Source organism: Anser cygnoides, chromosome 1, assembly GCF_040182565.1.
Source record: "Anser cygnoides isolate HZ-2024a breed goose chromosome 1, Taihu_goose_T2T_genome, whole genome shotgun sequence".
Lineage (NCBI taxonomy): Eukaryota > Metazoa > Chordata > Aves > Anseriformes > Anatidae > Anser > Anser cygnoides.
Genome location: NC_089873.1, coordinates 73,831,736 through 73,936,085, shown reverse-complemented (window position 1 = coordinate 73,936,085; position 104,350 = coordinate 73,831,736). Strand labels below are relative to the sequence as shown.

The 104,350-nt window shown below is 37.1% G+C and overlaps 3 protein-coding genes across 15 annotated transcripts; 2 read left to right on the top strand and 1 right to left on the bottom strand.

Moving 5' to 3' along the window:
• Positions 1 to 397: 397 nt before the first annotated feature.
• FAM118A (family with sequence similarity 118 member A) lies at positions 398 to 15,390 on the top strand. 2 transcript variants are annotated; one of them, XM_013184690.3, is made up of 8 exons: positions 405 to 1,165; positions 3,254 to 3,309; positions 4,652 to 4,904; positions 6,193 to 6,414; positions 6,961 to 7,089; positions 7,853 to 8,138; positions 9,972 to 10,004; positions 11,625 to 15,390. In XM_013184690.3, the coding sequence occupies exons 2-7, from the start codon at positions 3,263 to 3,265 to the stop codon at positions 9,980 to 9,982; spliced, it is 948 nt and encodes a 315-aa protein (XP_013040144.1). In that variant the 5' UTR covers positions 405 to 1,165; positions 3,254 to 3,262; the 3' UTR covers positions 9,983 to 10,004; positions 11,625 to 15,390. The 2 variants fall into 2 exon arrangements, with proteins under 2 accessions (XP_013040143.1, XP_013040144.1); XM_013184689.3 differs by lacking the exon at positions 9,972 to 10,004 and having other exon boundaries at positions 398 to 1,165.
• A 1,093-nt stretch (positions 15,391 to 16,483) lies between these two features.
• On the bottom strand, positions 16,484 to 54,040 carry SMC1B (structural maintenance of chromosomes 1B). 10 transcript variants are annotated; one of them, XM_066999992.1, is made up of 25 exons: positions 54,018 to 54,040; positions 51,982 to 52,170; positions 51,298 to 51,410; positions 49,967 to 50,170; positions 49,382 to 49,620; positions 48,739 to 48,997; positions 47,199 to 47,339; positions 45,690 to 45,772; positions 44,536 to 44,743; positions 41,338 to 41,523; positions 36,097 to 36,276; positions 34,928 to 35,074; positions 34,178 to 34,315; positions 33,564 to 33,680; positions 29,637 to 29,743; positions 27,858 to 27,999; positions 26,251 to 26,396; positions 25,247 to 25,400; positions 23,839 to 23,934; positions 22,796 to 22,952; positions 21,883 to 22,037; positions 20,405 to 20,556; positions 20,101 to 20,170; positions 16,950 to 17,060; positions 16,484 to 16,688 (listed from the first exon to the last, which is right to left on the bottom strand). In XM_066999992.1, exons 2-25 carry the CDS (start codon positions 52,154 to 52,156, stop codon positions 16,590 to 16,592), a joined length of 3,579 nt encoding a protein of 1,192 aa, XP_066856093.1. In that variant the 5' UTR covers positions 52,157 to 52,170; positions 54,018 to 54,040; the 3' UTR covers positions 16,484 to 16,589. The 10 variants fall into 10 exon arrangements, 9 of the variants coding, with proteins under 9 accessions (XP_066856093.1, XP_013040135.3, XP_013040136.3 ...); XM_013184681.3 differs by lacking the exon at positions 54,018 to 54,040 and adding an exon at positions 53,785 to 53,997; XM_013184682.3 differs by lacking the exon at positions 54,018 to 54,040 and adding an exon at positions 53,788 to 53,997.
• A 6-nt stretch (positions 54,041 to 54,046) lies between these two features.
• Positions 54,047 to 77,342, top strand: RIBC2 (RIB43A domain with coiled-coils 2). 3 transcript variants are annotated; one of them, XM_048046902.2, is made up of 8 exons: positions 54,047 to 54,278; positions 57,419 to 57,500; positions 58,185 to 58,529; positions 59,167 to 59,285; positions 65,254 to 65,481; positions 66,713 to 66,879; positions 67,821 to 67,935; positions 74,318 to 77,342. In XM_048046902.2, the coding sequence occupies exons 1-7, from the start codon at positions 54,150 to 54,152 to the stop codon at positions 67,900 to 67,902; spliced, it is 1,152 nt and encodes a 383-aa protein (XP_047902859.1). In that variant the 5' UTR covers positions 54,047 to 54,149; the 3' UTR covers positions 67,903 to 67,935; positions 74,318 to 77,342. The 3 variants fall into 3 exon arrangements, with proteins under 3 accessions (XP_047902859.1, XP_047902861.1, XP_047902858.1); XM_048046904.2 differs by lacking the exon at positions 74,318 to 77,342 and having other exon boundaries at positions 58,185 to 58,385; positions 67,821 to 70,039; XM_048046901.2 differs by lacking the exon at positions 74,318 to 77,342 and having other exon boundaries at positions 67,821 to 70,038.
• The last annotated feature ends 27,008 nt before the right edge of the window (positions 77,343 to 104,350 follow it).

Below are 104,350 nucleotides of genomic sequence, written 5' to 3'. Positions count from 1 at the left end.
CATAGTTGAGTCCTCTTGTGAGGCAGCCTAATTAAATCCACAGCAATGCAAATAAAGCTGGGCACTGCTGCTAGAAAATATGGTGGAACTGAGGTAAATATTGTTAATCAAATGCCATAATAAGTCATGGTGAAGGAACGTTGAGTTTTTAGGCTTCGAGAGATTAAATGAAAAAAAAAAAGTAGTTTGAAGAGGAGGAGAGCTTTAGCTATTGGCTTTCAAATGTGACTAGATAAGGCAAGCTAGCTGTGTTTGAATAACACCCTGTGTTGCTATCCCTGCAGATAACATACTCCACCTGCTGCCAGCACATCACAGAATCAAGCTTATCGCTGATTAGATCCGCTGAAGGTAATTCTAAAGTGTCTTTTTGCTGGCTTTTTTTTATTATTATTCTGTTTTGCTTTCTCATCACCCTAATACATTTCATTGTTAGTAGGGGTGTCCTCTATAAGTTTCTGTAGTTCTAACTCTGTTAATCTTCATGGTTACCCATTCCCTTTCTTCTGCAACCAACAATCAGTTCCCTTTCTTCTGTAAATGATCATTGATTCTTCTTTTTCATACCGACAGCTAACCCATACTTTTTTGCCTGTGAAGATTTGGAAGGATTTTTAGAGGCGTGTAAGCATTACCCAGCCCCACTTTATGAATGAGGAGAGGCGCGCGGCTGTGTGACACCTTGCCAGCATCCCCTGGCTGAAGGCGGGGATGCAGATCTGTCAGATCTGGATGCCTGATTTCATGGGAGCGCTGCTCCCTCAGGGCGGGAACCGCGCAGGGGCGGCCCCTCGCTGCCGCGGCGGCTGTTTCCCGACCGGCGGGGAAAGCTTCGGCAGAGCCCGGCCTTGAGGGCACGGCGCCGGGCGGGGCGGTGCCACGGCCATTATGGCGGCAGGGTGCCGGTAACGGCTCCTAACGGCCCTGCCCGGCCGTTAAAACCGTCGCTCCGCGCTCAGTTCCGCGTTTGGCTCCGTCTCTGGCCGTGGGGCTGGCTGAGGGGCGGTGGCGGCGGGAGCCGGCGGGAGCCGGCGGGAGGAGGAGCCGCGTCCCTTCAGCTGCGGTTGCTTACACGGCGCGGGGGGCTGTGGCCGGTAGCTTACGCCCGAGCTGCTTCAGGAAGCCTTAGGCGGGTAAAAGCAACTACTAAAGTCTAAAGCACCAGGTGGTGACATCGTTTTGTTCGTTTGGGCAAGTTAATTGTGTAGTTGTTAAAGTGTTTTTTTTTCCCTCACCCAAATGCTTCAATGAAACAGTTTCTTTTCTAAGCAAATGAGTCCCGTTTCCTTCATGAGGGTTTTTTGCGTTGAGAAGTCATAGTTTTTCTGTACAAAAAGGTATTTTGTTCTCCAGATTTTCGAGTGTTTTGCTCAAGATTGCTTATTCTACATATTAAGCATGCTAGTGTTCTTTAGCTGACAGTATAGTGCTTTTATAGGATGCTGTTTGCAAATGGAGTGTGGAGAAAATACTGCCCCAAGAAAAAATTTTTCTACTTGAAAAGAATCCTTGGGTGTTTTCCTCAGAAATGCTGATGACCGTGTGTCAGATGATCTCCAGGCTTAGGCCTCCTGCTTCCAAATTAGCTTTCATCAGGTGAGCTTTGGAGTTGGCAAGTAGCCTTAGGAAGCAGAGGGTCTGGCAGGATGCTTTTCTGAGGAATTAGGGTCTGCAGTCTCCACGGCCACAAGCTAAGATGGGTTTCAAAGCCAAACAAAAATATGTCCTTATAAAAACAAACCAATGAATTAATATAATAGAACTTGGTGATTTCTAAGTGTTGATACTGTAGCCAAAGTCTCTTGTCAACATTATTCTTATGCTTTAGATTTAAATTGGCTTGAGAAGATTGTTGGAGAGAGACAGACTAAAAGAAAGTTTTCTTTACTTAGAGATTGTTATAGAAAGATGACATCTTGGACCTTACCCCGATGAATGAGCTTCTTGCGAGGAGGAGTTTTATAGCAGCTCACTAATCGTGTGTTGGAAACAACAGAGACAAATAAGGATCTGTCCAATATGAATATCAGGATGGGGAGAGATGCAGGGTTATCTGCCTAAATGCTATTAACTTGTGAAATGAATAAGATCAGATTCCTGATTATTTAGGTACTGTTTTTCTTTTCTTTTTTTTTTTTCCTCTCTATTTGATGTATCATGTTTATAACGTGAAGCCCTGAGCAAATGTTTCGTGGTTTTATGGACTTTAGAGTATGAGACACAATTGCAATGTTGATGATAACAGTAAAAGCCTAGAATAACTCCAGAGTGTCTTAATTCTAGATTTACAGTTGGTAGCAGAGTTTCTCTTCATTTTAACCATGCATTTTGAATGAAGAGCTCAAACTGGTTCCGCCTTTGAAGCGTATCATAGAGCTTCAATGAACTAGAAGGTAGAATTAGGGATTTAGTAGTAGTCTGCTTTTTGGTATAAGATTTGTGTCAGTGATTTTGAAAGTATAATCCTCTTTACATTTTGTTCTTTCTTTGGCTTATATTGTCTAAAAAGTGCAGTTTTCTGCTCTGCATTCCATAATCTGTTGAAACTGTAAGAAAGGTGAATGAATTCCTGTTGTTTGTTTTGATTTTTGGAAACTTAAAGGGTTGTTTGTAAACAGAAATGATGCCTAAGTTTCATAGAAGTTAGGCTAAAAAAAAAAAATTTGGAACAATTATCTGACAATTCTGGGACAAGGATCTTGACTGGATGCCAGTTCAAGTGATGATATAGAAGATACAGAAAGAAGTTTCTATTTAAAATCCTTCTGAGGGGGGGAAAAAATCTTCTTTATAATATGGTGTGGTAGGGTAATTAATAATAACTTAATTTCAAATTAAGTCTTGATTATTCAATCATTGCTTTTTTTTTTTTAGCAGGTAAGTCTTCTATGGTCAAGAATCCGTGTGTGCGTTTCTTTATTTTTAAGAAAAGCTTTCATTTACTTGAAATGAATTAACATTTTTGTAGTTATGATAAACTTTAACTGAAATACACCTGTGTCTAAATTCACGATGTGTGAATAGCCCCACCTCCATTAGCTTCAAAATACTGACTGGCTGAGCTAACATGGAACTGTGGCAGTTCACGCTCGTACTTTGTCAGCTTTCTTTCTATCAGTGTCTTGTTTAACTGGGACGTGATATAGAGTTTTTTTTTTAATTTTAAAAACTTGATAAAAATAAACAGAAATGCTGACTACTGTTTTTCTAAGGTAGATGCATTAAGAATTATTTTACTTTTTCTTTTACTTAGGGCCCAGAGATGGATTCGTTGGAAAGGTCAACAATTAGAAGTGAGCAAAAATCCAGGTAACTAGTGTTGCAGAGGCTATTCTGCAAAAACTGTTAATGAAAATCTGAAAACATAATGGAAATACATTATTGAAAGTCAGATATGAGAACAACATCATACTTGACAACTTGAAGTGATCTTCAAAAACTAGTTTTTCCTCTAACCATGTGCTTCATATTTGCTTAATTTGTTCTTAGGGCATGAATAACATGCTTGCTGAGTAGAAGTAATTTGTGTTGAATGTAGCAGGAAGACAAGGGGATTATCAACAACACTTTCTTTGTAGGCTTTAGCTACAAGCATTACCATTATCAACAGGTTTATTAATTTCTTTGCCTGAGGCCATTTCAAGTTAAATGTTTCAGTTTTAGCTAGATAGTTTCAGGTGAATGTGAAATAAGAGGTATTGAAGAACTGTGATGCTGGATTAACAGTAATTAACTGTAAAGGTAGGTTTGAAAGTCAAGGGAATGTTGAGGTTTTTTATTACTGAAATCCTTGTGTATCTACAGTGACTTCTCTGTGTGATTTAAATGTCTTTACGCATCTTTGTAATGTAATGGTGTAAAGAATAATTGGTGAGGAAACATCAGTTCTTTTACACTGGCTTGGTGCCAAAATACATATTTGGAATAAGGGCTTAAATGTAATTATTTTGTATAAGCATCAGGATTATTACTGAAACACAGCCAGACTCTCATGGTAGTTTCTTGTGCTGTCTTGTTCAATGAATATGGGATACTCTCAAAAGTGCATTTGGCTGTAACCTGTGGATAGTAGCATCAGAACAGGGGGCTAGATAAACCCTTGGTCTGTACAAGCATGACTGTTCTTATGTTTGTGTGTCCTAAAGTGAGAATAAGTGGGAATAAATACACTGCTTTTTTTTTCCAGATAAAACCAAGTTTTGTTTGAAATAGTAGAACCTTCCCATTTGTAATAGTTCTAATTACTTTCTGTCTCGTGCATTAAATAAATGATCGGGCAGTCCTTTGACTGCTTTTTCAAAATTTCATTTGAAATAGTGTTTGGCTAGCCCAGTGAACTGAAAATTGGTAGTCAACCACTTTGGATCTCAAAAGTGTTAGTGATTTAAAGTTGCTGTCATCTTATGGCTCTTATTATGCATGTTAACATGGGGGGAAAAGTCCATTTTAGCTTTGGGGAGGATTGTTAACTGCTGCCATCCTTCTGCACAGAGAAGGAGGACTCATTTCCTTCTGGGTGTTTAGTATTTTGCACAAGTGTTAATATCTCATACAGACTTCTTGAGTGACAGAAAATCTTCAGACAAGTTAGAAGTAGAAAATGTACTAAACTGCAGAAAATGATCTGTGTTCTTTGTTTTCTTCTTTTGAGAAAATTCTTAAAAAGCCTGATAAGAAAGCAGCCTCGGGACCTTCTTCTTGTAATTGGAACTGGAGTAAGTGCTGCTGTCGCACCAGGAATCCCAGCGCTGTGCTCCTGGAGAAGCTGCATTGAGGCTGTAATTGAAGCAGCTGAACAGTTGGAGGTGCTGCATCCAGGAGATGTTGCTGAATTTCGTAAAAAAGTGATCAAAGATAGAGACCTGCTTGTGGTTGCACATGATCTCATCAGGAAAATGTCACCAGTGAGTGTGTTTATAACACATGCTGACTTCTGGAATTATTATACATTTTTACTTTGTTACCAACTAAAATTTTTGCCTCTTTGCCAAAACTCAAATTTTACTGTTTAAAATTGAAATTTTGCTCATACTCATAAAGTACACTGAACATGTGGAGAGGCTTAAAAAAAAACACACAAAAAAACTATTTTAGTGCAAGTAAGCTTTCATCATAATTAATGCAAGCAAGAGTCTTGACTATTAAATATTCTACATAATGTTGCCTGCCACTGAAAGAGGAACTTAGAGCTCTGCTTGCTAAAGGTAGTGAGACTGTGAAAATACAGGTAGACTTTGACCCCACTGATAGCTTTAGATCACACAAACTGAACTGCTGTAGCTCACGCTTCACTGAAGTCAGTCCATACATGCCCGGTTTCTCAGCCTTTGATTCTAGGCCCCAGAGATTTTCAAATTGTGCATTAATAGGTTTGCCAAGTCTTCGCCAATTAGTGACATACACATACAATCAGAGTGATGTAAATACTGCTAAGTTGTAGGATGTGCTCAATGTTCTGTAGCAGGTGGTGAGGGTTACAAGCTTCTCTACAGGTGAAGTATAATAGTAACCTCTCCCTTTTGGGAGGAGCCTGTTAGGCTTTGCAGCAGATTTAATGATTAAGAAATTCTTTTACAATTAGGAAGCAAAAATATAAACAAAACCACAAAACAATCCACACCCTCTAGTAGTATATCACAAACTTCTAATCTAGGGAATAATAATTTTAGTACACTAACTGATCTTCAAAGCAGTAAAAGTATGTTGAGAAAGGTGAGGTTTCCATGTAGGTAGGGCAGTAACTGCTTGAGGCTTAGACATTTGTTCTGTGCTTATTGAATAAGAAGTCTGTATATTTTATAGAATTGATATGTGGTCGTGTCTGTCCCAGCAGGTACTCTGGGCAAATGTCACCTGTGCTTTTAGGACAGCAGACCTTCATGTTTTTTTTTTTTTTTACAGTGAGGATTTAACTGTAACAAAACAATTTGGTTTTACTGTACCTACCTCACAAGCTTCCTTGAGCAAACTACAGTATTACTTTAAGTGGTATAAAGTGGAGATTATTTCTGATTTTTTTTTGTTCATTCAGACATTTATGCTTTATATACTGTGTGAGTTCCTAGGTTATTACACCTATTTCTCTTTTAAAGAAATGCTTTGGCATTAAGTAAATATGGGTTTTCTGTTAGAGGTATTTATAATGTCACATGTCATACTTATGAAGTGTTCATATTTTTTTTCTTTCTTCAGCGTACTGGGGATACAAAGCCCAACTTCTTCCAGGATTGCTTAATGGAGGTGTTTGATAACTTAGAACAACACATTCAGAACCCTGTTGTTCTGCAATCAATCCTGAGACTAATGGAGAGAGGCACAATGGTTCTGACTACAAATTATGACAATTTACTTGAAATATTTGGTCATCAACAGGGAAAACCTATGGAGTCTTTGGACTTGAAAGATAAGGATAAGGTATGACTTAAAAGAGAAGGCAGCTCTTAGTCTTCATCGACAGATTGTTTTACTGTGTAAAGTCTGTTAAGGCTAAAACTTCTTAATTGTTAAAGTATACTTATAAGTTAACAGCTGATGCACTGACATTTATTTTCAGTGTGTTTATTCTGAATAATCTGATAACAGTTCACCAAATGACATTTCAGCGGCACATTTATTAACCACTCCCTATATTCCCTGGAAAATTAAAAACTGGTAAAACTTTCATGAAATAATTGTAACAATCACAAGATTTCACCTAGCTGGTAATTTGCTTTTCATGTATTTTCTGTCAGCATTGCTGGAATTTGCTTGTTGGTTGAATGCTTGTTTGGACTGAAAAGCTGCAATCATCTTCAGTATCAGCAATCACCTCCTTGTAATTTAAAACAAGCTTAGTAATTAAACTCTTGCTGCAGAAAAATGCAGAAATTACTTCTGCTTTAAGTGGTTTTATATGTTAGGACAGCTGTATATTTCTTGCAGTATTTCACTATAGTAGATGCAATGTTTAATTTTCTTTAGGTTCTTCAGTGGGCAAGAGGTCATATAAAATATGGAGTTCTTCATATTCATGGCTTGTATACGGATCCTTGTGGAATGGTGCTAGATCCTTCAGGATATAAAGATGTTACTCAAGATCCTGAAGTCATGGTTTGTGTGATCTTTTAAAATTCTTACTGTGTGTTTCCAAACTATTTTGTTTTTGTCCCTTCATACACATTACCTTAGCCTATATGTTCCAACAAAACCCTAGCTTAAATAATTGGGACACAGAAAAATGACATTATTCAGAAAGCCAGTTATGTTCCTAGGGCAATGTATGCCCCTGTATACTGCTTCTTTGCAAGTCACAATTAAAAACCCCAGTTGTATGTCATAGTTCTAAAGCTCTTTGAATTTATCTTAAGGAAGAACACCAGACCTAGAATGTTAGACACCATTGCAAATGTTAAACACCATTGCAATGATTCTTTACTATCTGATTGCTTGGGTTCATTTTTTAGGGGCATAAGCTATAACTAGCTCCAGATCTTGGATCCTTAATGTTGTGTTACATGTTTGGAGAAATCAAACATTTGGTAAAGAATATTAATTTTCCTTACTTAGTGATTGACCTATCAGGAGTCTAATATTCTATAATCATTATTCTTTCTGTTTAAAATGTCCTTACTGGAAATATTTACATGTACTTAATTTTCTATGGTAACTTTTAATTTTGAAGATATATTTTTTTGTAGAAACAGTGCTTATGAAATGTCAGTTTGCCGCAATCCTAAAATATATGCTTAATTCAGTTCAGTAGTGATGGATGCTCTGCTTCTCCTTTTATGCCTGATGCATTTTAAAAGCTCTTACTTTGATCTTTTGACTGTCAAAGTAAATGTAGCTCTTCTGTTTTTATATTTCTGAACAGGAAGTTCTTCAAAATTTGTATCAAACAAAGTCTTTTTTGTTTCTGGGCTGTGGAGAGACTCTACGTGATCAGATATTCCAAGCTCTCTTTCTTTATACTTTAAAGAATAAGGTGGATTTAGAACATTATATGCTGGTGCTTAAAGAAAATGAAGACCACTTTTTTAAGCTCCAGGCAGATATGCTTCTGCATGGGATAAAAGTAGTATCTTATGGGGACTGCTTTAAACAATTCCCAGAGTATGTACAAGATCTGACTGCTCAAATCTGCAAGCACAGAAGTCCAGGTAATGTATTCTCTTAATTCAGAAAATTTAGAGTAGGTACATAGCAGGATGCTGTATCTGAACAGTTAGGAGTTGGGCTGAAATGATGACTGTGGGTCGCTAGCACTAGGCCTGTGGAACATCTCCATTTATTATTGACTTGTAGAACTGAAACACATGCCAAAATTGTAACCACATTTATTTGTGTAAGTTCCTTGGATTCTTTAAAATTTAATTCTGAATTTGTCTTTTTGTAGTATTTGGTTAAGATACTCACTCTTATGTTTATTTATTTATTGGTCTGGACTATTCTGGTATATTGAGTATTATATAAAATGTGTCATGATAGTAAAAGAGAATTAAAAAAAATATATAATAATTGGTGGGATAAACTGAGCCAAAATTCATGATTAAGCTTAAAGTGGGAAACTAAATCAGAAAAGGATGTAAACAGTATACCCAGTAGCATTTAGCTTAACACAGTTAGGACTGTGTTAGAGTACCTGAGTGTAAGGATAGTCTTTTGTGAAAGAAAAGTAGGAGCTGTGGAATAAAACTCCACTTTTTGACAGTAAATGACGTTCTGTAGAGTGCATTTTATGCTAGCATGGGAAATAATTCAATACCTTGGCAGAAGGTAACAGTTGTGAATGGACAAGATAAGTTTTACCAAGTAGATCCTTTTACCCACTTTTTTTTCCCCCTTGCATCTGTGGTCTCTCAACTCTTAAAATCTCTTAGCCATAACAATAGAAAGCCTTTAGTATAAAGTAGTAGAAAAAGAACAGTTTGAAGGAAAGGAGAGAGATTTCTTTAACGTTTTCCAAACAAGGACAGTTCTACTATGGCTCATTCAGAGAGCTGGGGAAAATAACCTTGGGAAGATTCTCACTTCAAAAATCTTATCATGTCAGTGAAACTGCTTTGTCTACAGTTATTGCAAAGTGGTGCATAGCAGGTATCTTGCCCTTGTTCTCTACAAAAGAAGATCACAGGTAAATGCCAAAATTATGTAATTGTTTCTGTAAGTGGGTTAATAGTCCATTTAGACTGGCTTAGATTTTTCTGACCATGAAAGCTAGAAAATATAGCATCTAGATTTTGGAAGGTCTGTCTGCAGTGCAGACACTGGAAAATACATTGGGGTAGAATGTCAGACACTGAAATAGCCTCAGCCTACTAGTTTTTTTTGGTCTTTGCCATACTAATGTTGATTGTTACGAATATACTTTCATAGTCTGAGAAGCATCTAGAGCATGTTGAATCCAGACTATCCAATATATTGCACAGGGTGGGAAATATATTTAACTGAACTTTAAATATGAAATAAAAAGGGTGATTCTTGTTGGAAATGACTGCAAGATCAGACCATAATGCTGCCCTTTTCATTCAGTGGGATTACTGATTGGCATACTACTTCAAGAAGAGGGACCTCTGACTTCTAAATCTTGTTGTTCTTATTTACAAGTCAGGATCCCAAAGAAAACTGATTTCAGATGTGGGTAACTGCTCTCTGTGGTACCCAACTGCCAGGTTTTATTATTTTCACATTTGCTTTATAACAGACATTGACATTATATTATTTTGTTATTGTTTCTGGGCTTACCCTGCAGGGAACTCTTTTCTTACCCCTACTCATGAACTTTCAGTGATTTCTTACTGCCCATAAAAGTACTTCTTCCATTTTTTTGTTTTAAAACTGGTGCTCATATGCAAAATCTATTTTTAAAAATAGCACAAGAAGCCTGTCAGGCTATATGAAAGAAATATAACTTTGGTATTTTGGGGCCTTACCTTAAAGGTGCAATAACTGGATGCTAACTTGTGCTGTTGCTGTCTCTCACCCTTCTCTAGATGCTGACTGAGTGGACAGCACAACGCTGTTGGGTAAACAATGTTCTTATTTTCACAAAGTTTCATTATCTACCAGAGATACAAAAATAAGTCTGTAACTTACAAAGTAATCAAATGACAATTGTGCAATTCTCTGATTTAACTGTAAAAATCTACTTAACAGATTCTTTCTCTTCTTTCCATATAGTAGCATGTAACTGCTGGGTGTCATCAGTCAGTAAAATGACAAACTCCAGCAAACATATATCAAAAATATTAGCGCTGATTAAATTAAGACATTAACATCCATGACTTTTGGCTTAAATTTCCAAACATAGATTCTCTCTTTTTAAAGAAGACATTTATGTAAGGTATGTAATACTAAAGGTGAATTTTTGAAGTGTTGTACAATTATCTTTGTGATCCTTTGCGAAAATGGATCACAGGAAGTTCTGCACCAACATGCGAAAGAACTTCATGGTAAGGGTGATGGAGCACTGGAACAGGCTGCCCAGGGAGGTTGTGGAGTCTCCTTCTCTGGAGATACTCAAGGCCCATCTGGATGCCTACCTGGGCAGCCTGCTCTAGGGAACCTGCTTTGGCAGGGGGTAAGGACTTGATGATCTCTTGAGGTCCCTTCCAACCCCTACAATTCTGTGATTCTGTGATCCTTCTGAAGCAGAGCAATAATACACTTTTTTTGTATAAAATAGCAAGGTATCCCTTTGAAGCAACACTTCAACTTAAAAACATAGCACTTCTAAGATCTTTGTGCTGCTGCAGCAAATGTCAGGATTACAATGGATCAGAATTGTATAGAAGTATCACTTCTTTATTGTATGTTAAGGGTCTTCTGCATTGCAGGAGATTAAAAACCCCACTCTTCCACAATCAAAAAGTATGCAAGGTCCAAGATACTTATGGGCAGGTGTAATAACAGATTAATTTTGGAATTTGATTTTAAGCATATCTGTCTTTGAGATGAAATCATAAATCCCCCTTTTCAGGAAAGCACAACCAGGCACCAATGGAGAAGAAACCAGATCAACTTAATGCAGTTCAACTTAATAAGTTACTAAGGAGCTTTTAGTTACCACCTTCCTTACAAGTAAATTTAGCACCTGTTACACTTGCATTTTGGAATATATACCAAGTTAAAATTTCCTAATACAGCTCTGCAAAGTAAAAATTCAAAACTAGTTTTAGGTGATAGATGTCATAATTTTGAGGGCCTTTCCCTTCCATTCATTTTTACTGTTCACCTTTCCTGTTTCTGCTTCAGCAGTAGCTCATATCAAAGACTTTTTTTGAATAAGAGATCCAGACTTTTTACAGAAGCTTCTTGCCTGTGAACTCCATAGGCATTATCACACAAAACCAGAAAACTCATTTTCTTCAAAAGGCAGCTGTATAGTTAGCTAGTTACTGTTTTATATCTTAGTACCACAGCTCAGTGTTGGGAGAAGCCTCAGGGTCACTGAATTGCTGCAGATGTTTACTAGGTGTTAGAATCCAAATACAAGACCCTTAGTGGATCAGTATTGTGTTTTAATATTTAGTGCTTGTAAAAAAAAAAAAAAAACCACAACATATATATTTATGCACATATACAAAACATGTATGTAGCACGATTAAAATACTTTTTACTGTTTTTCTTTCCCTCTCTTTCCACAGGAACTTCATGTGTGGACAGTGCTAAAAGGAAATTAGGAGAAAATGGTACTGACTCTCCCAAGAGAATCAAGCAATCAGATAATGGTATACCCACTATTGAATGAGAAGGGAGAAAAACACAAAACCCAAAGGTTTTTAACAGCAGATGTCTTATTTCTGCATTGAAGGTTTTGAGCTAAGTATTTCCATGGTTTCAAGTGGAATAAAAATTGTGTATCTATCTTAACATTTTCTTTTCTAGGGATGTAAATGTGTGATGCGTATGAAATTTTGAGAGTAATATTAGTCGCTCTGCAGGCACTTCTGTACTGCTGAAACTGTATCTGTAAGGTCATTTAGAAGCATATAGATACAAGTTTTACCTGCCTGTTCTTGAAGTCAGATGGACCAAGTTCTTAACATTTTGGCCTGAGTATGGTGATCTGAACCACAATGGAGGTGCTGTTCATATTTGTTACTAACTGTTGGCATACCATGAAACTACCTGTTAGTTGCCTTTAAAATGAAGGATTTCTTAAAATTCTTTTTATCAGCTGATCTGCAATTAGGCTGCAGGAGGTTGATCTCTTCGGGGGGGTCTGTCAGTACAAGTTTGCAAGATTCAGACCTCTAAGCTGCTTTGAGCAGGAAATGTTTGCATTTATGGAACCTACATCACAGTAACTTCCCTATTTTACGCTTTTAGCACAAGCATTCCTTTTCATTTGTCAGTCTACTAAGGCATGAGTTTACAGGGAGGGAAATAAAGCAAGAAAAATACAGTGGCATGCGTGGGGGCTTACTGACCCTTTTGCAGTATATTTCCACGGAAATACTCTAGTGGTTGTTTAAACAGTAGAGTATGCTGCCAGTTATCTCAGCAGATAATGGACAGTCTTAATGCAGTGGAAATAAAACAGGGTAGTATCTAATTATGTATCTGACATTTTCTAGTGTGTAACTTTGTCAGTTAAACTACTCAAATGACTAAAGTTAGGCAGTACATTCATTTCTTTCCTGAGGTACTTCAAGGTCACTTCACCTTGCACTAAATTGTTCCAGCACTAGACTGACAGAATTACTGCTTCAGTTGTTAACACTGCTGATCTTCTGGAATTTTCTAGTCAGCTGCCTCTCACCTCAGTGTCTGCAGGAGAGCATATTCAGGGTCATTCTTGTGCTGATACGAGCCCACCTGTATCTGGGGGTCCTGGAGGTTGCTTCAAGCAGGTTTCTCTGAGGTTCCTTGTGGAGCTGATCTGTAATGCCTTGTGAGAGCACATAGCACAAATGAGGTTGTATGGGGAAGTGAAAGTGATAGGGCTGGGTCCACACCGTTTGTGGTAAATGGAGTTAAATCCAGCTGGAGGCCAGTCACCAGCAGTGTCCCCCAGCGCTCAGTAATGGGGTAAGTTCTCTTCAGTATCTTTATCAATGATCTGGACAAAGGGATTGAGTGCACTGTCAGTAAGCTTGCAGTGTTGATCTGCTCAAGGGTAGGAGGGCTTTGCAGAGAGATCTGGATAGGCTGGACCGATGGGCCGAAGCCAACTGCATGAGGTTCAACAAGGCTAAGTGCTGGGTCCTGCACCTGGGGCACAACCTCATGCAGTGCTACAGGCTGGGGGAAGAGTGGTTGGCTGGAAAGCTGCCTGGCAGAAAGGGACCTGGGGGTATTGGTCGATAGCTGGCTGAACATGAGCTAGCAGCATGCTCAGGTGGTCAAGGCCAACGGCATCCTGGCTTTTATCAGGAATAGTGTAGCCAGCAGGACCAGGGAGGTGATCATCCCCTTGTACTCTGAAGTACATGTACAATGTACTCATGAAGCTGCACCTCAAATACTGTGTTCCGTTTTGGGCCCCTCACTACAAGAAGGACATCAAGGTCCTGGAGCATGCCCAGAGAAGGGCTATGAAGCTGGTGCAGGGCTGGGAACACAGGTCCTGTGGGGAGCGGCTGAGGGAACTGGGGTGGTTTAGTCTGGAGACGAGAAGGCTCAAGGGGGACCTTATTGCTCTCTACTGCTACCTGAAAGGAGGCTGTAGTGAGATGGTGATTGGCCTCTTTGACTGAGAAGCGATAGGCCTCAAGTTGTGCCAGTGGAGGCCTAGGGTTGATATTAGGAAAAACTTCTTCACTGGAAGCATTGTGAAGCATTGGAAAAGGCTGCCCAAGGAAGTGGTTGAGTCACCATCACTGGAGGTATTTAAAAGAGGTAGATGTGGTGCTTAGGACTATGGGTTAGTGGTAGACTTGGCAGTGCTATGTTAACGGTTGGCCTTGATGATCTTAAAGGTCTTTTCCAACCTCAATGATTATATGGAAAACAACTTCTGCATGTTCTGTAATACGTTTACAAAATGAAAAGCTTGAAACTAAGACACATGCTTCTTTTTAGACTAATCACTGCTGAGATGGTTAGAGTTCTTTTGGTGGGGGATGTCCTTGTCCCTGTTCTGAAGTAGGCAAATGAAAGTTCTGAAGATACTTTGCATAGAAAAGCAATCTAAACAATACATGTGCATCCCTCCTCCTATCTCAGATGAAAATACTCTATATTTAGAAACCATACTTAAGAATTCTATCATACACTAAAACCCAAAGAACCCAACTACCAGTTCTCATGTTTTCAGATGTTTTTTTAAAGTTAAAGTAAAACCAGCCTAAAAGGTGGCCAAATGCATCTCTTCCCTTTGAGACATTGCATTTCTGCACACATCACTTCTGAAAATTGTCTTTTAGCATTGTGTACCATTACTGGTAAGACTAACCTATGGAACTTGCCTCTCCAATCAGCATGACTGGGTAGTTTCAATGGTTAGGCATGCTCTTTGGACTATGATGTATCAGATTAGAACACTTAAACTGATGAGTCAAACTGCAGCATAATTTACAGATAAATAGTCAGTCCTTAAGAGGTCAGTTTAAGCTGTACCCTAAAGTCATGTAGCACTTTATCCTGTGCCTCAAATTAGATCCACATTTAAAAAACCATATTCCCTCCCTCTTGTGAGGATCAACTTGCAACTAAACGTTGGTGATTCTTCGGTTTTGTAGACACTGGTAACTTGTACAACAGCCTTTCCTTACTCAAGTGCTTTGCGTTTGGATCTGGAAAAGCAGATAAGTAATTAATGGGTTATTTTGTGGGTTATACCCCTATCATGTAACTGTCATCCATTTACATTTTAGCCACTGTATGGACAGGGTTGTCTTAAAGCTACCTCAGGGTTTAAAACAGTCAAAAAGGACAGAACGTGCAGTCTGTTGCATTTGATTTGAGTTATGTGAAAGAGTAACTTTTTTAAAGCCTCATTGAAATTACTACCTGAGTACAGTGAAGAAATTAACCCTACAACGGGACATGTTAAATGTTTGCTGAGTCTACTCTAGATGGTTCTTTTTGTACTTTTTTTTTAAATGGGTCTAAGATCTTTACTGACTGAAACAGTCTTGTTGACCATTTATTATCCTGTTTTGTTTATGCTGTATAATAAAGTTGATAGGACATCTAATACATGCTCTAATATTTAAAATCAACCAGGCCAGTCTTGTATAGTAGCTAATCTATGTAGCTTTTACCTTTCTTTACATGTTGTTTAGTTCTTTACTGTATTTTTCCTATTTCAACCCCCTGTTCTGCATAAATGGTTAAAACCCCAAGCTTATGTATTTGCAATATACAGATGGATGTGGATCAAAAATCTCTGAAAAACACCAGCAGTTGCTCTTCTGTTCATCCTTCACACCAATAAAAGCACTGCCATGCTTGTTAATAGACGTTTAAATAAGGATTACAAACTTATGGATTATGGTCAGAGTAAATCATTTTATTTAACGGAGTGTAGCAGCAACATTAACTATTCGATAAACATTTCTCTACAGTTAAATGTGTCCACTTAAGTCACTGAAATGCTTTCCATAGGAACACGCTATCTAACGCTCACATAGGTCATTCCTTCCTTATGCAGAAACCTCAACTTTCCAGCGTTCAATTGTGTGCAACAAGCACTGTAGAAGCAAGACATTACAAGGTATAAGTGTGTAATAAGCATGGTGGACTACAGGAAGTTAGTATATGAACACAAGATATAATTAGGAGCAGCATAAGCCAAATAAAGGTCTTCAGTATGCACCAAGGTAAAACACAGGCCAGATTAATTGATTCTAGCTCTTAAATAATGTTCTGTAACCAACTTTATTATTGGTGTTTCTTAGATGAAGCACAGCCAGCAAGATTGATGGCAGTGGGACAGCTATATAACAGGTAGCTGTCAACTCAATTGCAAAATAATAGCAGATAATTTTTTCTAAGGCTGCTACCTCTATGGCCGCTGCCTCACACCTGTTTTATTCTTCCCTGTTGTGTACAGGGTACAATGCCTTGGAAGTTTTTTCCAGGTCACATTAAACCCCTAGAGATGTAAGGTAAGCTTTTGTAAAGCTCACTGTTTTCATAACGTATCAGTGGACAGCTGAAGTATCAACGGAATCACACAAGTCATGCAAGACAATGGCTATATTCCTGTTTTTTAAAATATCAAGATACTGGAAATAATCCTATCTCAAAGCACACAGATGCACCTGCAACACAAAGACCTGTAAAGGTCCTGACAAGACCAGTGTTAACATGCACTGGAAATAAATCAAAACACATTTCTTCTCATAAAAAAAAGTCTTATTCTCTGTAATGCAGTGTGCTTATGTGAACCCATAATCCTTCATCTTAAGACAGAAAAAACAAAAAATACCTTTAAGGAAAAGGCTTTGCTTACTGGAATAATACACACTTAATAAAAAAACCTGTCTCTCTCTTGTTAACAAACTGTATCAATGAGTAACTCCCTCAAAGTTTTAGAATACTTTTTTTTTAAATGTAAATGTTTATCTATTGACCTCTAATACCCACTTTCAGATTTTAAGAGTCAGCTGTAAACATGCTTCTCCTTGTCACCTGGCCCTGAAGTTATCCATGTTTTATTTTTATGAAGAACTTTGTACATATTTCTCCATTTCTTCTTGGTCATCTGGATACTCGGTAAGATCCAAAGTCAGTACCTGACTGAACATACCGTTATCATGCTGAAAAGAGGAAGGATCACAGAATGTAAAACATTTCTGTTACTTGAAGTAAACACTTCATAAATGACTGCGATACAATAATGAGCTTGAGTTACCAAAGTGATCTTTTCATCAAGTCAGTACATGCAGTTACTTCTGAAAACAAAATAGTTCAAACCCAACAACTTCATATATAATTCACTAGTAATTCTTCAGGTGTAAATCGGTACTTCAACAGAACCAGCTTGTGTTAGTTAACAAAACTTAAGTAATAATTTTTACCTCTGGACACACTCCAATCAATGCATCTGCTTTGGAATAAAACTCTTCCTTCAGAGAAATAACTATCATTTGAAACTGTTCACGTGCCTGCTCCCTAATGAAACTTGATACCTTTGGAAAGAAGCCAAATGATATAGTTAGTTCTCGCCAACTGAAACCACACTGTAATTACTATAATCAGGGAATGGTGAGGAAAGAACTGAACTACATTAGCAACAGAATTCAATGATTCAGTTGTGAAATAAGCAAGATAAAAAATAGAAAACTGTCTTAAGACATACACTGCATATTCTTAAGAACCTCCCTCTGATTTGCTGCTTTATGATAACAATCATTCACTCCAATGAATAAAGCTACAGAAGAACATCAGTGCCAATGAAAATTATTTTATGTATTAGAATTTAGAAGGGAGGTAGAAATTCCCAAATCTGAAAAAAAAAAAAAAAAAAGTGAAAAAGCTGTTACTGGTTGTTTACTAGTCTGCATTTAATGTTAGTCCACATTGTAGGTGACAATTTTTTTTTTCCGATGATCTGCAAAATGAAAGGTACAAATATTAAGCTATAAACTGGAGACTGAATAAGGCAGCGCCCCACAATATAAATTACATAGTAAAGGGAAACAAGTACTTTTTTAGTCAATCTGTACAGTTTTATCCATGTGTGGTGGAAGATACTATTTGAGGAACAGCCTGTAGTGAATTACATCATTAACATTCAATTTATGATATAATTACAAAAAGATTATTGAACATCTGCTTTAGCAAATCTTTAAACCAGAAAAACATAAAGAAAAAGATTTCTTCATTCAAAGCATAAAAACTAGATACCACAGAGTACCAGCAACATATAACATTTCCACGTATCATTTTTGCTCACTTGCTGTATTAAATGCCTGTGAAGATTTTAGTGCTTTTTAGTATCAGGCTGATAAAAACTGCATCTTACTGATAAGGAAAGAGATAAGGAAGACCCTAGGAGCAGGGAAGCATTTAAGTTATACGTTCAGATCACTGCCATTTTGATTTTGCTCATTCTGCAGTTTAAGACACTTCATACATTCTTAGAGCGTAGTCTTAACTCTCCCTACAGGCAGACCTAGATATATATTCAAGCTAATGAAACAATTATTTATTTAGGAAACCACTATTTTGTTACCCTTGTTCTGCATCACATGCGCAGCTACTCTGCAAGTAGCTATCGGTTACAGCCTCCATCACAGGCTGCCTGCTTTATGTTGCGTATGTGAAAAGAGCAGCCATTTTGGTAAACTCCCCCAGCCCCTTCCATGCTTCTAGTGGCAGGAGCAGCAGACAGGAACTGTTTGGTTAGCAACTGTTAACGTGACTCTTTTGGAAATACTTAGTGAGCTATGAATGTGTTTTTTAATCTAAAGAGAAGTAAATCAATCAGATCAGAAATATGTTTTAATTAAGAAACTAGGCTAGTCATTGCTTACAGCATTCTGAGAAGGAATATTGCTTAGCATATTCTAAGATACAAAGTGGACATTTCTTCTGTCAGAGGTATCAGAATAAGCCTACTTGGAGAGGCGAATTGCAGAAAACTCACTGCTGTGTCTATCATCAGTTGTGTTAAGGCACAATTTGTAGTCTCTATGCAAAGTCAGAACGTTACCAATGAAGCCACGAACTTCAATGAATGCATACATAATTGACGAGAAAGGTAAGACAGGAGAACTTGGAGGCACTCTGGTTAACTCTGTAGCAATCTTCATCAGCCAGGATACATCTGACTCCAGAATTAAGAATAACATCCAGAAAACACAATACTAGTATTTAACCAAAATAGATCATCTTCAACTGCTGTGATAAGCCATAGTGGTCCTGAGTGAAAGGCTAATAACTAGAAAAGTATCCTGTTAAAAAGCTTGGATTATGAAGGTGTTTTGTGATCACTTCATTTGTAATCTCATTAACAATCATGTAATTGACAGGCTAACTCTAATGCTTGCTTAGTTATTTTCATTACAGTTCTATTACATCTAATATAGTATTGCTGAAACATGGTAGACTGTGTTAAAACACATGCAGCGTACATCATCTCCTCAAAAGTAGTGGATGATGGGTACCCCTCATGGACTTGGATCCTGCGAAACGTTTAAGGAACTTAGGTTTTGGAAAAGGCATCTCCCAAAGCTTGAGGGGTGAGTAACCTCTGAGAAGGAATTCTTCTATCCAGCAGGCACAACTAATGGATCTTCCTAAGCTGTTTACTACAGAGGTACCCTCCAAGCAAACTCTGCAGTGTACTTGACACAACACAGTTAGATCCAGTAGGAAAACAAACCAAAACTGTTTGGTGTTCATAAAATTGCTCTCATTTATTAGGTTCTACCAAGACTGACATCACTGTTAATACTGGTAGAAATATCTCTCTTACTTTTAGTAGAAAGGAATATTTCCATAATTAAAAAAATCCATGTACATGTGGAGATCTTTTTGATTCCTCTCCTAAACAAGGTCTTCTTGTACCAAGTCTTGTCTTCCCAGAGACTGACATCTATAGTTGGCAATCTTTCTTTGTATTCTGTCATAATTTTCTTTCTAGTGACTAACTACTACCAAAAGGAAAAAAATGAAGCAAGACCAACTGGAAGCTTTTTTTCAATCAAGCAAGAATTCTAAAAAGACTGGAGTGATAGCTCTTAATTGGTGCTAATAAGGATGAAAATATTTAGTAAGCCAATCAAATTAAATATATAAAATTAATCTTCAGTAATAGAATGACTTGATTTTGAACACCCAGATAGACTCCTTTCTGCTTCTTAGTATTAAGGGAACACAAAGGGTTTAAAAATTCCAACTAAACAAACCCAGTCACAGATGACCTTTATGTTCGATTGTATCACACCCGTTCACGCTGCATACTTTCACAGTCCTGATCTATTTTTTCAAATTCAGTTTTGAGAATGATTAAGATACTGTTAGATTTATGAATTTAAACCTAGCCTTAGTCAAACACCTCATATACAACCATTATTTCTGTTCTAAACATAACATTTTGAAATGGGTTAACGCAGCATAATCAATCTCTTTATCCCTATAACCTCTAAAAATAAGTAGCCATCCTTCTGCAAGACATACCATTTTACTGCAAATAAAAGGATAAGGTAAAAGGGACCAACTTACTTTATCAATGTTTGTGTTATCCAGGGCAGCATCTATCTCATCTAAAATAAAAAAAGGTGCTGGCCGAAAACTGTAAAAGAAAATACACTATTTTGCATTTAGGTGCAAAAATATTAATAAACATTCCTATTACTTTGCAAGTCACTATCATAAAATTCTCATAAAAAGTAATGACAGGTAAAGGATTTTAGTATGTGACTGCATACTGCATTAGCAGGTTTGTACATAAGTATATAAGCATATAAGTATGCTTTCTTCTTGCCATTTAAGCAACAAATGCTTGGATAATACCAGAATTTTTTACCTGTGTATAGCAAATATAAGAGCCAGAGCCGCCACAGTTTTTTCTCCTCCTGACAAACTGTCCATTGGCATAAAGCGCTTTCCTGGAGCTACACAGTTAAAGCCAATGCCTTCCAGATAAGGCTCCTCGGGATTTTCAGGACTAAGGAATGCCTGGAAATGCATACATTTCAATATTAATGACATTTATAAAATTATTACAATGGGTATTTTTTAGATTAAATACTGAGTGAGCTAGGTTTGAAGCTGGTAAATCAGCTTCATTTATTGAAAACACTTGTTCATCTGAAGAGCAGCGCTATAAAACTTCCCAGTGAACATTCCTCTTAATTAAGAACAAGCAAGGAGGCTAATTAACAAAACTATTTTGAAAAGGCTCTGCATATTTGTTATTTACAAACTTTTAACTACTAAATAATTTTTTTTTTCCAACCTTTTATGTATTTTTTTTTTTCTAATGGAAACTAGACTATGAAAACAGTTTTCTTTATGGCTTGGAAGTAAAGATTGTTCAAAAACTACATTTTTTTTTTGTGAAACATTAGTTTATAAAATCTAGCTTTGAGTTGCTACTACAGTTCATACTACCTGAAGAAAGATTTTAATAAAGGTAGGCCTTCCCCTATACTTTGTATGTCAGTTCCCACATTTAAAAATTACAACTATTATTTTAAAGTAATGGCTATTTTACTAAAACATTAAAAAGTATGACAGATAAACTAAATGGTACACGGTTTATGACAAAGTCAAGATCTGCCTATTATTTAGTCTAGGGTAAAAGGTACGGGACCAGTAATCATAAAGAAAGAAATACTTGACTATACAGTCCAACCTAGAAGCAGAAAGGATATGTTTAAAGATATTTTAGTATTTACTGAATCTAAATTAAATAAATTTAAATATATAAAGCATTTACTGAGTATCTGACTCTGAAGGAAAACACAAAATCTGAAGTTTAAGATGACAAAACTTCAAGCCTGCACTCTAAACATTCAACCACCTACTGAATCTGATGTGACCGAAGTGTTTGGGTGTTTCCTCTTTACTTTCAGCATTAATACTGAAACTGGAGCAAAGATTAATTGTGACATAATCTTTCGACAGATCCCTTAAAAGTTACCAATATATTAAATCTATCGTTTTAAAAAGATACTTAAGAGGGGCATAAGAAGTTTCAGAACATCATACAAAAAAACAGCTAATTGATTATTTTTATAATTATCAATACTAATGATTAAGTATTTTGAATTATTTGTTACTGGTAACACTTCAAGCTCACATATCTGTCTGATGTCAAGCACGGTCTGGTGTATTATTTTCCTCCGATCTTAAAATTCTTAAGTCATTATTACTTGTGTAAGTTTCTCCTTCAGAACTGAAACTGTCTTAAGGATACTAAAAACATTAATAAGTTTTCTTATTCTGCATAACAAAGTTTTAAGTACCATTTTAAGCCAAGTACCAGAGAACATGACACACCTGAGCACTACTGTTTCTGCAAAGTTTTTTGTAGATCTGATCAATAGCTATGGAGGCATGCTCAAAGCACTGGCTAAAAAGCTCGTATCTCCTTTTTTTAACCTGTTCAAATTCTTGCTTGGATATTCTGGCCTCCTTTCTGCTGGTCTCAAAAGCTATGAAAAAAACACTAAAATTATTCCATAATAAGCCTCTAAGAAAATACACAGAACAAATATGTATTGTACCCCATAACAAGCATCAAAGAAAATACGTACTACAGAAAAAGGTTCCAATGCACATGCATGCAGCATATCAACACTATGAGTTTCCTTCCAGACTTCAACTGGTGGCCCCCAGAACTAAAAAGTTGGGATGTATTCAGTCTGCTCTATGCCACATTGCTCTGGACTAAGCAACAAAATTTTGCCTCCTAATTGTTTCTTTACGCTGGGTGGTCTAAGCAGCACCAGTGTTTACTGCTTCAGAACTCCTTGGTTTTGGTAGCATTTTAATGTCTGCAATGTTCTTTGAGGACACCAATAATTTTGTAGTGATGCTCATGTCTGTGATTCTGGGCAAACTTTTAATTATGAAAAAAATAACAATTTTACTGTTAAAGTCAGTCATTTTTAGAAAATAAGTAAAAATACTTTATAATGCCATTTGGCCAAGAAATCGCTTGTGATTGCTTGTGCAAAGTGATTCTTTGCTACCCATACAAACTGTATTTAAATAAAATACTGCAAAGTATATTTTAAACACTACTTACATATAAGTAGAAAGACAACTAAGGATAAACACTTAAGCACAAGAAATACCTCAATACCCGAAAGAAGCAAAACCAGCAAGATCGACCCCAGAAAAAAAGATAATTTTAATTAGGGCGAGAACTCTCACAGCCACTGAAGAGATGAATAAGACTCAGTGTTACCGTCCATTGATTCTTGGAACTTGTCCCGAGCTATCTGTAATTTCTCCAATGCTCTCAGGTTTGGAGCAGCTGTCTTCATTAAAGTACTCTCTTTAGATTTTATTTCCTGCTGCATCTGGTTCAGATGAGCCTCTATCTCTTCATCAGACTCCAGGTCCTAAAGAAATAACACCAACAAAAAAAACAGAGACATAAAATTTGCTTTTAGGCCAAGACATTTCAACATATACAACAAACAGTCATGGTTTCTGGAGAAGCACCCACTCATCTAATAGTTTTATCTGGAAACACAACTAAACAAAAAACTCAACCCAGGATCTTTGCTCTCCAAATCAATTTAGCAGGTCCTAAGTATTGTTCTACAAGACCTGTAAAAACAGACATTCCCTTCAGCATAGAAGTCCATGTTTAAATACAACACAGGAGGGACACTAGCAGAAATCATTACTTGATTTCTGAGAAAAGCTTTCAAGACACGTTCCTGAAGATTTTTTTTGAGGTAAGTTAAAATGACAGACTCCTCCTTGTTCTGCACCTAACCTCTGATATTTAATTATTTTCCTGATTAAAAAGAAATATATACACACACAAAATCCTGCTAAGAATATGTGACTGTTACAGAGGGAAATTCTAAGTCTCAGTTTCTGAAAATACTACAGAAAGATGGTGCAGCTCCCTCACATCACCTCTTGCAGCCAATCCCTAGTTTCTAGAGTTTTGTGTTTAATCTATTGTGGTGGAAATTAAAGGCAGAAGGTAAAGAGGAAGGAAAAAAAATCAGTTATATTTACTATTTCTCTATTCTATTCTTATGGTTTAAGTAAGCTTTAAACTAAATTTAGTAACATAGTTAACTGAGCTATCTAAAAATCCCACATATTGCTATGTACGATTGCAAAACCAAAACAAACACATACGCACACACTTTGGCTTACCAGTGTTTTAAAAAACTTTCAATTGAAGGCTAAGGTGAGGACTAAATAAATGTCAACAAAATATTTCAAATAAAAATAAAACTGTGGTTATTTTAAACAAGAGATTACCTTCAGGTCATTTGCTAGGCCACTGTAGTCTATCTTAATTGCCTCTTCCCTGTCATAGATAGTTGTAGTCTGAGTGCCTTCTGTTTCAGTTCCTAGCTATAAATACAGTGGACATTCCAGTTCAGAAATATGAAAACAGTGAAATTTTAAACTCTTTAAACAATACATTGAAAGGACAGGAAAAGACGAGACAGTTGTAACAGGGTATGAGCTAAACTTTTCACTGCTCCTCCCTCATCCAAAACTTAAGTAACTTAAGATCCTACAAATCTAAGGAAATAAATGCACCTTTTATATAAAGATGAAAATATCTGCCTATTTCAGTTTAAAGCTAAGATGAAAGCAGCAGTAATATATTTGAAATCTATTTAGAACAATTTGCACAATGAAAATCTACCACTCTCTCCTGATGGGAAATAATTTACTTTTCTGTAATAATTCATTCCCCTTTCAAGAAAAGGCTCTGCAGTGTGTAAGTCAAGGCATTTCTTCTATTCAGTTGGCCTCAGAAAAAAATCAATTCTGTTTAACACAGGCAGAGCATCTTCTGTACTCTATAAGTCTCAATTTCAAACAGCTACCTACCCTTGAATGAAACACGTATCATTATCAGTTCCTTTCCCAAGCTTCTTTCTCAGAACCAAATATAATAATAATGTCCTCTCAATGTTATTACCCAGGGATCAAATTTGCTACTCCTACTGCCTACCTCCTTATTTTCTGTCTTCCATATTCATGAACTGATAACTGAGCTACCTACATACTCTGATGATTATCAATTCATCTCTATCCCCTTCAGATGAGTGCCTATTTCACTGTCTTCATTTTTAGCTTCTGACCCACCCATTTATACCTATCCTCCAACAAAAGCACCTTTCTAAGGAATGAGCTCAACAAGATTCCTTCCAAATTTGCAGACACAACTCCCTCAAAAGCAATAGTGCCTTTTTTTTTTTTTTTCAATAGTGGAGAAAGTATAATTTCTCCTCACAAGGGATTGGCTAGAGAAAGAGAGAAGACTGAGAAAAATAGTAAGGTTCAATCCCCTGCTAGCAGAAATATTTCTATTTTAGCCTATCCCTGATTTCTGTAAGTATCTGTATCTACTGAAGACAAAAGGAAGATTTTAGACCATATTCATGTTATGAATACATGATTAACCAAGTATTATCTCGACCCATGTACGTGCCACATTTACTTATGTTTGACTTGAACCTCGTATGTCCTCTTATGTCTATCTAGAATACTCCTTCAGGCCAATTTGTACCGCTGATTTTAGACATCTTGCGGGAATACTTTTCAAGCACAGGCGAAAACACTTGCAAACAACATTTCGGTAGACAAAAATAATAGACACCTAATAATAGACACCTGCATGGTATCTATCTTACATAAACATTTTAAGTACCTCTGCTTCACTGATATCATCCAGTGATCCAAATAGGAGATTTATTCTCAAGTCCTGCACCTTGCACTCAAGAAGCATATTATGTCTTCTTAATCTTTTATCTTCCAATGAGGTTTCTATAGCTGCAGCTTCCTTTTGTAATTTTGCAGCTTCCCTACATAAACAAATGGCACAAAACCATTAAGAGCAGCAGCATCACTGCCAGTAACATCTACAGTCAAACAGCACGAAAACCAGTTACCTTTGCAATCCCCATCAAAAATAAAGAAAATGGGTACTTAAATTTCTCCATCCCCTTTGTCACCTGAAAGCACCAAGATCCTACAAGTCTGTGTCAACATACATTTTTTAAACATCATAAACCTAACGATTAAGAAACAGTACATTAAACACATTAGTAATAAACAAGCATGAGAAAACTGAAATGTAGACTGACTCTAAAGCAGTTGACTTAAAAGAAGGATAAGGACAAAACAGTGACCCAAAATTAACATTAGTTTAAGGTATCCAACACTTGAAAGGACTGGAGAAAATTGGAACGCTAAAATCAGAAAAAAAAATCTCATTAAGTAAACTAGCTGTACAACCCAAATGAATATATGAAACTACCAGCAAACAACATGTGCAGTAAAACACTTCAAGAACTGTTTAACATCTTTTAACATGCTCCCCTCAAATCAAGTTGTAAGCTAGTATGTAGCTAGTAGAAATCAATATATATTTATCAGGAATTACAATAAGAACTATCACTAGGTATATAAACTATACAGAATAACATTTCTCATTATGGGATGCTCTCATGAGGTAATCTCATCCACATTACTTTTGGGAACCACATATGGAAGTGGAAGCCGTTTTTACCTCATGCATACTGTAAATGCCAGTTACTGTGTCTCTAATGATCTTTCACATGAAAACAGAACATGAGAAATTCAGACATCACAAGAACTCCTCTAAAGATTATAACATGTATCATTTTTCTCAGGAGTATAATTAGTAATTACCTATTAAGAGTTAACAACTTCTTTCTGAACTCTTCAACTTCACTTTGGGTTTTCATAATCTCAGACTTATGAGCACTTAATGTATCCTTAAGACGTTGCTCCTCCTCCACAATTTCGTTCACCCTTTTTAGATGCTTTTCCTCATCCTGCATCAAAATATTTTCATTTTTATACTTTTACCAAAAAACCTTTAGTATACAGCTATACATAAAGTTGATGTTTAAACCCATTACAATACTTCAAAACGTGTTGCAGCACAAAGTCTGAAGGACACGGTGAAAAAAGCCCATCTTACACATTAGAAGATCCAGCTGTTTTGTATACTTAGGCATGGCCAGCTCCAGATTTGTGACTGTACCAGACTAGATGATAATGCCGCCAAAACACAGCATGGATCCTAGGTCTCCTACAATCCACGGACTACTCTCTTCCTCAGTTATTCCCATAGCCCTACTAAAAGGATCCCATCTGCTGCACTTGTATGACATATTTAGCAACACCTTAGGTACCTGAAATCATTTTAAAAGTATTGTTCATTAAAAGATAAATCCTGAGGCAACCTGCATAAAATAAAGAATCTCTGAAAAGTATCTGCAAAGAGCAAAACACAGTTGAAGTACTTTAGATAAATCTACCCCTATATAACCCATACAACTGCTAAATTGCTAGAAATGAGGTGCCAGAATATAGCAAACCTAATGTTACATACATGAAGACATACTGCTTAAGAATCCGGCACTATGGCAACTTGATCAAGACCTGCTGCCATTACAGTATCAGAACAAAGTATCTTCAGAATTTAACTTAATGTATTTCCACAGAATTACACGCATGGGCCATCAAGTCAGAGGGTTTTGTGCATGACTGAGTCACGGTCTATTGTTTTTCTCAGTATCAGAAATACGTATCTTCTTACGTATTATTTGTTTCTTTAAAAGTTCCTAGAATGCGTATGTCAAATGATGCATTCCCCCCCACACACACACTTTGGAGCAGTTTTTACTTTATTCAAAGCACTGTTGTAGTGCACCATAAGCACAGTTTATTTAACAAGCAAAATACTATGAAAATTAATTATGAATATTTTTTCCGTATTACCAACGTGATCTTGCTGAAGTAATTAAAAACAACAAAAAATGCTATGAAAGAAGAGTTCATGCATATTATTTTCATTAAAAATCTAAATTGGCTTTCATACCAAATTATTTTATGCCTATTTGTATTTGTGAAGCACCATAAAGATGCAAAGCACCATCATTATTTACTATTAATCATAAAATATGCTGGAGTCTCAGCTACATACTATTAGTTTTATCTGTAGTCATATGCTGCCATTTCATATAAACTGAACACAACCCTGTACAAACAGTAATCCCAATTTTATTTTTAGTGAATTTATTTTAAATAATTAATAAATATTCTAATATGACAGGCTATTCCAAGGTTAAAAGAATAACGTGCAGCTGCATTTTTTTTGTTTCTTAACTTACAAAGTCAGGACCAAATTAGGCACTAGAAGAATTACTCAACAGAATTTGTGATGTTTAAAATTGTAATTCGGCACATTCTGTCCTCTCAGCCCCGGATATATTATATATGTGCATTACCTTAAGTAGCCCAGTAATCTCCAATTCATCTTTTTGAATTGTTTCCCTCAACTTGCTGACTGTGTCTTTTAATTTCTGTAGATGATCACGATTATATTCCAGCTGAACATTTAATCGTGTCTTCTGATTTTCAAACTCCAGTCTAGTGAAAGTACAGTATTTCAAGCCAACACTTACAAACCAGGATAGTAACTGTCATTTTACATTATTAAAAGATACATTTTCAACTTCTACTCTTTAGATATATTTTTTTGAATCTTCTACTGGATCACAGAAATTTGCATACATAGATTTCACTACACCAAATCATGCAGATATACTGGAATTTATAAAAATACAGTGGTAATCTTTCCACAAATAGAATATAAGGATCTAATATGGTCACATTCAACATCAAATTTAACACTAAAGGTTCCTGTATCTCAGTGTAAGGGATGAAGATAAGCGATAGAGAGATGAGCTGGGCAAAAGCTACCCTACTGCTGCGTCCAGTGCCTGCACTCCCTGCTCAGCCTTACAAGTTAGCCTCCTCATCAGCAGACACACACGTGTATCTGATTATAAAGAGCTCAGCTGGGAGGTAGTAATTAAGTAACATGAGACCAGAGCTTTTTAGGCCATCTTCAGCCATGCTCATCCTCTCTTAATTGAGACCTGTATTTGTTTATAGGGGTACAACAGCAGAAGCTTCCTCACTTTCTGCTGTGAGAAAGGAACGAAATAAAACCAAGTGGCTGCTCACAGAAAGGTTCCCTCTCAGCTGCTACTATCTGTCTCTCAGCTTTAAGCTCCTGGATAACATACCGCCAGCGCTGCATCTGTTGTTCAGGCAAAAGGGCTGACAACACCAGCTTCAGGCTCTTTAGACCAAGGTAAGAATGCACTCTAGCACAGACTTACAGGACTAATGATAGCAAGTTAGGGCACAAGCAAGACCAAAGCCGTATGTGCAGGGTAGCATACAGCCATGCAAAAAGCTGCTCTTTCCATTATTATATTAACAGCTTTCTACACATCACCATACTTCTGTTCTCACCAACATAAATAAATAATCGAATCGCTTCTGTCAGGTGCTTTTAATTTCAACAGAACGTACTGCACTATCTCACTGCAACTCTAGCCAAAGATGCACATTTAGCCAAATTTCTGGAAGCCAGCCAGAGGGTCTCTTTGTAAATGCTGCTGAAAAGAAAATGGAGTTCAGCACTAGACATCACAGTAATCATGTTAAAAAAAAGTGTACTTTCTATAAAGTATGTCAGGAAATGCATTGTTATCTGCCAGAAAATGCCTGCTCCACAAGCAGACATTTCATTTTAATACTCATTCCTTAAGATACAAATTTGTGATCCTGTGACATTCAACCTTTGAGTGGAATACTAGTTGAAAGTTGCCTGTAAGAAAATTAAGATGCCATTTTCCTTCAAAAGTACGTTCCTATACTGAATCACTGCATTTTACATCCAGTTCTTCTTTAAGATTTATGACCATGACGAAGCCTTCACATCATCCTCAATTGTCATTTCTCAATGTGGATTTTAGGTAACTATGCCTTAGCAACTATGCTACATTTTACCTTCAATTTTGTTGCAAAACATCTCTGGCTGTAACTGTCTAATAAACCCAAACCATGGCAGTGGCACTGCTAATTCTTGCAATGGTAATATACCTCCTTCAGTCTTATAGGCTTTTGGGGTATTTCCTGTGATGGAGTTACTTGTTTATTGATGTGCACAATCTGATATATTTTTTTTTTAACATTTCAATTACAAATACCACCTTCTTCTATCAATCTCCTCTTGCTGTCTCACGTGTTCTTGTTCATACACACGTATATTTTCTATGCCAATTTCTTCACAGAATTCCTTGAAAACAGCATCTTCAGCCTTTGGATAAATAGAGAAGGAGCACAATGTTTATGCTGTTTTGCAGCTCAAGGAAAGAAAACACTTAAATAATTATCTCATGCTACAGACTAGATTTTCAAGGCACTTCAAGGAAACAACAAATGGAACTAAGAATCTGTACTTGACATTTTCAAATAACACCTTCAGTACAAATGCCCAATAGAAGGTGTATTATCTGCAAAATGTAACTCCCATCTAAGCTCTTCTTGACAGTACCTGGTCATTATAAAGTTAATCGAAGTCATTACAGTATAACCAACTTCCTTAGTTTTGTCTGTGGTTCCCACTCACCTGAAGGAAAGAAAACTAAATGGTATACAAGATACTAATGAGCTACAGGCTTCTCGACGTAGTTCGTTTCTTCACTTTAATCCTTTCAAGCGAGCCATAAATATTAATTGCTACATCCCATTTAAAGCAGAGCCACAGCAAAAGAGTTGCTACAGAATCTCCTGTTTCCTAATTATACAGTACATACTAACAAAAGCAATGGACTGAACAACATTTTAAGACAACTTTACAGACCAAAAAACGACTGTTTACATTGTTTTGGTCTGTAGGCCTGTTTAACCAGATATCAAATGCTGTATCTAACCAAGTAATATTATTCACAGGAAACTGACAGGCAGCCTGGTTTTGTTTTTTTTTTGGGGGGGGGGGAGGGGAGATTGTTTTTTTTGTTTGTTTTCCCCCAATACAAGCAAAAGAAAATTTACCTGGATTTGCGATTCCTATGGTGCAAACACTAATGACTTCCTCAGTGTCTGCTGATGACACACATCTGCACTCCCCCATGCCCGTAACACAGCCAAGACAATACGCTGTAGTTTTGGTTTCTCCACAAGCAGAATTTCAGTCATAGATTAATTCAAGAAAGTTTCTAGCCTCTGACCCATTCTTATCAGTCTAAGCTATATAATGTACTATGCACCTCATGTAACTCCTAATAGTGGTGAGGAATATGTGTGAGGAACATAAGCATCAGGGTGCAGGGCTGTGAATTTTCCAGATTAAACTGCAACACCACTCTTCTGCAGGATGTACCAGATTCCTTAGTGTTTGGCAAGACCTATGACAAAGGTGGCTTTCAGAAAGCAGTAGAGAATAACTTATTTATTTCTCAGAGAGACCAGAGCTGTTACCTGAATTCTAGCAGAACACAGTATGAAACCCCTTTTGGTACTATATTGGGCTTTAATTCTATTCACTTCACTGAATGTCTTCTATCTCTTCACAATAACCAACCTTTTGAATTTGTCAGCTATCAGCATAAACTATTTTGGAGACCATCTGAAGGGAACGAGAGGGAGCTGAGGCTATGAGGTAGCAGAACTGTCTACAGAAAAGACAGCCTGGAAATCTAACCTGTTAGAGCACATAACATCTTTGAGAACTTCTGTTGCTGATAAAAAGGGAGGAGGAGTAGGCTTCAATAACAAGAGTCATTAGGCATACAACAGTCTTAAAAAACAAACAAAACCACAAAATGAAACAAAGAAAAAAAATCAGTGCAACGAGGAATTTGTTGACTCAGCCACTATGCTGGGTGATGAACAGGCTGAACACCAGAGCCCGAAGCATCGTAGTGACTGGGGCTGCATCTGGCTGGCAGCTGGTCACCAGCAGCATTTCCTGAGGCTCAGATCTAGGGTCAGTCCTGATCAACACTTCTATTAATGATCTGGATGCAGAAGCTGAGTGCATCGTCAGCAAGTTTGATGATACTAAACTGGGAGATGCAATGCTGTTAAATCCCTGGAGGAATAACAGGCATTGCAGAGGGCTCTAGATAAATTGGGGCATTGGGCAATCATCACTGGCGTGAAGTTCACCAAGGGTAAATGCCGGGTGCTGCACCTGGACACAGGCACAGACTGGGAGGTGAGTGGCTGGGGAGCAGCTCAGCAGACAGGGACCTGGGGGTGCTGGTCAGCAGCAGGCTCAGCATAAGGCAGCAGCGTGTCCTGGCAGCCATGGGGCAAACTGCATTTTGGGGTATATTAAACACAGCACAGCTAGACAATCAAAAGAGGTGATTCTTCTGCTATATTAACGTTGGCGCACCCTTATCTTGAATATTGCGTGCAGTCTGGGCTCCACAATATGAAAAGGACATTAAGGCCCTTGAAAGCATCCAGAGGAGGGCAACAAAGCTGGTAAGAGGGCTAGCAGGCTTGTCCTGTGAGGAGAGGCTGAGGACACCTGGGTTGCCCAGTCTGGAGTAAAGGAGCCGAGAGGCGACGTCCCTGCTCCCTGCAGCTCCCTGAGGAGGGGACTGCACAGGGAGGTGCTGGTCTCTGCTCCTGGTCACCGATGACAGGATGTGAGGGAACAGCACAAAGCTGTGCCAGGGGAGGGTCAGACTGGGCATTAGGAAAAAATTCTTTACTCTGAGGGTGGTCCAACATTGGAATAGGCTTCTTAAGAGGAGTGGTTGATGCCCCATGCCTGTCAGCGCTCAAGAGGCTGGACAATGCCCCCATTACTAGGCTTTAACTTCTGGCTAGCTCTGAAGAGGTCAGGCAATTGGACTACATCGCTGTAGGTCCCTTCCAACTGAACTACTCTATTCATTCCCCCAGCGTAATCAAAGAAAACAGAAAACACAGATATTTGTCACTTTCCAAAGAAAAAAAAAAAAAAAGGAATGATTACACTGTTGCTCTTTATTTGCTTTTCAAGTATATAGTGGTGTAATGTCATCACCTAGACACAAGACCTGCAGAGTCCAGAATAAAGTATTCTAGCAGCACTGAGATCTGTTCTCAGCTCTAGAGAACTGATAGAGCTCTATTCCTGATGGCATGTGCATGTTTAATCTGTCTCTGGGTTCCAGAAGTGTGGATCATCTTTTCCAGAAGAAGAGATACCAATAGTGTGTTTTCATGTATACACTGAATGGGTTCAGCCATGACTGCAAAAAGAATGATTTTCAGAAGGGCAGTCACCTCTACAGACATCTGCTTAGTGCTGATTTACCAAGAGATCTGTAAATCTTGTGGGTGTATAGGTATACAGAGAGTTTAAAATTGGGCTTCATGTATGTATATGTTGTCACAGATCCATATGAGCCAGGAACACTTCATGGCAAAAGGTGGTTATGGTTTAGTCATGCAGTCACACTCTGTAATTATCTTTCCACGTTAAAAAGAAAAAATCCTGTAAATATTTTCTTACCAAAAACTTAGACATTGGAGTCTCAGAAAAAGTAAGATAAGACTTTTGAGATTATACCCTCAAACATGAAAAAGCTGGAGTATTTTTCTGTGATTTGATCCACACTGGAAGTTTGTACTGTACATCTTTAAAGCTGTGAAATTTGATAGACTGTCCATGCTCAATACTACAAAGAGCAAATCATATTTAATAGCAGAGGAGGAAGAGGAAAAATAAGAAAGCCCCTATTCTTCAAACTCAAAATTAATTTTCTCCTGTATCAACTGAAATTATAGCATATATATTAGGCAAAGCATCATCTAGTATTCAAAGTATATGCATTCCCTTGGTTGGGTTTGTGTTTGGCACATATAAGTCACAGAATTTTGATTTTAATGAAACTGATTTGCAAAGCTATGCTTCATACATACTAACACCCAAATGTAAAGTAAGTACATTTCAGTTCACAGTGACCTTGGTAAGAAAGGTAGAAAAGGTGGGATGATTACTGGAGTAATTTATAAACCTAGTCTACAAAGTAGGTTACAAAGTTAGTTTTCCAAGCTCTAATATCACCTGGTACAGAAAGAAGTTTCTGTAGAATAACAACATAAACTGTGCTGACTATGACAGAAGGACCTACCTCATTGATTTTCTTCTGAAATTCTTCTATTTTTAATTCTCTCTGTAGTACTCCTTCATTTATCATATCATGCTGAGACTCAGTATTTACTAGTTCACTTTCCAGCTTTGATTTCTCCTACATAGAAGGGAAAAAGATGCTAATTTTTCTTAACAGGATGGTCAGCTTCCTAGAAACTAACACCTTTCTGATCCAGATGAACTGTACTTTTCTGATTAAAAATACTAAGTATTTTCTTCTCAAATGCTACTTACTCACACTTGTTGCTGATTTACGTGCAATAGTTACAGTAGAGAAGCAAATTACATAAGTATCATTTAAGTGTCTGTTGACTTAAACCAGACATTGGAAAGTTACTAAATGATAGGCCAAACTTAGCAGAAATTCAAATTAATTTAAAAACTAATTTAGAAAAAGCCTCATTTAGATTATTTTGTCATTTAAAAAATATATATTTTAGTAATTCTTTAGTCATAACTGCTGTATGTAAAACAAATTAAGGTAAAAAACCTATATTAGGAAGTAATACTTCACTGCTGGTAATTATAATTTATAAAGATATGCACAAAAATACAATGATTAAGCATGAAAATTATAAAGGCTTAGTACTACACCATGCAGAGATTAGCAAGATGTTTCTTTTTAATAAGGTCTAATTCACTCTGTGAATATTTAAGCCGCGTCTGAGTTCCATGAGACTGAGCATGCAACTGCTTCAAATCAGTCTCCTTACGTTTGATCTTCATTAAGTCCTAGAAAAATATTACAATAGGAGAAGAGAAAAAGCATTTAAAATGAAATTCGATGTATTTGGAAATTATTTGTTTTTCAGGTTTGTTAACTATTTAAGGTTAGCCTCACTGACAATGGCCATGTTCAAAGTAAATGCTGATAGCATTGGTCATACTCAAGCGTCATTTTACATAGATTTATTTCTTAAAAGAAAGCACAGACTTGCAAATTGCTACTCTCCGCCCTGACCCCTCATTCCCCCTCCAATAACTAGAGGTTTGGAGAATTATTTTATATTGACACGTTTTGGTCTGTGCAAATATTTTCATGTTAGCAGAATGTATTGACTTTTTTGCTACAAGTTGTAGGGTACTTTAAACCGCAGGTTTTTTTCCTTGAAGGAATATATATTAACAACACTGTCCTTGTTCTCCACCTCTGTGGTACATGAACCAACCCACCAGCTGAAGACAGGGACCCACAGTACATTACTAAAAACTAGAAGAGTATAAACAATTATTATGTCCTGTTTACTGCTTATGGAAGTTTAGAGAATCACCTTCATCTCTCCCACTCTTAAATTAACTTAGACTTTATGCCTTTTGCAGTTAAGTGCTCTTTAAGAGGCCTACCTTTAATTCATTAATCAAGCTATCTCTTCTTTCTTTCATTTTGCTCATTTCTTTATCATCCCAACATCTGGCTTTAAATCTTAAATCGCTTGATCCTCCAGAAATCACTCCAGATTTCAAAAATAAAGTTCCATCAAGCGCCACTGTCTGCAAGTAAAAATTAGTAAGTAACTAAATAATTTCTTAACACAAAGCAGCCAAAATACACTGTGAACTAGTGTATCAAAATATCGCAGTTAAACAAGTGACAAACATATTCTTGTTGGACTCTGTATTCCAAACCCGCTAATATGAAATATACTAAGCCACAAAAAATCCTGCTGTTTATGGCATGGGTCACATTTTGTTATTATTACAACAGATCAGAAAAGGAAATGAAATCCTGTGATTTCCTTGTATTTAGGAAGTTTATAGGAGAATTCCTGTATGTTAGTAATTTAGGTTGTGGCGAGGTCAGTAGAGCAAAACAAGCAAGGTGATAATGGAAGGAAAACTCTACAGCTGGAAGAGTGAACACCTCATTTACAAACAGAAAACTTCAGTCTTAGTAAAGAACGTGTTTTTTTTTTTTTTTTTTTTGTAAGTCATCTCAATTTCAAGCAACCCAGATGCCATGCTCACCTTCAACTTAAAGCTGTTCTAACCAAGATTTTTAAAAGCTTTAGTAAGTGTATAAAAGTGCTCCACAGACAATGACAGAAATAGAGATATGGCTAAAAAGAAAAAAAACTGCAAGAGACAGAGAAGCTGTTTCATCTGTCTACAGTCTATATCTGCAACTGTCAGATTTTTAAAATAATTTTTGAAAGCATTTCTTCACAGAAAAGCTATCAAGATATTTGTATTTTTAAAATCAACTATTTTAAGAACAGGATTATCCATTTTTCCTCATCTTTCCTTTCATCAACAGAGGACTATGTCAAGAAATAAGTCTGAACGCTAACAATCTTTTCTGATTTGTCTCCTTTACCTACGAAATCATTTAAATGTACTACTGTAGAGAGAAAAATACAAGCATGTAAAATACCTGGCTATTTGTTTATGTGGGAATAGACTAGAGAGCACAGCATCATTTTATGTTTATCTGCAGTATTTTGTAGGATGTTTATAGAATAAATATTTAAATGGCATTAAATACCCAACACATAGAACAAAATTCAACTTCTTACTTTCAACCTCACTGGTCCATCAAATGCTATTTGTCTTGCTTCTTTAACTGTTTCACAGACCAAGCCATTCCCACTCACAAACTGAATTACTTTTTTCAGTGGAGCAAATGGAGTTTGTACAACATCCACCAGCATTTTAGCTCCTTTTATCTCTCTTAACTTCTCATTAATTGGCTTAACCTGTAAAGCAAATATGCAGTGTTTAAAATTCACGCTGTAATAGCAAACCATATCCGAATCTCAGTGGTCTGGGGACAGGATGTATAAATCAAAAGAATGGGTCACTCAGTCCCTACAAAAGTAGAAACAGATCTGTTTTTCACGTTTTGTGTACAAAACAGTCCCGAAACCTGCAAAGCCTCACTTTCAACAAGGCCCTGGTCCTCATGGGGGACTTCAACCAAGCAGCTGTCTGCTCAAGAGACAACACAGCAGGACATAAGCAATGTAGGAGGCTCCTGAAAATCACTGACAACTTCCTCACCCAAGTGACAGAGGAGTCTGTGAGGAGAGGTGCTCTGCTGGACCTCATACTCACCAACAAGGAGAGGCTCGCTGGAGATGTGAAGGATGAAGGCAACCTTGACTGCAGTGACCCTGCGATAGGAGAGTTCAGGATCCTAAGAGGAGAGAGTAGGGCAAAAAGCAAGATGATGACACTGGATGTCAAGAGAGCAGACTTTGGTCCCTTTAAGGATCTGCTTGGAAGAGTCCCATGGGACAAGGCCTTGAATGGAAGAGTGGCCCACAAATGCTGGTTAATTTCAAGGATCCCCTCCCTCCAGGAGAGGTCTATACCAACATACAGGAAGTAAAAATGGCAGGAAGGCTACAAGGAAGAAAAACAAAAAACAAACAAAAGAAGTATACAGAAGATGGAAGCATGGACGCAAGACCTGGTAGGAAAACAGAGGCACTGTGCAAGCATGCAAATTACAGTTAAGGAAGCCAAATTCTAAACAGAATTGAATATGGCCAGGGATGCCAAAGGAGGAGCTTCTGTAAGTGCATAGATGACAAAAGGAAGATGAGGAAAAACACATGCTTTCTGCTGAATGAGGCAGAGGACCTGGTGACAAAAGGTATGATAAAAGACCTCCTTCACCTCAGTCTATACTAGCAAGACCAACCTTCAGGAACACCAGGTCCCAGACACCAGGGGAAGGCTAAAACAAGGAAGACGTGCCCTTGGTGAAAGATCAGGTCAGTGAATGCTAAAGCAAACCAGAAATACAGAAGTCCATGGGCTCTGATGGGATGAATACACAAGAGCTGAGGGAACTGGCTAATGTAATTGCAAGGCCACTTTCAATAACGTTTGAACAATCATGGTAACTGGGAGAGATGCCTGAGGACTGCAGGAGAACAAACATCTTTCTCATCTTCAAAAGGGGCCAAGAAGGAGGACCCACAAAACTACAGGCCAAACAGCTTCATCTACAGCCCTGGGAAGGTGATGGAGCAACTAATTCTGGCATCCATTTCCAGGCATATGAACAAGAAAGTAACCAGGAGCAGTCAGCACAGACTCACCAGATAGCCCTCCACAATGAAACGACTGGTCTGGTGGATGAGGGAAGAGCAGTGGATACGGTCTGCCTGGACTTCAGTAAAGGCTTTTGACCCTGTCCTCGACACGATCCTCACAGACAAGCTGTTGACATATGAGCTGGATGAACATTCAGTGAGGTGCCCTGAAAACTGGCTGAACTGCCAGGCTCAACGTGGCAGAAGTCCAGCTGGAGGCCAGTAACAAGGTATGTATCCCAGGAGTCAGTACTGGGTCCAGTCCCGCTGAACATCTTCATTAATGACCTGGACAATGGGGCAGGGTGCACCCTCAGCACGTCTGCAAATGGCACAGAACTGGGAGGAGCGGCTGATAGACCAGAGGGTCATGCTGCCACCCAGACAGAGCTGGACAGGCTGGAGAACTACGCAGTGAAGATCTTCATGACATTCAGCTAAGGGAAATGCTAAGTCCTGCCCCTGGGGAGGAATAACCCCATGCTCCACGACACACTGATGGCTGACAAACTGGAAAGCAGCCCAGCAGAAAAGGACCATGGGGTCCTGGTAGACACCAAGTTTAATATGAGCCAGCAAAGTGCCTTTGCAACAAAGAAGGCTAATGGTATCCCAGACTCAACTGACAGCACTGTGGCCAGCAGGTCAAGGGAGATGATCCTTCTCCTCCCCTCAGCAGCGCTGTGGGAAGTACTGTGTCCAGGCCTGGTCTCCCCAGGACAAGAAAGACATGGAGCTACTGGAGTGCAGCAAAGGACTGCTAAGATGATTAAAGGGACTGGAACATTTCTCCTGTGAGGAAAGGCTGAGATACGTGGATCTGTTTAGCCTGGAAAAGAGAAGGCTCAAGGGGATCTCAACAGCATGTACAAATACCTGAAGAGACAGTACAAAAAACACAGAGGCAGGTTTCTGCACTGAGGTGCCCAGTGCCAGGACAAGAAACAGGCACAAACTGGAACACAGAAGGTTTCACCTGAACATTAGGAAGCCTTTCTGTGCTATGGGTCACAGAGCAATGGACTAAGCTGCCCAGAGAGGTTGTGGAGTCTCCCTCCTTGGAGGCATTCAAGAGCTGTCTGCACATAGTCCTGGGCAACGTGCCCTACATGGCCCTGCTTTGGCAGAGTGGTTGGACAACAACCTGTTGTTCACAAACAGTGATGGACTGGTGGGAGATGTAGTGGTTGGGAGCTGTCTTGGGCAGAGTGACCACGAAATGGTAGAGTCCTCTATTCTTGGCGAAGTCAGGAGGGGGACCAGTAAAACCACTGTATCGGACTTCCAGAGGGCTGACTTTGAGCTGTTCAGGACACTGGTTGGCAGAGTCCCTTGGGAGGCAGTTCTGAAGGGCAGAGGAGTCCAGGAAGGCTGGGAACTCCTCAAGAAGGAAATCTTAATGGCTCAGGAGTGGTCTGTCCCCACGTCCCCAAAGACGAGCTGGCACAGAAGAAGACTGGCCTGGCTGAACAGAGAGTTGTGGCTTGAGCTTCAGAGAAAAAAAGAGGGTTTATAATCTTTGGAGAAGAAGGCGTGCCACTCAGGAGGACTATAAGGATGTTGCGAGGCTGCGCAGGGACAAAATTAGAAAGGCCAAAGCTCATCTGGAGCTCAATCTGGCTACTGTCATTAAAGATAACAAAAAGTGTTTTTACAAATACATCAGCACAAAAAGGAGGACTAAGGAGAATCTCCATCCTTTACTGGATGCGGGGGAAAACTTAGTGATGAGAGACGAGGAAAAGGCTGAGGTGCTTAATGCCTTCTTTGCCTCAGTCTTTAGTGGCAAGACCAGTTGTTCTCTGGATACCCAGTACCCTGAGCTGGTGGAAGGGGATGGGGAGCAGAATGTGGCCCTCACAATCCACGAGGAAATGGTTGGTGACCTGCTACACCACTTAGATGTACGCAAGTCGATGGGGCCGGATGGGATCCACCTGAGGGTACTGAGAGAACTGGCGGAGGAGTTGGCCAAGCAGCTTTCCGTCATTTATCAGCAGTCCTGGCTATCAGGGGAGGTCCCAGTCGACTGGCAGCTAGCAAACGTGACACCCATCTACAAGAAGGGCTGGAGTGTAGACCCCGGGGAACTATAGGCCTGTTAGTCTGACCTCAGTGCCAGGGAAGTTCATGGAGCAGATTATCTTGAGTGTCATCGCAGAGCACTTGCAGGGCAAGCAGGCGATCAGGCCCAGTCAGCATGGGTTTATGAGAGGCAGGTCCTGCTTGACGAACCTGATCTCCTTCTATGACAAAGTGATACGCTTAGTGGATGAGGGAAAGGCTGTGGATGTGGTCTACCTTGACTTCAGTAAGGCTTTTGATACCATTTCCCACAACATTCTCCTCAAGAAACTGGCTGCTCGGGGCTTGGACTGGCATACACTTCGTTAGGTTAAAAACTGGCTGGATAGCCAGGCCCAAAGAGTCGTGGTAAATGGAGTTAAATCCAGTTGGAGGCCGGTCATTAGTGGAGTCCCTCAGGGCTCAGTACTGGGGCCAGTTCTCTTCAATATCTTTATCGATGATCTGGATGAGGGGATCGAGTGCACCCTCAGTAAGTTTGCAGACGACACCAAGTTAGATGCGTGTGTCGATCTGCTCGAGGGAAGGAAGGCTCTGCAGGAGGATCTGGATAGGCTGGACCAATGGGCTGAGGCCAACTGTATGAAGTTCAACAAGGCCAAGTGCCAGGTCCTGCATCTGGGGCGCAACAACCCCAAGCAGAGCTACAGGCTGAGAGATGAGTGGCTGGAAAGCTGCCTGGCAGAGAAGGACCTGGGAGTACTGGTTGATAGTCAGCTGAATATGAGCCAGCAGTGTGCTCAGGTGGCCAAGAAGGCCAACAGCATCCTGGCTTGTATAAGAAGCAGTGTGGCCAGCAGGGCTAGGGAAGTGATTGTGCCCCTGTACTCGGCTCTGGTGAGGCCACACCTCGAGTACTGTGTTCAGTTCTGGGCCCCTCACTACAAGAAGGACAGGGAGGTGCTCAAGTGAGTCCAGAGAAGGGCAATGAAGCTGGTGAGGGGTCTGGAGAACAAGTCTTATGGGGAGAGGCTGAGGGAGCTGGGATTGTTCAGCCTGGAGAAGAGGAGGCTCAGGGGAGACCTTATCGCTCTCTACAGGTACCTTAAAGGAGGCTGTAGCGAGGTGGGGGTTGGTCTATTCTCCCACGTGCCTGGTGACAGGATGAGTAGGAATGGGCTAAAGTTGCGCCAGGGGAGGTTTAGGTTGGATATTAGGAAGAACTTCTTTACCAAAAGGGTTGTTAGGCATTGGAATAGGCTGCCCAGGGAAGTGGTTGAGTCACCATCCCCGGAGGTCTTTAAAAGACGTTTAGATGTAGAACTTAGTGATATGGTTTAGTGGAGGACCTGTTAGTGTTAGGTCAGAGGTTGGACTAGGTGATCTTGGAGGTCTCTTCCAACCTAGACGGTTCTGTGATTCTGTGACAAGAACACCTGCAGAGGTCCGTTCCAACCTCAACTGGTCGGTGATACTATTTCCAAAGGCATAAAACATCTAAATATACAGACAGAAGAAGGGTCTGAATCTCAACAAGAGCATGTAATGTTTTGAGCTTTACAGTCGTTCTCAAACCATGTTTGCTTTGCTGTAGCACTTAAGCCTGTTTTAGTTATCTTAAAGGAGACAGTATCAAGATTTACAAGTGTATTAAGTTGCTGATGACAGGAAAAAGAAAAATGTACTTACATCAAGGTAATCCAAAGCAAGAAAAGTTTCGGGTTCAGCTCGTTCTTGTTTTAGGAACCGAATGCAATCTCTTGCTGTTTTTTCCGTGGCAACAACAATAGCAGTCATATATTTGCTGAACACTTTGGTAACAGCAAGCTGGTATTTTTTATGAATAGGGTGGCACAAGTCAAGCAGTCTTCCAAACTGAACATAAAAAATATGGAGAAATAAAAATGTAACTTTAGATATCTAGTAACATTTCTGCATACAAGAAGTATGCAGAAGTAGCAAGAGGAAAGTGTTACATGTTTAACAGCTGCATTCTTTTACAACTGCTGTATGTCAGAAAAATAATAATTGTAGTAGTCATCAGTCCAAATGGCAAAGTATGACTTCAAAATCTGAAGACGTTTAATTTCTTCCCCTAAGGTGACAGTTACATACATCTTATTGCATTACTTGCCATCTTTAGCATGTACTTTTAGAAGTACAACAGAGCGACAATAGTAAAATTGGCTAAGCATCTTTTGTGGCTGGAATGAAAGTGCCTAATACAGTAAGATCTTTGACTGTTAAGATCCTAAATAAATAGAACGGCTAACTGGAAAATGACAGCAAGAAAGACTAAACTGCCTACTGCAGTTTCAACTCAAAAAAGAAGTAACTGCTTATATTAGTAGCATGAAAAAGAGTCAAAACCGCTTTTCTTGTACTGAGTTGTCCAAATAATTAAGCCTTTTTTGCCTTATATTGAGGTATCACCTCCAGAGACAAAATTAATTCCAAGTGCATACTAACTCCACAGAATGACAGTAAATCTAAATAACAATAACCAGATTATTTGCCACAGATCAAAACATATTAAAAGAAGTATGATCAGATAATCACTGTGATGCAATAAACAGCCACTTACCACCAAAAACCAGTTATAAATTCTAACTATTAAGTTCTGCAATACACTCACTTTTGCTCTCTTTCAACAGCTGTTCCCACCCATGAGAACTCTCAACTACAAGAACTTCAGTTCTCTGCTGTGTATGTTCCCTAAAGATCTTTAGTTCTGTTCCTGTAATTTTAGTTACAGTTGAACTTTCCCTGAAAAATTAAAGCCACTCACTAATGCACATTCTGAACATTATAATCTCTAATTTTATTGAAGAACAATTTTCCTGCTTGTTCACATACAGCTACTGGTCTTCTCCTGCATTTCCATGATTTTATGCCTATCAGCAAATGAGAACAGGAAGACTGGTAAGGAGCTGTATGTGATAGGTCATCCACAGCATTATCTGATGCCATAGTATAAGTAACGTAAGTTACAGCAGATCAAATTGTAGCCTACTATGATCTGCTCTTTTACCCTCCTCCTGGTAAATCCTTTCAATTTTCTGAAACAAAAAGAATAATTGCAAGGATAACACCCAACACCATAAACGTATTTGTTTAGTTTCCTCGTTTTCCTTGCAGTTTCATCAACTTGGATGTTTCTGTCTGCAACTCGGACATGTGATGTTTCAGACACTTGAAACTATACAGAGGCATTTGAGTCCAGGTGTAATGCCAGACTTCTATGGGAATAAATAATGGCAGCCTAACAATCTGTAAAAACAGTAACCTTGCCAATCAGAACTACCAGTGTAGGAATGACATTCTGAAAATTAAATTGTAAAAACTGTAGTAAGCTGCAAAATTCTCTATGTTAATCAGACAAAACTATGAGAAGTGCCATGTGGCATTTACACAGCAGGACTCAGATTGCTGGGTGGCTATTCCAGTACCTGGAATGTTCACAGACCATTAAAAAACTATTTCCAGAACAGAAACTTTAACACGGATTTAAGAACTAAACGTTTTGAAGCAGTAAGGCATTTCCAATTTTTTTTTTTCCTATGAAATCCAAAAGACCAACACCAAAATTTCCTCTAGTTCTGACTGAGGACTTAGTGGACTATCAGATGAAACCTGTCATGACCTTTCATCCTGAGACTTTAATTTGGACTGCGTTCAGTAATCTAGAATTAATACATCAGAGGAAGCAGCTCAAAACAACTCTGCTGCCTCATATGCTGTTGTTTTAAGTTATCCACTTTTTATTTCCAAAGCCATTGCATTGGTGAGTACTCTTTAAGTCTGCAGCTCCTGAAGGAAAATGACAGAGAACACCCAGGACACCAGCTCTCCCCTAGGCCAGCAAGGTATCACCAGTATGGTCCAATTCTTGTCATATAGGGATACAGTGCAAAGAGAAAGCAAAAGGAGATATGCAATCATTCTGATTCTTTTTGAACATCTTGTGAGCATGTATTATAAAAATCTGAAGCATCAGACACTTGCCACATGCTGAGGTTCTGTCAAAGACAAAGAAGCAGAGCATAACTGAGAAAAAAAAATACTTATGTTCTTATGGCTGCACTAGGAAGCAGAGATGTCAACTTCTAAATATATTTTTTTTCAAAATGGAATTCCCAGCTTGTTAATCTCAAATGAGTATGCATACCAAAAAGGACTGACTATACTAAGGTATACTCAGGGAGCAACTTCAGTTGATTAGATTTATTAAAGGAGTTCTTACTTGGAGTTGTTTACAGTGTCTGAATGTTTTACGAGGTATGTCTACACCACTTCTATAGGTACTTTTAAAGATAATTATTCTATCAATTTTGGTAAATATCTTGAGATCTTGCGATAACTCAGAATTAATACACAAAACACTGACATTATTGGTGGGTGATTTAAGTAAAGCATGGTATTTGATAAGCAAAGACAAACCATTTGGGAACAGAAGTCTGGAGTATTGGGAACAATTTGGGAAAAAAATGGGAACAAATGCACCTGGAGTATTCTTCCTGGGATAAATGCGCTTACAGCTGATCTTCCCATTCATTTGTTCAAAGTAAGCAAGTTTTAGTATAGACAATTACAGTTTAGAATAGGAAAAAAAAGAATAAATCGCACTCCATAAAAAGCACACAAGCGATCAAAACTTTTTTTTCTTGATGCAAGTAGTAGTCTGTTACTGGAATCTGTGAAAAATAATGACAGCAAATGCTACTATTCTTTCAGTAGTACTACTTTGCCACGTGCACTTAAGCAGGCCTGAAGCTTAACATAACATACAACAGAGTCCACTTTAACTCTAACTGCTTACACAGTCTAAAGCAGAACTCTCAGTTCTGAATTATGAAATAAGGCATTTAAGTGAGGTCATTCAATTACCACAGAATCTGGATACAGTCTTCTGAGACTTTCCAGGATCTCTGCTCTCATTTGCAGACGTTTTCCTTCGTGGTAATCAATCTTGGCATTTTGCAGTTCACCAACTATTTTGTTCAATTCTTCATTCACTTCAGCCATTCGTATTGTTGAATTTTCTATTTCCTTAGTAAGCGTTTCTTTCTGGTGTTTTTTCTCTGCCAATGACTCACTTTGAACCAAAGCAAAGAGAGGAAAGCAATTTACTGTTTCATTTATACAAGCTTTTGGCTTATGAAATTAAAATCATTCTATGGCCACAGACTACAAAACAATCATTAAAGTCTTTTAGAATCTGTAAGAAGTCACTTACTGAGTTGCATTCTATAGCACAAGCTATTGCCAAGGTTTCCAAATTGAGTTCGTGTGAATTTATGACTGTAATATGAAATCCCATTATTAAATTAATAATAACCATTAATAAAAGGTCTGATATTGTAAAACTATGAAGGACTGAAAATTCTCATTCAAATCTGTGATTCACTTCATGCCCTTGCAAAGTCATTAAGGCTTTTCTAAACTCCACTACACACTACTTAACTAGAATAATTTTGCATCACACTCGCAATGGGTTTGCTGCTCTGTCCGGAGCAGAACTTTGTTCAGTGCACACACAGCACTGCTAAGCCAAAGTGCACAATACAGATGCATAAGAAGACAGGTTGGGAAGAAATCTCTGAAGGTATCTATTCTGACCTCCTGCAGAAAACAGGGCTAACATCAAAGCTAGATCAGGTTGCTCAATGTAGGGCTTATGTACTTTATTTCACAAAGAGTGAAAATCAGGTAGAAAACAAAGAGAGAACGAGAACTGAGCTGTGCTCCTAACTGTGTCAATATTAACTTGTTTCTAGAGCAGCGCAACTACAACACTGCCCTATTCTCTTCTCTCAGAATTTGTACACTAATAGCCCCAAACCCTACATGTAGTGATGTAATTTGCACACATACAAGAAATTAGAAGCGATTATAGTAACGTTTCAAACAACATATGGTGTCATCATATTTCCTACTTAATTTGACAGCTAAAGTTACAGAAATATTAATACCACAGCAGAAGAATTTGAAAATACGTAACATACAAGAAATCTAATTAGCTTTTACTTTTTTAAACATACGTGCATATCTTGGTATACTCTTCCAACTTCTCCATTCGTCTTTTATGCTCTCCTATCCGTTCCACAGTCTGTTTAATGTTTTCCTAAGAAATCACAAATAGAATGTGTTAAGAACCAAATGATTTTTTTTATTATTATTTTTTTTTTACAGCAATATATAAAGCTCTTAATTCCAAGCAAGTACTGAGAAGCGTTTTTTCTTCCTTGTAAGCATTTCATGCTGACGCAGCAGCATCTCTTTTCAATAGCAGATTAAACTGCACTGTGAATAGCAAAAATAATTTTACCTTGTGGAGGACATTACTGTATTTTTCATGTTTGGCAATAGTTCAGAGAAAGCCTCTTCAGCACAAAGAATCACGACACCATCAATGAAATAATTTTACACTGAGTGTTACTAAATTACAGGTGTTAAAGCAAAAAAGGTGCTTTGCAGAAGATTAATAGAAGCTTTTTCCTAAGAAGGACAAATGAAGTTGACATGGACATTCCAAGCCAAAACAAAAACATTGTACTAGCAAAACCAAACCAACATTGAAACAAGCCTTTTCAACTATTCAAACTGAATAAAAACACAAACTGCATGAAGTGAAAGAAAAAAAAACTTACACATTTTATTAAGTTTTAACTTCCAAAATCCTTGTGACCTATTGTTTTGTTTCAAAGCACATTATGTATCTCTGTCATCTCTAATTTTAAATCTATTGGTCTCCTTCTGCTCCTTTTTATCTTTTAAGGACGTAACATTTTCTAGCAATGCACACTAATGATATTTTGATATCTATATTTAAAGGAGGTAAGAGGATTGTTACGCAAAAATAGAAACGCACAAAGTTCCAATTTATTTTAAATGGAATTTCATATACATACAGATGAGTAATACCAACTCTGAATGGTAAGACATACATTTTATGACCTCTCAGCATCCCTTATCTCCTTTTCAACACTAAAATGGAATTTGTGGTGTTTCAAAAGCACAAGGAATGGAATTTATTTCACTTTTAGTTAGTAAATAGTTTCTTCTGGTACCTAGTGCTTCAATGAAAAAAGCATCCTATCAACAGCAAACGGATGTACAAGCATTAACTTAAATATTATGGCAAGAATGACTTTACACCCTCACAGCTATCATGTAAAATGTAGACTTTTCTATACAAGCAAATTTACGTTTAGAACAATTAGATGTAAGGACCTCTAGAAATGCTAACATCCCATCTGATGGATTTTTGAGTTTTCTGAATTCTGAGTAACTGTAAAATGCTAGAGCCAGTGTTCACAAAAACAAATCCTCAGCATGGGCCCATGCAACTATTCTCTGAACAAATATACAAGTCATTTTGCTAAACTTGTTGCAATATGAAAACTAGACGAACACTTACAATCGATCGCCTTTGCTAAGGATTTGCATTAAAGCACTTTACACATTTATATAGACATTTAAACCAGAGGCACAGGTACAGAAACAGAACATTTTTCTCTTTAAACGTAATTCTAGCTTGATACAAGTACCTCAACTTCTTTTTTCTTTCTCCTATTAAGTTTCATCCTTTCTTGATCCGCTTTTTGCTCCCACCGAAGTTTTTCTAGCTGCTGGGTTAGTGTAGCCACTTTCCTTCTTGCTATTTCCTTTAGCTCTTTATAGTGCTCCAACTGGGCAAATAAAAAAAAAAAAAATCACACCACTGAAAATAGGATGGCTCATGGTTTTATATCCTCAGTTAGTAATTACCTACCTTATAAAAAAATTACAAAAACCACACAATTTTTAGTCATTCCAGCTATTAATTCCATTATCAGCAATTATATTAAAGGAAGATTCAATACAAAGCTTAAACTTAAATCAGACCACGGACAACAAATATTTAAACTTAAAACAATTCTTGTCTTCCAGGAAAGTTTAAGTTGACAGTACTGTACAGTGAATGTTAAGACAAAAGTCTTTGCACAGTCCAAAATTTGTGCAGATTTATTATAACACCATTCTTATTACAACATTTCTACATTATCAAATATATACTTCTAAAGGTTAACATATGAAACAACACTTTAAGTAATGCTGCAAAGTTACAACTAATTTGACAAGCGTGTCTAAAGTGCAGAATAAGAAGATCCACATGCTAAATAAGCAATCCCTCAGGTTCTCCATTAATTGATCAGAAAATATTTTAAGGAAGAGACAGCGGAGAAGAGAAGCTAGTACTTGGTTTTAGAAGGGTTTTGTCAACAAATAGTTGCAAAGATAGTTTTTTAAAAATGTGAATTTACTGTAAAGTGATACAGTACTTTCCTTCTAAAACTTGAAATAAGCTCACTTGTGAGTATCTCAGTTTTAGATTCTGACCCACAGTAAATGGGATTACAATATGATCGTTTGCATTTTTGTTTTCATTTCCCAAACTGAAAACAGATTTCAGCAATACTTAATTTCTCAAAATGGATCCCCTCAGCCCAAGACCCTACAAAATATTTTCTCTCCTACCCTCCCATACTGTACTTTCTGGATTTCCATGAAGAAAGATAAACAGCAACGCCAACCAACCAACCCCAAACAGATAAAATAACCTAACTATAGATAATTACATGCAGCTATAACCCTAACCCACAGAGGCAAGTCCCTGCCTACAACCCTTCTGAAAGTTTCCATCAAACTCTTCTCAATTCCTTGTTCACTTGAAATTCATTGCTTCTTCCAATAAAATACCTTCTCATATTTCTTAGAAGATGGACTACACACCCTGAGATGTGTACCACGTCTAATCTCAGAACAGTATGTTTCTAAAATTTAGATTTATTTCCTAGAACTGTTCCCTGCTTGGAACTTCTGGGAAATCTGCCTGTTTTTTCCCCTTCTCCCAGAAAGGAGACAGCCCACTACCCCAAAAGGCTGCAGCATCATTTCTATTTATCTGATTAAAGAGTCCCTGAATAAAAGCTAAAATCTTGTTTTTGCTTGAACTCAACAGCAAGAGCATTAGAAATCACAGATTTATCAGTGTGGATTTCAGACTTCACTAGTAAACAATACTTTGGCTTTGTTCTCCCAATTCACCTGACTTTCTCTCAGCTCAATATCTGCTGCTCTCTGCAGTATCTCCTCTTTAGTTTTCTTCTCAAATTCTCTCCACGCCTTCTCCGTTTCATACAGTTCTATCTCTAGGTCTTTCATATTCTGCTTTTCCTTATCACAGTATTTCTCCTTGTCCCTCAGAGATTTTTTAGACATTTCTACTTTCTTGATTTGGTAGGAAGTGTTTTCTTTTGCTTTTATATAGAGGGCTCTATGCTGAACCAGTGACACTTGAAGAGTCCTAAAGGAACAAAAAACAAAACCACCCCCTCAAACAAACATACAAACCAACAACGGTTGCCAGCTGCAAGGCTACATACCCACAGATTATTATTTTTTTTAATTTATTTTAATATCCATGGAAAATATAAGTGTAAGAAGAGAAGTATAACAGTCTAAAATATCATGGCAAACACATTAAACTATTTCTATAATGAAATTACTGAAAACATTGGGAAGGACGGTATGAGCCCAATAGCTAGTTATTACTTTAACTGCTACGAACTGACTTCCATAATAGCATGGGGATACCACACTACCTGCTTCAGCAGGAAATGCCTGCCTTCCAAGCAATTCCCTTAAAGACTATGCTTTAACTATCAGAGAACTTGATTGGAAAACTTACTTAATTTCTCCTTCCATGTGCTGTTGGTCTCTATTTAGTACACCAAGCACTTTTTTCTTGGCTCTAAATTCATCTTCTGCTGTAGCAAGGGAATCTTTCTTGATACTAGCCTCCATATTCTTTTCATCCAAACTTTTTTTCAGAAAGTCAATGTTTTTTTCATTGTGATAAAGCTGGAAAAGCTGTAGCTGTATCCTGTTTTCATGTATTTCCTTGATGAGCATCTGGTAATGATCTGCCTACCAACATTAAGATTTTATTTTTAGTTCAAAACAAGATTTTAAAATAACTAGGAGTCTAATTTCAAGTCCAAAGTGGTATCGGCTGACATACCAACAGCTATAACTCCAGTAACGTGCACTAATCAAAACTCAGATACCTAAGTCAACCCTTAAGTTAATTACCCTGGCAAATCTACCCTTTAAATTATCAAGTTTTTATAAGAATATACTTGCAAGTACAGAAAAATACATATATTATTGCATACTGAAAAAATACTGTATGAATAAAGTGCATTTTAAAAGACATATCTAAATTCCTAAATGATGCAAAGTTACGCACAAAAAAGTAGGAAATTTGAGTTACCTCCTCTTTTTCCATCTTTGCTTGTTTGCGTTCTGCTGCAACACTTTTTTTCTTGTTATAATTAAAGTGTGCATCCTCTTCTGCTTGCTCCATTTTTTTCTTTTTTCTTTCATATTCCTCAGCATATTGCCATGAATTACTGATTTGTTCAAAAAGTTGAGTTCTTTCCTTTGGCTTCTTCATTGCAATCAATTCTACTGTTCCCTACAACAAAATCGAAAAACGAACAAATAACCAAACAACCTGCAGATTATTATGCTGTATAATGTGAATTTCTTCTCTGCAAGTATATGATGATTTATCTCCTGATACTTCAATGGTCAGCATAATTATAAGTATGTACTTTTAGATTCAAACCCAAAGAAAAGTACAGAAACAAAAGGACTATGACCTAGCCACCTCATCTGATTACATAATTTTATAATACCAGAAACTGACAGGGAAAAACACCTTCAAACAAAATCTACCTAAACAAATCAGTGAGCAGTATCAGAAAGACAAAATTAAATCTCATTAGTCTCTTTAAAGGAACTGAAAGTAATTTTAATGAAAAATAAGCTAACAAGAAAGATTTCAAGTAAAAACAGTTTCAAAAGCTTAACAGCTGAAGTCAGTGCACTAGAAAATTCTGTAACTTCCAAAGTTAACGGGTGCACAATTTTTATCCATACATTAGCTACTCAAATCTTTGCTGACCTGAAGGAATTTCAGTAAACTGTATGATTTACTTATTTTTTTTTTATTGGTGGGCAAATGCCCTCACCATAGAAAGTATTATCACAAGAAGAATCTATACCTACTGTTTCTATAAAAGGGAAAAAAATAGTTCTTCCTTTGGAATTTTACATTCATAGTTCTGTAAATATGAGGAAGACAATCCCATGAAATATATTCATCATAAGCACGTGACATTTCTTACCTGTATCACTAAATACTTCTGAAGCAATAAATCAATAGCATTTTCAATCCCTAAATCTTAACATACTTATAAACTTTCATATCACTTCCTTATGTGATAATCTTTTTCTAGCACTAAATTCTAAATTAATAAAACAAACATTTAAAACTAAAGACCCACATATTCTTAGATTTTGAAGAATCCAAGTCCTGAATTTCTTCCAAAATACTTTCTTAGTAATACACTCATGTACATAAAAATCCATAATTTACATTTCACAGTCTTACAATTCTTAAATGAGATCAGGATAAAGTTTATTGGATTTAAACCAAGTCTATCAAATTAGAAAACGAGCTTGACTAGTGAATAGATAACTGTTACAGATATAAAATAATCTCAGAAACTTGTTTTACAAGATACCTTAAATGCTCACCTGAAAAATAAGACAATTCCTAGCTTTGACAAGTATGCCTATTTTTTCAAGCTCAGACACGTAAGTAGATCGGGTGACTGTTTTATCATTGAAAATAAATTCAGAACAACTATCTAAAGGAGGAAAGAAGAAATAATCACTATAAAATGGCTATAACACAAAACACACAGGTAAAATTATTCCGCTTATATTTCCCCCTAACTGAGCAACTTCCTCAAAGAAGAAAGTGAATTTCAACTATTTCGTTAGTCATTTCAGTAACTTCACTCTTCTGTATTAAAATTCTAGCTGCATGCTTACAAACGGGTAATAGATGCTTAAGGGCTTGTACTTCCAGCAAGGCATCACACTCCAGTTTCTAGACCATGGAGTTTCTACACCATATACATATTCCTAATGAAAATCTACAGATCAAAAGTACAGAGCAAAGCACATGTATTCATGGTTTGGTTAATTTTTAACTTTGCCCTTACTATGTTTTTTCCATGCACTTTTTCAATGCACTTTTCAATGCTATCAAGATGCTGCTGATGGACTAAGAAGTATTTCAAGACTCACGGGCTCAATTTAACCAAACATGAAAGAGTATTAGGCATTTGAAATTCAAAGTTAAAATTCTTGGTCTCCATTTTTTTATTTATCAGTCAGGTACAGAATGTACCTCCAAAAGAATCTACTACGTACCACGGATAACTCTTGAAAATGTTTTTTCTTCCCCGTCTTCTTCACAATATACTATCTTTACGCTTGCTGTAGAAGAAACTGGTTTTCCAACATGTGCTCCATGAATAAGTTCTCGAACACTTTTAACTCGCAAGTTAGATATCTTTTCACACATCACAAAACTAACAGCATCCATTATGTTAGATTTTCCTAAAGAAAAAAAAAATATATATATATACACATAAATGAGTTTAACATGGCAGAAATTAGAGATTTGATTAACAATTAACTTAAAAAAATAAATGTAGATACACAAGTCTTTATTAATTCTAATTCTGCATTCCATTGAGGAAAAAACATTATACAGAATAAAGAAATACATTCCTAAGATGTAATATACTGGCAGCAGATAAGCCTATCTGTAATAAAAATCACAACTAAACTCATTTATGTCCAGCCTGCTAGAACCAGTAGAACCAATTTTACACAGGCATTTCTAGAGGTCATTAAACTGAACTAGCAGCATCATAATCCTCACAGTTTCCTTTATATAATACTGTCAGAGAGTTTTGCTGCTTAAGGACTCTTTCACATAATTATAGCCTTTGCCCTAGGACAGTGGTGTTCTGGAGAACACAAGTACTTTCCCAGATCCATTCACCGCAACAATGAAGTTTTCTGAAAATACTCCTTAGACTAAAAAAGAAATCTCTTAATTGAATCCTTTTCCTTTAGTATTGATCATTTTTATTGACAGTTTAATTAGTTTCTGTCCTCAACCTTGCTACTTTAGCAATAATTTGACTCATTTACCAGAGTATCAGAAAGGGAAGAATATTAGAGTGAAAATAGAAGAAATAAAATGTAATTCATGTATCACACAACTTTCCCATTATTTTTTCCTGACTCATCTATAAAATTTACTTAAATTTACCTCAAACAAGGCAAACAAAAAAAATACGCACAGTTTTGAGACTTGCAAATATTTAAGAGTGGGGATGGGATAGGATGATTCAGGATATGATAATAAAATTAACTGAAAATAGCTAGCTATTTACATTCATGGAACACACTCCAATTAAAAGAAAAGGAACATCAGGATCTAAAAGATCAATCATAAACTAAATCACTAATAGACTGGGGAACTAAGATCAAAACTTATTCCCATCTTTGTGGTTCTTCATTAGGACATCTTGCCCTGCATATCACATTGCTCTCAGTCAAATAAAAGATTAAATCCCATTTTTCAAATGGAACTTTCAGCAGAAGCAAATCAAATTTTAAAAAGTTCCACCACCCAGTGCATAACAACGCTGAGTCACATCTACAAGAAAAGGCTCCTGTGGACTAAAATACCACAACCAAAGTAGCTGCCATCCCAAAGGGCTGCTCTCTCCCCTCCAGAAGTGTTTACTCATAAGGCAAAGACTACATATTCAAACCAAGAAGCGGCTTTGCATTACTACCCTTTACAACCCTAAGCATTAAAGACACCTTTACTTCAGGAAAAAAATGGAGAAAATCAGAAATCCACCCCTCCAATTAAAGAAGCAATAGCAGCTCAGAAGCTTCCAGAAGGTGTATGTAAAGAAATTTGAAGCAGGCCCATGAGGTTTACTTGCCCCGTGCCAAACCTTGCAACTCAACTCCTCCAACAACCTGCTGTTGCCATCCTTATCCACTCAGCCCCTATTACTCCACCAGCGCACCTACTGCTTTCTCCCCGTTAGGCCCCCAGAGCTAAACGTGGGCAAGCAGAGCAACCAAAACCTCTATACCTACACTGATGAAGCCTGGCTGCCCCCAATCCCTGCAGCCCACCACTACCTGCTCCATTAGGCCCAATGATGCAGTTGAACCTCATGAAGGGGCCGATAACCTGCTCCCCCCGCCAGGACTTGAAGTCCTTCATCACCAGCAGCTTGAGGTAGCCCATCCCTGCAGGGACACACACACACAGCCTGCAAACTGCCCACACACGATTTAAATAATAGGGGCTTTTTTAATCAGGTTATGTCCCGCGGCCAAGAGGGGCAGAAAAGCCCACGCCCCCTGACCCAGCCTCGCCCCTCAGCAGGCGTCGAGCAGCGCCGCCGTTAAAGGGCCCTATCAGCGGCCGCCATTAACGGGTGGGGCTTCGGTTCCCCTAGCGACCCGCTGTGTTGCTGCCGCCGCCTGTGCCTGGCGCCATGAGCGGCCTGGGGCTGGGTCGGGAGGCGCAGGAGGCGGCGGCGGTGGCGGCCGCCTTGGAGCGGCGACGGCAGCGGGAGCTGCAGCGGCAGAGCCGCGTCTTCAACGCGTGGCTCCGAACCATAGGGGTGAGGGTGAGGCCGAAGCACGGGGTGAGGGGAATCCGTGTCTGACCGCGCCAGGAGACGAACGCCCTTCAGTCTGTGGTGGCGAGAGCTTCGCCCTAGTGGGTTTTGTCTTCGGTCGGCTATGCTGCTTGCAATCTGAGTGTCAGGAGGTTAAGTTGTACATTATAGCTGTTTAAATTCTGGATGCAAGAGCAGCTCCCTCACGAGGGGAGCGGAGGGGCAGGCGCTGAGCTCTGCTCTGGGGACAGCGACAGGACCCGAGGGAACGGCATGGAGCTGGGACAGGGGAGGGTCAGGCTGGGTGTTAGGGAAAGGCTCTGCACCCAGAGGGTGGTCAGGCACTGGGACAGCCTCCCCAGGGTAGTGGTCACAGCACTGAGCCTGGTAGAGCTCAAGAAGCATTTGGACAATGCACTCAGACGTGTGGTCTGAGTTTTCAGGTGTTCTTTGGGGACCTGGGAGTTGGACTCAATGATCCTTGTGGGTTCCTTCCAACTCAGGATATTTTAAGAGCCCATGTAAGGGTTTACAACACTTAAATTATTTTTCCCACGATGTGGCCAAAGGCTCACGTTAAGATTCTGTGTGTGTCTGTGCAGGAAAGAAGAATGCCAAAAGGGAAAATAAAGTTTTGCTTGTAAGTTATTCTAGAGTACTCTGCTGATGCATACATACATCATGAGTAAATGCTGTAGCATTAATGGGTGCAGAACCAAATTTAGAACTGGTGGAAATAAATCCAATCTGCTAACTTCATTGCGCTGGTAGAGTTGCAATGATTTGATCTAATTCCTCTCTAGTACTGAAACATGTTTCCTATGTCAGTGAAAGGATAAATTTACCTTATTTCTGTCAGTACCTTCGATTTATTCTTGTGACTTTTATGCAACAGTCACCTGCATGGTAAAGGAGCAGTTCCCACTTAACAAACTGGACAGGTTGTCCCCTTGACACAGCATCCTGACATGCCTGGTAGCCAGCACTACAAGTAAATGATAGGGGCTAATGACTTTTTTTTTTTTCCTCTGTAAGGCTTTTCTAGAGCCTTAAAAATTAAAAGTGAAATATGCTGACCTTCACTAGCTGAGAATTTGTATCACAGTGTAGTTTGTTGAGCAATACTTCTTTATACCATCTGAAGGTCTTTCCCAAATACTCTCCTGTAGAACTAACTTCTCGGACAGGTTTTGATAGATCCATTTACATGAGACAAATATCTAAAGTGAAAGAGGAATTGGAGGAATTCTGTACGTATTATCATGAATTTCATTCAGTATTCGTTGGCTGAACAGTGACTGCTGACAGAAGGGATTGTTCCTGTGGTTTGAAATTAAGCCAAGTTCAAAACACAAGGAGTCAACGAAGCAGTCCAGAGATACTGTATTATCAGTATTTCCAGTGTGGCTTTCAATTCTTTGTTTTCTCATTCCCTTGCTAATTTAGCTGAGTGGCTGTCTATGACTCAATTAAAAGTCAAGGCAATGTTTGGCATAGATGCGAAAATATTTAAGTGGTGTGTGAGTAACTTAAAAATGTGGAAATAATACTGACTGGAAAGCAGAATGAGAACTGAGATATTTTTTCCTTGATTATTGCAAGTTGCTTTCACTTCTGTATGTCTCCTCATCTGAGAAATGGAAAAGTAAGATACATTTCTCTTCATTTACAGGTTTAAGAATTTATCCTCAGTAAATGAGTAATTTTCTAAAAGAGTTCAGATGAATAGTTCTAATGAAAAATAGCACATTACTTTCCATTTGTATATGAACTGTTATGCATAAATCCAAGTATATGAGAAATCAACTGCTTCCAACAGTTCATAGTATGGAATTTATAATTTTAATCCCATTTGCATCTCTCAGTCTTAAAGTTGCTAATTTTTCAGCTAGACAGGTTACTGTTCCGGAATGCACAAGTTCAGTCTGTAGCTTTACGTGACTAGGAATGGTCCTTTTAGGGATGTATTCTCATCAAGTGAAATGTGTTCAAATGTGAGACAGCTGATAATGTAAATCTGAATTCAGACACACTGCTGAAAACATTGACTTACCTGTATTCCCAGTAACTGCTAATGGAGTTGAATTGAATTTCTGCTAACAGTGTTTCCCATAGTTATATTGAAAGCTTGATTTATAAAATGAGACCTCTAAATGAGTTGATGTTTAAAGCCTACTACACTACATAAAATTACATTTTTAAAAATTACATTATTATTATTATTTGACAATGATATATTGTAGAATTCTTCATGGTTTAACGTTATTAGTTAATAAATTTGCCTCTCTGCCTGATTGGTGTAGGCAGTAAGGCTTTTACAGCATTAAAAATGTGTATTTTCACTTGTTATCTGTTAAGTCACTCTGTCTTGATCTGAATAGTTTTTAGGCAAGGACTATCAGAATACCAGGCTCTTTAATAATTGTATCATTGTTTTTTGATAAGGTTTTTAAATACATCAAGTGACTTGGCCAGTAAAAAAAGATAAAATAAAATCCCGATTTCTGCACATGAATTTGTCACTTCTGTCAACAAACATGACAATTCTTTTGGCTAAATAGGGTACACTGCCTTGCTCAGCAACTACTCTCCAGGGCTATCCTGGATATCCTTTACCATGTCAGCTCATTGTAGTTGTCTGGGTGTTTCTCAAGTGGCACCCAATGTTGCATTTTGGGGACTACATCAAGCCCCCGACATCCCTTCTCTCTCTGATACGACTGGAATATTATTGCTTCGCATTCCCCCTTAATTCTTCAATGTACTTTTAGGCAACCAACTGTATTTTTTTTCAAATCCGAACTATTTCAACTTCTTGTCATCTTGACTGTCAAAATAATTACTATAACGGGGAATTATATACATACATAAGCTGCATTATACAGAATATACTTATATTAAATAAATGTACTGTTTTGCTCTGATTAGATAGACCTGTCAGTATTAAAACAAAGCAAGTAAGAATGTTGCTGTTCCCGGATTTTCCTTTATATGTATTAAATAGTGATGTATATTTATTCTGCTGGTAGCAAATTTTATCTAAAACAACTGTAAAGCAACATAGCTAAACAATACCTGCCTTTAATCCTTCAAACAGTATCTCCTACGGAGCTGTTTTATTTTGTTTTTCTTCATTTTAATAGGTTGATAAAGATGCATTGGATGCCCAAGTCAAGGATAGAAAAATTCAAGAAGCAGCTAAAAAAGCACGAAATGAAGAACTTGGTATACTTGTAGATAGTCTGATATTTCTATGAAGAGTTAAATGTAAACAGATTTGCCATCCATGTCTTTCAAGTACTCGTATTAATTTCCAAATAGAGTATTTCTCTTTGAATCTTGAATTTATCTGTGTGTTTATAGGTGCGTGTGCAATTGTAGGCTTTTGTTTAAATTCAGGCATACAAACTGAATCCTCTGTGTATTTCTATTCATGTTTATACATTTACATTGATACAGTATGTGTTTCCCTCCGTATCCGGGGTAGGAGCTCACTTTCATATTGACATGATTAAACGGGTATATATTTCTGAATAGGTTGTAATCTACAATGTTTTCTTTTAATAAATGTAGACAAATAGCATTGTTTAGACACCTGAAGATACGGGTGGATTTAATGTCATAGTTATAGAAGTACTTACTATTGTCTCCTTTCACAAACGTATTTCGTTTGTAACATCAATAAGAAAATTTATTCCTAAAAAGCTGAAAGTATTTTATAAGCAAAGATTTCTAGAATTTCTAGTTTTTTTCTAGTATAGTTCTTTGTAGATAAAATACATTTTCATAACGTATTAACTGTGGAATATATGTATTCTATTTATTCCTTTTCAAAGTTTGATTTTCCATCTTAAGTGATACATGTATGCTTCTAAGAGTTGTATTTCCATTGTGCTTTTTTTTCTCTAGCTAATGAATTTAAGCAAAATGACAAGATCATGTGTATGTTAGAAGAAAGACAGAAATACGTTATCAGAAACATAAATAAGGCTGTCAGCGACTTTCAGAAGAATTTTCAGAAGCCAGAAACAAGACGTGAATTTGACTTGTCTGATCCCCAAGCCCTAAAGAAGGATAGACCTGCTCGACTTTCAGACAATGATCCTCGATGTACGGTATCTGGCTTGCAGAAGTTTATGGGTGAAGACTTAAACTATTCTCTTAGGATGAAATTTCAAAAGGAGCAGTTAAGAGAGTGGTCTCTTCAGCAACAGAGAGACTGGAAGAATGCACTAGCTGATAAAAAATTTTTAGGTAACAACAGAAAAATAACAGGGTTTTTATCTGCTTTTTCTGAAATTCAGGTATATATGACATAACTGTGCATATTACATCAGATTCTGACATAGCAGTATTTTAGTGTATTCAATATTTAGGTTTCAAAAATACAGCAGTTTTTATGTTTCAACTTCTAATGTATTCAATATATCAATTCAGAAATTTGTATTTAATAACATGGTGATTTTATTATTACCTAGACTTCATTTCTGTTTTACACCTCAAATGAATTATCAGGGCATTCTGAAAAAACATCTGTAGTTTACATGCTAGATGATACTAGGACAAATTGACTAATCTTTGCTTTTCTACAGCATACAAAATAATTATTTTTCTTTTTCTTAGCCTGTCATGAAACGTTTTTTTGCAGTGCTTAACATACTTTTTTTTTTCAGTTTAACTTTTTGTCTAGCTGTTAAGACAAGATTCATCACAAAATAAACTGATTTCATCAGTCACTGAAATTCCAAAATGGAAAGCTTCAGTGGTAGGATTTGGAAATAGTTGTGTAATTCAGTTTACTATAGCTGTAGTCCCACCCTTCCCAGTGGCTTAGTCATATGGCACATCATTTCCATAAAAACTGACTAAATTTCATTTTAATGTAATTTAGATGATCTTCATGACAAGAATAGGATTGAACTTGACCGAAAGACTATGGAGCAACAACGAACAGAAGAAGAAACCCATCGTGCTGTTTGTGCAGCTACTAAAGAATTCAACAGAAGCCAAGTAAATTTGTGTTGCTGGTCTTTGTTATTGCTGTTTGTTTCTTTTTCTTTTATTTTAAGGGTGGGTGAGGGGGAGAGACAAAGGGAAAGTCAGATAACCGGTGTACAAGTACAATGAGTAGTGATGTTTTCACAGAGGTTTCCTAGAAGCTGACTTTCAATGTCGATTCAGAAGACATGATTTATTCACTTCTTTGTCCTCTGCAAGGATCTAGCTATCTTCTGTCTAGTTATCTGCTATCAAAATTCTACCTTCTGGTTCTCAGCTTGCTGACTAGCAGGCAGCCACAACTCCCCAGTCTTTCTGGGACTTCTAGTCTGTAAAGTGGGCTACAACAAAAGCCTTTCATGCTTTCCTTCTGGTTTTATCTCAGTCATCTGATAATTTTAGCTCTCTGCCTGCTTTTCTTTTTGCTTGAATGGAAATGTTACTACCAGTAGCTTTTAGTCTTTATTGCTTACATTAGTGCCCTGAGAGTGTTGTTTTTAGTACTTCCTTGATATGTGTACCTGTGTCTCTTGGTTGTTTTCGAAGCATGCTTTGGAACTTACTGAAACATAACAAAAACCTTTCTCTGTCAAGACAATTGATGATAGAATCATAGAATATGAGGGAATGGCAAAAAGCTGCAGCAGGGGAGGTTCAGACTGGACATTAGGAAAAATTTCTTTATCATGAAAATGGTCAGACCCTGGAACAGGCTTCATAGACAGTTGTTTGATGCCCCAGGCCTGTCAGTGCTCAAGAGGCATTTAGGTAGTACCCTTATTAATAATAGGCTTTAACTTTTTCTTAGCCCTGAAGTGGTTAGGACTACATGGTCAGTGGTCAGTGGACTGGATGATCTTTGAAGATCTCTTCCAACTGAACTATTCTATTCTAGTCTATCTTAGTACCATTATCTGTCACGGTCCAGTTCTTCATCTTACCATAGAGATTCTCTTACTGCATTCAGCTTCTACGTACAGCTCAAAGGGCTAGTTGGACACTATTACTTTGGTTAGACTATATTTGGTCTGAATTAACTTCATTTAGTCACATCAAAATAAGGCACATTTACATTACCTACATAAAGTATGGCATTTGGGGATTAAAGAATATAAGTATACATGCCTTTGTGTAAGTGTTGCTTGAGCCCTTCATGGCATATCATGATTTTATATATATATGTATACACACACACACGTATATATATGTGTGTATGTATATATATGTGTGTGTATGTATATATAGCTAGACCGAGGTAATTAAAAGAGGTTTTACTGCTTTGAATCAGGACTACTGAATAGTATTTTACATCAGTAGCCTCAAAAGTACATGAAGTGGGTGGTGCACTTAGGTTTACAGTAGTATCCAAAATAATTGTTGTCATATCCATTTGTTTCATGTAATAGTTCCTGAATTTGTGACAGGGCTAGGGAAATGGAGTGGAATGGGCAGAAGTTTGCGTGTGGTGTGATTTTTTTTTTGATTTTTTTTTTTTTTAAAGTTTAGGCTTTTACATTATACTTTGCTTTTGTTCATATTAAATGTAGATGAAGACATGTTCTTTGGTTCTTTTTTTGTTCATTTGTTGTTTTGTTTTTCCAAATAAGGTTATAATAATGGAGATAGGGGCAACAATCTCTATTTAGTTGGTTTTTACTGTCCCTTGCTATGTTGTACAGATCGGAGTTGTCTGTATCTCTTTTTCTTTCCTTCTGAGGTAGGTAATTGTTTACTTTTTTTTTTTTAGTACCATGGCACACTTTTCAGCTTTTTGGTGTTTCTTTTTTTTTCTTCTTCTCAAAATAGTTGAGAACAGCTGTTCATTTTCCCTAACATGGTGTGCTGACACAATTGCTGCTTTTCTTTTTTAAACATGCAAGCCAGAAGTTTCAGGTTGCCAGGCCTCTGTTTTTCTATTTCTTTGTTTATTAAAGAAAGCTGTGTTACAGAGGGATTTTCTATACATCTTTTTCCTGAGAGAGAAAACGAGGGCATGCAGCCTGAGAATGAATTTTACAGAAGGAATAACTACGTCTGACCTCAAATATATTGATCAGCAGCCTCCATCAGTTCTAGTGTTCTGAGTAGCCAGTTTGAAGCCCTTCACCACTTGAGGGTGTGGTCTCATACTGCATATAATTTGCTCTGCCTGTGGGTGACTTCCAAAACAAGAACCCCTTTTCCTGTTACCAAAGCTGCATGCACTTGTTTCAGCTGTCTCTTGCAGTGGATCTAATGGTCATGAAGCTTCAGGATGTGTTGGATCATTTCTCAAAACTCACAGAAAACAAACTTGGGTCTAGAATATGTGACTGCTAGATCCGACTTAGGAGTGAGTGCACAGTCTGAGGTGGTGCAAAACCACTCTGTAAGGCAATTATTGATTACTGTAATTTGGATCAAGTGTAATATGACAATGCATCCTGAGAGAGGATGAAATGCCCTAGAATTTGGCTTTTGATCAATCATTATCTCCGTGCACATCATCTGTAGTCTTTAAGGTTGCTGGTATCTGTAGGGAAATTTTAAAAAGGGACAGGGGAAGGAATGGGGCAAAAAAACCCACAAGTCATGTACTCCAGGATTTTTTTTCCTTTGTTATTTGTCTAGTCAATAAGTAAAGAATCTTAGCATCTGACTGAAAATAGGGTATCTCAGTTTAGTAAAGCCTGTCTTCATGAGTGAATTTGATGTGCTGCCCCCTGTGACAGTGGTTCAGCTTCCTATGCTTACAGCACTACTGTTAACAGTGACTTTATTGCTGACAAGCTAATTGCTAATGATTCATTTTATTCTGGAATTAATCAGCAGAACAATGAATTGATAGTATATTTGGTACCATTTTTCTTGGCACTGAAGGATCCTGTACTGTGAACAATTTAATTGTGTGTTATGGCTATAAGATTAATGCTACCTTTCCTCTCAGATTTTCTCTCACAATAAGCATGTGTTTACCAGAAATGCCAATGGTGCTTTTGTCCTTGATATAACTATTACTATAAGCTTAAACTGTCAGTTATTCCTGCTGACATCATTCATACATAAGTAGTAAACACTTCAATTTGGAAAGCAAGGGAGCAGGAATTAAAACTACTTTGAGTTCTGACTAGAGTATATATTTACAATTCTTTTGACACGTGATTGTGCAAGAATAAAATTATGCTGTGGAATCACAAAGAGATTTCTCTCTAAGAACAAGAAGACTTGGGAATGCCCAGTTTAGCATTGCAGTGATAGATATACTGATTGTGCTCCTGAAATCAGACAGTCCTCTTACTTTGACACAGGACTTGAATCTTTTCCAAGATGTTTTGGAGATTATGCTAAGAAAATAAGAGGACATGATAACAGAGGATATTTAGTTACCTCATATTTATAGACTTCTAAATAGTCTTGCAGACTTCATATAGACAGAATTTATTCCTGGGAACATCACAACAGCTCAACAGTTTTCCTGACAATGTTGTTATGCACATTTGAAGGGTAGGATGGAATTATTCTGGTTCCTTATTCACTTGACATTACTAACACATCCAGAGCCAGTAGCCACTTCAGAGAAATACCTATTCAGGCTTTGAGTAAATAATGTATTTATGTTTACCATGGAACCTTTATTTACTTATTTATTTACCTGAAATTAAGTATTTGTGTGCCTGAACACAGAAGAATGGTAGATCTCTTTTTAAGCATTCTATGAAGTGTCTTTTATCACTCACATCCTATTCTTGGTATTCAGTGTCTAGAACAATCAGTGTTTCTACATTTTTACCATATCTTCGTGCGTGAGGAAACATATTGCATGTACTTGCTAAGCAGAAGCTCCCAGCTTGAATGTGCTGGGTGTGCAGTTCTCTACTATGACATAAGTATCTGCGTAATACAGCCAAAGGAATTGCATTATTCATCTATACTTCTTTCGCAGGTTCCTAAGACCCTGGATAGGTCGCTCTGGTCATTTGTGAGCTTTGTGACTTATGATAAGGACTTCAGAAGCTGTGGTGCGTTTCTTTAGCGCTGTGTTGGCAGCAGTTAGTTGCTTGTGCACTCAGAACTTGGCATTATTCTAAGCACGTGAACTCTTGGCCTTGCAGTGCTTCTATGGAAATTTCTTTTGGTTTATGACTTGAATCTACAGAGTGGAAGCGTTATAGTAGTAGAGAAGATACCCTATGAATGTTGGACCACAAATTAAAATAGATGAAAGAGCATGTATATGTGCATCTGTTTTTTTGTTTTTGTTTTTCATGCTACACCAATGAATTGCATTTTGTTGGGGATTTGACTTGATGGAAAATGTATCAGATTTTACCCAGTTTATTTCTTTTGCAATGTCATAAATTTATTTTTTTTTTTTGTAGTGCTACATGCATGGCTATGCACAGAGCTAGGAGTTTCTTCCACTAAGATTCCAGGCAGCTTAGAAAATGTTAGGCTCTACCCCTTATTGAGAAGGTTAGGATTACAAGGATTTTGGATCTGTTGCTAGATCACAGTGGAATTACATTAATAAAGTGCTCTAAATAAAAATCAGACATTTAAAGCTTCAATAAGTCTTCATCATAGTCTAGTATTTATTTATATGGGGTCCATCCAAAATGACTTTTGGTTAAGTGTAATTTACTTTGGAGCGTTTTCAGAACTAACAATAAATGCTCAATTTGTAGTATCAATAAACTAAAATTACATACCAAGATATTCTGGTGTATATCATGATGTTGAAAAATGTCATAACATTAAAAATCTTTGGTGTTCTTGTTTTCTTTTTTTCTTGGTAATTACAATCTTCCCTTCAAATTGTTATTGACTCTCCTGGAGAAAAAGAAAACTTCAGTGAAATACGTTTGGATTAAAAAATTGCTTAAGCTTCTGCTAAAAATTATACTAACTTCTGTGAGATTAATAAGTGACATTTAGTTTCTAATTTATTATTCCATGTTGTGATGGCAGAGCTGGTAACAGCTAGATCTCAAGTTACATTTTGGCACTTGAAGTTTGGTTTGCTTCATTTTATTATTTTTTTTTCATTTGTTTAAATGTAGACTTTTCTTATTCTAGTGTTCAGTCTTAAAAATACTTATCAGCCATCTAATAAATAAAAGTTTTCATAGTCTAAGTTAAATTGAAGCTTAACTAATTTATCATTCAAGAAAAATAGAATTCATCTTCTATTAGTTTGTTTGCACATGAAATACTTTTTGTTATTTTAATAGAAACCATAAGGCTGTTTTCAGACATAGTACCATATCCTAGATCGATAAATTCTTAGTATTGTTTGCTATTTCTTCTTCTGTCCAGTCTCTGATGGGTCATTGTCTATGTTTGCCTGTATCAAATAAAAGCCACCATTTGATATTCTACAGGCCTGATACTTGGGAGAACCGCTGTCATACAAACTTAAAGTCCATAAATACAAACGTAGGGATAAATCCAGCCAGGTTAGCAGTCTCCTCTAGTGGTGGGATGAGTCTCTGTGGTTGCTGAGTTAGGATTCTTCTCCGTAACGTTTGCAAAGGAACAGATTCCCACATTTGGGTATAGATAGGCCTGTCATTCTCTGTTGTTGATAACTTCTAGTTATTTTGCCTCCCATTTTTCACCTTTTCACTTTCAAAGTGAATATTTTCAAGCCAGTGATTTTAAACAAGAGTATGAAACAGTCTTGGACAAAATAGAGAGATGGGTATTAGTCTGTTGCAGTCGAGATAAATGTGCAAAGCTGCATATGCAAGAGACAGGTCTGACAGCCTGTGCTCTGTTCCCTTGCCAGAAGAAGATATGTTAACATTAAAGAAATGTATACCATTTAGATTTTCAATTTTTTAGCCAGTAGGGCCGTGATCATAATATTCACATGTGATGCTGTTGATAACTGTATGCAAGTTGAAAAGAAAACTATTATGATGTGCTAACTTTATTGTATCCCTTTAGTTAATATTTTTTCTTGGAAAAACTATTAGTCCTCTCCTTCTGTTGCCTTCAGGCTGCTGAACTAGCTGAGAGAAAGAAGCTGGAAAAACATCAAAAAATGAAAGATGACATGGATGAGATTTCCAGCCTCCTTCAGGGAGACTTACTTTCTGAAAACCCTGAGCAAGCCATCAGTTCCTTTGGTAGGCATCGTGTGATTACGGATCGGTGGAAGGGAATGAATCAGGATCAGCTGATGGCAATCCGTTCATCTCAACAGCAACAAGTTCTGGAGAAGCTGGTATTTAAGCTTATGTGCATATTCTGTATTCTTGGTTATGATAGCGTTATAAGCGATATGTGTAGAAGAAAATACATTTGTTTACTATGCACATCCCCTTTTGAGACTGAAATTCAGAACAATGGAAAAATCAGAGATACTTTAATCATTTAAACTTAACACAATGTCTCTAAAGCAGTTGGGAAATGGCAGGGAGCAGCAAGAGTGGACTGGGAAGTAGGTTGCTGTGGAGCCTAGGGCTGGGGAATCTTGGGGCATCGTCCGTGGTGGCCCAGCAGGGGAGCAAGGTTCTGCACAGCCGGAAGGCCAGGCTTCACAGTGCTTGGTTTAGGACTTGAGACAGTATGAGCTGCCTGCAAGGGATGAGCAGGTATGGTCTGCTCCGTAGGGGAAAAGGAGCCAGGAGCTGAGGATGACAGCAGAACAGGCTGTAGCAGAGCCTTATGGACAAGTTTACTTGAGCAAGGCAAAGAGAGTAGGTTCAGTGAAGCTACTTGTGCATATTTCATAGTCTTAGATGTTTCTGAATGCAGTAGACCTTCCTTTCTACCATCCTGCACAACTATGAGTCACACTTTGGGATGGGGTTACAATAGAAAACCAGGAACGGTGAGAAGGTTTTCGCAGGCCTGGTTTCTTGAATCAGTGTGCTGTAATGTCAGACACAAAGTGTGGAAGTGATGGTATAACAGAGAGATGGCAGAGAAGAAAATGGTTTGCATCTATCATCTGGTGTTGATGGCTCAGTTATTGCACTGAGTCAGCAATATTATAAGCCATACTGATCATACTAACTTCTGAACTCAGGAAGTTCTGTTAACTCCTGCCAACAACTTCTTTAAAGAAAGAAAAGTCCATTGTGCTGATCTTGGTTTGGGGAGAGCTAATGTGTTGGAGAGAAACAGTAGTCTACTGATGAACTTACTGACACTATTGTATTTTTGCCAGGCAGCAGGCCTAAATTTCTTACCTTGTGCAGAGGTAGGAGTCTGTCTTGCTTGCTGGAAAAAAATGGCTTCCTAATCTGAAGTATTTTACTTCTGCCTAGTGCATGGGCTCCTACCTCATTTGGAAGTGTGTATTTTTTTTCCTCCCTATTTCGAGCGCTACTCCTAACATTCAGTAAAGACAAGCAAGTTTGTTGTTGGAGTGAATTTACCAATAAAACATTATATAGACTTTTTCATCTTTGAGTAAACACAAAACGAAACTCTTCTTTTCCCTCCTGTAGAGACTAAAAGAGGAAGAACGCAGAAGAGATGCTGAATGGGATAGGCAAAGTATACAGGCTGCAAGAGCACAGTTGATTTTAGAGCGGCATCAACAACGACAGAGTTGGGAACGCTGCCGAGCTCTGGATAGCATAAATGCAGAGCTATCCCAGGAGCAAAAATCAAAGTAAGTGCCAAAAGTGTTTTCTTCTTTTCGAATAAAACTGTTAATAACACAATTGCTTCAAAGAGCTTTTCTGGTTTAATTTTGTTGTTTTTCTAATAAACTTACTGCAAATTTATACTTTTTAAAAAGTCAACAGTTCAGCTTAAGAAAGTTTTTCAGAACTGTTGAAAAAACCCCTCAGAGTGTAGGTTATGATGGTTACTGACTTGCATATATGGAATAATAGCTGGAATTCTTAAGCATTCCACTGACAACATTAAGTTCATATCAATAACAAAGTAGCAAATAAATACAGTTGGACAGTAAATTATATTATTGCTTCTGAAACAATATGTGTTTCTTTAATTTACCTTAGTTTTCTGAAACAACAAGGGTAGGTATCAACTGCCTTCAATAAGAACTGCTAGTTTCTGATACGTCAGGGCTAACAGCACATGAAGCTTTTCCATTATGTATGACAAAACTAGGTAATTCTTTAGCTAACCAGGGGACATGTTGTGTACGTGTTTCTGCTGTGCTGAGAAAGTGGGAAGATAATATGTGAAGGAAAACCAACAATCAAGCCAAATGATTCAGTGTTCTAATCTTCCAGTCTGATTTTTTTTTTTTCTTCTCCTTTTCCATGAATGCATGCATGCATCTTGCAAAAGAATATCCAGTACCTGGAGCTTTCTTGTTATACAAGCAAAACATTCTGAATTGTGTTAATTTAGTTTTTCACTGTGAGACTTTTGGAAGGTTATTTTAGGATGAGAAATAAAATCTGCTCTATCGAGATATGATATACATTTTGAAGATAGAGATAGACTTACGTTTAATTCCATTTCTAATAATTCTGGATTTTATGAGCATTTCTGAGTTTATACTTTACATCTTTGTTTCTCTTCTACATAATGAGAAAACATATCCTAACTGCATATTTTGTTTTTGTTTATTGCTAGGAACATTTATCTTAAAGAAGAAGAATATTCAAATGTCCCAACAAGCCAGTACTTTGCACAGTTTAATACAACCAGTCGATGACATCCTAGATGCATCAATCTGAAATACATAGAAGTATGTAGACTTATTAAATTTTTTTAACTGAGTAGTCCTTCTTCGTGTTGCTGCTGCTGCTCATTATTTTTATGTATTGTCTATGCTGCTTAAACAGTGCACTTGAACTAGAGGACAGCCTGTTAGGCTACATTTGTGCTAGGAAGAGGAAAACACTAATAAGTTTTAAACATTATTGTTTTTCTAAAAAGTTCTAGTTGATTCTGTAGTTAGGTTGTTTGACCATTGTGTCTGAGGCTTAATTGTAATACTTGCTATATCTATGTGTTTAGAAATCAATTTCTGGAAAGAAATCACAATTTAAAATGTAATGTTACTTGAGGCAGCTTGGTCAGAGAGAATGGTGCCTGACATAAATCATATAGATCGCAGGTGACAGAAACTTAGCCACATTCTGTGGGAGGGAAGAAAGATGGCTTAGGTAGAAAGTTGTAGGGCTTTTTTTGTTCTGTTTTTTAAATTGGAAAAAAAAAGAAATGAGGAAGAAACGGACATGGTGATCAGAAGTGCAGAGGATAAGGTGATCCTGAATAGCAGAAACAAGAAGAAAAAATGTGTATATTTACCTAGGTGATCATAGCAGTGAGGCATGTCACAGAAATGTAATGAATTACAGTAAGTGGGGGAAAGTATTTCTACATACACCATCCCTCATTAGATATAATGGAGAAAACTAAATGGCAATGTGCTTGTAAGGGAAAATGTAGGGAGAGCTTAAAGATGTGATGAAAGGGGGGGGGGAAGTAGGCATGCACCAAACAAAACCAAGGAGTAAAAGTTCTCTGTGTGTAGGGTAATTCATGGAAACAGTTTGTTTGCCTTATGGTTAAAGAATTGACTTACCGATTGAAGAGCCAGGCACTGGTATTTGAAAAATGGGGAAGTGAAACACATGGGAAGAATATATGGAGATGCAAGGTAAGTAACTACATAAGATAAATGGATATGCAAATATCCAAAAAAACGAAATCCCTGAGGGAAAGAGATGATATGCAAAAGACTGGAAAGAGAGTTGGAAGTCAATGATCTAAAGTAGCAGGAAGAATGAAAGACAGACAGATATTCAGATAAACATTTAAGACCTTTAAGAGATTGTGTGTTCTAAATAAAAATAGAGGCTGTTTATGAGAGTTAGTCTTGAAATAAGTATGTGTAGTTTGCAAGAATCTGGGATGTAAACTTGGGGTAGAAGCATCCTGATGATATTGGCACAGAGTCCACTGATTCTTCTTTGTATCAAGATAAGTGATAACTTCAAATTCTGGTGAAACAGGTTGAAGATGACTCCAGCATGCTAATTAGGAAAGATGTTTAAAGAAACTGAGGCAGAGATAAACTTTAATCTGTGAAAATACTGAAGAAAGCAAGGTTCTCAAGGTAGATAGCATTAGAAGGATTTTGAGGTGTTAAAGGAAGCATTCCTTGAAAGGACTGTACTCAAACAGGTCTGTTTGCTTAGCTGAAATTGTGGCCCCATGGGATCAAGCTAATACGACTATTTACTGTTTCGAATCATGTAATAACGGAAGTTGGGAAAAGTCTGTTATGTTCAATCCCACCAGGTAAAGAGGTGAAAGAAAATCAACTAAGTATAACATGAAAATGAGTAAAGAAATGTCTCAGTACACAATAACCCGTAGCAAGAAGAAATGTCCTCATGTTAGTTTATTAAAACAACTGAAACTAATTGTGATATAGATAGAAACGAGACAGAAAAGGAGTGTGGCTAGAAAACAGGAACTGAAAATGTGCTATTCAGGAAAGTTGGTAGATAAATCTGAGGGGGAACACACTGCACTGTTAATGATGAGATTGACTTAATTAAAAAGGGATGGTGTGTTCAAGAGATGCTAATATGACAGCATTTGAAAATTCATTTGTCAGGCTGGATTTCAGACATGGCTGGCTATCCTTGTATTATTATCAAGTACTGTAGTGTATTAAGTTATCAAAATAGGGATTTGATCTGGTTGTCTTAAAATACAAAGACCACCAAATGGGGTGGGAGGACAAAACAAGAGCTTTCATTTAACTGAAGTTTTTTCTTGATCTGTGTCAAATATTTCAGGCTCTGACTCTTTTTTTTTTCTTCCTTTTTTCCTCCCCTTACTTAAGTTTTAGTTACCTGACAGAAAAATGAATAAAGAAGCATTGAAAAGTTCATGATGTTGTTGTCTTCATTTGTTCAACTTCTGTGAGTAGGTGTCTACACCCTTTACGACCGTAAAAAGTATTTACCTACTGGCTTTCTTGAAAGATCTTTGAAGTTAGTTTGAAACTTTTGAAAACTAGTTGAAGTTACAAAAATGATGCACTTCTCAGTTTTACTGTGCATAGGCCTTTACATAGAAATTCAAGTAAGAGGACAATTCAATAATTGGGTAGGATCAGACATCCTTAAATTTCCCAGCAAACTTTTAGTATCATCAATCATATTTGCAAGAAAAAATATGCTGCATTCAGAATACAAAAAGTTAAATTTATTTTAGATCTTAAAAAGAAGAGGCACAATTGAATTGTAGAGAACATGCTTAATGTGAAGTAATTAATAATTGCTGATATTTTATACAAATTTGCTTGATTTTTACCAAAGTGAAACACATTTTCAGTTGGCTTATCTCACCTGAGTAAGTGATAGTAAAGTGTCAAAGTACTGTAATACCTTAACTTGTGTGGCTGTATGACAAGATGTTGACTGTTGTATTCAGCCATTAGCTGAAGGCTTTAAAAGTGCTTTTGAAATGTCATTCTCATAGTTTTTACTGCTGAATATTGAAAGAAATAGACAAGGTGTATTAAAAGAGCATTAATTAATTGTAGGAACTGTTTGATAATGTTTGTTGATTTCCATTACTGAGACCATCTTTTCTTTTGATATTTATAGATATTTATTAGAAATACAGCAGTGTAAAAGACAGTATCTTCCATATGAGGATATAGATAGCTAGTTGAACTAAGTTTAATAAATAAATTAAAAAAAAAAAAAAATCACAGCTGTTGGAAGTAGAGGGCTAGCAACCACCTTGGTTTTTTTGTTGTTGTTGTTTTTTTTTTTTACTTTTTAAAAACACCCGAGTACTAAATAAGACATTCCTAACACTGTTCAGTTCCTATTATTGTCCTTACGACTAGCCTATTTAATTAGATGCTGGTACTACAGAATCATCCACATGTTTAAACTGTCTTCATGGAGCATCACTGAAGTAATTAGGGTAAGGAGTAGGCACTAGGATTTAATTTCAGGGAGGAAAATGGTGATTAGTTCCTGTCATGTTTACATTTGTATTTAAAATTTTTCTTGTATCACAGTTTTCTGCACTACTGATACTTTAAATTAATAATCTGGGAAAATGTATGTGTTTAAAGCTTAGAAAACAATTTACAATGGTTGAATTGAGTCCAATATTTTGTTTTTTTCTTCAGATTTTTGTACGCTGATATTTTTAATAATATCATACAATGTATGCACAAAAGTTTTTCTCTTACTCTTCAGTAGTCCTCAGTGGAATAAGTTACATGTTACAGGCATTTTATTACTAAACTTTAAATTTCTTTGGATGTCGATACTATGTTATAGGTTAACTTTTTTTTTTTCCTTCTTTGAAGGGGTCACTAACATGAGATTGATCTTTGTATAGAGACTTCTTTTTCTTTCTTTTGGAAAAAAAATATTCTAACACTATTAAATTTATGGATGTTGGTGCAAGCAGAATTTGCGCAGCTTATACTGCCAGGACTAGATTATTCCCTGTCTGGTCTAGTTGTTCTCTCATCTACTTTAGAATCATAGAATGGCTGGGTTGGGGGGTATGTTAAAGATCATCTAGTTCCAACTCCTATTCCTGAGTTATGTCTGTGGTATCGTTTTAACAATATCTACTTGCTTTTAATTTTCCAAGGTTATACTTTTATAACATTGGCATTAAGCATTGTAATGAACATCACGTATAACAATGTTGATATTTAATTTCTGTGCTGCAAAGGCAAGTATTAAATTTAACATGCAGGTCACTCTCTATGCCTTGTAATACAGTTTTGCTCATTGTGAAATACTTACTCTATTTGCATTTAGTTTTGCTATAAACAAGATTAATGTAGTAAAGAAAAAAGTTGGATCTACAGATGAACATAAACATGCAGGTAAAAAGGTGAAGTGGTATTGATAGAATATACATGCAAAGTGTCCATGATTTTGTTGAGCTGAATAAGGGTGATTATTTTCAGGAAAAGAAAACAGAAATAACGTTGTCTCTCCGTGCTGCGGGGACTTCCTCTGTCCTAAATCTCAAGTGAAGATCAGACCCAAGCAAATTCTCACTATAGAAGATTCTCATGGCAATCAATGTCTTGAATCAGTTCAAAGCTCTTTAGTGTCTATGTACTGGTGGTCTTCTGATTTAGACATTTCAATTTTTTACCAGCGTAGTTTGGTTGGAACAGCCCTTAGTATGGATAGAGTTACGGTATACTAATAGTGCATTATGCCAATATAGTATAATTGCTTAAATACACAGGATTATGCTGTCTTGGTATATGTGTGCTTAACAGATGGTATAAAGCTACTATTGTGAAACATTTAATGTTGTTGATTTCAAATCTGTGTTACAGCAGTGCAAACACTGCACATAGACCCATTTATGTATTGATCAATTTACCTTTTTAATAGTACTTATAAATTGGATTGGTATAAATCTTTTTGTGTTTCATTGCAACATGAGCTAGCTAATTATATGTAAACAAAGTGTATTTTTCAGTGTATCTGGCTATTTGTAATGTAGTGCAAAATACACAGTTACAGCTTTGAAATGATAGGAAAGAGCAAATAAGTGTTTGAAATTCTGTTTATGTCTACCTTTCTTCCATTTCCCAAAAGGACTAAGAAATGCAGCAGAACAAGCATCCACTAAGCAATCATCCTCTCTGATGGCAGGAATATTAGATTCCAGCCAGCTTCCAGCAAGATTTCGCAGGGACATCCAAAGCCAGAGGTTATGTCATTACATCTAGTAATTGTGATAGCAGTCTTGCACTTCTTGAATCCACATAAATTTAGCATCTAGGATGTCTTGTTGCTGACTCAGCACCTTTTTCAGTTTGTTTTTGAACCTGACATCTTCTAGCTTCATTTCATGCTTGATAATTTTTTTTTGTCAAAATACAGGAAACAGCTCTTCATCTTTCTAAAGTATTATCTACATTTTTTTAAGATCCCTGCTATATCACAGTTTAACTTTCCCTTTTTCAAGGCCGAAGAATCCCTAGTTTTTTCAGTTATTCCTCTTTAAAAGGCTATCCCATGGATTTCTCAGTCCTTGTTTCCCGTTACTGTACTTTTTCAAATTTTACAACATAACGTTTTTGAAATGTGGGGTCAGAACATTGTGTCAGTGACATTTTCTGTTTTATTCCCTATTTTCCGTAGTAGTTCCTAACCTCTCTTTTGTTTTCTTGTCCATTGTTGATCACTGAGAAGCATTTTCATAGAACTCTATTCTGTAATTCAGAGGTCTTTTTCTCAGTGATAGTGGCTAGTTCAAGGCCACCAAAATTAATATATTTTTGGTTTTGTTGCTTTCCTCTCTCCTCCCACGTTCCCCTATATGTCAGTTAAGAGTTCTTTGTAGTGAAGTTCACCTACCATTTTGTCTCCCCATCACTCAGTATCACTATAAACATAAATGAAACAAACAAAAAAACCTCCTCTTAAACTGTCCACTGACATCAGAACATTTTCTTCCAAGAATGCGGGATTTTTTCAGTTTTGTCCATTAATTAAAAGTTCAAGAAAAAGTAACTCTGCTGTTTTATTTGCTATTTTACATGAATATTTGGCTGAGGTACTAAGCTGTGATAATGTAGTATCATCTCTTTCTCTAGTTTATAAAACCCAGAAAAAGATTCTAATAGTCTTTCAGGTATTAGTGGGGTTAGGATCAGAATAGGCAAGGTTCAACTCTTTTTTTTGGTCAACCTAGTATCACAATTTAGTTCAATTAAACATGACAGTAAATGAAGGTTAGCTTCAAAGTAAGATGTAATACTTCTATTAACATTAATGTGTTTGCATAGCATAGGAAAGATGTTTAAAGTATATCACCTACCGAAGAAAAACATGTTGAGAAACAAATCATGGTTTTCATTCAAAAGAAGTCCAAACAGAACACCAAAAATCCACAGGAGTAAACAGACTTATGAAATAATTTCTTAGTGTTATCAAATTTGATAACAAATTTGATGCCTCACTAAACTTTTTCATCAGTATTTTTCATCTATTGACTTGAGTAAAATTAACCGCTGAATTGAACCAATCAGAATTAAGCATATTACACTAGTAAATTTATTATTTCATTGGGTAAAATAAATTCTCTTTATATCATCACAGGTAATTAATTTCTGCACAAACAGAAGAAATGTCTCTTGATAGACTGCAAACATTCATGTGTGAAGTCGGTATACTAATACAGATTTGCAAGAGTTCACTTTTCAGTATTGGCTAATTGCTGCTGTTATTTTGGCAAGTTGCATAAACAAGTGGTGAAGACTGAAGATAGTGACATTAAAGAAGTTTCAACTCTTGTTAACGTAGCCATTTCAAATACTGAAGATTTATTACAGAAAGTGAAAAAGTAACAATTATATGACCTTCTATTCTGTTTCATATTTGTGTGAGGATCATGAGGTTGTTTGTTTTTCAAAAGAAAGTAGAGTACAGTCTCATATCCAGTTTTTGGCTCCTTGTGTTAAACTGAAGGTAGCATTTAGTACGCAATTCAATTCACAAAGGCCATTAGCCTCAAAATTTGGCAATGCAGAAACCTATTTTATATTAATCGCACATTTGATTAACTAATCAAGGCAAACATTATTCATAGTCAAGCAGGTGTATTGATTTTGATATTGGAAAAAAAAATCAGGTTTTGAATGGATAATCTAAATTTACTTGCTTTTCCTGGTTTTCCAACTGTAAGGACAAAGTTGAGTTTAATTTGCAGCTTTTAGTTTAGAAATGTTGGTAGTACTTTCTTCTTATCTACTGTTACTTTAGTAATGTTAATAAACAAATAAAAGCACTTAATGGGGGAAGCCAAGTCAGTTCTGCTTTTCCTACTTTAATTGTGCTGTTCTTTATTTACTGTTTTTTACTTTAATTATACTGTTCTTTATTCTTTCACATACCTGACACTTATTTCCTGAGAATACTGTGTTTGTTCCCAGCCCTCTAATAAAATAAAAATGTACTTCAAATTCTTCAAGCAAGGAAATATCCTATATGAATTAGGGATAAATTTAGTGTTAAGTCTGTTCCAGTAAACTTTGTGTGTTAGTTGCAACATCGTATGATTGAAATATTAATGGAGTGAAACACTTCTCAAATGGCAGCACACAGAACCAGGAGAAATTAACTATCTAGTGGACATTCTACTCACAAGCTGAAAATATAAAGGAAGTATGAAGTGTGATCAGTATTATATATATATTTTTTGAAAGCAGAGATTTATTTATATAGGAAACTGTTCAATGTTTAAGGGTTGTTTTAGGTTATTGTTTTTTTATTAATTTCAACTACATTATCACTATTCTGTGAGTTTCTGTTGTTAAAGACATTTTTGTACCTTTTTCTGCATGAATGTGAATAATTTTCTGTAGGACTTAAGCATACTTTCTGTTGGTTTAAGTATTTCTTAAAAGATACTGTGTTCTTTTCTTTTAAGCTTTGTTACAAGAGCTATTAAGTGTGACTGCTCTGGGCAGGCAGATGCCTTACTGATTGTATTTATTACCTGCATTTTACAGAGTTAGCTTCAGAAAGCTATTCATTACTGCAGTTTAAAACAATGGTTCTTCTTGATTAACTACCAGCCAGGAGAATTGATTAAAATGTATGCAAGAGACTCGTCATGAAAAGTGAGTGCCATAATATAGATATGTCCCTGTTCTAGAAAAATATACATTAGATACTTTACTGGTAAATAGAGAGTGAAGTATTTGCATAAGAATTTGATAGTCAGGAGAGGAGGACATTGTTATCTGAAGTTTCCTTTCTATGGATGCTCGAACTCACAGATGCTTAGCAAAATTATAGTGAACTTTGACCCTGACAAATCTAATTCCTGCGCCTTCATATTAGCAATCCTAATTCTTCACAGAAGAAACCACAAAAATTTTGTCTGTAGAAGAAACCACAGAAAATAAACAGCTGCCACTAGACGTCATAGTAGAAATAGCACAATTGCAGTTAGCACAGCAAAAAAACTTAAGTTAAACTCCAACGACTAATAGCCCTCTTCTTTCTATCCTTAGAGAAGTTGAATAGGCATTGCTTGAAGTAATTATTTTGTAATAATACTTGATCTAATGTAATTATGACATTTTTCAATAAAAAAGGAGAATGCAAGTATTGAGGATCCTGATGCATTTTTATACGAGCTTGAAACAAAGCAGCAGTCCAATATGTGCTCTGGCTTTCCCAAGAGAATATTTCCTGTCATTGTGGTGGTGCTTGAAATATGTTTTAAAAAGAAAGACTACTGTAAGTACTAGCTATCTATTTGTGAGCCAGTATATAAAAATGAAAATTACTCAGCTTTAAGCTTTATTAAATTTTCTGATTTTTGTTCCATCAATACATCTTAGTTCGTACTACATCCTTAACTGAAAATTTTAGAAAGGAAGTTATGATTGGGAAATAATGCATATGCGGGAGAAATTGACCAAAAGGGATAGCCAACTACATAAAGATGTTAAATATTTTTAAAACAAAAGATTTCCTTGGTAATATTAAAATATTATTTCCTGTTTTATTGTTATCACTGGCAATTACGTGATGAGATAAAAACAGGTGTTAGGAAAATTGGATAGAATACTTGAAACCAGCAACACTGCTCTGGCACGGGATGAATGAGTAAATAAGTAAAAAACTGGGTGACAAAACAGTAAAAAGGGTGAACAGTTTAATAAAGTAGTATGTGACGAGTATGTTACGTTACTTTGAAGTTTCTTATAGTAGTTGGACTTTGATTGTTTTACCTGTTTGTTACTCAGTGACCAGCCTCCACAAACCATGTAGCTGGAAAATGCTGTCTGCCTTATCACATGCAGAAGGAGCCACTGTCAGTTCCCAGGTTCATGCTTTTGCTGGGCTAATTGAGTTTCAAACACTGAGATGTTTGAGTTATGAATTCTTGGGAGATTCTGATCTCCCTATATCTGTAGAGACCCAAATCCAGCTCAGTTCTGAGTCCTAAATCTGCAGACTCAGGATTACTGAAATTGCCTACCAGTATATATGTATGAGAATGTAATGTATGTATGTAGACAATTTTTTAGCCTACCAGTATATATGTATGTATATATGTATGAGAATGTAATGTCTGCATGTAGATGAATACGCATAAATAAATGTAAATGAAAGTGCAATTTTCAAAGCCATCTGTTTAGTTCCTGCTGACTTTAAATAAATGAAAAATGACTGGGCTTCATTCTGACAGAGATCATAAGCTTTTTTTTTTTTTTTCTACAAAGAAAAGTGTTTTTCATTGAAAGCTTCAATGACTAGAGAATGAGAGATTCTGCCAAGGCTAGCCAAGAACTGTTACACAGCTGATGCAGAGCTGGGAAAGGGCTTATTTCTTCTATGAACTGCACTAAGGAAGGGTCTCAAGGCTCTTGGCTGTTCTATTTTGAGGCCTTAGTAGGATGTATAAAAATTCTTACAAAACTAAGAGCATTAGTCACGTATGGCTCAAACAAATGAGCTCTAGTGATGTATACATATGTATGTATGAAAGGTTTATAATATGTGAAAACCTAACCCCTGAGTGGAACCAGAGTTCCATTCAGTATCTCTCCTTGTTTTTCTGTTTTCCTCTTCCCTTCCCTCCCTGCCTTCCAAGTTCTACATAGTGCCTTCACTAAGTATATTTTATACAAATTAAAGGGAGAAGACAGCATTAGTAGAACTTCATTTATTAGATTGGACATATCTAATGATGGAAAAGAAACATGAAAAGATAAAGACTGAAATAGAATGGAGAGTTTGTAACATAGGCTCAGGAAGAAATCAGTTTACATGTTAAGCTCTGGAAAGAAAAGGAGATAGATCCAAACCATCAAGAAATGGTAGTACTATAAAAATGCACAAATCTTTTTTTTTTTTTTTTAAACGTTTAAAATGAAAAGTAGATGGAAAAAATCTCTATAAAGCTTTCAAAGAGCCACTAAATTAACATGAGTGCTAATGTTAGTAGGGAAAAGTTTGTGACATTATGAATACCTTCATCTATAAGCTCAAGAAGCTCTGTTCTCATTTTAAAAAGTACTTGCTGCACATAAGTTAGCTAGCAAAGTTGTATGCAGACAGGAAAGGTATAGATGAAGGACTTACGTTTCCTGAAAAATATTAATATACTATGTGAAGTTAGTTACAGCTAATGACAACTAACTAATGACAAAAAACAGCAACTGTCAACAAATGAAAAAAAACAGCATTTTTTTTCATTACTACTTGTCAGTCAGTACAAGGAAAAAACATTGTTAGCATCTCATATAAAATAACTATAGTTTTCTATAGGGTCTTAGGACAATTTCATTGATGCAGGGGTTAGTGCCAAGAAGGTTTGTCTTAAAGGAAAACAGATTTTACAGTAGCTTACTAGAATCCTTTATGCTTTCAGATATCTAACCAAGAAACAGAATTGAAAATAATAACAAAAATCAATAATATTGGTGGAAAAAAAGCAGGAACTGTAAAGGATGGCAGTATGAAAATGAGCAAGTTATGAAACTAGTAACCAATACTTGGCACTTTGAGCCTCTTGAGACAAATTCATAAAGAAAATAGAGTTCACTGAGGTTCCAGTTGTGATACGGATCTTGCTGGTTGCTGGCATCATGTGAAAGTGAAAACCTGTACAGCTACAGCCCACTCTCTGAAAACATGAGAAGCAGCGTGTACCGCGGTTGGGATAATGCAAGGCTACACTTTCTGTAACTTCTCTTTCTCTCTGAAATAAGTTTGCCCCTGTTATTCTGACCAAGGAATAGTTTACAAGGTGCATTGATTAATTAGTATTTTGCAAAGATTTAAGGTTTTGCCACACACATACTACGCTCCCTTCCTTGCTCATTCCTGATTTAGTTGATTATACCTGCCAGTTTGATGAGAAATTACATATTCTGTACAGGCTCAATTGACACAGAAGGACATTTGGGAAGGTTGCTCCTCTTGTAGTCTAGATACTTTTTTTGAGAGGTTAAACAGAAATCTTCGAATTTATTTCTGCATCCGTTATCTAGCTTACAATAGAGATGGAAGAACACAAGCAAACAATGGGCATGTATTTCAGGTTACATTTCATGTTGGAACAAATTAAGCAAAAAATTAAGTATCTTTAGGATAGAAAAAGAGAAGAACTCTCATCAGTATTATTCTGACTTGCAATTTTCTTTCCCATCTGAAGTCTGGAGGACAGCCTTAGTTTTAAATTTAGCCTGTCTATAAATGTGCTGCAGAACTGTGAAATAATTCAGTTTGAGGAAATGTATCAGAGTGGAGGGAGAAAAAAAAAAAAGCCTCTGTTAGACGTGAGAAAGGCTGAAAAGGCTTTAAAGTAATAGTACAGATATTTTTTTCTTCTGGAAATATGCCTTACGCTAAGGAAAACATATTTTGCATTCCTGTCAGATATAACCTGTATGCCCTGAAGATAATAATCTAAGGCTCAACATCCCAAAAGTCTGGGGAAGAAGAAAGGCCTTTGTCTCCTTCATCAGTGCCCTACTACGTACTAGAAGAGTATTATACTCTCCCTGATCAATACAAAATGTCAGCTTATTAGAAAAAGCTAATGAACAGCAAAAGTGTATGAAGTGTGGCCAGCTTAGCAAATAATTTCTCTCTAGTTATTCTAGTATTATTTGTTAATAAGATGGGCTGTTAAAGTTTCCTGTATAATAATCATTGTCACAGGGTTTATTGATCTGCCTTACTATGAATTTAAATTTTTGTTCAGTTGCATTATGTGTATTAATTCCAATGTTTCAGTTTGCTGGAAAATTTCATACTGTGTAACTAACTACTCTAGGACTAAATACTAGATTGCTGATACTCTGCTAAGAGTAAATGTCAAGACAAATTATTTGAGTGATGCTAGCCTTTCTACTTAAAAATGAGTTTGTATGATAGATCTCTACCATATGAGAACTATGGTATTGAGGTATTATGACGCAGTTATAGAAAATACTTCATGGATAAATGAAGTAGTGGTATTTAAACTTATAATACAATAATTCATATTTGTAATAAAATTCCCAGTCTCCCTCCCATGTCACTTAACCACAAATTATATGATTTGTTCAGAGCTACAGAGCTCTTCCACTACCTGAAGGGTGCCTACAAGAAAGCTGGGGAGGGATGCTTTGTAAGGGCATGTAGTGATAGGACAAGGGGGAATGGTTTTAAACTAAAAGAGGGTAGATTTAGATTAAATATTCAAAAGTTCTTTACTCAGGGGTGGGGAGGTTGCCTGAAGAAGTTGTGGATGCCCACATGGAAGTGCTCAAGGCCAGGTTGGATAGGGCTTTGAGCAACCTGGTCTACTGGGAGGTGTCCTTGCCCATATCAATGGAGGTGGAATTATATGATTTTTAAAGTCCCTTCTAACACAAACCATTCTGTGATACTACAGGTGTGCTGACTAGCTAGCTTCAGCAGAAGTGTTGAGCCTCTGCTGCATCCTTTCCCTAAATGAGGCCATTAACCTTGTTTTTTCCCACTTTCTCTAAGCCAAACTTGTGAAATTCACAAGGAATCTATATTTGCAAATTTTCCTCTTATTTTGGTTGAAACTGGCAAGAGATTCAATGTTACTGTGAAGAGAGAGCAGGGACACAAGAGGGGCAATCTGGGCAATGTTATTGTGCAAGTGTTATTTCTACAGAAAACTAGCAACTCATGTTAACCTGTGAACATAGCATAAATATTATACATTCCCTAGTCCACATCTCTGAAAATGTTAAGATGTGTTATGAAGTAATATTGTATAATAGTAACTATTTTAGAACACTTTGCTGTTAAAGTCAATAAGCAGCATGATAATACTTTAAACCCATTGAAAGGTAATGAATGCATCCTAAAAATAATAATGAAAACTATAAATTAGAAATTGCAACCACTGGAAGAAAAAAAAAACAACAACAAAACAACAACAACAACAAAAAACACCTGAAGATGAGTACAGACAGATGGGGGAAAGTTTATAGCTACTGTTTGATACTGCCCTCTTCCCCCCCGTCCAAACAATAGTTTAACGAGTCTTGTAACTTAGTAGCATTCAGTCCAATACATTATGCTTGGCTCTGATTGTACCCCCTAAAAAAAATTAAAAGAGGAAGGAGAGAGAGGGAGGGATTTTGGAGATGAGAAAGGAGGAAAAAAAAAAAAATTTGAATCTTAAAAAATAGTTTCGTACAATGGCTTAGAACAAGGGAGACCATGATTGTATATACTTGGCCTTCCACACATTTCATGTCTGACCACAAGAACATTCTTTAAGCTTTCTCCTCTTATATTTCTACCATGAAAAATGAGAATGATAGTGTAGAGAAAAACAAATTAGACCTACTCTTACTTTCTGTGCTCACTTGAAATTTAAAGAGGCAGCTGCACAGCACTACTTTCATAAGATTGTTGTATCAAATGATAAAGACAACTGAAGCAGAAGAGCTGACTATAGCAGGTTAAATATACTAAAGATTGTATGTCACTTTAGAAAGGTACAAAAATAATTAAGAAATTGATAGGTATAATGGGCTTCAAGTTGTATCAGGCAACTTATAGGCTTGAAAATCTCAGCTAATACACACACACATTGAGCCATTGCTGGTCTCATATTGTTCTGAGTTACTACTTCTGTAGTTCTCCGTGGGTATCAGGTTTGTGAGGACCTTTCTTACCTGCCCTCTGCCATGTGATAACAGAATCACAGAATCATCAAGTTTGGAAGAGACCTCCAAGATCACCTAGTCCAACCTCTGACCTAACACTAACAAGTCCTCCACTAAACCATATCACTAAGCTGCATATAAACGTCTTTTAAAGACCTCCCTAAAGACTCAACCACTTCCCTGGGCAGCCCATTCCAATGCCTAACAACCCTTTCGGTAAAGAAGTTTTTCCGAAAATCCAACCTAAACCTCCCCTGGCGCAGCTTTAGCCTATTCCCCCTCATCCTGTCACCAGGCATGTGGGAGAATTGACCAACCCCCACCTCGCTACAGCCTCCTTTAAGGTACCTGTAGAGAGTGATAAGGTCGCCCCTGAGCCTCCTCTTCTCCAGGCTGAACAAGCCCAGCTCCCTCAGCCGCTCCTCATAAGACTTGTTCTCCAGACCCCTCACCAGCTTCATTGCCCTTCTCTGGACTCGCTTGAGCACCTCCATGTCCTTCTTGTAGTGAGGGGCCCAAAACTGAACAGGGTACTTGAGGTGCAGCCTCACCAGAGCCGAGTAGAGGGTGACAATCACTTCCCTAGCCCTGCTGGCCACACTGCTTCTTATACAAGCCAGGATGCTGTTGGCCTTCTTGGCCACCTGGGCACACTGCTGGCTCATATTCAGCCGACTATCAACCAATACTCCCAGGTCCTTCTCTGCCAGGCAGCTTTCCAACCACTCATCTCCCAGCCTGTAGCTCTGCTTGGAGTTGTTGTGCCCCAGGTGCAGGACCTGGCACTTGGCCTTATTGAACTTCATACAGTTGGCCTCAGCCCATTGGTCCAGCCTATCCAGATCCTCCTGCAGAGCCTTCCTTCCCTCGAGCAGATCGACACATGCACTTAACTTGGTGTTGTCTGCAAACTTACTGAGGGTGCACTCAATCCACTCATCCAGATCATCAATAAAGATATTGAAGAGAACTGGGACACCAACTGCTTCTGACATGCAGTGAGTCTTGAAAGTAGAGCATCTACATTCATACAGAATTGCAATCGAAATTAGTCCTAGTTTGGGCTAGCTCAGGAGTCTCCAGTCATTCAAGCTTTCCACAGATAGTACAGCTGAGAACATAGAAAAAGTGAATGGGCCATTCTATTTATTCTCAGATAACATGGTAGATAATGAAATTGGAAGGCAATGCATTTAAAATTGTAGAAGGAAATGTTTGAAAGCAGTTTCATCACGTATAGTGATGAAATAGAATCTTTAAGACAGTTTAATAAAATCTAAAATCTTTTGTTTATATGGTTAATGAGAACCTATGGAACTGCTTTGGGTATGATGTGAAAATTATTGTGTAAACAGTTGTGTGTCAAAGTTTAAGCTAATTATTAAGACAACCATCTGATAAATCACTAAAGTATGCTAAGAACATATATAGTTTCATTCAAGGTAATGTAACCATTCATGCTTTGAGATGTTATGCATTTGTTTTACCGGCTCAGAAACCAATAGTTAAATGGTAGAAGATAATACAACTATGGGAAGATTCTTTCAGAGGTGTCTATTTTGTCTTTCTTGTACTTTTCCCTGAAATAAATAGCACAAATTACTGTCAAAAGCAGAACTTTACAAGAGATGAATCACTGGTCTGATCGAATGGGTAGTTTGTTTTTGTCTTTTTCTCTAACTAACAGTTTTGTAATGGTAGTCTTGTTTTTCCTTTTTCTTTAATGCCCACAGACAAAAAAGAAATTATGAGCCCTATCTTCTGCGTGATCTGTTTGACCTCTAAAAATAGAAGTATCCACTAGAAAACATAAATTATTAGAAATTTACATACTATAAACAGATAATGAAGATTACCTTTTTTAACCATTATGTAGCATCCATTTTTTTAAAAGTAGATGGGAAAGTCATTTCATTCTTCAGCAATGACGTTACTAAGCTTGTAGCCCAAACGTTGTTCTCATTCTTGGCAAGTAACATTAAACAAAGAATGTATGGTTTTCAAATGCTGTTCAGTTTCAGTGAAAAGCATTTATGCAAACAAAAACTGTTGTTGTGTCTAGAAACTATTGTTTATCTTTAGAATGGAGCCATGTTAATAGCTTTAATATGCTAAAATGTGAGATCCTAGATGCACAGAATAATCAAATTCTGATCATTTTGCTTCATATCACTGTCGTACTGTGATCTGAATTAGGACTACGTGCAAAAGAAAGAGATTTGAATTCTGAAGCTTCAGGCCTGAGTAAGTTGGGCACAAATTAGATACCACAGAAGTCTTCTGTATTTTTATTCTTTATAGAAAGTATAGTTGTGTTTTGAACTTTCAGCTGTGTTTTCCGGAACATCTAGAGAAAAGATATGTACAGTTGCTGTTGTGCTGCATTAACATACAAGTTTATTCACCTGATTAAACTGAGATCTGTCTTGTAAGAGAGGTGTATATTGAACAGACATCATGAGTCTTAGTTTAAAGTGGTTAAATGTCCTCATCCAAAATCATTCAAGTCAGTAGTGGGATCTTGATGCCTTTGGTACCTTTATTTTCTGATGAATGCTTATAATTTTATCAAAGGATATGATGGTGCAAATATGTAGAATTATCTTCGTATTCATTTTACAGAGAACAAACAAAGACTGAAATTGTTCAGTTGAGAAAAGACTGTGTTAGTAATTATGAATATCTGAGTAGATACGAAGTAGAATGAACAGTGTATTCTTGTGATGGTTTACTTGAGTGCCAACATTAATTTTTAGTTTTAGCTTTTCTGCTTTTGCATAAACATTAATACTTTATTATAAAATAGCACACAGTACCACTTTTGATTGGGCTGGCCTTTTGTATGTTGGAAGTTATTCCCACAAGGATAACCAAGTTGAAAACAGGTTGTCAAGAAGTTGTGGAGTCTCCCTCCTTTGAGTTATACAAAGGTTCTAGGTGACCCTGTTTTGAGAAGGGGGTTGGACAAGATGACCTCTTGGTCCTTTCCAAGTTCAAGCATTCTGTAATTCTGTGACTTCATTTCCTGGCTCTTTTATTAAAAATAAATAAATAAACAAATAAAAATAAAAAATAAACAGGAAATAGCATAAGAAGTTGTAGCAGCGTTCCCAGCTTTCTTTGTGAAGATACTCAGCAAATCACCGTGAAAAAGTTTGTAAGTTTCCAATGCAGAAAAGTTAATATGGCATATTAACATATGGGGAATGGCAGAAGGCTGCACTCCTCATAGTTGTCAGGTGCAATCAGATAGACAATATGATATTCTAACCAGGCAAAGTTTAGCAAGTGAGAATAAGAAGAATACAGAATGTAATTACAGGTCTCTATGAAGTGAAGTATATACAGCTATTCTCTGCATCAGTTTGTCTGGATGGCCCCCCTGATAAGTCGGTGCTCCTTAGGCATTTTCAATGATATTTGATTTAATTGGAAAGGTTTTCTTTAAAAGTTTCCGTAAATCTGAATGTAAGTAACAAGTTCTTTTCTTTTACAAAAAATTATTTTACGGGTCTTGTTGAAGAAAAGTCTGCAGCTGTATTCATCCCCCAAAAAATTACATGGGGAGGGAAAAAAATAATTTCTTCAGCCACAAGAAACACTTCAAAAGGAGTTTGTATCTTTTTAAACATCTACTTCAAATAGTGATAAGGGGAAAAAAAAAAAAGATCAGGAATCAAGTGTTAGTTTTGATATTTTAGCGTGACTTGTCTTAATATTTACTTAGTGTCCAGGAAAAATGATGAGAAGAAAACAAGAAAGGAAGTGGAAGTTAGGAAGAGAAAAGAGAGTTGACTACGATTAAAGTGAAATTTCAGAAAAAAAAAAAGTTTTTCAGTTAAAATTTTCGTCTGTGTATCTAAACATCTTTTCATCTAAATATCAATGGGACATTCAGTGGAACAAGGGAGAATCCGTATGTCAGCTACATACAATATAATTGCAAAGCATGACTTCCAGTTCATTTGGATGATTATCGAGGCATGCAATACGTAAGCCAGTTCTGAGTAATATACAAAGATTGATTCTTAGTTTGGTTTCCCATTGCTTTAATTTGCTCAGGTAAGAATTCTCCAGTATCTAATTAAGTAGGAAACTGGGAGGGATTTCAAATAGGATTCTGAACTTTAAAAACACTATTAAGAAGATTCTTCTCTTGCTAAAGATGCTTTTTATCTGAGATACCATGCAAAGAAATCAAACCCACAACTCATTACAATCTAAAGCGATTATAGTACATTGGAAGTTTTACCACTCCCTTACTTTTTCTATATAGTCATATATAATCGTAACATCTGTTATTATTACAACCACTAAAGGGCAAAAAATTCTCTGCTCACATGCACAGCTTCCATTGCCAAAAACCCAGCAATTGCCCCTAAAATATTCTGATTTTCATCTTGTTGCTATAGCTACCTCTTTCGTCCATGCTGATGAAGCATTCAGTAAGAATGCTTGAATTGTAACATGCTCCCTGCTGTCTTAAATAGTTTTCACAGCAGTATTTTCAGAGTGTTTGTGAAGTGTACCATATGGTTTCCACACTTGAGTGCTGACCAGACTGGTTATTACCAAAAAACATGAAAAACACATCTTCACAAACTCACGTCTCTTACTCCTTGCCTCCTGTATCAGTTCATTTTTGCAGAAGTTCTGTAGTAAAGTAGTCTTCGTTAAAATAGGATAAACTGAAATCAGTCTTTTCTGTGTATGTCAAGCTGTTGCCCACCCCCAGGACACTAACCTGTGGCAGCTCCACTACTGCTGGTTGTCCTTGTACACCTCCTAAATTCACTTTATAGTGAATATGTCTGTTCAGAATGAGATTTCTAGGGGTTTTGAGCCACTGAGATATATAGAAGTTAGATGGTAGTACATCTGGCTGTAGAACACTGGCTGTGGGTATCACTTTTAAAAAGTAACTTTAGTTAGCACAGTTATTTTTAAATCACATTCCATCTGAAGGAAGAAAAAGATTCATAGTGAAGTGCTCTATTTTTCTTTGAAGATTTTTTGTATGTATTTTAACTAACCTTTTGTTTGGCTAAGAATGGTTCAAGTAATAGCTATATGAGCTTGCTTCCCAGACAGCTATAGCTTTCCAGATTTCTAGGTTTTCATAATTATTTGTTTATTTCTTTCTTTCCCTTCTTATCAATTAAAGAAAAAGAATGATTAATTTAATTGTATATTTGTTGTAAAACCTGTGATTTTGACTCGCAGAGTAGTACATTCTGACAAAGTAAAAGCCAATCAGTATTCCCAGAGTGAAGGGTATAATAGTGGTACACCAATTTGATTGATATATATCAATATAGCTTCAGCTGCTTTTGCACAGTAAGAAGTCTAATATTTTAACACCATAAAAACTGTATAAATAACATGGCTATGGCCATTGCTAAAGCTATAGCAAAACTGCTAACACAGACTGAAGATCAGTAGAACCATTTCTCTGCTCTGGAAGATGTTATTGTGTTCTGTTTGAGCTGCGTATGTGGGTTTCAGAAGCACAGAATGACAGCTTTTGCTTTGAGAACCTCACTCACTGAATAACAAAATCTCTCTCAATGTTTTCTTGAACCTGTATGAAAGTTTAGAATATAACAATTCAGCTGCACATCTATGCAAAGAAGTTAAATGCACCAAGACATTCTACTTCTTTCTTAACTTTAGGATCTGACATACAGAAGTAAAAGGTGCAACATACTGGTTTTCTCCCCTTCAGACTAGGCAGCCTAAACATAGATGAGGAGCTTTGTGTAATTTAAGCGTAGCTTTGCTGAGCTACTTGCTGAGCTCAGCATTAGCACAACGGTGCTAATTTACAACTAGTGTGGCCCGTAAGTCAACTTGTGTTCCTCAAGTGTCAAGACAGCAAGAAGGATTTTCAGATTTTCTGAACCATAATTATTGTCCTGTCAATCTAGCAGGATGACAAGGTATTACCCCATCATTTATACCTTGGGCCAGCAGAAGCATGCCAAAGATGCATCCTCTGACTCTCCTTAAAGTCACTGCCTTTCTTTCTTTGCCTTATTGCCATCCTCCTCCCCTCCATATTTGTAAAAACATTACCTGTTTCTTTTGGAAATTAATTAATTTATTAGCATTTGTAAATTGCTTCAAGTTCTATGTGGAAAATTAGTGGAAACCTGACTAAATGTGATCTACCTAAGAGACTCAGTACGGCTTCTAAGCCCTGCTTTAGCAGAGCTCAGAGTGATCTTTCAGAGGATCGATATATTTGTGGACAATGGCATTCAATGAAATCCTCACTGAAAGCTTTTAAGGAAATCAATCAGCCATAGAACAAAGAATATGATCCTTGAATAGCTAAATAGTTAACTAAATATCAAATAAGGAGGATAAGAGTACAAAGTCAATTTTACAACAGACATTGGTCACTGGTAAAGTTCAACGGTAGTCTGTGCTAGGATCTACTGTATTCAACATACATACAAATAACCTGGAAGTGGAGGTGAACAGTGAGGGGGAAATGTTTGTGAAAGATACTCATTATTCAAGGTAAGTAGTTTTTCAAAGTATAAAGGAGAAGAGAAAACTGTAAAGAACTTATAAACAGGGTAATAAAATGGGAGTTGAAATTCAGTGTAGATAGATGTGAAGTGATACACATGGTGAAAACAGCTCTAGAGTTGTATGTAAAACTGAACCAGCTGTAACCACTCAAGAGCAAGATTCTGAGGTTATGATCTGTAGCTTCATGAAAACATTGATTCATTGCTCAATGACATTCAGAAAAATAAATCAACTTTTAGGCATTTCCAGGACTGAAAACAAAACAGAACACCATTATGCCACCCTGTGCATCTGTAGTTCAACCATGTTTTGAATACTGTGCAAGTTCTGATCCCTTGATCTTAGGAAGGAGTACATTAAAACTGGAAAAAGGTTCAGAGAAGGCAAAAAAGATTTTGTAGGTATGGATCAGTTTCTACTGAAGGGATGGATTAGGAGGCAAGGCATTTTTAATTTGGAAAAAGGGTGACTTAGAGGGCTGATGACAGAGATCTACAGAATCCTAAGTTTCATGGATATAGTCTACAGGGATCAGCTGTTCACTGTCTCTTGCCATACAAGAACTAAGGTCCATCAAATGAAACAGCCTAAGTCACCTAAGCATTGTCCATGCTCTAAATTTATGTGTATCTTGGTGGAGAGTGGACAAGCACTTAGAAGAGAAACCCACTGAAGATTATTAAATAGAAAAACTCAATTGAGCTCAGGAAATGTTGTGGCCTGAATATAATTGGAGGCTGAGGCACTATTAAAGGGAAAGGCAAGTCTGCTCTGCTGCTTCTCTTGCTCTTCTCTGAGTATCCACTTATGGCTACTGTTAGAAAAATGATGCTAGGTTAAGTGGACCCTTGTTTTGAATCTACAGATGAATTTCTTCTTCTCAGCTCCAGATGCTGAGTGCTCATGCTCAGAATATTTGAAGTGCAAATAACGTGTTTCTTTTTTAAAAACAATAAAGACCAAAATTACCTAATTAGAGATCAATAGGCCTTCAGTATTCTGTGTTACTAGGCTGTACAGATATCAAAGAAAGAACTTAGAGTTGATATTTTTAGAAAAGCCAGGGAGCCTGGATTCCAAATCTGACTGAATTGCAGTACGTTTAGATACTTCATTGTATCTGATGTCCTTGAAAACTGGGGCATAAAATAGCATACAAAGAATATTAGAAAACTATGATTCCAGTTAAATTATGTTGACTTCTGTACTTTAATTAGGTGTTCATCTCTTTTCTTACTCTCTAAGACTATTAAGCTGCTGTACATTCAATACAGGGTGAGTGGGAACTCATGTTTCTCTTTTAAGTTTTCATCCCCAAAGCCTAGAAAGAGAAAAAAACAAAACAAAGAACTCAAAACCAATCTGATCTTAATAATGATTTTCCAGGAAACATGACTGTTCCATAAATGTGCTCTGTTGTTCATTCAAGCAGAATAGTGGTCTCTGCATTTGCTGATTCACTGAGGATTTTATGACACTTCAGAATGTGTAACTCTTTAGAATGTCTTTTTTTGAAGAATCAACTGTTTTTCTTTGTTCAGCTAAGACTCAACAAAAAATTATGTGGTTCCTTAATGTATATATTTCTTAAAACCTCAAACTAATCAATTTAAGGTCTAGAAGAATATTGCTGTCCAGGATTATATTAATGTTTTCAACTATTTCATCTGATATTTTATGTATGAATGGACATTCCCAAAGCATATGCATTAGATAAACATTCAGTCCACCACAGCTACAGTGCATAACATTTTTTAATGAATTCCAGGGATTTCAGAAGAGTATATTTTACATTATCAACTTCAGCTTAATGCTCTTATAGCAATTAACACTTTTTTTATTCAACTTCATGAGATTTATACAGGTTTAGGACTTTGAAAATAATATTGTTATATTAGCATAAATCTACTAATGAAGGGCTAAATAGCGAGTCAAGAAAAATCTTGTAATTCACTGTCTATCCAGATGCTACCACACTGCCCATCATTGGCATGCCTCAGTTCATACTTAAATAAGTCTTCCAGTTATCACACCAGCACTCTGAATTCCACTTAAGACTGTTTCTGACTGATTAGAAAATGAATACATATATCTAGTATACCTAGCAATCTAGTACAAGATTTCTGATAAAATTAGGAAGTTGTTCACTACAATAATGCATTTGCTTATATTATTTGTTGCTTGCAGTGTATATTGATTCTCGATAATCATAATTTTCTGTAAGGGCAGCACATTAATTCTTAATGTCAGATTCATATGCAGTGTAACAATATGAGGTAGTAGACAACAGCCTGTTTCTTGGTCTACACATCTAGGAAATAATAAAGTGCAAAACTTCAGAAAATTTTTGAGTTGGAATAAGAAATAGTATTTCTCATGTTTTGAATGAAGGAGGGAAAACTCACTAAGAATTTTGCTACCATTTTCTGTGTGTCCAAGAGTCAAGCCTAAAATACAAAAAATGTAGATCATCGTGTTGTTCTTTTGATTTTTTTTTCTTTCCCTGGCTCTAACAAATAATTTCATTAGCCAGTTTACTTGATGGCATCTAGCATTTTTAATACTTTAGCATATTACTTGAATCATAAGACAGAGTGCATCAGTTCCTGTATAGTGGGCATTCATTCAGGAAGATGCTTAATGCAGTTTGTTACAATTAAACAAGAGTTGTTGTGATCAACTAAGAGCATTACTCAAGTGCTTAAAAAGTTATGCTTATGTTTAAATTCCTTGCTGCATTGGAGATTTATTTCTTAAAGTAATGTATGCCACTTTCAATATAACCAAACAATTTCTGTTTTACCAGCAGATAATATGTGTCTCGATCCAGGCAAATTGCCAAAAAGCATCTGCTATATTGTCTTTCTCACATTAAAAAATTGCTCTTAGTACATCAGAGAGTTTCATATAGGCAAATATAAGCAGCAGAGATCAGGTTAGGAAAGCCAAAGCCCTGTTAGAATTAAATTTGGCTAGGAACATCAAGGACAACAAGAAAGGACTCTATAGGTACATTGGTGATAAAAAGAAGAGTAGGGAAATTGGGCCCTCTCCAGAAGGAAACGGGAGACCTGATCACCCGTGATACAGAGAAGGCCAAGGTACTAAATGACTTTTTTGCCTCAGTCTTTGCCAACAAGAGCTCCAGCCACATAGCCTGGGCCCCAGAAGGCAAAGTCAGGGACTGGGAGAATGATGAACCACCCAGGGTATGAGAAGTTCAGGTCTGAGACCATCTAAGGAACCTAAGTTCCTTAAGTCTAAGCACAAGTCCATGGGACCTGATGAGATACATCCAGAGGTCCTGAGGGAACTGGCAGACGTAGCTGCTAAGCCATTATCCATCATATTTGAGAAGCTGTGGCAGTCCGGTGAAGTTCTCACTGAATGGAAGAAGGGAATCATAATACCTATTTTTAAAAAGGGAAAAAAGGAAGACCCAGGGAACTACAGACCAATCAGTCTTACCTCTGTGCCTGGCAAGATCATGGAGTAGATCCTCCTGGAAGCTGTGCTGAGGCACATAGAAAATAAGGAGGTGATTGGTGACAGCCAACATAGCTCCACCAAGGGTAGATCATGCCTGACAAATCTGGTGGCTTTCTATGGTGGGGTTATAGCATTGGTGGACAGGAAAAGAACAACTGACATCATCTACCTGGACTTGTGCAAAACATTTGGCACTGTCCCCCATCTAAATTGGAAAGATTTCCTTGTCTCTAAATTGGAAAGACGTATTTGATGGATGGACCGCTTGGTGGGTAAGGAATTGGCTGAATGGTTGCACTCAAAGAGTTGTGGTCCAATATCCAAGTGGGGATGAGTGGTGTTCCTCAGGGGTCAGTATTGGGACTGGTGCTGTTTAGCATCTTTGTTGGTGACATGGACAGGGAAAGTGAGTGTACCCTCAGCAAGTTTGCCAATGACACCAAGCTGCATGGTGTGGTCAACATGCTGGAGGGAGGGGTTCCCATACAGAGGGACCTTCAGAGGCTTGAGAGGTGGGTCCATTCAAAGCTCATAAAGTTCAATAGTGCCACGTGCAAGGTCTGGCATTTTGTCCAGGGCAATCCCAAGCATAAATACTGGCTGGGCAGAGAATGAATTGAGTGCAGCTCTGAGGAGAAGGACCTGGGGGTGTTGGTGGATGAGAAGTTCAACATGAGCCGGCAATGTGCGCTTGCAGCCCAGAAAGCCAACCATATCCTGGGCTACATCAAAAGAAGTGTGGTCAGCAAGGCAAGGAATGTGATTCTCCCCCCCGGCTCTGCTCTCATGGAGCCCTGTGTTCAGCTCTGGAGCCCTGGCACAAGAAGGACATGGACCTATTAGAATGAGTCCAGAGGAGGGCCACGAGGATGATCAGAGGGCTGGAGCCCCTCTCCTATGAAGACAGGCTGAGAGAGTTGGGGTCATTCGGTCTGGAGAAGAGAAGGCTCCAGGGAGAGCAGATACTTCTTATAGAGGCCTTACAATACTTAAAGGGGGCCTACAGAAAAGCTGGGGAGGGATGCTTTTTTGGGAATTGTAGTGATAGGACAAGGAGTAATGGTTTTAAACTAAAAAAGGGAAGATTTAGGTTAGATGTTAGAAAGAATTTTTTTACTGTGAGGGTGGTGAGGTTCTAGAACAGGTTGCCCAGAGAAGCTGTGGATTCCCCATCCCTGGAAGCGTTTAAGGCCAGATTAGTTGGGGCTTTGGGCAACCTGGTCTAGTGGGAGGTGTCCCTGCTCAGGGCAGGGGGTTTTGGAACTAGGTGGTCTTTAAGGCTCTTTCCAACCCAACCCACTCTATGATTACATGAAATCTGTAGTAATATAGGCAAAATGTAATAGATTTATTTTTCCTGTATCTCACTGGGAAGACGAACTGGCTGTTTGAAAGGAGACACAGCATGCACAAAGAGTTGCTTTTAAATTACTTCAGGATGTTACAGTCTTTTTTTCTTCCCTTAGTGCTCCTAAAAGTGTGAAGCATTGCAAAAATGCTACAAGGTGGATTTTCATTCTCGTAAGGATCTCACTGTTTATATTTAATTTCCATAATGAATTTAACGTACAAATCATAACTAGCAGTAATTCTTTGAGCACACAATATGCATCATAAAACCAGAAATAGCATTCATACATTTGCTTCCAACATTTTTCATTCTGCCCCCTACACACCCCATGATAAAATCATGTTCTGCTTCTGATAGGTCCTCAGGTAGGGACCTGCTGGACCCTTATAGACTTGAGACAAACAGTCACTGAGCTGGAAGGGAAGGCCGTGAATTGTGGTGCGGCCAAAGAAGTTGGTTCTATCCCTTTGTATACCTGAATTACTAGTTATAAAGCATAAGCCTCTGATTGTGCTAGATATGGTGAGGTATTCCTTCAAGCAGCTCTACTTCATATATTTCCAATGTTTGGTCACGTTGCTTGGAGATATTTACAATCTGAGGGAACTGGAGTAGCATATATGGGTCTTTGCCTGCTGCAGTTTGTGAGGGATAAAATATACTGCACTCTGTTTGCAGTGTTGTCACCTCAGCACTTTGTGTCATGAGAATCTGCTTTAAGTCTTCATGAAAGATTGTTGCATGCATTGAAAACAATTAAGGCTGTGCCTGCTTCTGTCCCAGTCTGGTGCGTATGTTACGTAAGGTAATATAAGACAGGTACGGGGTTTACCTGCCATCTTCCTTCTCTTCCCTCTATGATTCTGTGATTCTGTGATTCCCTCTACCAGTCAAAGTTGCCATTCCTGCCATTGTCTAGGGCGGATGCTGATTGCTTTCCTCACCAAATGTTGAAGACAAGACATTCTGAGCTTGAAAATATGCTCTGAACACATCCTTTGAGGTCATGAAATATCCTGTAAGACAAACTGGTTGAAAACTTACTTGCAGCCTTTATTTTCTCACTTCTAAGTTCCATCTTCCCTTCTCCTGAGGCTTAGTCTTCCCAAGGAATTACACCTTCCTCAATGCCCAGTGTCCATCTGGCTCCTACAATACATGACAGTATGTCCACAAGACAGTTTAATGGGAAATGGAGTCAGACTGTCTAGCACTGCATATCAGAATAATTATAATGATAAAAGGATACAGCAATAAAAATGACCATGAAGAATAAAACAGGATCTCACTATTAAAAACCTTTATTTACAGAACAAATGCATCTCAACTGCAGTATGCAAATACAGATCTTAATATTCATAAGACCATGGAATTAAGAGTACATTTTACACATTAATAAATGACATCCAAGAATAACAAATACATGGTTGATTATTGTATGAGTAGAGGCCAATTGCCTGCTAGTTTTCATTTTCTTAGATGGACAGAGTATGGCCAAAGTAATCTCCACAACATAAAATGTTTCATCTAAGTTGGATTGGTTCCTGTTTCCCACTAAGTCAATGGCCTTCAACGGTCCTAACTCTTGCCTGAATGCTTACGTAGTAATTTGAGACAAAGCAAAGAAAATGAAAGAAAAAAAACAATATTATTCTGTCTTGCAATTATCAGCAGTGCTAATAACATGAGACATGGGAACGGTGGATGATAACGCTCACAAAACACTGCCATTTGGAGTATGCCAGACTTTATCTGTTCATTTATATTGTTACATTGTACTGTAGAAAAACAAAACAAACAAACAAAAACCCTATAAATACTAAATCAATGTTTTTAATTGTGCACAAGTGTCTTATATAATTAGCTAATTATCAGACAGTAAGCCTGATAAAAACTTCATTGAAAGAGTCGTTGGCTGACTTCAGCGGACTTTGAACCAAGCTTGCATGTAAATGTACAAAACTCTCTTGATTATTTGTAACTAGATGCTTTAATTTTTTTTGAAGACTAAATTTCAAATTGAGTATGGTCTATTCTAACTCTGTGGGCAGTAAGTATTTGTGTTGATTCGGTTAGTGGATCAGTAACGTAGTTACCTTGGTCCTTCAGTCATTGAAATTAACAGTAAACTTCCTGCTGATTTCAACAGCAAAACCGGGTCTACATCATAACTAACCATGACTCCTACTCTTCCGTACCTCCCCAAATATCTTATTTATTACAGAAAATACATTTTTAAATGTTCTTTATCTAATGATCTACAAAAAGACATTTAACTCTTTCAATTTTAATTTATTTTTTAAATATCAAAAGCTAAGAAACAGGTTGCTTGATATGAGAAACAAACTACTTTGATTAATGGCTTTCTTTCTCAGTCTGTGCATATACAAAACCTATGAATAGAAAAGAGATGTTAACGTGGGATATAGCATATTTCAAATACTGATAACATTTAGAAAGATCTGTATTAATGTAATTTTCCTACTTAAATGTATACTTTGCATGGACTAGTTAAAGCTTATTGTCATGCAAACTAAATGAAAGAGCCTAGTGAAACAGGCTGTTGTCAGATCCCACATGATGAATTGTTACTTCAGGAATCTCTGCTTAAATCTCTCTGCTAACCTGTTACCAATTAGTGACATCTGGGACCAGATTTTCTTCATTTAAAGTAGAGGCTTTAAGAATTTTTGACTCTGAAAAAAGAACACATAAAAAAGGAGATGGGAAATGTATTAACAGAAGGAACTTTAAATCCAAGTCCTATATATGATTTTTACAAGCAACATCAGAATATCTTTAAGTGTTACAGCTAAGTGTAGTCCATAATGCATTAAAGGTCAGATGGTAATTGGTATTTTTCCAAGTCTAAGTTTCAATACTTTAGCTAGGATTTCTGAAAACCCTTTTTTTTTTCTTTTTTATCTTTTTTTTTTTCCCAGAGATGAACTAGAGTGTCTTTGAAGGAACACTATGAAACTGCCTATGTTACAAATAGAAATACAGAAAGAGGTAGGATACTATACTTCCTTTTTTATAAGAGTTGCAAATCCTCTTGTGTTTTAAATTGTCACAGTTCAGTTGAAATGAGTGGAGCCATGGGGATTTACACAGTTGAGAATCTTGACATACATATATTTTTACTACTCTTGCATTGCTAGTTAGGATACCACTTCCGTTTTTCTTCATGCCATGGATGACTTTTTAGAGTATTTGTGCAGTCTTCTGCTGAAATTATGGCTGGAGTGCAGGAGTCCTTAGGCAAAAACATCTAACTTACTGAAATGTATAAGTGATCTTTTAAATAAGAATTCTTCATTTTGAGAGACACTGAACATTAACCTCCCATCTCTTTCCACTGGAACTGTGGATAAGTTGAACCAAAAACCAGGCCAGTGTAAAATTGTGTGCATACATTAATAAATACACAAATATATGCTCAAGCTTTGCATTTTTGTAATGATAATGTAAGTAATTTTTTTTTGATGTTTCAGAAAATATGTACTCTGTACTTATGATAAATAAGAGTTCCATAACCTATGTACAATGGAAAACAGCCATACATTATACTTTTGAGTCCTCTGCAATACAGAGAGGAGCACCATGAAAATGCTTCCAAATAAAGTACAACCCGGGTGCGCAATGCCAAAGTAGTACAAACTATGTAAAATCTGAGCCAGACAAACTCACATTGGCTATTTTCTCTAAAAAAAAAAATAAAATTTTGAACAGTGTCACATAGAACAGAGATGGACAGACAGAAATTATTATGTGTGTACTCAGGTTCTCAAGCTGTGTAAGGACCTTGTAGTTGTAATGTGTAACTTAAATCGCTCCATGCTGCTACATATGTTGCTCAGCTGTGACTGTAAATAAGAAAGAGATTGTAAACAAAACCCTTTTACATTACTCTGGGCAGAACAAAGGAACTTTTAAGAGAGTTTATTAGTGTACGATGGTTCTGTGACAGCCAAAGCATTCGTCAAAATGACTGCAAATAAAAAATAAAAAAAAACAAAACAAAAAAATCAAAGAATATCAACTAGGAAATATTTAAAATGATAGTAACAACCTGAGATGGCTGAAATATACAAATAATTTGTCATTCTTTGGCAATATTTCTAAATGAAAGCTTCATAGGTGGTTGTACATAGATATGATAGAAACTTTCTCTAGAAGCTATATTAGTAAAAAAAAAAAAAAATTTCTAATTTTAGAAAAAATTACCCTTAGATTCCCCCATTATTATATGTCTGGACTTAAGGGCCATACAGGACTTAAGACCCAAGGAAAACATCTAGAAAATACTGTGAATACTCACAATAAGCCCCAAAGAACCCATGCTGAAAGCAGTATTAATGATGCTAAAGATGTTAAATCTTTCCAATGAGTACTTTTTTGGCCTTGCTTACCTGCCAGCATAAATAGTGAGGCTTGTATAAGGTCACATTTAAGTCTCATGTCCAGCCTGGCTCTGCTTCTAAGAGCAGTCATGTCTTTCAAACAAGAAACGTATCTAGTTAATCTTCCATCTTAAAAGCTCCCAGTCTGATGAGAAGCTGTTAACAACTTTGACAGCTTAAAGCCTAAGTATTTTAACTGGCATCTAAGGCAAATAGTAAGTATATTTTATAAGGAGGAGCCATGTAGGAATGTAGGAAGGGAGAAAACATGAAAGGAATTCTGTAGGCTACCATCAAAAAATTTTTTTCCCTTGTTATTTATTGAGATCACTTACACTGTTATTACTACTATTAGTTAGTATTTTTATCAAGACTAGAGGTTTTTATCAAGTATTTTTATCAAGACTAGAGGTCTGTCTCACAAATGGGATCCCACCAGATACTCTAGCTGTATACAGCTAATGTCTGTGTAATAAGATAAGGGAGTGGTTCTTCCATGTGTAACCATGAGCAATAGTCACGATGGTGTGACAGCATGGTATTAAGTAAAAACTAGCAACCTGTGTATTTCCTCGAAGCCCAAATGAAAGCCCCTGTGTGTTCACTCCTGTAGTTAGCTGTACCATGTAAGTTAAAGATAATACGGGATGTACTTTCTTGAAATACAAGCATGTTCTTGCATCTGATCTCCAAGAAAGTCATTAATGAAGAAAAATTAAATGACAAGCTGGCTAGCTCTTTAAAAAGGAGAACATCATTGCCCTCTTCATAGTAGGAAAAAAACACAGAATATCAGAGAAACAGACTGTTCAGTTAACACCTTTTCAAAATCTAAGGTCACTTTTAGACATAAAAGCAATGCTGACATTATTATTCATGTCCTTTTCTCCAAAATTGAGTTAAAAAACATCAGGAGCTCAGCTCCAGCAAGAATTTTTTACTAGAAAATGTACAGGAAAACAGGAGAGATCATACAGACATTTCTAGTAAGGATGACTTTTCTAAAAAAAATGGAATAGATCACTGTAACACCAAATGAAGTCAAAAGGACTTCAAATTGCGCAAATGGTCAGTAAATACAGAAGGAGGTATGAGTAGTGTGTACATGGAAAAGATTATTTTGACCCATGATGGAGCCTTGCAAATGCTAATTTTTAAATAGCACTTGAGAAATAGTAGTGAAAGACAACGGTTCCCAGCATATATATTAGAAAATGAAAAGCATGACTGAGCTTTTCTGTTTAGGACACTTTATATAACCCAGTTTAGTAAAGAATTTAAGGGCATACATAAATTCAGGTGTGTGAGTAATCCCACTGAAATTAATAACACTATTAAAAAATTATTGAGTGTTTTGCTATATTGAAATCAGACTACATGACATCTCATGGGAACAAGTCCTACACTACTCCAGTAGGAATATTACAATTTACTTCAGCGACAGTTATTTGCAAACTTAAATCTATTTTTAGCTTTGCTGGTTTGGGGCAAACAGTCACATTTCTTTCACCTAGGAAGAGAACAGCAGCACTTTAATATCCACAGGAAAATTTTCCAGAGTTCAAAAGAAAAATGCATCTAAGCAGCTGGAAGGACTGATAAGGGGACACAGAGATTTTATTCAGTGACCACTAACAAGTATCTGAATTCAGTGTATTTAGCAAAGCCCCTTAAAAATGGAAGATGTATCATGATAGAGAATCTTCATGGTTAGATTTTTAGGGGTTTTGTTGCCATACGACAATGCTACTGTATTTTCTTTCACGTGTTGAATGCAGAGTTTCTTGTTATCTGGTGATGTGGTTTTCAATCTTTGTGTAGTAGTCAAGGAGTGGACGGGAATAAGTTGTGCACACTACATCTTATAAAACATAATGCCACCAAACCAGTCGTGATTGTAAAGTATAGCTCAGTAGCAGAATATGCGGTATAAGGCTATATTGTGATTGATATTAATGCCCTGGCTTTGGTAAATGAAACAAACAAAACAGTATTGGCTTTTGGTATTGGTGCTGCTAGGTGGAACAGATCTGAGGTACAAGGCACATTATAAGAAATATCTAAATATGTGTAGAAACTTGAATAGATTACTGAAGTAGATCTGATGAGACCTTAGTGGAAGGTATGGAACTATTATCTCTGTATCTTTGTGCATGCATGTCCTAGAAGTTTAAGTGGTTGTTTTTGTGTTTTTTTTTTTTTTTTTTTTTTTCAGATCACAAAGTCTTCTTTATATTTTGATGGGAACAAACAAGCTGAAACATACCAAGTACAGCAAAGTAATGATTAGTCTAATGTAAACACATATTTAAATCATCCTTAGTTCTGATAGCTTCAGGACGTACAAAATAACGTTACTTTTTTATATTTGTTTCACCAAATTTTGTATATTCTAGTGTGTTTACAGTGAAATGTCAGACCTGAGGGCAAAACATTTCATCAGGGTTCATTTGACAAACACAATTTTTTTTTTCTGAAAGTGAGAATAATTTCTTAAAATTTCTATACAAGAAAAACTGTCAGTGATACCATTGGAACATATGTCTGCATAGGTGCTTTCATTTATAAAGCGAGAGGTATGTTTTAGTCCAGGGCAAAACTTTGGGGAAAATTTATGATGCTAGTTTTGTCTTAAGGATTTGGCAAAATCTCAAGAATAACAGCCTTAGTAATTGTAAAATGTCACTTCAAATTGTAAGCAGGCTGGATCTTAGTCTTAACAGAGGCAGGTCAATTTCTTAGGCAATCTTGATTTTCCTTGTAGGGAAGAATTAACAGCAATATTGGCCCCACTGAAATCAGTGGGAATGTTGCCAATGATTTCCTTAGAGCCAAGATTTCATTCATCTTAAGCAGAGCTATTAAATACAGTATATTGCATAAACTGAAGAAAAAAGTGAAAGCTGCAAATAAAGAAACTTCTTTTTATGGTTTCATGTGAATGATTCTCCAAATGCCTTTCTAACTAGGTATCTGCTTTATAACAGCTAAGACAATTTATATTACCCTTAAACGCATGCCTAATGACACCTACTTAACAGAGAATCTAAAATCTTAGAAGAATCCCATTTTCTGACTTGCAATGAAGCTATGACTTACATGCACAAGTTAGATTGTCATAATGCCTGGCCTGTATGTTTGTGGAGCATTTCAGAAGTACAAATTATGGAATAACTATCCAAGCAAATGTATGTATCTGCTATTCAGCTGGAAATTTGGCTGTCTGTAGATTTCTATGTTTAGAAGAAAGAATATGAGAGCTATTCTGAGCACCAATATTATTCTAACACAGACAACTGTATAAGATGCTGCCTTTAAATAGGGGAAATAAAAGTTAAGTTAAAATTGGCCTAAATTGCTTCATATCACATTCATGTGAACTTAATGGCTCAAGGTTGCTAGTTTGTAACAGCTAACTGTTATGCAGCTTGTTGAATTTTGTGGAGCTCAAAACATTTTACAAATCGGGTTACTCTTACAGATAACATGAGGCACAGAAAGGTAAAGTATTTTACCAAAAGATGTCTTATAAGCCAAGAAGAGAGCTGGAAGCATAACCTCTTTTAAAGGCTGCTCAAATGTGCTGTTTAGCAGGCCACATTTCTTCCAGATAATTAAATCCTGAACAGTTGGGGCTTGCAGGATGTGGGGGGGTCATTTTTTTGAGTATGGTTTTTCAGCTCTTCACTTTGGTGTAAGTTGCTGCTGTCACATCCTCTTTTCATACAGCTGGGGACTATTCTTTCCTCTAGTAGGAATATGTCATTGAGCCAGTTCCAAACTGTATGACTAGGTCTAAGAACACTTGTGAGATCACAGCTGAAAGAACTAAGCAGAGAGTGAGAGGAAGCAGCTTGCTGGAATAAATGGATAGCACAGGGGTGGTTGGTTAGAGCTTGTTTTTAAATGGAACCTCACATCTGTTGCTAACTCTGCTTCCAGAGCTCAGCAAGGACCTAAGGGAACATGAGAGCAGTCCCTTACAGACAGAAAACTCCATTTTTATGCAAAACCAAAAGTAAACTACAGTTGTGCTCCAACTGTGAGCCGGCCTCCTCATCTATGTAGGCTGTGGCTAGTGATGTAGTGTATACAATTCAGAATGTCTAACCTGAGACCTGGTAGCCACAGGACACATGTAGCATGGAATGATTTAATCCATTAGGGTTCATTTTATAGATCTAATCTATTTATTTTTACTTTTTCGGCTGTCCAAAGGTATTCTGATCCAGCCGGCCTTCCGATTAAGAGCCAGTGTCCACCAACTATGCATATCCCAGATGTCAGTTTCTGAAGAACCGTGCCAGAAAATATGGTAAATTTATAGTATTTTTCTTTCCAAACAGTTTGCTGCACTACAATAACTTTTAAATTAATTTGTATTAAGGTGCTCTCTCATAGCCACCACTCAGAATTGTGCAAGCATTGGCTAAATGCAAGCCTCACTCCTTGTGTATAATATTATTAACATGTGTTTGTAGAATCAGGCCACCAAGGAAGATCTTGGGTTCCTAGGACAAAGACATTACTGCCCAAGTCTGTAAAGTCTAGAAGAGTGCTACATGAGTAAATAAAGTTTGGGAACCTCTATTAAAGAAACCAAGGCTGAGGAAAAGAAACAGAGGTTGTATGTGAGGCTGAGGGAAAGGAAGAAACCCAATATACATAAATTTACTGTAGAACTTTATCAGCTCTTTTCTGCTGACTTGCTGCTTACATTATACTGAGTTTAAATTTCAGTCTCTGCTGAGATGTATGAAAAAAGTTTTCTGGCAAGACTGGGATTGTTTGCAGATGGATAGGATGGCTTCTTTTCTTATTAGACTTAAGCAAAAACATTTGTAAATAATGGAGCAAATTAATAAAACAATAATGAAACAGCCCTGAATGAACTAGGTTTTAAGTGACCATGAGGAAATGTTATAGAAAACTGTATGCCCCTGATGTCAAGCTGTTAAATACAGTAGACTCTGGAATTTTATTTATGCAAACCTTGTATTCTCTTTTGTATATTTGCTCTTTCCCAAAGATCATTTGGTCACATACTTGGATATTATTTTTGTTTGACAGGGATGGAGCTCAGATTTATCAGAGATGTCAGGAAGGGAAATGGCCTTTTGCCAGAATGGCCTTTTGCCAGAATAGCCATTTACTTTATTGATGGCTTTTCCCCACCCTTTATAATGAGAACTTATTTCTGTTTGAACATTGAAATTAACCACTGGCACAGATGCTGACGGGCAACTTTAAGAGTCACCCCCTGAGAGACTGCAGCAAAAATAATGACTGATCCCTGCTGTTAGATTTGTGGAGGCTCCAGGCAGAGTCTAAGGCAATACCATTGTCCCCTCCAAGCCATATGTGCATGACTCACACTGCTCTCCATCTTATGTAAATGGAGCCTCGCCTTCCTAGGCCTGAGGTCCTGGAAAGTGCCTTGACTGTTCACAAAGAAGACTAGCTCTGCCTGTAGTGACATGACAGAGTCTAGAAGGGGAAAGGAAATTTATGGGAAGGGGGAGATCTGAGAGACTGCAAGGATGCAACTCTAGAAGGAGAGGCAGGAAATACCTCATGAATGTCAGACTGACTTATCCCTAAATTCTACAAGTAATGCCACAAGGGATATGACATGGATCATCAAAGCATTCCTTTATCCCCCAATAAACTGCTCTTTGTCTTAGAAGCAGACCCTATACATATTAATAGAAAACCATTGTGTCTCTCGAGTGTCCAAGATAGATTTTTTTTTCTTAATCAGTCAGAAAAGAAAACAAAAACATAGGCAACATTTACAAAATGCATACAAACTCAAAAATGGGTAAAAACTCAAAGTAGTTAGAATCAGTGATGTCAAAAAGGGCTCAGGGTTATGAGTCTCAGTCTGGAATATTAAACAACAACAACAAAAAGTTGAATTCTGCCTTGGTATTCACAAGCTAATCCATGCAAAGAGGAAAAAATGTTCAGAGATCAATCTAGCAGTGAAAGGGTTCTTCTGTGCAAGGAAAGCTCTATTAACTAAGCTCTTCTAACAGTCCTTATGTATTTGAGCCATAGGGACCAGCTATGTTTCCTAGTTTAGATACAAGCATCTGTATTGCTGCCCACAGAGAATAAGTGGCTTGAACTATTGGCATCCACATTATTTTATATACATGTACATATCTATATATTTATATAAAGAGCAGTTCAAATTTAGGATGGTTATAAATTTCATCTGACATTGTAATTATTCTGGAAAGAGTCCCAAACCAGCTTAGCTTCAGGATGCCGTCATAAACCAGATGGGATATAAGATGGTGGCTAGGCTAGCCTTCTTGACTAGACTTGGAGGCATAATTTCATACATATCAGAGAACAGAGCAGGCTCCCAGTCCTCCCATCTTCCATTCCTCATCTATGGCCTGGCATGATTCAGGCCAGTATCTCTTTGGTGTGGATAGTCAGTAGTTCTGCATTTGAGAACAAAGATAAGCCTGTGGCTTGGGGTACAAACTGATTTATCAAAAAGGAGATTTTATTCCAAGCTAATCCCTAGCAAGGATAATGGAAGGTGCATACAAAGTGTCCACAGGCTACATTACCCTAAATTGCCTTGATGGTCACTGAAGATACACAAAGCACAGAGTACAAACAAACAGTAACTACCCTGTAAGTATGAGTCCACAGATCTATTAAGAACTAA

Bases quoted from the DNA above. Each gene is read 5' to 3' on its own strand.
- FAM118A (XM_013184689.3), top strand. From the start codon at position 3,263: ATGGATTCGTTGGAAAGGTCAACAATTAGAAGTGAGCAAAAATCCAG. The intron at 4,905-6,192 runs GTGAGTGTGTTT...TTCTTTCTTCAG, and splicing joins TCATCAGGAAAATGTCACCA to CGTACTGGGGATACAAAGCC. The intron at 7,090-7,852 runs GTTTGTGTGATC...ATTTCTGAACAG, and splicing joins CTCAAGATCCTGAAGTCATG to GAAGTTCTTCAAAATTTGTA.
- SMC1B (XM_013184681.3), bottom strand. From the start codon at position 53,896: ATGGGCTACCTCAAGCTGCTGGTGATGAAGGACTTCAAGTCCTGGCGG. The intron at 52,171-53,784 runs GTGGTGGGCTGC...TTTTTTCTTTAG, and splicing joins TGGGCCTAATGGAGCAGGTA to GAAAATCTAACATAATGGAT. The intron at 16,689-16,949 runs GTAAAAATTATT...TCCTCTTTTCAG, and splicing joins TGATTGGAGTGTGTCCAGAG to CATGATAACGGTATGTTCAG.
- RIBC2 (XM_048046902.2), top strand. From the start codon at position 54,150: ATGAGCGGCCTGGGGCTGGGTCGGGAGGCGCAGGAGGCGGCGGCGGTG. The intron at 57,501-58,184 runs GTATACTTGTAG...TTTTTTCTCTAG, and splicing joins AGCACGAAATGAAGAACTTG to CTAATGAATTTAAGCAAAAT. The intron at 66,880-67,820 runs GTAAGTGCCAAA...GTTTATTGCTAG, and splicing joins TCCCAGGAGCAAAAATCAAA to GAACATTTATCTTAAAGAAG.